The sequence below is a fragment of the Acipenser ruthenus genome, chromosome 8, assembly GCF_902713425.1.
Source record: "Acipenser ruthenus chromosome 8, fAciRut3.2 maternal haplotype, whole genome shotgun sequence".
Taxonomy (NCBI): Eukaryota; Metazoa; Chordata; class Actinopteri; order Acipenseriformes; family Acipenseridae; genus Acipenser; species Acipenser ruthenus.
This window is the reverse complement of record NC_081196.1, coordinates 42,993,467-43,127,020: the sequence shown is the minus strand read 5'-3', so window position 1 is coordinate 43,127,020 and position 133,554 is coordinate 42,993,467. Positions and strand designations below refer to the sequence as shown.

At 37.0% G+C, this 133,554-nt stretch overlaps 3 protein-coding genes across 8 annotated transcripts; 1 reads left to right on the top strand and 2 right to left on the bottom strand.

The window, feature by feature from the left end:
• Positions 1-3,023: 3,023 nt before the first annotated feature.
• asmt (acetylserotonin O-methyltransferase) lies at positions 3,024-17,474 on the top strand. Its single transcript, XM_034010572.3, has 8 exons — positions 3,024-3,226; positions 5,360-5,534; positions 6,177-6,306; positions 6,864-6,932; positions 9,613-9,731; positions 12,483-12,623; positions 13,760-13,882; positions 15,527-17,474. The coding sequence occupies exons 1-8, from the start codon at positions 3,155-3,157 to the stop codon at positions 15,736-15,738; spliced, it is 1,041 nt and encodes a 346-aa protein (XP_033866463.1). The 5' UTR covers positions 3,024-3,154; the 3' UTR covers positions 15,739-17,474.
• A 41,896-nt stretch (positions 17,475-59,370) lies between these two features.
• LOC117406464 (dehydrogenase/reductase SDR family member on chromosome X) lies at positions 59,371-126,703 on the bottom strand. Of its 6 annotated transcripts, none has more exons than XM_034010518.3 (7): positions 126,026-126,703; positions 95,909-96,016; positions 93,747-93,815; positions 75,739-75,840; positions 72,344-72,551; positions 64,448-64,655; positions 59,371-59,745 (listed from the first exon to the last, which is right to left on the bottom strand). In XM_034010518.3, the coding sequence occupies exons 2-7, from the start codon at positions 95,922-95,924 to the stop codon at positions 59,548-59,550; spliced, it is 801 nt and encodes a 266-aa protein (XP_033866409.2). In that variant the 5' UTR covers positions 95,925-96,016; positions 126,026-126,703; the 3' UTR covers positions 59,371-59,547. The 6 variants fall into 6 exon arrangements, with proteins under 6 accessions (XP_033866409.2, XP_033866404.2, XP_033866405.2 ...); XM_034010513.2 differs by lacking the exon at positions 126,026-126,703 and adding an exon at positions 112,350-112,481; XM_034010514.2 differs by lacking the exon at positions 126,026-126,703 and adding an exon at positions 112,350-112,481 and having other exon boundaries at positions 64,448-64,652.
• Positions 100,572-104,343, bottom strand: LOC117406463 (E3 SUMO-protein ligase ZBED1-like). The gene has a single exon (XM_034010512.3). The coding sequence runs from the start codon at positions 104,341-104,343 to the stop codon at positions 102,271-102,273; it is 2,073 nt and encodes a 690-aa protein (XP_033866403.3). The 3' UTR covers positions 100,572-102,270.
• Positions 126,704-133,554: the final 6,851 nt, after the last annotated feature.

The following is a 133,554-nucleotide window of genomic DNA, read 5'->3' as shown; positions in this document are numbered from 1 at the left end:
TTGGTAAAAATGAGCATGAGGTAAAGGGCCTCTGTAGAATTGATTAATATTACTAAAGAATGTACTTGATAGTGTTTTTTCTAGAACATTTCAATCCATTACTTAAGATTTAGATTGATTTGAAAGCAAGGTTTCAACCTGATTATCACAGAATGCATTTCAGGAGATAAAGGTTACGTTGGAGCACTTGGATAAAGATTTAACATGCATCTAATCTGATCTGTTGTATCACACAGGCCTCTTAGACCAATTAAACAAATTGCTTCGGACAAAGTTCCCACTCTGACTAAAGTAGTAAATTGCCATCAGTAATTTGAAATCATACAAAAAAATTATTTTTGGTTTAGAAAGAAAAGACCTTTGTTCAAGTGGGGATGAGTTGGTTGGTAATAGCTGAAGTGGTAGAGCACTGGGAGTTCTTTGACAGAAGAATTTGTTCTTAGTTAAGAAATAAAAAAAGGATGGGTAAAATGTCTAGTGCAACAATGACAAGAAAAATATTATTACTACTACTAAGAATACTAAGAAGAATAAAACAATCTAAAAGAAAGGCTTTTTTTTCTTTCTTTACACCAATTGAAGAACTATTATAAATATTGTTTATTTTTTTTTATTTGTCCAGAAAAGAAAAGGTAGGATACAGTACTTTAGCTTTAGTTTTGGAGTGATGTACATTCAGAGACACTGCAAAGTGAAGGACAAAGTTGAGTGAAATTGGATTAAGGTTATTAGGGTGTTGTGTATAAATCTTTAAAATTCTTAATTATTATTCGTTGTACAGATGGCATTTGGTTCCCAAGAAGCTTGAAAGAAAGGCTACCATGCCTTCAACTTTGCCAACTGAGTTTCAACAAGGATCTGTGCTATAATCTGCCATCGCCCGTTTTCATGACCATTCAATTAAGCCTGAGTTTTCTTCTCCATTGATTGGGAATTTGTTTCTGTGAACCCTGCTGGGTCATTTTAGGCAATGATAATAATAATAACACTGTAACACAATTTTTGTTCCTGGGTAGTAAGTGTTATTTCCTAATTGCTTATGCCTCAAAAGTATAGAAAATGGCTATTATTCCCCACAAACTTTGCTTTTGTGACCAGGACAGTGATATTTTGAAATTTATCTATTTCCAATGAGAAAACGGGCGAATTTGTGTCTTTTCGTTCACATAAAGTCAGAAAAAAACAACATATGAATCCAAATTAACATGTATTTATACTAAAGTAATACAAAAATGACTACAAAAGATTTAGAAGTGAGTAGTTTTTCGAGATTTACGATTATACTGTAAATCACTTTCACGAATCAGCCCCCAAATGTAGTCTCCCATCATGTTCTTGTTATACTGTCCTTGGTAGCGGCGTTCAAAGTCCCGTATATCCTGGTGGAAGCGCTCGCCTTGCTCCTCCAAGTACGCTCCCATGTTCTCCTTGAATTTATCAAGATGAGCCTCAAGGCTATGGACTTTGAGGGACATCCTACAGCCCATTGTGCCGTAGTTCTTCACCAGAGTCTCAACCAGCTCCACATAGTTTTCGGCCTTGTGATTGCCCAGGAAGCCCCGAACCACTGCGACAAAGCTGTTCCAAGCCGCTTTCTCCTTACTAGTGAGCTTCTTGGGGAATTCATTGCACTCCAGGATCTTCTTTATCTGTGGTCCGACGAAGACACCGGCTTTGACCTTTGCCTCAGACAGCTTAGGGAAGAAGTCTTGAAGGTATTGAAGGCTGCCGACTCCTTATCAAGAGCTCTGACAAATTGTTTCATAAGGCCCAATTTGATGTGCAGTGGTGGCATCAGCACCTTCCGGGGGTCCACCAGTGGCTCCCACTTGACGTTGTTCCTCCCCACAGAGAACTCCGTCCGCTGTGGCCAGTCCCACCTGTGGTAGTGGGCCTTGGTGTCCCTGCTGTCCCAAAGGCAAAGATAGCAGGGAAACTTGGTAAAACCGCCTTGGAGACCCATCAGGAATGCCACCATTTTGAAGTCTCCTATGACCTCCCAGCCATACTCATCATACTTCAAGGCGTCCAGCAAGGTCTTGATGCTGTTGTAATCCTCTTTGAGGTGCACCGAGTGAGCCAGGGGAAGAGACGGGTACTTGTTACCATTATGGAGCAGCACGGCTTTGAGGCTCCTGGATGAGCTGTCAATGAAGAGGCGCCACTCATTCTGGTTACAGGCGATTCCGATTGCCTCGAACAGACTGGTCACATTGTGGCAGAAGCAGAGCCCATCTTGACGGGTGAAGAAGCTGGAAAAAGGTTGGTGACGCTTCCTCTGATCTGCGACTTGCACACTTTCATCCATGACTAATGTGTAAGAGATTCTCGCAACATTTTTCATATATGATATATTTTTTCAATAACATTGAAAATTGTAAAACATTTTAAAATTAAAAACTTTTACAATTTTAAAAATTTTAACAAATTTTATAACATAAAATTCCGAGATGCCTTGTAGGCCTCACACATCTTAGCAGATGCTTCCACGGAGTACTTTTTCGCTCTTGTCTTGATAAATTGGCCAGAGACATAGCAAAATGCGTCTGCCGGATGTTTGCAGCCTCTTGATGCCACCTCAGAAAAATGCAGATATGTATCCACTTAGGCAGCTAGAACTAAACTGAACTGGTGGGCTTAAGGCCCCTGTATTTATACTACTATTTATATTAGTAGAAAGTTCTAGAAGTTACTCCAAGTTTACTCAGCACTGAATCTATCTGAAATGTTCTGAAAAATAGGTAAATTTCAAAATATCACTGTCCTGGTCACAAAAGCAAAGTTTGTGGGGAATAATAGCCATTTTCTATACTTTTGAGGCATAAGCAATTAGGAAATAACACTTACTACCCAGGAACCAAAAAAATAAAAATAAAAATTGTTACACGGTGTAATACAAAAAACAGCACAGAAAAGCTGATTTGAGTATGACTGTCACCAACCAGGAACGCCCCTTGTCCTTCAATACCTCTGGAGCTAAAAGCTCTTTATCTGATTATTGAATGTTGCCTCACCACAGAAAATGCTGAGGCATAATTAAAGAACTAGTGGCCTTTACAAGTAAATCATTTCATTGAGGGCTCGGGTTTTGCAATAAGGGGCACACATTGGACAAGTATACACAAGTATAGAACCTTCTATTGAAAAGGCTAGGATGAATTCTTCAAATGATATTGAATACCCAAAGAAGATATTGGACTACATGGAGGGCTTCTTGGTGTCCAAGGTAAGATAAAAGGGACAGGATGCTTATCAGGCTAATAATGTGCCGAGAATATGATTTTTCTTTTGTTTGCTTTGTTTTCAACCCTTTTTAGTTGGATTTAGAATATTTGAAAATATATTCTATTATTATATTAGCTGCAAATGAAAAGTATACTGTAAGTTTGTGCATAATACTTGTGATTCCTCATTTTCTAACTACTACTTTTCAAGACTAAAATCATAGAAAGTTTGCTTCACTAAAGTACAGCTTTTAATATGTTCAATCAGTTTTAAATGATGATGAGGGTTTGTATGAGGACAATTTATATTATTGTTTTTTATATGTAATAGATAGTATTTTGAATGGTTGCGAGGTGATAAGTTGGCATTCTGCAAAGTGTTTAAATAATTCCGGGGTTTACATGATCATTCCTCAATGAATGGGGATGTCATTCTACAGTGAAGTCTATTCTCAGAGGGAACTGCGTATTATCACCCCTCCGTCAAACTCTGTCATATCAGCTGTCATGACCATCTTAAGTAAAACTATTTTGCAACCCGGGAGACACAACTTTTACAGCTACCTTATTTACACATTTTGTGAAAGTGTAATATTCGTTTTCATAAAGAAAGTGAAAAAAATGTGGAAATTTAGGAGAACTGGATTTCAAAATATAGTACCAAGCTGCAAGTCAATATACATTTATTTAGCTAAATGTAGATCTTAAAAAAAATAAAAAAACTGTTCTGAAAAGGCATTATGACTATTTTTAACTTTACTTTCCTTTGTTGTATAATGTATTTCAGTTGAATTTAAACCTTTCAGTGCTTGTTTAACAAATTGAAAAAAGGAAAATACTGGTTTTGGCTGAAGGCAATTGAAGAGTTATTTTCTTTCCTTGGTTTCCATCAGAGTCTTTGTATTCATTGCTTCATTTTCATTTATTAAGACAAAGAATGTGATTCTTTCACACAAATCCTGCGTAAAGGTATTGATTTCATGCCAAAACACAGTTTGCCTCAAACTATGTACAATATAGTGTTTGTTTCTTGTATTAGCCATTTGAGCTCCATTGTGCAATTATGTTACGATGAAGTTAATGGTATTTAGTTCTTAACTAAGTCACACAATTTGGCACCAGTAATTTCTAGAAGTATTAGAAACTAGGGTTTATGCAAAGGGAATACAAAGAGCATCAACTTGGAGCTAGTTGAATCCAATCCTTAAAACTCTCCTTATTTGTCCTCCTTGTTTGGGTGAAAATTGTTTTATTTTGTCAATGCATATATTTCAGATCCAACACTAGAGATAAACGGCTGCATCGTGGTGTCTTTGCTGGATGTCACATTGTTCTGATTGCAGCTGAAGCAGCAGCAGCTTTTCATTTTAGCATTGCCTATGAAATAGCTGCATATTACAAACTGAGGTATAAAAGCAAAGAACCAAAATATCTTCAACTTAAGAAAAGGAGGCTAGTCAATATATTCCTACCAATTCTGAACCACACTCATGTACCTGTATCTTCACGCAAATTGCAGAAATGTGTGACCTTTCACTTGTCAACTGATTGTCTTACAACCATTCTATTGGGAAGATAGAAACCTCTTAACAACATTCACACTGCAATTCATGTAAATATTGTATGTAGCTCTGTAAGGACAGACCACCTAATTTGTTAAATTTCTGATAATGGTGTAAGTGTAGTTTTAAGTTAAGAATGTTTTCAACTGTAGAAGTGTTTAAAAAGTGGCAGTGTAAATGAATATTTGTTCCCCCAGGAAGAATTATTCATTGAATATTTGTACCCCCAGCATGATGTTTATTATTTATCCTATTTTAATGTAAATTATTCATGTATAATGCTAGTAAACGTGAGCAATGTTTGCATGCTGTTATAATTGTAGGTCAGACTGGACCTGTTAGATAGAGGGGGCTGGGCGATACAAGTTTAGGGTTAGGGTTAAGGTTAGGGTTAGGGAGTGGTCTTAACATTAAGGTTTTATTTGAAAGTGCATGGATATAGACTTATATGCAAAGAAAGATTACTTTGTTACAAAAATAAGGGGGTATAAATATTCCCAAATATTGGTCCCAGAGAGAATGAATATTCAGGGGGAGCATGTTCTCTGACATGGGTACATTTTTCCCCCACAGACCTTGTTTGCAGCTTGTGAACTTGGTGTGTTTGACTTTTTGTTGGTGTCCGAGCAATCTACGTCTTCAGCTGATATTGCAAAGGGCCTGAAGACGAGTGTTGATGGCATGGAGAGATTGCTCATGGCCTGTGTGGGGTTGCAGCTTCTACACGCAGACATTCAGAATGGAGAAGGTACAGATTTTTTGTTTTAATACCTCGCCGTCTAGATAAGCAACTTTTTATACATCACATAAACAGGCCAGATTTGTGTTCTAAAACATGTTCATATTCAGTCTGTTACTCAGTTTTATGTGTATTGATTGAAGCAAATATCACAATGGACCATTCTCTGTCTTCTCTTATTGGTTCATCTGTAGCTTCTGACTACAAACTGACATTCTTGTCTACATCCCCGTACAGTAAATTTGTAGTCTGTGACAAAGTGGTGTCTACAATTCACTATGTTGAACCAGCTGACTGAGTAATGTAAAAATCTAGTCAGCTCCACTAAAGGACCCCTTATCTTTTGTGCACAGCAGATATTCTGTGGTTCTCTGAAACTGGAGACTGCAGTTTGATCCTCAGTCCTCATATACAATATTATGTAGATCTTTCCGACAGCTCCTTGCTGAGGTGCACCATGTTGGGCATCACTTCATACTCACTGTAATTTAGATTTCTGTTGCTAGTTTTTACAGTTGGCACTTACTTCAATATAGGGTTCAGAGACTTACCTGGACAATGAAGTTTCTAAGTGCATTTTCTGTTCATCTACTTATTCATATGTATGTATTTCATTTTTTAAGCAATGCTGTTAAAAAAAATTTGTTTCAGCACTGTACAGCAACACAGAGCTTTCCAGGATATATCTGACCAGAACAAGCCCAAAGTCTTTATTTCATTCAATACAGTACAACTCACAAACCATCTACCTGTGCTGGCACTACCTGGCAGATGCTGTGAGGTAAGTGCACCCTTTAAAAACATTAGAACAAGTTAATACTGTGACGTGTTGTAGGTTGCAATAACAGGCCACAAAGCACTAGTTCTGTTTTAGGTGGCTGTGGCACTTTATTCAGGCTGCTCAACTCAAAAGAATTCAGCAGGAACCTGCCCAATACACAGATACTCCAGGCCATTGGAGTAGAAACACAGTACCCATAATCCTCCACCCGCTCCCTCATTACCATACAAGAATACAATTGACAATAACGGGGGGCACTACATTGCCACCTTTGCCCTAACACACTGCCCCCCTAGATCATCACAATTAGTCAATTTAAAAATGTAAATCAATTTACAAAGAAATACCACTACTTTCATTAAGTTATTACGTACACCACTGCCCCTACGGTCAAATTTGTGCCTGATAATGATGAAACTGCCATTAAGATGTGATGGCATATAAACAAATGTAATAACAATGTGATGAAAATAGTAGCAGTATGTATTTAAAACGGATACAGTCTGGTTGTTTTGATACATTTAGAACAACACTGACAGCATTGTATTTCTTTCCAGAGAAGGGAAGAACCAATATGAAAAAGCGTTTGGTGTCAGTTCAGGTGACCTATTCGAAGCCTTGTACAGGTAAAAGAAACCTCCCTTTTTCTGATTAGGCATTTCTTACGTGTTTTCTCTGTGTATGAAGAGGTGCTTGCGTTGAGTAATGCTCTTGAGATCTTTTCCAACTGTAATGAATCCTTAGGCAATAGTACGAGTATTTTAACCACGGGTTACTTTTAACCACGGGCCATCTGTATGAGAAGTGTGACATTTTCGAAGAACCTTGGGACAGCATTACTTTATGGTATATGAAGTAATATATCGGTTGACCCTGTCATGCTCTATAAGTGTTATGTAAGAAATACAAGGTATATTTAAGGAAAGGATTTTTGCCTATACTCGCCTAACTACTGCACACTACACATGCAGATGGAACAGTGGGCATGTCATCCAGTAGCATACTGGCTGTGCTCCTAAAATACTTGCCTAAGGATTTGTTACACAGCGAGAGTGCCTGTGAAAATGACTTTTCTGGCAATGTAATCTCGTTTTTCTCCGGTGCACATGATTGAAAGGTACAGGTCAGGTTATATCTCCTGCTTCACACTTCAACAACTGGCTGTTACCCAAGCTGTCCAGATGCACCCTCTCTATCAGTGGTCTACTATTTACAGAATTATGTACTCATAATAGGGTGTGTGCTATCATGAGGTACTCACACACCTACACCTCAGGTGTGTTGAGTCACAGTGTTAGTATCCATAGAGATATATAAACACCAACAGACTGGTATAACCCATATAAGAAGTATGATCAGTTCAGAAGAGATTTAGCTGGTGGATGATTGATCATAGTGCTACTGGGTAGATTCCCTCATCCCTTGGACACTAAGAGCCTCATTTACTAAAGGTTCTTAAAAGTAGCCATAAGACACGTGTTAACACAATCTCATAACAAGCGTCTTAAAACTATAAATAAGTTGGTATTTACTAATGTGAATGCTTATTAAGACGCGTGCTATGGAAATCAATAGCATATTACGACGTGATAAGGCGTGTCTTAACGAACGACATAGGGGCCACTGACTATAAAGGAATGAGCAGAGATTGAGATTCGCAGTTGTCAGTTCTTGACTTTTGCTAAATGTATTAAATACTCTATAACGGCTGAAAGGCAGGATCGCAAAAATAAATGAGGTATAAAAGCAAAGAACCAAAATACAAAGTTATAAACAATCCTACCTAGACACATACATATACCTGTACCTTGTGCTGACAGACAGCCTTAAGACGGATCTCGGCTCGTAACACCTGCTTTCCATCAGTGCTATCTAGCACAGGATTTAAGGTGTGCTTCATGGTTAGCACAGTTTAGTAAATATCGTCTGAATATCATTAGCCTCATTAGTGCTATCGTGGTACTTTATTTGAATACATCACCATGTATTTAGCATATTCAGCAGATGCTAATGTACCCATCGTGTTATTTTTAAGGCGTGCGTGCTAACTCAAGTCTTATGCTTTAAATCACGCTTTATCGTGGTCGATAAATACGGGATTATCTAGCACAAGTCTTATCCTTGGATAACACGTGTGTTATCTCATAAGCACCTTTAGTAACTGAGGCCCTTAAAGTGCAACTATCTTAATGTATGTTTCTTCTTGTTTACTTTCACTTTGCATCATTTTTCTGTTTCAGTGAACACATCCTTGTTTTTTTTTTTTTTTTTGGTTTGCATTAATAGAGCTCTCAGAATCATGTCTCACCACTAGGTACATCTGGTACACTGCCTGTGTTGTAAGGTTTGTGGCTCACTGCTGTGTTTTTAACATCCACTAGGGGCAGAGTGGAGAAGTTTATTGTTACACTCTGTTGTACCATATGCATATTATGACAGCCTCTTTGAGGTCACCAAGATTCTTTTAAATATCCCCCAGGATATTTCCAATAGTGAAAGCATGAGATTAAGGTACTTTAAAGCGACAGTTTATTTGATGAACTATTACATGTCCTTCCTTTGCACAGTTAGCGAAGCCCATTTCCTGACTGTTATGCTCTTGGGACAATTAATTTGCTAATTGTCTTGTGTTAGGCATTTTCTAATTAAAACTATTGGGGCACTACGCCAGCTTTAATTGGTTTACTTCCTGGGTTAGCATTGGGGATATGTCAAATTGAAACGTAAAGCATTATTAGAGAAAACTGAAATACTATCAGGTGCCAAGGAGAAATGGTTTAACACACTGACAGGAACTATATATTTTATTCTTTGACAGCCAGCTGTACAGCTTGGGAGCTAGTTTATTGTTGCGAGAGACCCTGCACTGGGCTATGAGGAACCTTTTTAGCTATTTTAACGCCAAGGTCACAGTTAGATTCTAGAAAAAGGTTTAGTGTATTGCATTGCATAGAAGTTTGTTTATTAAGTTTATTTCACACCGCTGACCATTGCATGCTACAAAACAGGGGGGATACCACACCCTGCACACTAGGAGGTGCTGGTTTACTCCAAGCCTCTGTTATACTGTATGTTAAACAACTGCTGATGCCATTGTGGACATGCCACGTCATTCAGAAAAGCAACCAACTACCAAACAGTAAAATCATGCAGCAAAGCTGCATATTAAGTACGAACATGACAATAAATCTATTCGTTGTCAAAACGGTTAGCTTCTCATTGATATTTAGTTTAGCGGAATACAAGGTGCATTCAAATAATGTTCCTTTCTCTAAATGTATGTTCTTATTGCTGTTCCCCTTTCAGATCAGATGAAGAAATGATTACATTCATGAAGCTCATGAATTCGGTTTGGAATATATGTGGAAAAGATGTTGTCACAGCCTTTGACCTCTCACCTTTTCAAAGCATATACGATCTTGGGGGTAGGTATTTGTATCTACAAGCATTTTGAACCAGTTTGTGTTAAAATATTCTTTATATCTTGGAGTAATAATAAGCAGACTTTGCTGTGTATGTGCTTTCAAATAGGAAACCCAACATTGGAGGTAAAACAGGTTTGAGTTGGTACACCCTAAGTAAACCACAGTAAATATGATTGCACATAAATAAATAGTATCCATTGCAGGCATCTAATAAGTAAGTAAGTAAGTATTTTCTGTTTACTATTTAGTTGATACTGTGGTTGTCATTTTTTGTCCACAAGGTGTTGCTATGAAATCATAAATACATTCTCTCTCTCTCTCTCTCTCTCTCTCTCTCTCTCTCTCTCTCTCTCTCTCTCTCTCTCTCCACACACACACACCCTTTTGCCTACTGCATCTGGGTTAAAGGTCAGGGACAGGAAATAAGATCAGAAGATTACCAAGGTGAAGACTGGTTGAGCAGTCATCATATATACAGTATATATATATATATATATATATATATATATATATATATATATATATATATATATATATATATATATATAAGCTTAATTAATCTAAAACACATAGTGCAAATCATTTCAGGCTCTGACAAGTGGAAAGGAACATTTGTATTTTCTGTATTGAGTATATAGAATAGGGGATGGCAAACAAACTACCCTCCAACCGTACACGTCTGCTAAGAAATAAATAAATAATAATACACATGTCAACATTGGCAACCAGTAGAACATATCACATGTCATCATGGTTGTTTGAGCACTGTAAACAGTGGTGCCACTTGGCAGTTTAGAGAGGTGCCAGCATGGACACGACACCCTGTTTTTAGATGTAAAATCATAATAATAATGTGTGTTATTTTTGTTGCGGGTTACACTTGGTTTTGTGCTATTCTGCTGGTGAGGTGGTGGGTAATTACATGTTTTTTTTTTTTAACCTAATGGGTTCTCTCTCAAATTTTAACCAATGATATTTCTCACTTTCAGGCCAGTTAAAAACAAACCAGGCTTGGATAAGAGACTGGAATATTTTGTAAGATGATGAAAGTGAGATTAGGAAAAACTATGTATTGAGGAAGTCAGGTATGTAAAAGCTGCTGACAGAGATGAAACAGAAGCAAGTAAGGTATACAAGAAGGAGCAGCAAAACATCAATAGCAGAGATAAATGCTTTTAATTATAATGTAGTTTACAAGGGCAACAAATATGTTTATATTGAAATGTACAGCAGTGTATCATGGTCGCAGGATAACAAAGTGTACCAGAACCATGCTTAGGAACAAAGAAGAATGACTAAGGCTTGGAAAACTGTAAAAGCATTTGTATCAAATATAAGAAATTGGAAGAAATTAGAGATAGTGAACATCATTTATTCAAGAGAAATGGTCAAGAGAAACCCAGAGAAGTGTAGGAGAGTATGAATTGGGGATAATACACTCACTATAGGGGGTTACTGTATGTTGCTAGTTCAGGGATGGAAATAAGACTCCCATTTCATAGCGGTTTGATCCATTCCTGGTTTTACTATGAGTTTAACAGAACACACCTGAGCTTGTTACCTATATGCTGTGGCTAATCAATCTCACAGTGAAGCCTAGAATCAGTGAAACTACTATGCAATAGAATTCTTATTTCCATCCCTATAATGGTAATGTAAATGTGAGGTTTCAATAAAACACTGTTGATGAAAACATAAATGATTTATGTTTCTTACTGTCTCATTTTGAAGTTATTTATTTTTTAAATAATTACCTCATTTTTTTATCACAATTAAAAAAAAAGGCAATTTGTGAAATTTGCAATCTTGAAAACATCTACAGTACAGTACCACTGTGAAATAAGGGAATAAACAATGTGTGCAAAATGTTGTTTCAATCAATACTCTTGTTACATCAGAACAATCTCTTACAAAAGCTTCCTGTGTCCTACTTTGCTTGCCAGCTTTTGTTCATTCTTTGCATATGCATTTATTTTTTTAGGCTCGAAAACAAATCATTACGTTAACATTTTCAATACTGATGATGTTCCAATTCTACCTTGTGTCACTATAATGGCAGTGCAAGTGTTCTCTACTAGGGGCTTATTGTAGCACAGTGCAAACCATTGGTAGAATACTATCACAGAGATATGAATATTATGGTTTCACAATGATAGTAAACAATGCATACTGGTAGTGTTGCAGTGCCATATCAATTGCCAATATCAGCATAATATAAGGGTACTTCACTAGTATTTTGGGGAAAAGGTTGACTTGGAATCTATGATCTAGAGTGTTAAATGTTTTAAAACAATACTGTAACTGTGAGTGTGAGCAGCATTATTATTTGTGGCCAGGAGTACTGCTGGACTGTTGGTGCTAAAGTCACACACCAGGCTCCCTTAGTTCACGTGCAGTATGTAACAGAGTGCACCCGGCAATGCAGGGAACTGGTTGTGATTGGGTGGGATATGTTTAATGTAATACTTTGTATTTATTGTAAAGGGCAATGGTTTATGATTGTGCTGTTTTACTTGTATCTGTTTATGACCTTGTATGGGAGTATAAATATGAGTGTCTGTGGTAGTGCGGGGGTTGAAAAAGTGAGAGCTATCTGTCGCTACTGTAATTTGCTATAATAAACAGAGAATTTGTGAACTGTATTACGGTCTGTGGAGTCTTACCATCAATGTTCGTTACAATATAAATGAGTCGTTTTTATTGTATGTCAAGTGATGCAATTCACTGTGACCTCTTCTGTTCTTTTTGAAGGTTGCAGTGGTGCTGTAGCCAAACAGTGTGTGTCTGCATACCCAGAATCCATGGTGACAATCTTCGATCTCCCTAAGGTTGTACAAATGGCAAAGGAGCACTTTGTGTCGTCGGATGAGAGGAGAATTTCATTCCATGAAGGTATTCTCACAGGAATTCATGCTGCGAAAGATACCAAGAGATCAATAACTTATTGCAGGAGAAATTAGTGGAGTGTAAATCTCCGGCTAGTTTCATCAACATGGGTTATCACTTACTGTAATGTTTTAATGGAACATTACCTGTTCAATGTGTTTTTTTCTGTATGAGAGTAATGTACCACAGAAGTGAACCTTCATAATGTGTTTAGAAATAGCAGTCATCAGATATGATACGATTGTACAGAAACATTCAGAATCTCATCTTTCTACCATTGCTGGCTTTGTTGAGCTGTGTAAAGACAGATTCATAAGTAAGGCTGTCGTTAGTCATTATTGGTATCAATATCAACCATTGTTGCTGAAGAATTGGATAACACTCAGTTATTTAGAGCCGCCACACCTAATTTGTATTGTACTCGCCTCCCATATTTTATATGTAAATGAGACATCCCTTTTGTATCTGAACATTATACAGGGTGATTAGAAAACAAGTTTACCACATCAGTGCACCATATCATTGATATGGTAAACAGGCTTAAAATCCACAACAGCAGTTTGTTCATGATTGATTCGAGGTGCACAAGGCAGACTTCAGTCCAGCACAGTCTTTTTCTGTTTGGGAGAGGCCTGAGACCTAAGAGTAGAGAGAGGTCTTTCAATTCAGGAGTATTGAACCACATCAATTGCCAATGTTTTCTAGGAATGAATTACTTCATCGTGTTGTATATAGGACTCCTGTTGTTATTTAGGGTTTCCATTATTTTTTTTATCGAGTACTGTTTTCACACACAATACCCCTTTTCTCCTGAAGTTGTAAGTTTGTATGCACTTAGTGACTAATGAAAAAGCAATCTCTCCTTGTTGCCTTCACGAAAGGGGAACATGTCCAAAACTATCAGCTCAGTAACACAGAATGTGCTTACTCATCGACTGCTGCATTAGAAAGTGCATTGGATTCCATCTGATCTGTACAAGAGTACACATAGAAAAAACCAAATAAGGAACAGGTGTACAGATCAGTAATTTTGGTCTGTAACACATTAATACCCAATACTGATTTACTGTACTCAAACTACAGTATATAAAGCATGTGCTATAAGTCAAGTTAACAGGGGAAGACACACTTTTATGTTGTAGGAGACTTCTTTAGAGATCCCATTCCTGCCTCTGACCTCTATATCCTGGCTCGGATTCTTCACGACTGGACAGACGAGAAATGTCTGGAGCTGCTCATCAAAGTGAACAAGGCCTGTAAACCAGGTATTCCAGTGCAATCTGTTTGTGAGTTATGAAAACGACAAACCTGCCTCCTCTACGCCTCTTTCTAACGGTTTACTTTGTGTTGTCTATATTCCTTTATTCATTCAATGCTAACATTGGTACATCTCAGACTGTCTTTAAAAAGCCATACGCAATCTCTCTCTAAAACTAGTTAAAAGCTACACAGGTACAGGGCAACTACAAACTGCTTTCCCACTGCATGCATTAACCTGCACTGTATATTTACACACTATCAGAACAAATTTAGCAGTGAACCATGCAGCCCAGTTTAGTGGAGCGGTGGAGAAGCACTTATACCTGTGAAATTCCAGGTAGGAGAAAATATAACCTTTTTAACACATGTGCTATGTAGATGATATGAAGTTGAATGGAAAAAAAAAGAAACCATTTTTTTTAAAATTCTACATTAAAAAGGTACATGTGGGTTGTTTTTATCAAGTCCCAATAAAATAATAGACATGCATTACTTATATAATTTGCTGTCACCAGTAACATGTGCTTTAAAGTGTTGCTGTGGGTTATATCCTGGTTCTGTTGTGCCAGACATGCTTTAGGGCAACTTGTCTCCTGAGCACGCAAATGTTGAGAACATAAGCCTCCCGGATACTGATTCACGATTACAGGAATAGAAAAACCAGTAATCTTTCAATAAACACATCCACATCCAGTGGCTAGTAAAAGACAAATACGATGGTGCAAAAACAGATTGCATTTGACCGTGCTTATTGAATCTCTAGCACTCAAACGTATCATTCATAGTAGCATAAACTATGGATGAATGAAACAGTAAGTTAATACATTGTGTTTAGGGTGTCTCTTATTATAACAGAAATTATTTTGCATAGTTTGAGCAGCCAGCTTTGCTTCATGGTTAAACAAAAACGCTCAGTATTGTCGTTGTCTTGTAAAAGGGCCTTTTCAAATGTTAACATTGTGCTGTATATTTGATCGTAACTTTGCAGTTACCATGCTTAAACTGTACATGCTTAAACTGATGTTCTTTTTCTTGGTCTTTTTTTAGCTTTCTTTACTGTACTTCCCAGTGTCTGACAGTGCTTTACCATGCTTTAACTGTTTTTATTATGAATTACTACACTTCTTTGTGCTTTTACCACGTTACCTTTTATAAGTGGATACTGTTTTGTAACTCTGAGAAATGTGGTATTGAGGCATAAAGAGACTGAGAGACTGAGAGTCTTAGTTTTACTTATGTTCAAAGATCTATTAATGGACCACTGATTTAAGATAAGTCATGCTCAATAGCAAAAAAAAAAAAAAAAAAGCATGATACCCTGGATGACCCTATCATTCCATTACCTACTGTACAAAAAATCCAAGCTTAACAGTAAAAGGTTTATTATGCTGAGCTGAGACACATCTCCAGACAGCAGAAGAGGAGACTCTTGTCATAGGCCCAGCGTGACTGACCTTGGAGTATCATTGGCAGTTGTGCTGAAAATGATGTGAGAACGAACGGGCACTGTTGTGGTATGCACTTAACTGTGTGACTAATACAGCTAATAGACTTTCAGGGTCTTGTGAGGTCAAATAAACTGATTGTAGTAGATTACAGTCAAATCCTTAATGCTCACAAACATTTTCTTGCTTTCTTGGAACAATTAGGAGGTGGGTTGCTGCTGATTGAAGCCTTATTGAATGAAGACAAGAGCGGTCCTCTAACAACCCAACTCTACTCACTTAATATGCTGGTGCAGACAGAGGGGCGAGAAAGGTCTCCCTCAGAGTACATCCACCTCATGGAAGCAGCAGGATTTACAGACATTCAGGTCAAGAGAACTGGAAAACTGTATGATGCTGTTTTGGGAAGAAAGTAAACAAGCCTTTTAATTGCTTTTAGACTGCCATGGTTCACTAATTTACTCTCAGTTTATGTGTTTCGGGCCTAAATTAAATGACTGTATCTCCCATTCTCATCTGCTCACCATTAGGAGTAGTTTTTGACACTGAAAATCTCTCCTTTTTATGGACAGCCATATTTCAAGACCATTTTTAATTTACTTTGAAGAAAGGGCTTTCACTTTTGTTTTAGGATTTAGAAGATTAGGAAGGCTTTTTTTGGAGCATACAGTAAACTCATGAAATGACCCGAGTGAATGTGGGATAATATGTATTTGTGCTGACAACACATAATTGTCAGTAATGACATGGGGGAAATAAATAAATATTTTATCGCAGGATCTAGACATTTCAAATTGCTATGTCGATATCACATAGGGAATGATCTCAGAATTTCAACAATCAAAATTGTTGTGCTGAGATCACAAGACAAAAGATCTCAGGATTTCGACATTTCAATTGTTATGTCAAGATCGCAAGATTAATTACATTATAGGAGGAAAAAATCACCCTCATGAATCTGTGATATTAACCTTAATCGAAACAGAAATACAGTAAATGTTGCTACATTTAGTCCATGTATTGCATTAATTTATATTTACCTCCAAACCCTGTTTCCACACTAAACAGTTTAAGGGGATGCACATAATTATAACACACAGGACCAGATCAGCAGCTGCCTCAGTATCAAGGACAGGCATGTTAGAAGGCTGCTCCAAGACTTCAGTCATCAGATCAGCAATAGCAAACTAACGGGACAGTAATCACCAAGAGAGACAGCCGTGGCCACAAACAGATGGCGATGGACAGATGGAAAAGATGGTTAGAGAAGCTACTTGACATGCCTGAAATATTAATGAATGAATTAAATACCATCCTTTAAAACACCTTCCTTCTGGAGTTTATGCCACGTCTTGTCATGGCTGTGATCAGGACAAACAGTGGCCCATCCCAATATTGGTTGCAGGTCCTAACAAAGTGGCCAGGCAGTGGCTGAAAGTTCAACTTTAGGAATTCTTTGCAACAAATTAAATACTACATACCACTTCTGTGTAGCTCATACAGGAAGACAAGTTTTTTTTTTATTGCTGTTTGAAATAACAGCGTTTCAGAGACACATTTGTGGTTTCTGTTCAGTGGGAAGTTTCATGCCTTTGTTACATTCATCAGACGGCAGTTATGATTAGAGTAACAGGCTACGAATGACACACACCACTGCAAATTAGAAACAGAATGTTTGAGTTATTACTCACATAAACAAGGATGACATTCATCAACGTTTCAGAGATTAAACAATTCTTGTTTGCCTCCAGTATGCTTGAGCTTTTAATCTCTTGTAGTTTGCTGTGATGACTTTCATTCAGTTTTTATTCATTCCAGCAGTGCTTTGAGTGGGCGGAGGCGGTCGCAATAACTACAGAAAGATGTTTTTGTTTTGTGATCTTTGTTAAAAGATTGGCAATGAAGAGGCTTATGTTTTCACCACTTTCTGGTTGAAAAGTGAGAAAGTGTCTTTTAATGATCTTATTTTCCTGCGTCTAGTTGCTATTTGGTTTGATAGTCACTTGTGTTCTAAAGGTTTGTGACAGGGCAGAAACTCTGCCGGTGTAAATAGTGAGTATTGTGTTTTATTTAAGTTAAATTGTGTTTTGTTATTGTTTAATAAAAGTGCTCGACCAGCACTTTAAAAGTGCAGCTTCTGACTCTGATTTGCTTTCCTGCCGCTGACCAGCCCTGACCGCAACTCTACCCTGCTACAGGGTTAAAAAACAAACAAGTATGTACTGTAATGTGCAATACATGGACACAATAAATTGAATGTTCAGAAGACGAAAGAGTTCATAGAGAGAGATTATGAAAACCCTCTGTACTCATGTGCACTGCTTGTAATAATGCTTCTAATGCTATTCATAGTGACCTTGCCAGTGGCTATGTTTGGTGGGTATGCATAAGAAAAATCCTATGTGGAAATGTGGACACAAAATCTATATGCAGTGGGTTCAAATTCGCACAGGACGTCATAACCCACCTTTGCACCAGGGGGCATCATCATGATTATTCTGAAAGCATAGCTGTGGGCTAGCTTACACATTAATCATTTTATACTGAACAGCACTATTATAGAATCCTGTCCACGCTACTTTGAGGGTTAGGGAGAAATATTGGGATAGTTCACCTCATCACACTGCAGAGACCTATTGGGCATTCGACAGTTGAATCCAGGCAGAGTGTTCCGTAGATTTGTGGTTTTGGGGGTTTGACAGCAGGAACAGAGGCCGCCTGGTCTTCACGCCTTCTGATCGGTAGATGAGTTATGGTGCTGAGACAACATTCAAACTGACACACATGCACACTCACATTTTGTGAAGGCCAATGTTAGTAATATAAATTGTTTAATTGCAAACCTCAAAGACTGCAAAAGCAGTCATCTCACATTCACAAATATCATTCATTAATGGAAGGTTTGTGTGGCAGTGAAAGGGTTAACAATCACTATTAGAAAGGCATTTGAAGATACATTATCTCCTAACTACTGCCAAGTTATACAAGTGTACAAATTCAGATCGAAATGTTTATTTATATACTGTGATGGAAGGAGGGGGAGGGGTGCTTATTGGATGAAGTGATGCTAATCCAGTTGGGCATTGCTTGATCATAATGTTCTTTTTTACTTCATTTCCCATCAGGGACAATTGGTCCATTGCTAATCAAATCCCAATGGAAGCAAACTGACACAAAAATCATGTATCAGTGCAGGCCTGTTCTGTCTGGCTGTCTTGTCAAGTTCGTTTTTGTCAACAAACTTAAAATAAAATCCTTAAGTGTATATATATATATATTTTTTTTATAGAATGCCCATGGTGGAATTCATTGACATCCCTAGATTCTTTATTGGAGGAGATCCCCTCCAGTGAAGCATCAGAGGACTAAGAGACAAAAACAATACATGCACGCAGGCTTCCATGTGCCTTGTGGAAATGTCACATTTGAAAGATCATTGAGTGGTGTGATAGATGTGTTTGTGCTGCTTTCTAGTTGAACTTTTGTTTATGGGGAATTTGTTGTGGTTGTTCCACTGTCGAAGGTCATAAACCAAAACCAAGGTAAAACTGATAAGAAACTTATGAAGACACTATCTGAAACTGATAAGCCACAGCTGTTTTTTTTAGAACATTTTACAGAAGTGCGGAATCATACAGGATTGCCTCAACCACCTATCTGTGGTTATCCCGTGATACGTAAAATAAGTGGGTAATTCAATCCAGGTGAATTTCCTGGGTATAGGTTGAACATATAACCACTTAGTTTCCTATGGGGTCATAAACCAAAAAGACTAAAACTTCAATTTTTTCAATATATGAGGGTGTCTGGTTCACAACAGTAATGTTGCAAGATATCTTTATCGTTAAGTAATAATATTCTGACTCAGGCCTTCCACTGAAGACTAATAAAATAAACACAGTATTATTGTGTATGTGTTTGTAGGAAGCAATCAATCAACAAGGATGAGTAGTATCTGCTAGAATGATATGAGAAAAGGGACTTCTTAGTGTTGAGTTTTTTTTTTATGTATTCATAGAGCATACATAGACTGGTCAAGTCTATCATATGATATGTATAACAACCAAAAATGAATAAATACATACATTTTGATATCTCTGAAACTGTTCTAGACAGTTGTTAATGCAACTCACTCTACCACTAAGTATTGAGGGCAAAAAAGCAAAAATGAATGGAATTAATTATATTTTATTTATGGCAGATAACAAATTCTTATTTTTCAGCAACGCAATATTTATTTTTTTTGACCACAGAGGCTCCTTCTCATACATTATTTTCTTCAACAAAGCAAATTAAAAAAACTCAGGCTTTGACAGAGATAAATGATTGATTTAGAACCCTAAAATAGTGGTAACAAATTAGGCTCAAAGCCCCAGATTTAATATGATTCTGCAAGCTACCTTAAGAAGATACCTGTGTATATTAATGGCTGATGTTGAACTCAACAGGACTGGGTTTAGCGGGAGTTTAGTTCAATAATACCAGTTCTAAAATTGGTTCTATACTTAAAATATTAAACAAAGATTCAACCTGGTTGAGGGTGCAGTTATCATTGCACAGCATCAGTACCACATAAGCATGACATATTTAAAACAAAATTAAACCATTCAATGGAGAGGATTACTTTCAATGCATGTTCACACAATATCAAAGCTCATATTATTACAAGGAAAACAATTTGAAAAAGAAGACTGCGTTTGGTGCTGCAGGACCCAGCTACTGTGTGCAGCAAACCACTTTATACATTATTCAGACAGCTAATACAATCTGGCACCTCTACACCTCAACAATGCTTTTGCTATTTCACAAATGCTAAATTATTCACAGAAGAAGCTTCAGCATCACTCGATGAATGCAGGACAACTTTATTTGATCTGTACAGGTCTCTATTCAAAGACATCTTAAAGGAGTGCTAACCAAGATTATAAAATCAAATTTCTCTCATTAGGTCCCCCTTGCTTTTATTTTTGGGGAGTTGGGGGGGGGGGGGTTGGGGGGCGGGGGGGTGCGGGGGGGGGGGGGGGGGGTGATTGAAGCATTTATAATCTTAAAAGAATACTTTAAATTAATACAAACCCAGGAACAGAGGGCACCGTTGGTAATTAAGTGGAGACAGAGAGTAGGATACACCTTTTTAAACAGAGATTGTGGAGTGTTTGAATAGATTACCAAACCACGTTGTGGGTGCTGGATCACTGGTATTCTCTAAGATCTGACTTCACAATGTTTTGGAATCAAAGTTTTGGAATACTAGGAACTGGATGAGTATTGATGGACCAAAATGGCCTCTTCTAGTTTGTAAATGTTCTTATGTTTCAATTAAGATCATGGTTGGAACACAGACCTGGTGTGGAAGGGCCCTGTCATTGACTAGAGATGCCACCAATATTCCCAGCTGTCCAGCCTGTTTGTCAGATGTAGCAATATACTGTAAATCCTGTATTCAATAAGTACTCCAATTGCAAAGCAGAAACAGGCTACTAAAAAAAAAAAACACACCAAAAAAAAAACATTGGCTTGATTTACCCATTTTGCAGCCAGAAGCAGGATCTTCAGACTGAATGTATTTATCATAAATTACATTTTAGAATGTAATTATATTTACATTTATCTTTCAAAATGTAAAAGCATAATAGAAACAAAGCTGACAGAGGGAGTATTTAAAGAGTATTTCTATTGTGATAATTAGCATTTCTTCATCCTTACACGTCTGTCACTTACAATGCCACCCAGTCAATGATACAGTAATTGGGCTATCGTATACAAATGGAACGAACTAATTGAATTGGCATGTTTTACTGTTGTGAAACTTTCGATTCTCATCCATCTGGGATGTCATTTAAGCAGGGATTAAGCTCTCTAATTATCATACTTTGAAAAGAAATTATACCGTTTTGATAGTTTTCTATATTCTTTTCATAATGAACTTCATGGAAAAATGTACCAAGATACAGTATAGCCTTCATTTAACAAGCTTGCGTTCAAGCTGGGTGTACTATGACCTACATTCACAATATGATGAATAACGTTGTAACAGATGTAAATGAATACTTTTATAAAAACAGATGCTGCCTGTTTCTAAGATGTATTCTTCATGTACGTTTGTCACATTGTAGAGATAAGCAGCCCTCACAGTTGAAAAAATAAGCAAACCAAAAATGAGTTGGTCTTCCCGAAGATGCAAATATGGCAATCCCCAAAAGAAATAAAACCAATGTTAGTGGGGGGTGGGGGACACACGACACATTTAATTTTAAGTATGATCTTTGTCTTACAAAAAAGAAATGCATTCATCTAGGTGTATGTTTATGTTTAATTTGATGTGATGTCAGTGCTGGTTTTGTGTGAAAAACATGAAATGTCTGATCTGAGGAAAAACAAACAGTTTGTGGCTCCTCAATTACAAAACCATTCCTGTGCTGTAATTTCATGTCACAAGTGTAAAATAATCGCAGTAGTAGTACTAAACAATACAGTCTGCACGATGTTAGCTTTAAGGAATACAGAGAGTACAGCTGTCACAAAAGAAGGGCTTAGATGAAAGTACTATGCCGATCTTTATCTTAACGCACATTTTTTGTCACTGTTAACAACTAGCTTACTAACATGTTGTCTTGATGGTTAGCAAATATATACCAACCTTTTTATAAACTATGAAAAAGTATGTGGTTTGAAAAACCTTGCAGTGATAAAATCAAGAATAAAAACGTCAAGTTGGGGCCTGCACTTTAATTGATAATAACATATTTGTTACCTAGTTATGAACAGTTAATCAACAAAAATAGTGTCAATTGAATTAAATCATTACCATAATGTTGATAGCAAGGATTGAGATGTACATAACAACTATACCTTTGCTCACATCTTCCAAAACCTGTAATTACAGTACATAATTTGATTTTATCCCTAAATGATGATAATAAATCATAATGCAGCCAGTTTTTTTTTTTTTTTATTTATTCTAATGCAGTCAAGTTATTGTATTTCTCCTGGACAACTGTCATCTACAAAAGTATGTGGACCTCTTAGAATGGGATTTGTTATTGAGCAGATTTTCTCACCACACAATTATGAAGCCAGAAATATTCATTGTGTTCAGATTATCCTATTACTAAACTTTTTAATTGCATGGATAGAAAACTTAAATAAATATGTAAATATGATATTCTAACACTCTATTTGGACATACAGCGTGTGTTTGCTATGACAATTCAAACAAAATACCGATGTCCTATGATCATTTAAAAGCTAAATCCACCTCCGCAGTAGGATCACAATAATCCTGGTATTTTGGATCAAAGTAATCCTGATCTCCTCTTTAAATTCTGAAAAACCCAATTGCAACATTTAATAGTGACTAAAAGTGCGATCAGATTATCAAAACAAAATCCAGATCACAGTAATCCCGATCGCATTTCGATTTTTTGAAAAACCCAATTGCACAATTAATATAATCCAGATCAATCCGATTACCAAGGTTTTGAAAAACTGGCCCCTGGTCTTCCACTGTGGCCTCCAATGAAGATCCTGCTGGGTGCCTCTGAATCTGCTTTATTTAGCCAGGCTACACGTTGTAAGCAGCTGTTTGACTGGTACTCCTCATTTCAGGTGTTAAACATTAGTCAGGAAATTCACTTCCAGATAGATCCCACTCATCTGTTGGCAAATGCAGGGTTTTTTTTTAAACTTTTAAGATACCATTACAGCTGATTGCCAGCATTCAAGCATTTTGGGTTGTTTATCACTGTACCTTTAAACCATTGTACTGCCTGTCATCAACTGTCCCCAGTTTCCCATTATTATCCATTGCATCTGCTGTATGTGCTGTCGATTCAGAATTCATTTTTATTAGATTTAGCATCAAGTGTGCTGAACCCATCATCTGGGCTACATTGCTGTAAGCTTATCCTCATTGACACCAGAACCCAGGTTCAGATTACTGTTTCATTTGGAGCTGACAATCTATGCTCTGAATATATATTTAGAATCTGGGCTCTGTAAATCAAACCTGCCACATGCATTTAGACACCCTAATCAGTGCAGCACAAGCAATAAGCTCTAAAGCCTATGTGGGTTGTACACAAATAAATAACCAATCAGCTGCAACACATGAAATTAAACAAAGAATTGATCGATAATTGAGTGATCTTCTTTTTTTATTTGTATTTAAGATGTTCATGCATGGATAGCCCCTTGAGATACAATACCTCACAGGGATCATACAAATTCAAATGCAGAAAGAAATGTATTACTGCCATATATGTTCTTAATTATGTCTGGGAAGCCTGTGTTCACATTTCCAGAAACGCAATCATAAAGTAAGAGAGATTTTTAAAGGTCAATACACTAGAATGTTGTGAACCAGCTAATCCAAAACAGTATTTTGGTCCTAGCACCAGGTAGACAGGTTCTGCTTACCTCAAACAAAATTACTGCCTTTATGATGCTGAAATAAACAGCAGTTTTCGTATTTATTTTTTAATCAGACTTTATTGTAGTATTTACAAGAAGAGATACTTATCATCTTTACTGTAAAGGCTAAAGGGAAATTACAGTGAGATTATACTCACTATAGCAACTGGCCCTTGGGGAAAAAAACAGCTTTCAGGTTATTTGCATTAACTGAAATGTTGTGATTAACGTGTCTTTGCAGTTAACCTTCATCAAGATGGATTTTACTACGAGGCTAATGTCATCACCGATTCTCATCTTTGAGCTTGTTTCATTTTACTTGTTTCATTATCTTTGCCACAGTAGCTATCAATCTAGCTAGGTATTTAACTATGCCTGTATATGCATACAGCAGTACCATTTGATTCCACATATTAACCCTGATTAACCCCTACCAATAAAGTCCCAGCTCGTCGTTTATTTGTGCTACGTTTCCTCTGCTTAATTTTTGCCATTATCTGGTGCATGTTGACATGTGCTGTTTCTGAGCACTGCTTTTGAGCCTAGTAATCGTTTCTGTGTTTCATTATACCTGGGCATAGATTTTAAAGTGGGCCCACTCAAGGAAGGGAGGGCAGTTATTGGATCAGCATGTTCATCGAGAATGGTGTTCAGAACGGGGTATGTGGCAGTGGAAAAGTAGCATTGGTAATCTGTGAGTTGCATTGCGGTGTGTGACTGCAGAATAGATACAAGAGGCTTGGATTGGAGTTGGGTCAAGCTGGTGGCTTGACATTACAATGGGTAGTGGAAGCAGTATGGAAAGGTGTGGCAGTGTGCACAGCCCCTGTGTATATTTTATGTTTATCTGTTGTATGTAGTGTATTATTGTTGGTGTATGTATAAGTGCATGGGATATAATGTGGGGTTATGTAGCATGAGTGTTTAAAATTATATAGTTGTATTTAGGCACGGGAATTGCACAATCACTTCACGTGCAGATAAAATGTGTATTAGTATGTGAGCACAGGGAGTGCACAAATAGGTTCACGTGCTGGGATTCAAGTGAATAATTAATTGAATCCCGGCACAACTGTGTATATATAGGCGCACGTTTCACTCACTCGGGGTTGTGTGTTCGGTGAGTGGAGAACGAGAGAGAGAAAGTAGGGAGTAAACTTTAAAAAGGAAAAATAACAAATGCTACTCGTGCGGGAGGACTCGCACGATACTTGTTTTGGGGTTCGTCCGCCGTTTGTTTGTCTGTCTATTTGTTTTGGCCACCAACAGGAAAGAACTGCTTGGAACCTTTTGTTTTTCACCCAGGCTGCCACAAAACCACATTGCTGTGCTGTCAAAGAGTACTGCTTGCCATGAACATCAAAATATTGAATACAGTTTGCTATTCACAAGTGTTTTAGACTGTTGTTAAAGTAGACTGATGAGTGAAAGCTTTGTGAATTAGGCCCATTCTATAAAATTGCTACAGCACAAGCAGACCTCCAGAAATTACGATCATGGACATTTTAAATGATTTATTTTGATTTATATATTCATTCCACGTACCATACTCCATCAACACAGATTGGCAGAGAAAAGCTGTGGTGTAAGGTAAGCAAGGAGGTTGTGTGAAACTACTCTGCTTTAATCATTGTAGATGGCATTGATGGTTTACCAGGTAGAAGCAGATTGCTCCCAGGCAAACACAGTACAGAGTGTGTGTACATCCCCAAAAATTAATTACACTACCAGTCCACGACAATGTCATTGTAGCACATGTTTTCTCTGAAGAAATCAGTGCATTGACACATCAGTCTAATTTCCCTTGGAACAGATCCAGAAGACTGGTAGTGGGATTGTTTGAGTGCATTTCAAAGACAGCAAACTGAAATTTATTTTTAAAATAAGCATTTAAGAAAGCAGGGTATTCTTCCTCTAACACAGTCTATAAACACTACGGACATCTAATCTAATAGGGGGGAGTCTCCAGTGACAACACTATTGTCACAGCACATAAAGGATTTCATCAATTACTTATAATATATTTTTTTATTATTCAATGGTGTTGCTCTGTGGCTGTTCATATGTATTTATTGCTGTTATTTTTTTACAGTCTTATTTCCCATACTTTTTACAAACATTTTACTTTTAGATGCTTCAACAGTTCATTATACAGTAGTCCATCGCGTACCCGACTGTGGTGGGACCAGAGTAAGGGAGGATATGTAAAAAGTCGGATAAATGAACCCTGTTTTAAATACCATTATACACAGCTGTAACAATTACTATATTCACACAATTATTGTTTTGAGATTCAGCTTTTATTAGGGAGCTCCCCTAAATCCCTTGTTTAGAAAGATACAGGGTATTAATGCTTGTGACAGGGTAGCCGTCTGCCGCGTGGGTGCGTGCATTCACTGCTGAGTGATAGGCAGATCGAGATGGAGGCTGAAGTTGATCCGCCCCGCAGGCGAACAGGATTTATTTACATATCAACACGCTGAACAGCTCATGTGACACTACCAGCAATGGTAGCACATGGAGCACATACAACAGAGTACGAAAACTTTGGTAGGATCTAGAATCACATGCTGTATATCATAAATCACATTCCCATTGAAACCTAATAACAGCAACTATACTTATAATTTTGTGAAGAGTGTAGATCTCACACTCAGAATGTCTATGAGAAAGCATTCTAAACGTTAAACCACTACAGGTTCTACATAAACAGATTAAGTACGTTAATATCAGGTTTTCATCTGTTTTTTTATTTATATTTAATGACTCATAATATGTTTATAAGAGTTTGGTTTTTACAACTTATCAAGCTTCTCTTGCACTCTTTGTATGACAGACTGTATGTCTGACTAAGCAAAGGTTTTGCAGTATCACCCAGACTGAGTCTGACACTGATCCATGGGCCTTTAAATCCTAAGGCAGTGATGATATGCTATGTGGTACTGTAGGTGACTTACAAATAAAGTGTCCTTTGTGAACCTCCACCATAAGCGTCAGCAGGGTGGACACATACTAAATCAACTGATGATAATTATTACATCCGATGTCAACAAAATAGCAGTTTGGCCTTTTCATGAATTCTGTTGTTGTCTACTGGATTACCACCAGGGATGTCTTGACAAGTGATTAAACTGCAAGACACTGAGAAAAGGGATTACTCAGATGAGTCTGCAAGGATTGTTATGAGCTCAATCCGTTTTTAATGTCATTGCATTCGTTCCTTGGTAACATGTACTGCAGATGACAGTGCTTGGCCTGCCAATTGTTGCCAGGCTCATCTGCATTTTTTCAATTACAAGACACCTCACCGCATCGACCCGGAGGGATTCAAATTATAAACCACGCAAAGACACGCTTGTTCAGGGTTCTGGAGGGAACCACAAGTGACTGTTTGAACACTGTACAATTAGTATGAATTATATTTTTATTTAAGATTAAAATAATACTATAGAGAATATTAACTGTGGGATGCTTTGTGTGACATTGTGAGCGGTGGCAGTTCTGCAATGATATGAATTCCCTTCTGACAGCTGGAGCTGCTAATGCTAAGACTGTTTCCCTTTAACAGAACTTTCTTTTGTAGTAGGTTTTGTAATTCATTTTCTGTCAACTAACAGAATCGGTGTTCAGCCATTTTCTTATGAAGAGTGCAGGGGAGAAAGCCGTTCCTTTGAAAAGGGGCGTGACTGACAGTGATGTGAACCAATCACATTGTTATTATTATTATTATTATTATTATTATTATTATTATTATTATTATTATTATTATTATTATTTATTTATTTCTTAGCAGACGCCCTTACCCAGGGCGACTTACAATTGTTACAAGATATCACATTATACATTATTTCACATTATACAGATATCACATTATTTTACATACAATTACCCATTTATACAGTTGGGGTTTTACTGGAACAATCTAGGTAACGTATCTTGCTCAAGGGTATAGCAGCAGTGCCCCCCACCTAGGATTGAACTCAACCATCCGGTCAGGAGTCCAGAGCCCTAATCACTACTCTACACTGCTACCCATGACAGACCAAGACTATTGACCGGTGTTGTAAGGGTGTTAAACCAGGATTTCCAATCACTGATTTATATATATATATATATATATATATATATATATATATATATATATATATATATATATATATGCACATGGAATAATGACTGTTGCATACTGCAGCTTTAAAACAGGAAGCAGTAATAGCATTTCTTGAAGCCACAAGGGGGCCATTGCTTAATTAAGCATATACTATCGCATGAGTAGCTTAATGAAATTAATCCTTGCGAAGCTTTGCGGTTTTTGGCTTTATAACCACCCTTTCTCTAAACCTAAGGGCAATATTTTTTTTAGAAAGTTGTTCACCTGCTGTACGTGCATGGCATGGCTCTCTAGTCTGTGAACAGACAGATAGGAGAGGTACGCCTCAGCGAAACCCTTCTGCATAATCTCATCTTGTATGTGGGGTTGCTTCTGTTGATGAGGGTGGCCAGCCCCTCCACAAAAACATAGCCATTACTGGAATGTAAATTAGTCTGCGTGGCCGTGGTGGTGACTTCTTTATTTAAAATAAAGTAAATCCCTTATTTTGCTTCAGTATGCTCAGTGTGTTGAGGTAAAGGGGAATGCAAATACATACATGTAAGTCGCCCTGGATAAGGGCGTCTGCTAAGAAATAAATAATAATAATAATAATAATAATAATAATATAAAAGCACACTTTATTGTGGCTGCTATAGTCTCTATAGTGTATATATACATTTGTGAGGGTGGCCCAATCACAGTCCTTTAGTGAAAAAAATGGTGCATTATCTTGATATTGTTTTTTATTAAAGCAGTATTTACATAGCAGTATTTATAACACCTGTTGTAATACTTGTAAAAAATCTAATTAAATCTGTAAACGCTATTGTATAATAGATAGGACTATGATATTTAAGACCCTGTCTGTTAGGTTAAGGTTAAGACTGGATATTAAACAGACCACAGATGTAAGACCAGATAGATTGCAGTGGCTTTTAAATGTCAGATGATTTGTAAAGACTGAACATTTCATATGTTTTATGTTCTTTTCTGAAGAAAAAAAAACAGTTGGATGCTAATACGTGATACATATAAAGTGAAAAAAGGCAAAGATGGATTTGTCTGGATTTATAGTGTTCTATGACTTGATGAAGATTACATTGATTGATTGCAAAGATATTAATTATGAAATCATACCACTTTGCTGTAATTAGCCTTGCTTGGTTCCCTGTCATTCTAAAATAGATCTTTAAATGGAGCAGTCTTCAGTTGTCACCTTCTGGTCTTGTTTGCAAACAGATTTTTTATAATTATAATTCATAGTCAATCACAGTAAAAAATAAAATAAAATAATATGTGTGATAAAAAAAAAGTACTCTTAATTTTAAAAGGTTTTTACCAGTATGTCTCAGAGAATTTTTTAACTACATTTTTTTCCTATTATTTCCTGGTAGAACTCAGTGCTTGGATGGAGAACTGTGATTGCTCAGTCCCCTCTCTGTCATGTTATATATGGCATTATCTTCCACTTTGTGACCTCCACCCCCCCCAGACACATACTGTAATCACATATATGATGGTTGAAGTTTTCTTCACAAACAAATCAAATAGGTTTGTTAAACCTTCTTTTCTAATCTAACCCGGATCCAGAATGAAGTCAGTGATGGTTGATGTAATTGCTCGCACTCAAGGCATTGAAGGCATTCATCATTTTTGATTCATCATTTTCCATTGAATATATCAACAACACATAATTACATTCTATTATTTCTATATTAATATAATATTATTGATATCATGATGAATCAAAGGGAAACGTCACATATGTTTGCCACAGCAGGTGGAAAACAGAAGAAATGAAACACAGCCAGACAACAAGGAGGGATTCAGAAATACCAGTGGAGGGCACTGGCTACTTGATTGTGTCTTTCACGGTACACACCTTTTGCCAGCACTGATAACCGCTGACAATATGCATTACAGTAAATGTTCTGTATTTTTTACATTTGACAGTGGATTCACTGGTTTTTAAGACATGGTACCCCTGACAGTTGGTAAGTAGAGCCTGGTGCAGCTATGATGACGGCTTCAGTAGGAGGCTTTAAGTGAAATGTTATTAGCCACTGAAGAACCTTCATCAACAATTTTGACAAGCTTTGTCCATTTTCAATGAAGGGCCTTTGCCCCCCCCCCCCCCCCCCCCCTTCATGAAATGGTCTTCATGATCTATTTAATTTTCCCTCATGGCTTTCTCCACTATTTTTCCTTTCCTAACTAATTTCAAAGCATGTGTTGTGCTTCAATACTCAATAACACTCTCTCTTTCCTTTTCTAGGTACATAGAGTCTGTACATGTTTGCTTTTGGGTGGAGAGATCCATGTATGCTGAGCTGTTTTCTGGTAATCCTGTCTAATTGTTTCAGTTCATCCAGAGTCCAGTCTACTTTACCAGCAGTGTATCACATGACTGGTATGGCATAGGGATTAATTTCCAGGAATACCTTACTACCACTGAGCTTGGATTGCAGGAGTTGGCATAGACTGTTCTTATATTCCATTGTAGCTTTCTTTTTTACATCAACACCGTTTATGGAGCCATGTTGTAGATTGCCAAGGTACTTGTAGCTTTCTTAAAATGGCAATGGGTCGATGACCTTGTCAGGTGGCAATCTGAGGTTGTCACCTCTTATCACTCGGCCCCTGATGATGGTCACAGTGGCACAGTTGTCCAGTACAAACTGCATTTAGATGTCATCTGAGAAGGTTTTAACAATTTTTGTCAGGGCTAAAATGTCTGTGGCTGACGATAACATTATGAATGATGCAGCTCAGTCAACTTTTCTTCACAAGGGTGGTGTGACAGGATAGCGCTGTGACCCAAGATGTCACCGACAGGAATTAGAGACTCAGAGACGGAAGCTGCAGTTCATGCACTAAAGCACACATTTATTACACAGACAGAAACCAGATAAACAGGGCACAAGGGCCAAAATAAAAGGGTTAACAAAAGAGTAATCAGTAGCCTGGAAATTCACCTTCACTACCCTAAACAAAACAGTTCACAACTCACAGCACCATCCCTGCCAACCTTACATTTCAACACACACACTATTTACATTTTACACACACTATTTACATTTTAGGGCTTTTGCCCTGCCACAGATGGTCCGAGGTAGCAGGCAAATGATGAAGAGCATGGGTGACAAAGCGTCACCTTGGAAGATTCCCTTGACAGTGCCTAGGGTATGACCTTGTGTGGTGAGGTCTGTCTTCCACATATTCATGGCTACCTCTAAGAAATTGATGGAAATGTTGAGAAAATGTTATTTGCAATGCCATACTTCTTCAGTGTCTTTCGTATCCATGAATGCAGAACTGAATCATAGACCTTCCTGCAGTGTATCCATACTACTCTAGGGCTTATTTGCTTGGACTTGGCAATCTTTATAATTAACTTGTCAATCAGTAGATGGTCTTTGGCGCCTCTTGCATTTTGTTGGCATCCTTTTTGCTCCCATGTGAGCTATCCATGTCAATCTAGGGAATCATAGATATAATCTTTTATTATGGAGATTAACAGTTTCCATATGGTTGGGAGACATGTGATTGGCCGGTAGTTGGGAACAACCTGATGACCCACATTTTTGTTTTTCATTATTAGCACTGTTCTTCCATGTGTTAGCCATTCAGGGAGTTCTCCTGAGAGAACTGCCTGAATGTGTAGTTGTAGTCTTGGGTGTAAAGATGTAAAATATTTGAGCTAGAAACCATGGCTGCCATCTGGCCCTGGTGCTTTCCAGTTCTTGGTCCTCTTCAGTCCTGTCTTGATTATTTCTGTTGTAATGTTACATTTCTCTTATTGTTGAACTTCCTTTTCTTCGGCAGTTTTGATCCACTCTACATTTTCGTTATGATTAACTGCGATGTCTTAGCTCTAATACAGTTCTTTATATGATTTACATTTGTATTCTAATGTATTCTAGAAGTACTCCACAAAATATTGGTTGATGCAGGATCAATATTTTTGTGCTACCAGGCACAGAGACTATTAATGTCAAACCTTCACTGTCCATGTCTACATTTGACCTCTAGAAGGTAGGTCATTTATGATTTAATAGAATTGCCTGAGGTTTTATTACCTGTATCAAGCCCCACGTATTCCCAGCATGGTGTTTAAAAGTTGGAATCCACCTATATCATTGCTAAGATGTACAGTTTTATATATTATACAGAGGTCTATCAAATATATACTAGTTTTAATATGCAAAGCCTGAATGTCCAAGATATTTCCTTGTTTATGCACAAATTACTTTTATTGATAAACCTTTATTGTTATGGAGCCTGGTTTAATCAAGGTCAATCCTGTTAAAGAAAGGGCAGATAAATCAAGTGAAATACGACAAATGTACCAGAAAAGGGAAGATTAACTATCATGATACATAATTTATGTGTTGTTTTATTGTATAAGTATCCATTGGATAAACCTTTTTTTCATTGTTGTAGATTGAATTTTTAAATATTTCATGCAGTAACTGGCTGACAAAGAGCATATTCATCTAAATAACTACATTTCTGTTCTTATATATTACATCCTACATACATATTATATATCCTACAGTACAAGCTGTGATTCAATGTACTGATAAGAATATTTAAAATTAAATCCAGATTATTAATTTCTATTAATTCCCAAAACAACACGAAAATATAGATAGTTGATCATAGATTTATATCCGTCCAACCAGGCTATAGAGATAATGATCAAAATCCACTGACTGAAGTATGCCGGATAACTCTCCAATTCTCTAGGTCAATCAATTTATATTGTAGGGATTCAAGGAATGCATGCACATGGATTAGTGAGTGGTTAACATGTAGAAAACAGAAAGTACTGATTAGAGGAGAAATGGAGCAAGGTAACCAGTGGTGTACTACATGGATCAGTATTAGGTCCTCTGCTATTCCTAATCTACATTAATGACTTAGATTCTGGTATAGTAAGCAAACTTGTTAAATTTGCAGACGACACAAAAATAGGAGGAGTGGCAAACACTGTTGCAGCAGCAAAGGTCATTGAAAATGATCTAGACAGCATTCAGAACTGGGCAGACACATGGCAAATGATATGTGAGAAAAGTGTAAGGTACTGCATGCAGGCAATAAAAATGTGCATTATAAATATCATATGGAAGACACTGAAATTGAAGAAGGAATCTATGAAAAAGACCTAGGAGTTTATGTTGACTGTGAAATGTCTTCATCTAGACAATGTGGGGAAGCTATCTTGTTGGCCTTTGAATTTAAATTAAGGGAAGTAATTTTACAACTGTACAATGCGTTAGTAAGACCTCATCTAGAGTTCTGGTCATCTCGCTACAAAAGGATACTACTGCTCTAGAAAGAGTGCAAAGAAGAGCGACCATAATTATTCCGGTTTAAAAGGCATGTCATATGCAGAGAGGCTCAAATAATTGAATCTATTCAGTCTTGAACAAAGAAGACTACGCGGCGATCTGATTCCAGCATTCAAAATTCTAAAAAGTATTGACAATGTCGACCCAAGGGACTTTTTTTACCTGAAAAACAGGGATCACAAATGGAGATTAGATAAAGGGGCATTCAGAAGAGAAAATAGGAGGCACTTTTTTACACAGAGAATTGTGAGGGTCTGGAACCAACTCCCCAGTAATGTTGTTGAAGCTGACACCCTGGGATCCTTCAAGAAACTGCTTGATGAGATTCTGGAATCAATAAGCTACTAACAACCAAATGAGCAAGATGGGCTGAATGGCCTCCTCTCGTTTGTAAACTTTCTTATGTTCTTATGATTGAGATAAAATATAGTGTTGTTATGGTCAGGCTTGCGACAAGCTCAGGCATTTTCAAGTTTGAAAGGGAATTTAATGCAGGAGCTAATTTTTCCATGGCAACGGTAAAAATTATCATAGCAACCTCTCTGACAGACTGATATACTCACCTTTCACATCACAAGGAAAAATATGACGGAAGTGCATTTTCCTCATTTCTGAAGATGGTGATATTTTCAAAAAAGACGCTATAAACATAAAAGTAGTGATAAAACATGCATCACCATCCTTATCAGAATTATAAGCAGTGGAGAAATACAAGCCTCAAGATCTGAATGCCCAGAAACTGAATGGAGATAAAGCTGTCTTTCAAGGTTTAATAAACCATAATGGACTGGATATGTTTGGGTTTAGTGGAAACTTAATTGAGAGCGGTAGGGGTAACACCCACCGGTAAATAAAACAATATAGTATGAAGAAGAAGAAGAAGAAGAAGAAGAAGAAGAAGAAGAAGAAGAAGAAGAAGAAGAAGAAGAAGAAGAAGAAGAAGAAGAAGAAGAAGAAGAAGAATATATATTTTAACAAGCATACCAATAATTTCCAAACACAGGTTTCGGTTTGGGTCTATGCCTTCCTGTCAGTGGAAAAGATTATTGTCCATTATAGGCTCACACGCACCCTGCTCAATAAGAATGCATCCGAGCACGGCAACACTGCAGTTAGTGTCTTTATTATGTTCATCCCTGGCTTTGAGTAGTTCAAGTAGTTGAGCTTCAGTCTAATACAGGAAGATGTAATCCTTCAATTGTTCTCCAGGGGAATAATTGAGTGTCTTTTTAATCTGGATACACTCAAGATGGGAAACGGTTGCTCCTGGGAGGTTACAGGTGTGCTGAGGTGTGATGTGAATGACTTCATGTGCAATCAGTGTTTGGAATGTTTACTCTTGAGTCCTAAGCAGACGCAATGCCAGTAATCATGTGACTCACAGGAGACACAGAGACTAAACTCCCTTCCAATCGATGTGTCCCACATGATCATGTGATTCTCTCATAATTGCACAAACCAGGAATTCATAAGTGAATGAGAAAACTATCATGTTTATTGAATATGGTTCATTTTGAGTGGTACACTGTATTAGAACTGAAACAATCAGCACTAAGAACTAAGTGTCTGGACACTGCACAACACTAACTTGCCATCAATATGTTGTTCTCTGTTGATGCTGCAATTCAGTCTCCACAACCAGAGGGCAGTTTCCTAATGCACAGAAAATCAAGCTTCCTTTATTTAATGCTGTTGACAGGTGCATTTGATGCTGCTGACAGATCTTAGTGCACAAATCTATGTCTGAATATCTCAATACATATCAATTCAATTCATGCCACTCTGCACTACAGAAGTGCGTTTTTACATTTGAACACAGCTTTAGGAATGCATTATATGTATTTTTACTTAATGCATTATATGCATTTTAACTAAATGCATTATAAGTATTTTTTAGCAAGTCTTTATTAGTGCATAGTAGGTTTATTAGTTTTCAGACACATTGTAACCACAGAGCATAAGCATATGCAGTGACATCAACTAGAGTAAGTTGGCAGCTGTCAGACAGAAATACATATCAGAGTCAATTGCCACCAAATTTTTCTCAATCTTAGATCTCAACCTGAGCTTGTGTGTTGCTGAACCCAGCCGTTTTGAATCCTGAATAAGAAACTGTCTGAAAATTCTCACCTACTTGACATCACCTGCCTGCTGTGAATTAATAACTTTTCAAAAGAAGAGAGCAAGCAAAAATGATCTGCCTGAAAAATAGATGTCTTATATAAGTAGAATATGCTAATACCATTAGTTTTAGATGGGTGAATAAGATTGTTTTGTATGCCTGAATAACATAGTACTAAGCTTTTAATAGAATTGCTCTCCTGAAAGATAGGATTATGTTTTAAACTTCATATTTTTTAATTGAGGGCTTGGACTCTTGATAAACATGGTTTCTCCAAGGGAAATTGGTCACCTCTCACAATTACAAGCTTTTAAAATATGATTTTGCTCTTAGGATCATGTTTTAAACTACAAATGTTTTTAAATTGAGAGTGTGTATTCTTAACAAAGAGAGTGTGTAATCTTAATATACAAGGTCTCTCCGAAAGAAACTGTTATCCTATTAGTGTTGTGACTGGTTTTTTTTTTTGTTCCTTTTAAAAGGTTTACTGGGTTGCTTAAATTAATTTCACTCAAGCCTAGAGCACAAATATATAATCCACTAACCCACCAGGATAAATGCCCATCCTGTGGCTACCATTATAAATGCCCATCCTGTGGCTACGTGACACCCTCCAGCAGATTGTGAGCATCTGTATAGGAATAGGAAACACACCTACTCTATTAACACTAGACACTGCGGCCATCATTTTGGCGGTTTTTGGTTTTAAAATGTAATTTTCTCCACTCGTGTAACACATATGGGGCTGCGCGTTCGTGTACCTTTCTGTCCGTATGTATTAAATATTCTCACAAAGCATGAAACGCGGGAGTGCAGAAATAAATGAGATATATTACATTATACCTAAAAGCCCCGGGAGCAGTTACATTGAAGGCCACACAGAAAACAATTGTATTTTGATTATACAGAACGGTATTCAACTTTATTATTTTTATTTACCAGTCAATGTGTTTAGCTTTAATTAGATTAGTCTCGACTGCCTGAGTGAATGACTGACAGTCTATTGTTTTTCAATCAGCCATTTCAAAAGCTGGTGCCTGCTTGCCAGGTGCACTTTTTTGATCAGTCAATTACCATCGGGATTAGTGAAAAAAATACCAGAGACCGTGGAGTTTTACAACACAACAAAATATGGAGTTGATGTTTTGGATCAGACGGCACCGAAGTATTCCGTGAAAGCTGGCTCCCGACGGTTGCCTGTTCAGGTGTTTTACAATGTATTGGACCTGGCAGCCATTAACTCCTGAGTACTTTACAACGAATGCACGGAGAAGAATTTACCAAGGAGAGAATATATTTTACAATTAGCACAGGAACTTCGCAAGAAGCATTTGGAACAGAGAGAGACTGTCAAGTATGTACCCACAGCTGAAGCGGGCAACCACGCTGAGAGCCGCAAGAGACGCCAATGCCAGGTTAGCAAATGCAATAAAAATACTACGTACAGCTGTGCCGTGTGCAGAAAGGAGGCGTGTGGAAAGTGCACTGCGCGTGTGGAGAAGTGCATTATCTGTGTTGATTGTGAACAGCCTTAGACTCATGGTAAAGGAATACCCTGTTAACCAAAAAAGCAGAAAAAAAGAAAAATAAATTTGACTTTTTTATAACTTGTTGTGATTCTGCGCTTCTGTAAAAAGTTTCCTTCTAAGTTTATTTACCTACATTGTTGAAAAGTACAAAAATGTATTGCTGTCGTTTCAGTTTTACAAATATGTATATATATATATTAGAAAATGAATTGAGAAAATAAATAAATACTACTCGCAGCGAGTAGTCTAAAGCCGGTAAAAAAAAAGTACAATACAGTATATTATTAATAGTGACAATACAACTGTAGTAATATTCGTATTGTAATTGTTTATGTGTAAAACTCGTCAAGACAGTACAGTGACGTACAAGTATACAGAATTATATTTATTACATTTCGAGTAAACTTTTGGGCAATTCAATTTAGAAATGCATGTAACCTGTTATTGTTATTATTTCATTTTTAATAAATACTCTTAGTATATCACAGATTATTATATATATTTCCAGATATCCAAATCACTATACAGAATTCTATTTATTACATTTCAGAAACCTTTTTTTCCTTTGGTGGTTGGTCCAAATATCTCCTATCTAATTCAGGTAAGAACTGACAAGACTTGAAAGATGGGCCTGACAGATAGAAGAGAGAAGAAGCAACGGCAAATCCAATATGGCATCAAGACCTTAAATTGCACACAACGCATCCGTCTTCCTAAAAACCTAGGATTCTTACATAATCTTTCTAGAGAGAGTGGACAGAGCCACATAACATGAAGAATAACTGCTCCCTGGCAGTACTGTTCAAATAATGTCACCAGCTCTTCAGCCTCAGGTACAGCCCTTGCTTTCCCCACTTTTCCAGCCTCAGATAGAGCCATTGCTGTCCCCACCTCTCCAACCTCAAGTGCAGTCCTTGCTGTTGCCATATCTGCAGCCTTTCTGGCAGCCATTGTTGTCCCAACCTCTCCAACCTGAGGTACAGCCGTTGCTGTCCCCACATCTGCAGCCTCAGGTACAGCTGTTACTGTCCCCACCTCTCCAGCCTCAGGTACAGAGCCGTTGCTGTTGCCACCTCTCCAGCCTCAGTTACAGTCGTTGCTGTTGCCACATCTGCAGCCTCAGGTACAGCTGTTACTGTCCCCACCTCTCCAGCCTCAGGTACAGAGCCGTTGCTGTTGCCACCTCTCCAGCCTCCAAGGCAGCTGTTGCTGGGGACTCCAGGAACAGTTTGCTTTCCCCCCTCCTCTAGCCTCTGGGGCAGGGATTAACAACATTTGATTTTGCCTCAATAAACCTGGCTTTTAAAAAAAATCTTTACATACTTCTCATTGGTTGTTTGATTTTCCAAGATACCTTCTGCAAAACTAACTAATTCAATGGCAAAAACTTTGTTAAACTAACGTTAAGGTTTGTTTGCAAATGTCCAAAAGGTTAGAAAATTGCAAGTTAGGGTAGCCACGCAACCTTAACTCTGCACCCTTATGTGTATGTTTCCTGTCACACTTGACATCACATATGACATCATCAATGACATATGCAATGACATCACTAAGCACATGACAAATTCTCCCCGAAGACTGGCCATACGGAAGTCACTGTCCTTGGTAGCGGCGTTCAAAGTCCAGTATATCCTGGTGGAAGCGCTCGCCTTGCTCCTCCGAGTACGCTCCCATGTTCTTCTTGGGGAATTCATTGCACTCCATGATCTTCTTTATCTGTGGTCCGACGAAGACAGCTTAGGGAAGAAGTCTTGAAGGTACTTGAAGGCTGCCGACTCATTATCTAGAGCTCTGACAAATTGTTTCATAAGGCCCAATTTGATGTGCAGTGGTGGCATCAGCACCTGCTGGGGGTCCCAGCCGTACTCATCATACTTCAAGGCGTCCAGCAAGGTCTTGATGCTGTTGTAATCCTCTTTGAGGTGCACCGAGTGAGCCAGGGGAAGAGACGGGTACTTTTATTATTATTATTACTTATTTCTTAGCAGACGCCCTTATCCAGGGCGACTTACAATTGTTACAAGATATCACATTATTTTTACATACAATTACCCATTTATACAGTTGGGTTTTTACTGGAGCAATCTAGGTAAAGTACCTTGCTCAAGGGTACAGCAGCAGTGTCCCCCACTGGGGATTGAACCCACGACCCTCCAGTCAAGAGTCCAGAGCCCAAACCACTACTCCACACTGCTGCACTACTTGTTACCATTATGGAGCAGCACGGCATTGAGGCTCCTGGATGAGCTGTCAATGAAGGACAGTATAATGAGAACATGATGGGAGACTACATTTGGGGGCTGATTCGTGAAAGTGATTTACAGTATAATCATAAATCTCGAAAAACTACTCACTTCTAAATCTTTTGTAGTCATTTTTGTAGTACTTTAGTATAAATACATGTTAATTTGTTGTTTTTTTCTGATTTTATGTAAACGAAAAGACACAAATTCGCCCGTTTTCTCATTGGAAATAGGTAAATTTCAAAATATCACTGTCCTGGTCACAAAAGCAAAGTTTGTGGGGAATAATAGCCATTTTCTATACTTTTGAGGCATAAGCAATTAGGAAATAACACTTACTACCCAGGAATAAAAATTGTGTTACATAGTGTTATCATAGTCCCTCCTTAGTTACAATAAGATGACACCCAGTGGCGTGGCACTTAGAAGTTTCTTGTAAACCCTTGTTAAAATAAAAAAGGACAGGGTCAAGATTTTTTCTTTTCTGGAATAATAGTGCTACAATCATAGTGTGCTACCTCTATGTTAGTGGTAAATGTAGCCAACATTGGGATTTATCACTTTGTCATTATTCAAACCTAATTTCTTTTGCATGTTAGCCTGTCCTCCGGGTACATTTATTTACATTTTGGTGGGTTTTTTATATTGCATTGCTGTAAAAGCCAAACTTCTATACTGTATTAAATAATGTTCATGTAGGGCAAAGAGAACCTACTCATACAGTACATTGCAGGATAAAAAGAAACACAGTATTAACCATGTAAAGGTAAATGCTACTTTTTACCACTTAGTTCAATTATACTTTTAATGGGATAATAGAGCACATTAACATAAATGTGTGCATTAATAAACTGTACGCAATCAAATGTGAATGGCAGTATAACCTTATGAATAGAGCATAGCCAATACCCTATAATTACACTGGAGTTTCCAAATAATTACTCCAAATAATTACTGTGCAGTGTAACAGAAGGCAATGTGTACCAAAAGGCAAGACCCAGAATACTGATTTTGCAAATTATAAACTATATACATACATATATATACATATATATATAGTTTATACATACAGATATAGATAGATAGATAGGAAGGAGGCTATGTGGTCCAGTGGTTAAAGAAAAGGGCTTGTAACCAGGAGGTCCCCGGTTCAAATCCCACCTCAGCCACTGACTCATTGTGTGACCCTGAGCAAGTCACTTAACCTCCTTGTGCTCCGTCTTTCGGGTGAGACGTAATTGTAAGTGACTCTGCAGCTGATGCATAGTTCACACACCCTAGTCTCTGTAAGTCGCCTTGGATAAATGCTTCTGCTAAATAAACAAATAGGTAGATAGATATGGGTCAGAATATATTACCACACATTAATATGTCTCGAGTTGATTTTGAGCTCAAAACTAATGAGAAATTTAGAAATTCTTGAAAGCTTCCTATATTTCTTATAGATGACATGTGCAATGACCCATGAACATGGTCAGTGATCATTAACCTTTGAAAGAAGATTCTCCATTCGGGACCTGCAGACACATCATATATCTAGGTGTGGATTGGAAAGGAAAATGATTGTGAGGCACATCAGTCATCCAGTCTGTCGAAGAGTTCTATGAAGAGTGAAATAGACCTTCTTTTTTATTTCCTTTTTCCTTTGGGCACCTTGAGAAAAGCCAAGCTCTATCGCAACAGAGATAAAGGTTGCCCACAGAACAAACTAGCATCAGAAGATTTGACATTTCAGCGAAGATTTGACATTTAAGTATTATGGAGTAGACTGGCCTTGAATATATTGAACTGTTGGTATATTTCATATGGAGAGAGAGGAGAAAAGCCATTACTAATGGAGGAAATCAGTATGCAGGATTGCATTATTGCCTTAAACATTGACAATATGTACAGGGGAACATGTTTCCAATGTTTGCCAACAATAGCAACACAATGGATGGGGAAGAAAATATGGTAGCACAATGGTACTGAAATGAATCCTTGATGGGTTCATTATCAATGGAAACATACACAAATATTACAGTACCGCTGTGGTACCATTTTATCAGTGGATCAGTACATGCATCATTGCCCTTTTGATCTCAACATCTCTTGCTGCATATATTATGCATTCCCACTGTAGTACCAGAGTCAGCAGGTCTGTAAAATGAGCTGCGTGCAATGAGCTGTAATGGCCAGCTTCTATGTCCTCAGTAACATAAGGTGAGTGGAGGGTCACAAAGTATGCAGTGATGAAGATGAAAAAAGTGAATTTTTAAAAACATTTTGTAAAATGAAATCACTACGCTAGTTTTATTTTCAAATCCTGATAAGCGTCTCTGGTAGGGGCATTTTGAGGACTTTCTTATTCTGATATTGTTTGGTTTGATATTGAGCCATCTGTGGTGCCATTCTGTAATTTCATTGCTTCCTCTATTGGAAATGCATCACACCGTTTTAAACCAAAGTAAACTTGGATTTTCCACTTACCACTAAACACTAGTATAATATGAAGTTACTAAATACTTTCAGTAAGTATCTTATACAGCAAACTGTTTATCCTGCAGCAAAAGCTGAAAGCCTCAGGGATGTCGTAGCCATTTTGATCAGGATGTGCCTGTCATGTTGTAATTAGCAAGTCAAGTCAAAGCTGGATCAAGACTTATCTTTGAAACACAGCTTGAAAGTAATGTGAGTCTGATCTTAGGCAGCTTTGCACCCTTACCTGCTGCGCTGGTAGCCCTTTATATTATATCATTATTTTGCTTGTAATTTCCCATTTCTGCCATTTTTTACCTGTCAGTTTGTTGTCATTCATTTTATTTCATTATTTCTCAGTTCATCAGTGCAACAGGGGGTCTTAGTACCTGCTACTTTAATTGTGGGTGTCCGCTGAATGATGAGAGAGAGACAGAGGGATGCAGCTGACAATGCCACACAGGCGTCACGATTTTATTAAAGTAAACAAAATGTTATGACAGGTGGCTGCCACTAGGGTACCAGCAATGATAGCCCTAGTGCAGGAGGACATACACAGACATAGCGTAATAAAAATAAGAGCTCCAAAAGAATGCAAAACAAAACACAGTGAGAAACAGCTAAAAACAAAAGTTTGCCACACACTGGCTTAGCGCTGCTCCCACTAAAAGGGAGGTCCCGCTCCGGAACCTACTCTGACACACTAAAATAAACTGGGGTGGGATCAAAATCCCCTAAATTAATCCCTATACAACTCACTCACACTGGCTCTCCACACAATAGTGAGGCTGCATGCTTGCTGAAACAAAAACCAAACGAACTGGCTTTCCAGCTCCTTTTATATACCATGTGGCTGGGCTTAATTGATCATCAATTAGTCAATTAAGCCCCAGCCACATTCTGCACATGGATTTGGCAGAGTTGGATTTAACCCCATCCCTGCCAAACTTAAATTCAAAACTTCACAACTTTATTTATAACTGCAAAAACCTGCCATATCTAGTGCACATTTATTCTATATATATTTTTAAACTATACATACACACAATACAATATAATACATTATTTACACGTGCAGGGCTTTTGCCCTGCCACAATCAGGAATGACAAGAGCCAGTGCAGACTTCCTAGCCTGTAAATTGTTGTTTTTAAATTAGCCAACCAAGGCACGTTGTTAGTAGGCAACGTGACCAGTTTCTGTTCTCCTCATGCTCTGTATTGCAGGGAGTTGGTTACTGTTGCTAAATCAAGGTCAGGCATTTTAAGTGCTCATTTCAAGGTGGTGGGAAACTGGGTTCTGAAGCAGGCACTCTCCTTATACTGTATGCTTCAACCGTTTAAAAGGAGCATATTTCTTCTTAGAGACACTGTACCTTCCAAGACATGCCCTCAAACATATTCATTTATCTTTTAGCTGGGACAAGACTTTTGGAAAAACACAAATATATGAAATCAACATAAGGCGCATGCTCTGCATGAATTCTCCAGGAATTTACATTTTCCTAAAATGCCTTTCCCAGATAATATTTAATTAAAATGGGCCTCCTTTTTCTATACAAAATATGAATATCAAAGTAGATATTTTATTATGTAAAATTTTCAAAGGACTACTGTGATTTTTTTTTTTTCAGAACAGTCATAAGACTCCATGCAAAATAGGATTGTGTTAGATTTAAACAATGCAGATATAAACAAGCTAGTGTGGCATAAAGAAATCTCAAAGCATATTACTATCGATAAAAATCAACAGAACACTCAAAACAGAAACTTCCGGAAGGGGTAGCTCCCTTCTGACAAGTAGGATAACACATTGCTTAGCCATAATGTACATAATGTGTAAATTGAAGCTGACAAAAGCTCATTTAAGTAAATCTGCATTCCATGTAGTTCCTAAGGTTATTGTGTACTAGATCCTGGGGCAGCCAGTGACATGCTTTACAGCCAGCCACTGAGGGCTATGTTTACAGTATAAAGCAATTATTTAAAGTTTGCACCCTTTCTTGGTGAAACAAAAAAGCTGCTCATTTTATAGAAATAGGAAGACACAACTGAGGAGGTCCTTAACCTCCTGACTTATTTATTAAAAAAAATAAAAATAAAAAATCAATGATTTATATATATATATATATATATATATATATATATATATATATATATATATATATATATATATATATATACAGACGTGCTCAAATTTGTTGGTACCCTTACAGCTCATTGAAATAATGCTTCATTCCTCCTGAAAAGTGATGAAATTAAAAGCTATTTTATCATGTATACTTGCATGCCTTTGGTATGTCATAGAATAAAGCAAAGAAGCTGTGAAAAGAGATGAATTATTGCTTATTCTACAAAGATATTCTAAAATGGCCTGGACACATTTGTTGGTACCCCTTAGAAAAGATAATAAATAATTGGATTATAGTGATATTTCAAACTAATTAGTTTCTTTAATTAGTATCACACATGTCTCCAATCTTGTAAGCAGTCATTCAGCCTATTTAAATGGAGAAAAGTAGTCACTGTGCTGTTTGGTATCATTGTGTGCACCACACTGAACATGGACCAGAGAAAGCAAAGGAGAGAGTTGTCTGAGGAGATCAGAAAGAAAATAATAGACAAGCATGGTAAAGGTAAAGGCTACAAGACCATCTCCAAGCAGCTTGATGTTCCTGTGACAACAGTTGCAAATATTATTAAGAAGTTTAAGGTCCATGGAACTGTAGCCAACCTCCCTGGGCGCGGCCGCAAGAGGAAAATTGACCCCAGATTGAACAGAAGGATAGTGCGAATGGTAGAAAAAGAACCAAGGATAACTGCCAAAGAGATACAAGCTGAACTCCAAGGTGAAGGTACGTCAGTTTCTGATCGCACCATCCATCGCTTTTTGAGCGAAAGTGGGCTCCATGGAAGAAGACCCAGGAGGACTCCACTTTTGAAAGAAAAACATAAAAAAGCCAGACTGGAATTTGCTAAAATGCATATTGACAAGCCACAATCCTTCTGGGAGAATGTCCTTTGGACAGATGAGTCAAAACTGGAGCTTTTTGGCAAGTCACATCAGCTCTATGTTCACAGACGAAAAAATGAAGCTTTCAAAGAAAAGAACACCATACCTACAGTGAAACATGGAGGAGGCTCGGTTATGTTTTGGGGCTGTTTTGCTGCGCCTGGCACAGGGTGCCTTGAATCTGTGCAGGGCACAATGAAATCTCAAGACTATCAAGGCATTCTGGAGCGAAACTTACTGCCCAGTGTCAGAAAGCTCTGTCTCAGTCGCAGGTCATGGGTCCTCCAACAGGCTAATGACCCAAAACACACAGCTAAAAGCACCCAAGAATGGATAAGAACAAAACATTGGACTATTCTGAAACTTGCAGTCTGGAGAAGGCACCCATCAAACCTGAGACAGCTGGAGCAGTTTGCTCAGGAAGAGTGGGCCAAACTATCTGTTAACAGGTGCAGAAGTCTCATTGAAAGCTACAGAAAACATTTGATTGCAGTGATTGCCTCTAAAGGTTGTGCAACAAAATATTAGGATAGCGGTCCCATCGTTTTTGTCCATGCCATTTTCATTTGTTTTATTATTTACAATATTATGTTGAATAAAAAATCAAAAGCAAAGTCTGATTTCTATTAAATATGGAATAAACAATGGTGGATGGTGATTGTCAGTTTCAAGTTATTTCAGAGAAAATTGTGCATTCTTCATTTTTTGTGGAGGGGTACCAACAAATTTGAGCACGTCTGTATATATATATATATATATATATATATATATATATATATATATATATATATATATATATATATATATATATTTGAGCATCAAAAGAAACTTATCACTTATATTTGGATAAAATCACTAGATGTGATCGAAAAATACAAACTCTGTTTTAGAGCAGGTGCAGTGACTTTTTATTGTGCTGATTAAGAATTGACATCACGAAGATGCTGCAAAATGATCTGTCGGATCTTGGGCAGGTGTTATGACTCTTGGTCTCCCAGTTCATGGCCTGTCATTGACAGAGTGTGTCTGGTTATACCGTCTCACCAGGTTTGAAATTGCTGGCTGTGAGCACCCAAGACGACGAGCCACAGTACGCTTCCCTAGTCCAGCCGCCAACATGCCGATTGCACGAAGGCGATGCTCTCTCGACAGTTCAACAGCTGAAATCAGCTGAAATCATTATTTCCAATGATCCTAGGCATTAAAATAAGTGGCTACTATTCCATAACAGTTTAAAATATTCATATTATTTCAACGCAGAATATGTGAGATCCAAATAGATGAAGGTGTTGCATTACAGGTATGATTTATGGGATAATTTTATTAATGCAAGAAGTACTATGTGTGAAGATAATTTTGCAGCTGAAATAGAATGATAGTTAATGAAATGAGGAATGGGATAATAAACCATGTTTTTTTTATAGACAAAATGTCTGCTATTCAATCTGATTTATATTTTACATATTGCTTTTATGCAAAGTACACTATGAAAGGCAGTCTTTATGAGGAGGTGGTCTTAAAAAGCCAAGATGATTTAGACTGGGTGATAAAGTCAATGGTTACCCTTGACATGAGATTAAAAATGTACCACAATTCTTGTTCATCTCACCAAATGGCTGTCTGCCAAGGCACCTTAGCAGGGACAAGACACAAAGAAGGCATCTCTAAAAGATCACAAAGAAGGTCAAATTTGTGCGGTGTCATCGTGCTCTGTGTCTGGAACATGTGCAGTTCTTAAATATTCTACTACTACAGTACTGTAGTCATGTACAACATCAATGTAAAACCAGAGAAAAATATTTTAAAGCCTTGTAAAAATGTCAAACCTTTGGAGACAGCGATGTTTGGTTCAGGGTTTGTGTAAAAAGGTATCTTGTATGTTTGTTATAAAGTTTACTCATATTGCTTTCAAATCATTATTCATCCACTGTCTGGTCTCTTCTAATTAATATTGACTTCTATGACGACTGCACTCTAGTTTGAGAAACCCATCCAGTATTCACTTTGTTACCATATTAGATCTGAGATGCTCCAAGTACGAACCAGCAGCCACACACTCCCCAAGCAAGGTTTTCAACCACCTGTACAAAAGCGACAGGCTTGTAGCCTCATCCCACCTCCAGGGTTTTGGTTCCATAACAGCAGTGCAACACACACACACAGACCAGGCAATGCTCCAATACATTTGCCTCACAGCAGCTTTCAAGCTTCTTAAAAACAAAACAACTGGACAGGTCCTGACCTTATAAAAATAAAAATAAACTTTACATACCATTTATAGCATGCATATCCTCACATTAATGAATGAATGAATTAAATTATTATTAAAAAACGCCTGTAGGGAGTAAATAAATTAATGTGATTTCCGCTCCAGTTAATATATCATCAAGGCAAATTCAATCAATTCCAGATTGGGAGTTTTGTTTTGACACAGAATAGTTTGTGCGAAATTAAATTAACTATTGTATGTTAAATAATTAATGCTCAGCAGCTATTTCTTTATTAATTTTTGGTCATTTTTTTATTAAGTAGTTCTATTTCCCTTGTTGCTGCTATATTTATATTTATTTATGTTCTTTATTGTAAATGATACAAAAAGTTACTATTTTCTTAAAGGCTGAATATTTTGTATAAAGCAAATTACTTTAAATTGGCAATTGTATGATAAAAGGAAGTTGAATAATGCTAACAAGTTTTTTTTAAATGAATATTGATCTGAAATACAGTGGGTTCTAAATTTTAAAGAATATAAAAGATGGAGTAGGGGCATTTTAAACAAGTCTATTTTCATATTTTTTTGCTGAAATTAATCTGCATGCTGTTGCAGGGGAATCATTGTACTCTGAGATATAGATTAATCAGTTATCAGTTTACTGCTTTACCTAGCTAAACAAGGAATTGCATTGCAGGGGGAAGAGTCATCAAACCAAGGAAACTTTCTGGAATTATGCAATTTGTTTTCGAAATATGATGAAGCTAAAATAAGATCTTTCAGTCTCACAAGCCACACAACTCAAAACAAGCTCTTACAAATTGCTGCTGATGTTGTCAGAAGTAATATAAAACAGAAAGTTCAAGATAATGGCTTTTTTACTTTTCTCGTTGACGAAGCACTTAGTTTCAGACAAGAACAGAAGAACATAAGAAAGTTTACAAACGAGAGGAGGCCATTCAGCCCATTTTGCTTGTTTGGTTGTTAGTAGCTTATTGATCCCAGAATCTCATCAAGCAGCTTCTTGAAGGATCCCAGGGTGTCAGCTTCACAACATTACTGGGGAGTTGGTTCCAGACCCTCACAATTCTCTGTGTAAAAAAGTGCCTCCTATTTTCTGTTCTGAATGCCTCTTTACCTAATCTCCATTTGTGACCCCTGGTCCTTGTTTCTTTTTTCAGGTCGAAAAAGGTCCCTGGGTTGACATTGTCAATACCTTTTAGAATTTTGAATGCTTGAATCATATCACACGTAATCTTCTTTGTTTAAGACTGAATAGATTCAATTCTTTTAGCTTGTCTGCATACGACATGCCTTTTAAACCCAGGATAATTCTGGTTGCTCTTCTTTGCACTCTTTCTAGATCAGCAATATCCTTTTTGTAACGAGGTGACCAGAACTGAACACAATATTCTAGGTGAGGTCTTTCTAATGCATTGTAAAGTTTTAACATTACTTCCCTTGATTTAAATTCAACACTCACAATATATCCGAGCATCTTGTTGGCCTTTTTTATAGCTTCCCCACATTGTCTAGATGAAGACATTTCTGAGTCAACATAAACTCCTAGGTCTTTTTCATAGATTCCTTCTTCAATTTCAGTATCTCCGTACCGAAGATTCATTGAAGCACCAGGTCTTTTGAAGCATGTGCAGAAAATAAGATTTTGTGTGTGTTGATTTTTTTTTTTTATCACATTCTTAGTACAATTCTCTTAGCACACAGAGCACCGCAGATACAAGACACAACACTTTCTCAGGCTTTCAGTGAATTGCAGAGAACTGTGAAAACGTTAGAGGGTATACGAACCAGCGCTAAATGGGATGATGTTTGGGAGGAAACCCAAAAGTTCTGTGAGCTGTATGATGTGCCTGTTAATCCTGATGCAGATGAAGAGTATGTTCACAAACGACCTGTGAAAAAAACAGCTTCATTTGACTGCTCAGTTATTACAAGCACACTCGGACAACAGGAATATCATTCAGGTAAAAATGAAAGTGCTAAGGAAACATGGGCCAGACAGCTGTATTTTCCTGTGTTAGACACGCTGGTTGGTGAATGTAATTACAGGTTTTCATCCCAGTCAATGCAGATAGTAGAAGCGTGGATGCAGTGCTAAAATGTGATCCAGAGGGCATCGATGGACTGCTCAGTAAATATGGAAGTGCTCTTTCAACCAATTAGAAACTTACACACAGAGATGGATTTGATTAAAATGGATTTACAAAACACAGACATCACTCTTGAAAGTTTGGAGGCGGCTGCTTAAACAAAATTCGATCCAAATTTTGCAAAACTTTTGAAACTAGCACTTACTCTCCCTGCTGGTACAGCTACATGTGAAAGGTCATTTTCTGCCATGCAACTTGAACGAAACTGGATGCGATCCACAATTGGTCAAGAGAAATTGTCGACTTTGTGTTTACTGCATATTGAAACCTTACCAGAGACATTAACCCAGAGCAGATCATTGATGCCTATGCTGCCAAGTCCAGTTGCCGGATTTTACTCCACGGTAAGACTGCTGCAGTCATTCACAATGCTACAACTGCTACTGACCTACTGCTTACATGTCAATAGTGCTGGTAAACCTATTACTGCCATGTCGGGTTGGAAAGAAAGATAGTTATATCATGTGCAGGGCTTGAATTTCATTTTTGTGTGCTGGGGGGATTTCTCCCCCATGCTCCAGCAAATGGGGGGGATTTTACAATTTTAGTGAGGAATGGCAAAAAGGCACTTTTGCATATAAAAACACACATATATACCTGGAAAATGTGTGATTCTCGCAATCCCAGAGGGGGATCTTACTGTATTTCGTTCGGTTTAGTAAATACATGGCAGAAGTACGAGATAGCCTCCACAAATGAAAGACTCACGAGCCGCCTATGGTGTTATTATGCAAAGCTGGAGCGTCAGGAACTTCATACTTTTATTAAAAATATTCACTTACACCTATCCCTTCCTTCTCTGCGTAAGCAGCTACAGCCTCATACATTATCAACTGAGTATGAAAGATCAGAAATGGTCCTGCCACCCAAGAAACCCTTTGATATTAACTTTTCATCTCTCTTAATCACATATTACTTTAAGACCACTTATCAGCCTGATACGTCTAATCCTCAACACCTTGACAGATTTGAAGGAAGCCCGTATTTAAATGACTTTCCAGCCACTCCTCTGTTCTCATTACCAGAATATCTCTCGAGCAGTGTGACAAAGTGGCTGAGTGGATACAGGTGCAGGAGTGATGCAGTGCGTGAATGAAGCAGACAGAGAATTGTAGTCCGGTTTGGAAAAGATTTTATTTATAAATCCCAGGTCTGGCGACCAAACAATAATCCCCCGGCAATACACAATAATGTGTACTGCACGGGGTAAAAAACAATGGGATTGCAGTGCCAAATAATAAACAATAACATCCTCCCCACAATAATACAGACACGGTCACCAGTCCTGGGTGCGTGCAGTAGTGCTCGTGGTGGGTGATACAAGTTTATTTTGTGACAGTGGTGAAGTGTTTTCCTGGCTTTGTGCTAGCCCATAGTGACAGCTCAGGAAACGTGTTAGCCGTCTAGCAATTTACAAACAAGACAAATTATGAACAGACAAACAAACAAAACACTCACAATACTCTTACTTTTCACTGGGGTCTCCCACAGTCCTAAACATGAACCAAAGCGAAGGAACAGATTGCGATTCTCCTTCCCCTTTTATGCCTTCAGACATGTCAGACACCTTGGTAAACGAGTGCAACCACCTCTCCAATCTGCGGCTGCCACGTCGTTTCCCTTCCGGGTCAATGCGTTAATGCAACGGAGTCCCGCCCCCTTTCTAGCTGGTTGACTTCCCTTGAACCCTAGGAAAGAACTGTCAGGGCAGCCCATCCAGGGAACTCTGTTCTCACTGCGTAGCGCCCTCACAGGTCGGGAGGGAGATTTATAACCAAGAATCATTGTATTTCTGTTACAAGCAGGCACCACACTTTAACATAAAACATAACATTTAGTTTTTTACCTTGTTATTGCTTTTCTTGTCCTAAGTATGTTTTTTTTAGAGATATACATTCTTCAAAACCTTGACCTGCCCTACCCTTTTGTTCCCTCTCAATTGAATCCCAGATTGAAAAATAAGTTTATAACAAGGGCTTTGTGATGTTTCATTTCCACCTCTCCTGCCTCCTGTTTTAGAGAGAGCTTCAAAGTAACTCCAACTCAAGAAACGTCTTAGAATTTCCTGGAGATCTGACCTCTGCTTCAACACACTAATCACCCTTGGTCTGTTTTTACTCTATTGCAGCAGAATAAATGATGGCACTGTTTTCATTTCACCTGATTCATAATCCAAGGTAAGGGAATTTATAAACCTGGAAAACTGAAGCTGTAAAAAGCATCTTCACTCAGTGTGACACTGTTTTATATGTATAACTGGCCCATAATTCAGGTACTATTCTAGTGAGTATTATTTGATTTTTTAAAAAACAATTTTATAATGAAAATGAAAAATCTACTCAACAAAGTTACCAAACCAGAGATAAACATCTCTGACATTTTATGTAGGGACTCGTAATTCATCTTAAGAAGCTGTTGCTTATTTGATTTAGAATTGGAACTGGTATTTTTTTTCTATCATTTTCTAACATTTTTTTCTAATAATTATGTAGAGTGAAAGGGTGAGAATACTGTATTATATAATGTCTTTGCATTCTCATGTTCTTGTTTCCCATTTGAACATTATATTAACCTTGCAGCAGGTTCTCAAGTGGTCTTTATATACAGTACAACTGGTTGCTGGTTTGTCAAGGCACAATTTGTAGCATGTAGAAATTTGCAGCTCTATATCCTTCTCCAGTACCTGTTTGTCTATATTATTTAGCAGGGGTTATGGTATTATATTTAAATTCATATGAGCAATGAAAAAAAATTAGCCCAAAGTTTGCTACTTTACTGCCATGCCAATTACCTACAGTACATTCTAACCTAACCTGATTGGCCATCTAAATCCATTGACTTCATATAAAATGATGGTTGTAGTCCTAAGTCACACTTTATTCTGCATTCTAAAAAGTATTCATTTTCAACATGTGCAAAAAAAAAAAGCTTTTTGGTTAAGGACAGCTGGGAGCAATGTATGTCAGTGCTGAAAAATCAAACCACCATAATTTCCTCCAAAACATGCAAAAATATGGGCTTATGAGGCAATGGTATAGTAACAGATTCTACAATCCTGCTACTACAACAATTGGCCTGGGATTTCCAGCTCTGGTAGTCTTCAATGACACATTGCCACAGTAAATTACCACAGCTTTATAACAAGCCTAATTGCCTGGAATCTCACTGTTGTTTGTACAGTTTGTCTTGTCCAATTTTTATAGTCATCAAAAATATTTCATAATTATGCTCTTTGGAATGTTTCTGCACAATGAGCTAATTGGTGCTTTCATCACATATATTGAGATGTATTTGTCTTTTTTGCTGTTTTACATTAGGAGTAAGTAGCTTGAACAACCTTTTGTTTCTTTACTCTTACTTGACGTTGTTATGATGTGTGCAATCATTCGGAATGGTTCTTTTTGAAATTTCTCAAATGTAAGTCTGCTTTGCTTTGACTGAGTTCAGGAGCTGCTCTTCACTTCTAATTGCCTGCAATAGACAGCTGTAATGTAGGCTAGATCCGCTGAAGTGTCTTTATATTATTAAGCACCAGCACCATCAGAAAAAACATAAGGTGGGGTTGGCTTTTACTTTTATGAAGATGCTTTTGCTCATCTGGTTACATATATCTGACAGGCAACTAGAACTAAATACCAGCTCCTACACTCAACTGGAAACACCTTAACACAGACTGATATACAAAAAAAACCCACAATATTTGAGTCATTTTTATAAATCCACTCAGTGTGACTGCAAACATCATAGAAAGATAAAGGAACAGTAAAAAAAAAAGTAATTTGATGCTTTTTACTTTTTAAGTTAAATGCCCTTTAACAGTCACCAATGATTTGACACTCCCCAATTTCACCTCACCGCTACAACCCACTTAACGGTTTAAGAGAACTGAAGGTCAACGGGCAACCTCCATTTCTGCTGTAAAGCTAATGGCCTACTAAAGAGATTTGGGAGTTGGCTATGCCTTCAAGCCAAAAGCATGCCAGGCATATTTATAACAAACTAAAACAAAGAAATACATGGACAAAACGATAGCAATGCAAAGATACAATAAAGTGACATTTGCATTTTGTAAGATGTTTGTTAAAGTTGTCCAGCTTATTGTTTTTTTTTTTTTTGTTCCTGCTCATTCTGATAAAGTTGTCGGTTTTGGTTGTTTTTGAAAACAAGGTCAACAATTCTTCATATAGTATCATTGGATGAAAAACAAGGTGTGATGCCTTTGGGAATTTGGATGTATGGTAATAAAAGATAATATTGAGTGAATGTGTATACAGTATTAAAAATAAGGCCTGTAAATACAAACCAACGAGAAGGAAAGACAATTCAACCATTCCAAACTGTGCCTTGCCCGCTAGCCTGTGCTGTGTGACTGTTGCTGTGTGAGCTGTCGGACAGTGAGTGTCAGTAGTTAATATTATGCTATGCACCCTTGATGAATGTGAGTAACAGCTGGAATCCAGGAAAAGTGTCTGTATTACAAATACCAAAAATAAAATGCTGACTTTAGGTAATAAATAAGCTGCATAGGAGTGCTCCACCACAAACAAAGGTACCAGAACAGCACTGTGGTCTGCCCAGGCCCCACAACACCCCTGCCAACAACAGAGTATAGCCTACCTTTCCTCTGCTTTGTGCTAATACAGCAAATACATCTGGAAAGATAACAGGCATTGCAGAACTTGCACTACAAACACTTTATTAACATTATTATTGGCCCTCCTTTCACTGAGCTGATAATCTTGTTTTTTTCACTTTATTTCATGACATATATTTCAAGTACAGCTATATAAATAAAGAACTGCATGTATTGATTGCTGCTATATTATTGGAGTAATTTTCAACTTCAACACATTAAGTGATTAGGTATTGGAAGCTGCAGAAACTTATCAATAGAATTGTCTTTGAAATATCTGCATATTGCAGATTTAACATGTAAATCCAAGACAAGAGCTACTATCCTTAAGGGTACAAACACATGAGACAAGCTGTAGTATGTAAAGATACTGAAATAATGCTACAGGACTCTACTCCATTGTAATGAATCCTGCTGCATGGAGAATCATTATAAAACATACACAACTTAGGCAATAAGTAACCATGGTAGAAAAAAAACAAAAAAACACACACACACAAACACACACACCTGTTTTACAAAACACAAGAGGTTTATTAATATACTTAATTTTTCGAGTGTCTGACTGCACATAAATAAATATATATATATATATATATATATATATATATATATATATATATATATATATATATATATATATATATCTATTACACCTCAAAATCTTACACAAATACAACAGTCATAAGTTGATAGGTTACAACAAATTTTGGTGTGACAAACATTTTAAAAACCATGGGTAAAAGAGGTTCAACAAAGACAGAATCACTGTGACAACTCCACTATGTTGACAAAAGCTTGTAGGTACAACGTATTAGAAAGCAGTCTGCCAGCATCTTGGAAATGGAACCTTGCATGACTTCTTCGTTAAAGATGTGGCTAACTGTTATATACAAATTCAGTATGGACGACAGTTATTGTTACACATGTAGACATCCACACAAGAAGATACAGTAAATACCTGGATCAGTGTAGCGATTTGCTGACAAAATTTGTGATATACAAATATATACATATATACTGTATATTTACACTGACTGTCTACATTATTAGGACCTTTACTTAATATCGTGCTGGGCCACCGTATGTCACAGTGCTGGAAGGTGTCTCAAATTCATTCAGTTATGTTTCACACAATAGGTGCATAGAGGTAGGCAGAGGATCTTGATAACGAATGTGTCATTCAAGGCCACCCAAAACATGCTCAAATGGATTGAGATCCAGGGATTGCCATGCCATGGAAGATGCCTGAAGTCTCTATAATGCTCCAAACCATTATTACACAATTCTGGCACAATTCTATGGGTGCATTACCATCTTGAAAGTAGCCATAGCCATTAGGGTACAACTGCAACATTTTTGGATGGACTCGATCCTCATAGATGCCTAAGTAAACTTAAGCTAAGCCAAATCCAAATCGGGTATATAGGTTGTAATACAGTAGCCAGGCAGTGTATCTATAGTACATACATATAACATAGATATACATAGATATACAGACATTGAAATAGCACACATGGCACCCAGGACTTTAACCTTTTACTTCCTTGTACTTTTAAAAGTGTTATGTTCCTGCTTACTTGATGTCCTGTCCCCTTACAGGTCTACATTTAACTTCCATTTACCATTATTTTTGAATTAATATGAATTGTGAAAAACCAAATGTTGCACAGGTGTTGCACACACTGCTTTTAATCCTTTTTTGTCCTAAAGGGAATCTGCAGAAGCAATATCTTACACAGTGCAATCTGTACATACCTGTGTGCAGTAACTAATGCATCTGCTTATTTCAGTTACCAACGTTCTGCCAGGCTTCGAATTGTGAATTAAAACAACTGCAGTTTACAGACCATATAAGGTGAGAGAATATTCTTTGCCGACATCAGGTTCTCATAAATGTCAAAGTATTGATAAAAGTAGTTGATATGAAGTTTTATTTAAGGAATGTCTGGAAGTAAAAGGTGAATATAGTCCGAAAATAATATGAGTCAGAATTTACCTGAACCATGTCTTTGATTTTTCATTAAAAAGAAAATATTGACAATCACAATAATACAACAACACACACCTTTGAAAGGGTTAATGGCCTTTTGTGTACAAAAACAGTTCTGTCTCTTGAGAAGAATGTTTAAGTGGCAACAGAACAGCAATGAACCAACACTGGAGGCTGTGTGGTCCAGTGGTTAAAGAAAAGGGCTTGTAACCAGGAGGTCCCCGGTTCAAATCCCACTTCAGCCACTGACTCATTGTGTGGCCCTGAGCAAGTCACTTAACCTCCTTGTGCTCCGTCTTTCGGGTGAGACGTAGTTGTAAGTGACTCTGCAGCTGATGCATAGTTCACACACCCGAGTCTCTGTTAGTCGCCTTGGATAAAGGCGTCTGCTAAATAAACTAATAATAACACTGACTTTTCATGATGATTTTTCTCATCACAGTAATAGCACACACCACTCTAAATATGCTCATTACATACTCATCTGAAAAGGTTAATACACACAGTACCTCACTTTGGTTCTCACTTGAAATCATGAATGCATTTGATATAATCTATTAGTTGATTAAAATGCAAGAATAACTTGCTTTCTATAGAAAAATGTACAGACACAACTGAGAATACTGATTAAAAAACAATATTTGATAAAAAAAAAAAAAAATCAGGACAATTTCTCCAAGACACTCTGACTCATTAAGAAGTTATATTTTAAATGAATGTTTAATTCAGGTAAACACACTGTAAATATCACTGTATAAATTAATGTGGAAATCAGAATTGTGATCAAAGGGAAAAACAATTCACGCAATCTAGCAACACCTGTAGTGTTTGCAGGAGCAGCGGTTAAATGTAACATGCTGTGCAAGGAAACCTGCATTAATAAACATGTTCCTTAAGGATGAATGTATGTACATACAGACTGATGGACATAGGGCCTTCATACAGTATATATTTGAGATGCTAACAAGCTCAATAACTTGTGCTGAAGGATGTCCTTAACTAGTTTCATCACTTGAATAACTGGAAGTGTGACAGAAGCACGGACTACATCCTGCAAAAGTGTAATTTTGCTAACAATGAATGTACCCAATCCAAAGGCATGGTATTTTGGACAAGACAGAACATTTAGTACATTTTGCAATACGTTTTGGATCTTGGCCCAAAAATACAGCAATGTCCTTGAGTGTCCGAGATAGGCAGTCTGTACTTTGCTGTCTGCATTTAGCTAAAACATTATTCTTTTTTAATTAGGGATACACATCTCAGACTGGCATAGTGACATTAAATATGTGCTGGAAAGGATGCTAGAAGTGAAAGTGGATCTGATTTATTCTGTGCAAAATTGATGTGGGCCTCCGGCAAAGTGTTTCCCCATGTGTCCTTTGTGTCAGGCTTCATAATTTCCAGCAAGGGCATTGCAGCCTGCGGTACTAACAGACACCTGTTCCTTCTATAAAAGTAACGCTCTGTGTGTGGTTACTTACATGTTAGGATCTTATCTTTGTCCAGCCCAACCAAAACATTTCACAGCTAAATATTTCACAGTAGAGTTGATGAAGTCTGACAGCAAGTGCAATTCAGTAAAAAATAAAAATAAAAAATAAAATAAAAGTGGCATACCATTTCAGGAAAGACAACATAGTCATGCTGCCCAGAATGTCCAAATATTTTAGAGTCGATTCTTATAATGCAAGTCAACCTTGTGCTTACTATTTCCTTCGTATTTATATAAACATATGTACTTTTAGTACACGTGGTTTGTTCACAGTTTATCATGGAACAGGCAGAATAAATATGTATATTGTTTGGGTTAAAAGGAAATAAAACTGAGTGTTGTATAGACTTCTGTGGGTCAGAGCTGTGTAGAGCAACTGGCTATGAATGTTTTTACAGGCATTTACTGGCAGATGGGGAGACATATTTTAAAACAAGCCCCTCAGTATTGTCTCTCTGGTTATGACTTTTAACACTCGTGTGCATGTTCACAATATGTTATTGTTCATACACTCAAACTGTACGTGGCTGCAGCACACATTTTGACAGCAGTTCCCATGTGCTACATCAACATAACGACTTCATGATGGACAGTGTTTAAAAAAAAAAAAAATACTACCAAGCCTACATATTGCTTTTCACAGCAGATATGTTTTCATAGGTGACATGTTTCACATTGGTATTATAATGAAAACGGACAAAGAGATTCTCTCCGTCTGTCTACAAAGCAGTATATTTTACACTTTTGAATTGTAAGTCGTAATGTCCTAACTTTACCTTTTACAGAAAAAAAAAACAGTACAGAGAAAATATTATTCTGGAAAAAAAGATTAAATAAATAATGTCACAAGTTAGCCAAGGTAACTTCTGCACCAATTTAAAGTTGAATGGTGCATCATTTGGTTGGAATGTATTTTTTTAAATTAATTTGATGAAAGCGGTCTGTTTTTGCCAGGGCTTTGAGCTAATGTTATGAATGCCAAGCCCCAGATGTGCATGCATTATTAATGAAGACTTACAGCAGTACATAGGAGAATATCACAGTGCTTGTCAAAATATTTAAAACACGTTGTCTGACATTTCACTTTTTACCACGTTAGTGGCTCCTTGCTTATAGCTCCCATAGCTATTGCCTTTCTTATTTTAACTGTTAGCAAATATCATTACAGTGCATTACATTAGAAAACAGTGGCATTTTGATACAGCTACTACCATTCGTAGACACTACCATTCTCAATATAAATGAACGCACCTGTTTAAAGGTATTAATACATGAAGCAGGTGCTAAAATAAAATGCCAATAGAACCACGATGCAGTTCTAGAGCATATTTAAAAGTTTCCTTGATTAGAAAAGTATACTCTTATTATAACCCTTCTACAAAATAATGTCATCTTTATCAAGCCCTGGATTTGCTGTCATGCTTGATTTTTACAATCTGAGGTGATCTAGAAAATGATATGCATGAATATTAAAATCATATACTGTACTGTATTCATGAAACTGCAGTATACAATGCATAGGTAACAACAGCGTGTGACCAGGTTCCCTTCATTTCATTATACATTTAAAAACAATGAATGAAAAACAGATGCTAGAAGTCTATGAGCATGCTAAAGAAACGGCTTGAAATCACAATATCACCTCTATAGAAACAGCATCTCGCTGAGTGAATCATTTCTAATATGGCTGGATATTAAGAAGAGAGTCTATTGTCTGCACTGTTAAGTGCCCTGCTAACCCTTCCCAGGCCACAGAACTGACAGGCACTTGCTGTGGAGAAGCTTGTAGGTCTGTCTGTTCACAGTGCAGCAGAGAGAAAGAATACCAGCTAGTAGCAGGCCTATGGCAACTTTCAATTAATTTACTTCCAAAAACAACCCTGATTGCCTCTGCAACCGCCTCTATCCGGTACGTTTCATACGGTTCCCCCAGCAACCGATAAGTACCATTAATCTATACAAAACTGTAGAAGATGGAGGATTATACATTGTATTGATGTTGTTTGAAACTCAGAAGTCAAACAGGAAGAATAACACTGAACCTATAGAGAGATTTACTTCATATGAAAATATTTTGTAAAATGCTACCATGATAGATGCAGCTATATATGAAATCCAGGAGCTCCTAGTTGTTTCTGAGGACCTTGCTATCACTTGTTAATTTATTCTATGTAAATCTGTGCTACAATAGAAGCAAGTTGTAGGCAGAATTCATATTCTAACATTGCACATGATGACAAGGTTCGATCGATGTTTATCCTAGCAGTGACTTTGGATGGATTAACATGTATTCCCCCCCCCCCCCCCCCCCCAACACCAGCCAGTATGTTCTGATATATTTTATTTTTGTTGATTGGCTCTGACAACAGTAATATAAGATTGTCTTGTCTATGCACAAAAGCAGAAAGGGCAGCCCCTCATGGACAATCAACAGCAGGAGGAACACCAAGTAAAAGCACTTTTAATGTCAACTTCCATTTGGAATGATTGAACTGGACTACTCAGTAAGCCTTGTGGTGCTGCTCCTGAATCCCAACAAGGCTGCAGCTCAGAGTCCAGAGTCGGCTTTGAAGTTCCTCATCGTAAGAGGCATCTGCAGACTTTGTCCTTTGACCATTGTAGAGATAACAGCCTCCGACTCCCTCCAGCTCTGGTGCAGCTGCTGCATATATTGAAGTTGAGGCTCCCTCCTCTGGGGTCTGTCAAGAAAAGGAGACCAAGGAAACAAACACAACAACAAAAAAAGAAGCAGAATATTAATAGCTATAGGCAATTTGATGAATACTTTACTTGCTTTCTGTGTTTTATTTATGGCAATGTAACGTTTGAGATGATAGCCATGAGCTTGAACCTGATCATTAGGAATCTGAAAAGAAACTGTCTACATAATTGGACATCCAGGACTACAATGAACATTCGTAGCTTAAATCAGTTGATGCAGTCCTTGATTTTAGCAATTGTAGTTTCTGGTGAAAAAACACAGCTTTACTTTCTGAATTTAAAGGTTGAAATGAAGATTAAAGCATCTTCATTTCCCTCTCACTAAAACTGCTAAATATTTATCTGACATGTAATGATGAATATAGATGCTGACACTAAGCCCAAAGCAGTTTATATGACGCAAACAGTATAATCAGCTGGGGACTGAAAACAAACGTAGGTTCTGCAACATGGATGAACATTAAAGAATAAATAGCAAAAAATTATTGTAGCTATGAGCTTCTTAGAATGTTGTTCCTCTTGTATTTCATTATAACTGTTTCTAAACAGCTTTCAGCTAAATTCAATGCAGATGTTAACTGGAAACCTTTAAGTTTCACTGGTTCCACCTGTTCTGAAGTATTAAAATGACATTTTAACTGGTAAAATAAATGGATTGATTGAAATTCAAACCATATTACTCAGAAATAAAATATCTATACAAGAATTAGAATTATAATTATAGAGTGAGCTCACACTGCTTACAAAGAGAAATCATTAACCATAACCTCAGGCCTAAGAAAATAAAAATCTGAAAAATATTAGTACTGCCACAATTGCACACTGGAGTTTAATGACCTGAGGGATATGAATCATAAAAATAATCTATACTGATTAATTCAATTTCCCATGCCTGTCCTCATAGGCAATTCTGATTTACTTCTTAAATTGGTGCATCACTAATTTCTATACCCCCCCCCCCCCCAAATCCTGAATATGTAAGCAATAAGACCTGACACAGAGGGCATTACCAGGCATTATATAACGTTTGGGTGATGTGGCTCGAGACGAAGTCGAGGACGCTACTACAACCAAACGTTCGTATAAAGCCTGGTAATGCCAGATGTGGAGGGTCTTATTGCTTATATACTTCAATGTTACTGCACAATTCTCTATAAAATGTGTAGAAAACAGCGTTTTTAAAACGGTATACTTTTATTTGAAAACAGAGAACAAAAGATTGTGAAAAATTGTATTATTATTATTATTATTATTATTATTATTATTATTATTATTATTATTATTGTTATTGTGGTTATTAAAAATGCTTCCATGAAAATAAACTGAGGACAAAGATTGGGGAAAAAATTGTGCAATTGTGCAATTGTAATAATAATAATAATAATAATAATAATAATAAAGCATTTTCTTTGGTAATTGATTTGAATATTTCCAGATATCGAGCAGTTATTAAAAATGCTTCTGGGAAAGTTGCCTAGTACTTGGACAGCAGAAGCAGCGTGACCTTCAGAAAAGCTTGATGAAGAAACTGGTTCAGTTTGTCAGACAGTACTTCTCTCTGTACTACTTACAGTGACTGTAGACATCTCAGAGGTGCTCGTATTTTCCGTAATGTTTTGATTTAGCCATTCTTCAATTGACATCTTATTAAAAGGTTGAAATTTACTTTAAAACAACATGTTGTTAATAGCTGATGGCGTTATCTTGTTTGATTTGTTTTTGTGATGCGGTTACAAAGACTCTAAGGACATATATAGGGGATTATGTCCCTCTAGCTCAACCATATTTAGAATGTGTGGAATCTTTCCATTGAAGTATATACAGTAAATAAACTACAGTTTTTTGAGCAGACAGTTAGCTTGACGTCATACAAGCTGAATGATGGCTTCATGTCCTAAATATGAGCTCAATACCAGGCCTAAGGTTTTCATCCCCAGTTTGCCTCCAGATTATTCTGTTGCCAGAATGATAAAATAAGACTTGACTGAAAAAATGACAGACAAGCTTTGAATATCACAGTCTGTGGACATAAGCAGAACTTGGGAAAACAAAAAGCGTCACCACTGAAAAAAAGTAGTGCTGTTAACTTTATGGATATCAAAAAGCTAATTTAAGGCTTCATTTGGGTGGGGAAAGGCATTTATATAGTTATAGGCACATATATATTACTAAGTAGGTTAACAATCAAATATAATGGAATTTTAGATAACTCACAGCAGATACTGACTGCACTAATCCTCAGTGATTATTGAAGCTAGAAAATAAAGGTTATTCTTATTTAGTTAATAGCCATGTCATTGCTGCTTTAATATAAAAAGAGGGTTACAGGTGTCCATGGAAAGGGTTGCATCAGAAGGACTGCAGACGATGCCATCGCTGAGATGTTATTACGGAGAGGTTCCCTCAAGGACATTTCTCACTTGGACTGGAGAATGTAAGCTGATTACCTGTCAGTCACTTCACTATCAGAGCTGTTCCTACTGATTCGCAAGTGTATTAATGGAAAGATAATTGCAGAGGTTCACATTTGTAATTCATCTTGACAATGACGAATTGCAGACAGATGTCAGAACTGAATGTAGAAATGGATTTATTTCTCAACAGTAAAAACTAAATTGTATTAATCTCTAACGTAACACGCACTTAAAATGTACCATGAACCGTACGAAGACAAACACATACATTGAAGACTGATTAAATGTTAAAAATAAAATTTATGAATTTTAGTTTTATTAATATTTTATATTAATATTCAGAATTCTTTGACTTTTAATATTCCTTCTAGTTATGGAAGCATTACACCATAAAACTGATAATTTTGATAAACAGCCTTTTTCACAATTTAAAACATATTTTCTAATACGGTTTGTCTTACTTCTCTTAACTTGATTAAAAGATAAGTGCATTTGCCAGGGAACATTTTTAGACCATGTGTGTATGTTACTATACACTGGACAGATTATTTTGTACCTGTACTGCAGAGAATGACCAATACAGTATATACAGTATATACAGGGGCTAGATGATGGACAGGAAAAATAGGTACCTTAGATGTTCACCAAGCTGCCCCTTGTAAACAACCCTCTTAAATATAACCACAGTAGTAAATCCCTGAAGACAGCACAATATCAGGAGGCTGCAATTCAAGAAGGAATCTCCCTTTCCTAGCAGCTGCTGTCTGAGTGATGCTATCAGATGGAACGATCCATCCAAAACAACGAATTGGGATGTATTCTACTATCATCAACCGCTATTAAAAAAGGCAAAGTAATTAATAGTATAAAACAATGAAGTAACGTATATCTGCCACTACTGATGTCAACACAGAATTAAAGCCATTAGTATTGTGATAAAGAAGATCACCATGACTTGCATCTGCGATATCTACAGTACAAGTGTGTACCTGCCTATACATGCAGTTGCATGTATAGGCAGGCACCAAAAAGAATGCTATCCCCAGAGCTATCATTTCAAAAGGTAATTGGTGTTAACAGAAGGGAACACAGCTAATCAAATGACATAGTAAATGTGATTCACCAGGTCATTCTTCCATTGGATTTGAATGAATGCAAGATAGATTAAACCCAAATCAAACAGACGTAACGCAGCAGCATTTGGAACAGTGCAAATGTGGCCGGTAATTATTTTGTTGGGTTTGAATGAATGCTAGATAAATAAATATTCATTCAACAAAAAAAAAAACAAAAAAAGAGATTATTGACTCATTACAGGTGTCAATACCAATACAAAAATAGATCACCTTGCAGCCACATTCACAACATGTGTAGCCTCTCATAAGAAATGCCCAGAAATAGTGTCATCAAAACCAGATCAGTGCTTCCCAATATATATGGCTTTCAATAGCTTTCAAGAATAAAAAGTCTAAAATGCAGTGGGACATAACTTTACTCTTCACGAATGTGATCAAAGCTGGCTCACTGTTTGAAGTGTTTATCGTTTGAAGTTGCTTCCCAACTAAATGCAAACTAAAATGTAAAAACTAAAATGCAGAAGTGCTCAAACACCACTTTTGAAAACTGATATCTTTAATTGTGGAAAGTAATTTATTTGATATGCTAATAGAGCCGTTGCAATGCTTGCCTCTGCTAGTGCTTGTTTCTTTGATCTTTTAGCCAACTAAAATTGTGTGATGTCATTCAAAGAGGTCACTTCATTTTCCCAAAGTAGTTTTACTATTTATTATGTTTAGTGTATCAAAACTTAGTTTTACACACCTAATAGTCAGGCTTAGTAGTTACTGTGGCAATAAACTATTGTTTTTCTACAAAATTACAGACACCTGTTACATTACATGATTTAAAAATAATACGCTACACAGACGCTGGTCATGACAGCATGAATGCATGGGTGTTCTTTTGCTTGCATACTGAAAAAGGCTTAATTCAATGGCTTAAATTAGGGAAATCAGCCAACATTGGATAAAGTATAAGCTAGGATTGATAGGACTGATGCGAACGTGTAGAACATCTGCTCTGCTTATTATTCTGGTGCTTAAAAAACTAAGTTATTCTTGACATGTATATGTACAGCCATACACCAAAAATTAAATACCTGAATTGACTCATGTTTTTCCTTCTCATTGCAGAGCACGCTAATTCCAAAAGTGTTTCTTAATTTTAAATAAGGCTTCCGCATGTCAAGTAATGAATCCAACAGTACCCGGAAGAACAGCCCAGCCACCAGCCCCTTGAGGAGTTGAGCCGGCCAGCAGATATTCTGGTAGAGGTCTGTGTTCACCACTCCTGGGTCCACTGCATTGGTCATTACATGGCTCCCCTCTGCTGTCAGGCGCTGCTGCAGGTAGTAGGTAAACAGCACAAGGGCAAGCTTGCTTTGGGCATATGCACGGTGTGATGAGTAACAGCTACTGTAAGTGAGAAGAAAAATCGATAATAAGGCAAGGTTAGTAATACAGTATATAAAGCCACATTTATATGTGTGTGTGTGAGGGGATAGAGTATATTGCTTACAGGGTAAAAAAAAATCCCCACAAAGTAAAAAAAAAAACCTCCTTGTGCTCTGTCTTCGGGTGAGACGTAGTTGTAAGTGACTCTGCAGCTGATGCATAGTTCACACACCCTAGTCTCTGTAAGTCGCTTTGGTTAAAGGTGCCTGCTAAATAAACTAACTAACTACTACAAACAGAACCTCATTTGGGAGGCGGTAAAGACAGAACTCACTGTCTAATCACTGAAATAAGGTTACTGCTTACCGCATAGCCAGTGCTGATAAACGCCATTTGTTCTAATCATTGTCTTATTATAGGGTAACACAATCTAAATTTTCTTCATGGTTAAGCACACCAAGGAGCTTTGAAAACTCAGAGAATGCTGATTTATGTTGCTGGGTCCCTATGCAGCCTCCTTGCAGTATTAATTTCCTCTGCTTCAGGTGCAATTTACCATCAAATAACAAAGATCATTAACAATATAATACTACTGCATGTAATTAAAGCTAATTACCACAAAAATGAATCAGAGAGCGGAGAGGCCTAATTTAACTCAGTGTATCTAGATAAATCACCATGTTAAACAATTCAAAAGACTGATGCTTATATAAACTATAATCTACTATAATCTATTGAACACAGGCAGTACACATTACAAAATCAAAATGTAGAATTTGAAATTTGAAAGCATGTTACTTTGTGAAATTGGGTTTCCCTTCTCCGCATCTACAGCCCTTCACACAAAAGAAACATGACACTCATTCTCTCTGTTTAATCCAGTAGTTTAATTTCCTTTTATACCATAGACTGAGAGATAACTACTTACGCTGCTACTAACAACCAAATGAGCAAGATGGGCTGAATGGCCTCCTCTCGTTTGTAAACTTTCTTATGTTCTTATGCTCTTATAACTACAACAAGAATTACATTTTTGTCAGGCTGACTTCCAAGACAATTGACGTTGTAAATTAAAAGAACTGATAAAAAAAAAGATGAGGAAGAAATCTTTATAATCTGGTTTCAAATCTTCTGTGTCTATCTCGCCATTCTGAGCACAGGCAGCAGCATACAGAGTGGTGCTCAAATTGCATTTCACAGAATAATCTTAAAGAAACTTGATGTTAGAGATAAGGAAAATAGATGGCTCTATATGCAACAGTAAAGGCAGGGCACCACACAACACTCTTCCACCTTAGCCAGCTGCAGCCAATGAGAGCCGGGTCACGGCACCAATGTAACAAAGGAGGTGAAGCACAAACCGGCAACCCTGCACACTGCAAGCAAGCACCAGGCTCAGCAGCATTAATGGGTATAGAGCTTTTAAATGAATCTCTCTGACAGGTGACAGAATCTAAAACGGCAACACAAAATAGAATGCAAAATCCATCTTAAGAATTATTGGTGTTGGCCACTGGATGAAAATGGAACTACAGCAGAGATTGGTTTAGTTCAGTGACCAGACAACACGAATAGCTGCAACCATTTTTCAGAAATGAATTGCAATTGAAGTCTGTGTAATAAGTATATGAATTAAAATTCAGCATCCAGAATGATGTGCTAATAGCGTTACCTAGTTCTGGGAGCTGTTTACATCCCAATAATTGTCCACAAGCACTGTGAAACCACAGTTCGTGGAGGCCCTGGCTGTCTGGCCTTAAAATCACAGTGACATCACCCTAGCTAACTTCAATCTCTGCCTTGCCCTTCACAACAGCACAGTCAAGATTGGAATTGGCTCAGTACTCCTAAATCTTCTCTGCATAGGTATTACCTCAAATCTGCATCCAGTTATCACAAGTGAGAAAGTAAATATTAATTTGGTAGTTCTAATTAGAATGTCAACATTTGAAATTTGGGGAAAAATCCTTCTGGTGTTGCCTCGTGCTGCTGTAACTGAAAATGACAGCTGTTTGACAAAACTGACAATACTAATCTCGTCAACCGTGAACCATCCAGTTTTACAATATCACTGTCACTGCTTCTGGTGCTGTGACCTTTGACTTCCATTTTTCTGGTGTCTGAACTTTCATTCACTTGTAAACCACATTTTTTATTTATTTTATTTCTAAATTATAAAAAAAACAGCTGATCCACATGCTTGCCAAATGAACTAAATGCTTAAATTGATTGGATTTAATAATATGCCTGATAAACCTTTGGTACCCGGCACTGAGGGACCTCAACATCTGTATTCTAGAACATTTAGCAATTTTATTCATACTATTTCTTACACCCATTTTAGAAATTAGTTTGGCTTCAAATAATAAGAATGTCAAAACTCCATACAGTATGTATATCTCAACTGTATGTGTAAAGCACCAGACTGACCAGGGCTCTGACAACAGGCTTATGGAGTGCCTTTAATGAACCCATTGAACAATCCAGTCTCATCAAACACTAGCTGAATCAATTGTCATTTATATTTATTAAGGTGGACCTAAACACTGCCACTTTAAAACAGGGCTGGAACAGGCATTTTACCTACTCTCAGTGATAAAAATACACCAGAGAGAGATGTTGGTTTTCAACCTTGTTTTTTTGTGATTTTAACAATGGCCATATTGAGATCTCTTGGATCAGTTGAATAGACTCAGAGTGTCCTGCATAAATTGAGTGGCAAATTCTTCAAAATGTTACCACTGGATTCTTAAACCCTGGCATATGGACAGGCATGTATCCACACTGATAGCAATGGGTCCAAACACTCAATTATCCAAATACGTATATACAGCACATACTTGCCCAGCTGGCTATAATTGTTCTTTATGCTTCAGTTATGGTGTTTCAATGGATTTTTAATGAAGCAATGTAAATTGCAGCTGCCACAAACAGGCCAATGCTAAAATATTGTCATTTTACCAACCCAGTTGGACAGTTTTCAGTGTGAGGCTTTAAAATCTAAACAGTTATCACCCTGTCATAAACTTTTTTTTGATGTGCATAAGAGGACCCATTAAAGCTCAAAATTAAAAAAATAAAAGCACCCTCGCAAACTTTTTATAGACTCATTAATATCCATTAAGCTCTTAATTCAATAAGGTTTACCAGCTGAATACAACTTAGTTAATTATCCATTGTTCAAATGTAAAAAAATCAGCTGATAAGAATTCATATATAAATAATGACTTACATGAAAAGCTCAATATCATAAAAATCTATTATGTACATTAAATAATTCATTAAATAACTACAACAAAAATACATCAATCTATGGAATCACTGAAAACAGACCCATTTTTAACATTTAGCTTAAATAAACTTGAAGACACATAGCATAAGCTTATAAACAGAATGCTGAGGATGAATTGCTCTAATCTCCAGGGTAGAGAAAAGGAAGCTGTCTTTCTGTTAATGTAAATACCATCTGCCAACAGTGCAAAATAGTCAAATATGAAAATGGAAACCTTATTGTGAATAAATCAAATTAAAAGTGCAGTGTTGTCACAGCTAATTGCAATACAAAAAAATACACATATACAAATAACATATCCCCAAGATATATGATAATACAATATAATGATAATGTAGGAAGAAGTGGAGTTAAAACTGCCAACATCAATAAACTTGACAGCAATTCAACTTTACTGTTTGGTTTAAACCCATAAACCATCTGTCACTGTTCTGTGAAATGTTTTCATCTGAAACTGGCCAGCTCACTGTCTTAAAGGAATGGTTTACACTCTCTGGATTTACATGCTATTTTATCTGCTTATTATCTACTATTTATTAAGTGTGTCATTATTGTTTCTTCACACATCCATGTTTAATAAAATCATTAGCATGGCTTACCTTTGGGCAAGCCTGACCAAGGTGGAATTTGTGAAAAGAGGGGTGCCCAGAAATGTCTTCACCCCTAAGACTGACAAGGTGGGATGAAATTACTGGTAAACACTTACTAGTGGGCATTTTATACTGGCCTCATTACACCTTGCCTCAAAAGGTAACATATGATTATGACTTTATTAATCATGCCAAGTATTCAGGAGTGCAAAAATGATTAAAACACATATAATGGGATAATACTCTGGCACAACTGAGAGCCAGCACTTATACATATTGTGTGTGTAATTTGTGTAAATGAAGTTTGGTTTATTTTGAAGTTAAATGTTTATTAAAATCCCATTCCTGCAAAAAATAATGTGGAATATGGTCATTCCTAAAGGGCTCCTTTAGTTTAGAGAGAGGACCGAGACAGCCTTAGCTTGTGTGCATCTTTATTGTTTTTAACTTTAATTTTTTTTCATATAACATAACTGCACAAGAAGCGTTGAACTGCAGTCTTCCGCCTCTGTTTCTGCTATTCCTGCTGCTGGCCTGAAACACTACCCCGCCACATAAACATACAGTATAAAAATGTTAACATTATGCAAATTCACTGGATATAAAGTATTCATTTAATTTCTGCTGTTACCATAAAAAGAAAACAGATATGTGCACTGGCTGGACATTGAATTAAATAGTTAAGATTACATTCATCATCTTAAACCAAATAATCTTGGAGGAGCATATTTCAATGAATGCAACAGTGATCATTAAATCACACAACACTGCAGTAGATTACAGATGCCAAGTAGGGGAATCCTGTCACTCATTTTAGCAGGTAATCTGAAGCACAACTCTTAATAAAAGGCTACTGGAATTAGCAAAAAGGCTCAAGTAATTGCATTATTTTGTAAAATCTGTTATCTTGCCTTAAAACTCATACCTCCCCACCTCTTACAAAACGCGACCCAGTTCTTTCCACTGAAACACAGACTTTTTATCTTATCAAACTTACGATTATGTTTAAAACATTACAGCATAAAAAAATGTAGAACCACTTAAAGCCATTTTGAATTTTTATTATTTGTCAGAATGTTTTGTCAAAGAAAAAGAAATTAAAACCATTATGTTATTCAGAGAGAACAGGCCTACATATGAATCTCACTGGGAAAGCAGACACTTTAACATTTACAAGCAAGGTGCTGGGGGAGATACTGTGAACAGTTTTGAATGAATAACAAGACTTCATTACAGTTTTCAAAGATATCATGAAATATAGTGTAGCGGTCCTGGGGGACTATGTGACTAAATTAAAGTGTTATTAGTCACCCAAGACGCCCTGTTTCCAGCACTAGTTTCTGGTCTGGTTTGAGGATGAATCCAATCCATAGCCAGTTTATTTATCCCCTTTTTTAAATTTCTGTGTTACCGGGGCAACATCTACCTCGGGTACAACAACAACTATCATAATGATGACTGTGATAATAATTTTTGTCTATACAGTGTGAGCAGAACACAGGTGCACACAGTTACTATAGTTTGTGTTAATTGGGCTCAATAAGGATAGCAGGCTGCACAATCACTTAATTGAATCTTAAAGTTATTATTATTATTATTATTATTATTTATTTCTTAGCAGACGCCCTTATCCAGGGCAACTTACAATTGCAAGCAAATACATTTCAAGTGTTACAATACAAGTAATACAATAAGAGCAAGAAATACAATAATTTTTGTTCAAGTGTGACAAACCACAATTCAATAATACAGCAGATAATAGTGATAGTTACATCAGGATATGATTAAATAGTGATAGTTACATCAGGATATGATTAAGTACAAAATACTACAGGTTAAACACTTGGCAGATTACAGTATTCTGAAGTACAGGGTTAAATGCAGTAAAATAGGGGGCAGATAAGAGCAAAATAAAGCACATTTAAATGAAGGGTGATAGTGTCCCAGGATACAAACAGAGGAGTTCTACAGGTGCTGTTTGATGAGGTGAGTCTTAAGGAGGCGCCGGAATGTGGTCAGGGACTGGGCAGTCCTGACATCTGTAGGAAGGTCATTCCACCACTGCGGAGCAAGGGTAGAGTAGGAGCAGGCTCTGGAGGCAGGGGAGCGTAGCGGAGGTAGAGCCAGTCTTCTAGTGCAGGCGGAGCAGAGTATCTATTACATTCATCAGCCATATAACTGATGTTCAAGAAAAGGCCAAGATACAAACGTTGTACCAAATGATGTTTCCTCATCACTTAGAATGCAGTGGTGTCTATTTTTTGTATACAGTACAGTATATGGTACTTATGAGCACAACCCAAAATAATGTTCAAGTCACTAATCATTTTGACCGGAAATCTGGCTGTTCCTTACATGGATAGTAAATTATATCTGCACGAGCAAAGGCACGTCCCCAGCACTGCGCACTGGAATATATCTCAATTCTCCTATTTTTGGTATTATAGAGCTGAGCCACTTAAGCTGCTCTGAGCTGCAGAAGCTTGCACTAAGAAGCATGGCTTAAACATCTCTTTACTGAGTACGCGTATGACAGATGGCATTAAAGCAGCAGGGCAGGGTGGTACCAAGCAGCTCTTGGATAGATATAGCTAAATAGAATTAGAGTCAAGACAACAGAACTGGGGGAAATATATAAAAACATAATAATAATACTAATACCCCAACGTACTACATATTATTATATAATAATATATAGTTCAATGGGCTCATCCAGTTGATATTTCCCATATTATTACACGGCCGTGTGATATGAGAAACATGCACTCATTAATACCAGCAACAGAGTGCTACCCCAGTGTGAGCTGTCAAACAGCAGCACATCCCCACAATTCTCTAGTGTGTACATGATAAAGAAAACCCTCCAGAGCCCTCCACGTCCAGTGAAAATCAGGTAAATCCAAGAGAAACCCGCGTTTCGAACATCGAAACTACCTTGGCAACAGGCTCTCTGCATTCAATCTTCGGCCCAACTGCATTTTCCCATGAGGGAGTCACCGTAAACATCTATAAATCGGCCACCCGAAAAATATTCCATCCACATACGGAGATGCTTTGTAATACACTCTGATTCTGACTGAAGGTAACCCACTTCTCACAAAAAGGTACACAGAAATGTTAGCAAACACAAACACCCTTGGAACAAACTAGTGAACATAAAAAAGGAAAAATAGTTTAAAAAGTTTTGCGTCATTTTAGAACGCTTCCTAAACTTTTTTTCAGCCTCCTCCTCCTCCGAAAAAAAAGTTCCTATGGAAACCAGAGGCAAAAAAACAATAGAACTGGCACTAAGCTCCACAACACCTGATTCCCTGAAAATCAACTTGCTGTTTTAGTTACAAGTTTAAACTGCTCACTTTGGTTACAGTCATGTTATAACTCCTAGTACAGATCATTGCAATTGCGGTCTGTACTGTCTCACATAATGCAAACCTTATTTTAAATGTTCCAGTTATCAAAGTTGTTATTATTTTAAATACAAGTCTGTATGCAGTTCACTCTCTGTCTAATAACTCACTGACATAAACTAAGTAGAGTAACCCCCCCCACAACAAGCAAAACAGAACATTAGAACTGTGGCAGGAAAAAAAAATCCTCACCTGAGATTAAAGAATACTGCATGAGGTAGTGTGTGATAAATTAGAATTTAATGCCCACCCTATGGGTTTATGTAGCATCCCACCCCCTCGGGTGTGCATTACATTCTCATAGAACACACTACCCCATGGATTATTCTTTATATAACACATTGCGTTCTAATATATTTCAAAATATATTTAATTTCCATAAGGGACAGACATTATTGGAGCAGTTCAGGATTTCCATACCAGCTCTGCAGGTCCTCTAGGTCCAGTTCTCCACAGTAATGAGTGGCTGAGGATACTGTGACGATGCGGGCGCAGGACTCCTGGCACCCAGACTGCTTTAGCTTGTCCAGGAGCAGCTTCGTGAGAAGGAAGTGCCCCAGGTAGTTCAAACCGATGTGCTCTTCAAAGCCATCCTGCGTTGTTCTCTCTGGAACCAACATGACCCCAGCTGGGAAAGAAAAAAAGGAATTCAAACACGTATTTTATCTGATATATCAGCTAAGTAGACTGTCTGTCATTTAGCTGTCTGAATGTACTGTTATTACATGTAACACATACCCTGAACTTGCTGAATACCTCGGGGTAGATATGACCTCAAATCAGAAGATTACATTTCTGTCTCAAAACACAAATACACACATACACACACACACACAGTACAGTACTAAACATACACAAAGTAGCAAAGGGTACTAAAAGGTAGGGGCATGGCCTAAAAAATGAATTAAATATTTTAATGCTGTGCTCTTCACTGTGCTCGTCTCGTTCTTGGTTTGTTCTTGAAGGTTGATTAATGAGTTGTAACACATCACTCCGCACTACAACTCTATGAACATAAAAAAAATAAAAATTATACCTGCTAAATTAGAGTTAGGTATGTCCTCACTTGAAGAAATTTTCCATATACATTTCTACTAACAAAATGTATCTAAATGCTTATTTTTTACCTGCTTAATAGGGCTATGCAGCTACTCAAATTTTCAGAGTGATATCCTTTAAGATGTTTTTTCATTGATAGGCATTAGGTCATTAAATGGACCTAACAAGCCCATTAAATAGTGTGTTCATTTCACAACAAGAAAAGCTGCCTTTCCTTCACCTTTACAACTGAGTAATTATCTTCTGAGGAATTATTTAAAAACCACTTGAAAGTGTTGACATGTTTACTGCTGGACTGCCATACCGGGGCCATAAACTGACAACAAAAATATGTCACAAAACTTGCAAATTCAACTGATTCATCACATACTCGTGACATCTCCTCAGCCCTAACTTAAGAGCTACTGCTGTGCTTAATGGGATATGAGTTTAATCAAGGATTCAATCTGGTTCAGGACTACAACCCCACAAGTCACTGCAGAGATGACTATTTCTAAGGAAACGAGCAGTGAAGTGTGGAAATGTGAAAATGTGATTGACTGAAATGTACTGGAGAGGTTTTGGTTACTGCGTGAGAAAAGTGATTACATGCAAATCTCCAGACTGTGTGATTTGCCAAAACTGTCTGGAATGGTGATGGTAACTGTTCAGCTATGGCCAAACGTTTTGCATCACCTAGAATTTTAGGATGGAGACCAAAAAAATAAAACTATATGAACATCATGTAATCAAATAAACTACAAAATGATATTGCAAAAGTCTAACAGAAGCCACAATAGTAGTACAGTATTTCATGTTAGATTTCAAAATGTCACATCTTTCATTTTTTTTCAGTTTTCCGTTAAGTATATGGGAAAACTACCAAATGGTTTGTAATTCAATATGTTAATGTAACATTATTCAGCAGGTTTCATTCAACTTTATGAAGCAAAATTAGTTAATGCTATAGGGTGATGCAAAGCTTTTGGAAAATGCTGTGTATTGTCTGGCTTCTAATTGTCAGACATTAAAATCAATTTGATTTTCTAAACACAAAGAACACAGCCAGAACATAACCAACAGTAAAATGTCTGTCCCTTGGGTGAAGAGCTATCACACAAGACAGTCAGCTAGGTTATGCTAAAGCCAGATTGTCCAAGATATTCTACTTACTGTACTTCAGGCAAGCTGTTAGAAGAATGCCTGTAGCTTGCCTAAAATGCAAATCACAGCTTTGAAAATCTGGAAGGTTGTTAACCTTTTGCACATACAGTTATTAGTTTTTTGTGATGTTGAATAAATAATCATCCCTTTCTTGCCTCCAACTGTGGTGTCTGATATTAGTTAAAATGGAATGGAAATAGAAATGTATCACTCTATCTGCAAATTATATGGGAGAGTCGTATAATACTTTACAGGCAAAGAAAAGCCTAAGGATGTTGTACTTAAATTTGCATAAATTTGACACTTCAAACAGATGGCTTTACCCTACAATGGCCTGCAAATGACTACAGTAGTGTCATTTGATTTCAGGAAGTTTCAAGAGAAACATCTTACCAGAGTACTAACATACATACATATATAAGCAATGCCACAATTCTAATGTAACCTGCTTAGTTTGTATTGAAAATGGATTGTTTAATAATACATTCCTCTCTGTTGCTATTTCACAGGTACCTATTATCCAAAGAGATTACTTTTGAAGTCTAAATTTACCATTTTAATTTAACAACATCCCTGTGGGCATAATGTAGGGGGGAGGGAATCTCAGAGATTTGTAAATATGGATAAAGTAAAGTAAAATGGATATGTGAAAAAAATAGTGAGGGTTTTAACGTAAAATATTTTGTCCCGTTTTCAATAACCAGCCGACACCGATGCTCAAACAACTTTTTTTCGTCAACAAGAAAATGCAAGCACGTCCAAGAAAAACAAATGTGACTGGGCTCTGGTAATATCTTAACTATATCTTACTGGTAACAAAAAAAGACAGCAGTGAGTACTGTATATGGGCTGCTCCCTAAAGCCCACTGCTGTGCATTATTGCTGTAGGTACGGGACCTTTCTACAGAGACTCTGATCAGACTGTGAAGCTCGGGAAGGGGATTGCTGCCTAATAAATAGCTACATTTCCTGGAGCAACGTGTCCGGTAGGTGGCGTTTTTAAGATGATAACAACACTATTCTGAATTCAACATTTGTTATTGTGTTTATGCATTACGAAAGGATGGCAGTGAGTAGCCTATTAACACGGAGAGGTATGGGCATTGATAGATATCTTGAACAACAACATATTTGTATCATATTTTTAAAATCCATGTAATATAAAAAATAATGCAATATTTGTATCATAGAAACCCTCAATGTAATATGTTTTCGTAATACATGGCAGCCCATTATATATATATATATATATATATATAACAGAGAGAGAGAGAGAGAGAGAGAGAGTGAGAGAGAGTGGATGGAGACAGAGAGTGGATGGAGGGATGCCATCTTGCTTGCAGGCCTGAGTGGTTTTTGTTTTTACTTACCAAAATCTCCACTTGCTCTGCACTACTTGTGTTGTGCTAAGCTCACTAACCCATGATTCAATAGTATGGGTTATTCTGGAGAACAGACCTTACGTCACATCTCCCTCCATAACAATTTAAACACATTGCAGACTCATCATGCTGAATCATGGTGGCCTTACTCCCAATTAACGGTGTTGCCTTCACACTGGTAAGATATTCTATATCTACTGTACAAAACACACACCATGCGGAGGTACTTACCATTATTGACTAGAATGTGAAGTGGAAGCCCTCTGTCGTTGAACGTCTTGACAAACCAATGAACAGACTTCAAGGAAGTCAGGTCAAGATGAATGAACTCCACTGAGAAAGCAATGGAATACTTCATTTTAGCTTTTAATCAACTATAGCATGAACATGAAAGATTGAAAGATGCAAGCAGAATCCATAAAAAAAAAACATATTAAAATGAGTAAACAGCAGGGTTCCGAAAAGTATAGCGTTACACGTCCCCACGTGTTGCTACAACTAACGTACCTGTAACTTTAAAGTCTGTTTCAAAGATCTTTTAAAAATGACCACTCTAGCGCACGGGTTTGAGATCTGTCCTCTAATCACTGCAGGAAGACCGATTAAAAAAAAACAAAAAACATAAATGCTCTGGCATTTGGATTGTTATTACTGCGTTACATGTTTGACAATGTGGGCAATAATCCTTACACTATCAGTGCACTAGAGCAGCCATTTTGAAAAAAGCTTTAAAACAGACTTTAAAGTAAGTGTAAAAAGTTGTAAGGATGTTAACAATGAAAATAAATATTACGGGTACATTATTTAAACAGTTGTAGCGACATGTAGGGACGTGTAACGTTATATATTTCAGAACCCCGCTACTTACTCTTTAATTTGGAAGTCATACGAATCAAATCAGCTGCTTTTAAAGAAGATCAAAGTTGTTTCTTACAAGTTGAGTAGCATTTACATTTCTCCTGGTAAAAATAGAACAAAAAATAAAACCATACTGTGCTATTATGAAAACAAAACAAAACTGACTTCATACCATTCATCTTTATGACTCATATATTGAATTCAATGAGCTAGAACATTAATTCAGGATTCAGGAAATCTGTATTTTTACAACAATGCATACTTTGTAAATAATACATTTCTTTAATCCACCATCATATAAATAGTACTTTGTATAAAGAAAAAAAAAAAAAAACCTTACTAAATTTCTGAACCACTTTATTTTTTTCAATAAGAAATAAAAACCAATACAATTCCAGAGAGAATTTTCTTTTGAATGGTAGCCCTCAAGCACGCTGCACAATCAACACCACATAAATCAACTGAGTGAAACTGAATGTTAGACTTCTCTACCTAGTACCAACAATACAAACACATAAGAGAAAATGTAAAAAATGATGTTTTGCAGCTAAATTCTATTTGACTAAATGACTGTATGCATTTTTCTTCCCATTTTTTTTTATCCAGCAGAAACTCTTATGTTCATAAACAAATAATGTACAATTCATCAAATTAATTTAAATCATGCAATGATTTGTTCCAGGAGACATACGTCATGGAGTATTTTAAATTGGCAATTTGTTTGCTCAGGATTTTCTGTTAAGAAGGTACAGTGCCTTATGGCAATGTTTAATATTTTGTAACCATATATTTTATAACCACTCAAAATGTAACATATTGAGGCTTCCTTGGGCTGCACAGGAACAGGGCAAACCCTAAAGTGTTTTCAATGGGGGTGAAGCTTGTCTCACCTAAGTTGAAACTGCCTTTTAAAATGTAAATAAAGTGGGCTGTCAACAAAGCGTCCTTTCTGATAAAGCGCAGCACACAGATGGCTAAACAAGAATACACTGTAGATATTAGACATCAATGAATTACACTTAGTTTACATTGAACTGGACTGTGTGACATTACATAGATTGTTAATAAATAATCTACATTTTCCTAATATTATGTATGATTTTCTTCTGTTGTTTCTCAATATTTACCATGCTTACTAAGTAATCCAGCACTAAATGGTTCTGAGAAGACTCAAGGCTTATTTGTGGGAAAGTGAGGTGGGGAAGCGTATCAGTGTTGCCCAGGCTTCAGTGCAGAATAGTTCATCAATGTGCTTAAGTGCACAGCTGAACTAAGCAATATTTGCTGAAATAGTTAGCAAGCATCATAAACAATGTTCTAAGAAGATCAACAGTAATCAATCATACCGAATGCATGATAATATAATATTAAATACCACTATTAGACAAATGTAGATAATTTACACTATTCCTTTAACTTTAAAAATACTACACTTTATCAGCATACATATATGAATGGGCCCTGTCATTTTAAGGTCATTATAATGCTAGATTGTAAGCCCTGTATTCCTGTAAGAGTCACCAAGCAAGTAGTCAATGTCTCAAAATCAACAAGTCAGGATTAATGAAGTAGCTATTTATAACAGCCTAATAACATCAAAGCAAATCATGTTTTGTAATTAAGCCCAGGGAAGATTTAACTCAAAAGCAAATTAGCATGGCTGTCAACTATTTCACTGACTGGTTCATATAGTGAGGATTGTTCACAAACAAACTGAGAAACTGAGAGGCTGTGTGGTCCAGTGGTTAAAGAAAAGGGCTTGTAACCAGGAGGTCCCCAGTTCAAATCCCACCTCAGCCACTGACTCATTGTGTGACCCTGAGCAAGTCACTTAACCTCCTTGTGCTCCGTCTTTCAGGTGAGACGTAATTGTAAGTGACTCTGCAGCTGATGCATAGTTCACACACCCTAGTCTCTATAAGTCGCCTTGGATAAAGGCGTCTGCTAAATAAACAAATAATAATAATAATAAAAAAACTGTATAAAAAGGTTGTTTCTAATATGGCAACATACATGGTTGTCTCTATTAAATATAAGCATGTGTGCTAACAAGAGATAACACTCTTACTACCTACACTATCTGCCCACTTTATTATGGCCTGTTAACCTGACTGGAATGGGGCATGTTCTCCAGGTATATCCTGGGTCCACTGATTAAAGTCAATAATGCATCCACCCACCGTGCAGAATTGGGTGACACCTCCCAAGACACCTTCCAGCACCTTGTGGCTTCAAGGCTGGAATCAGGGTAACGGTGGCCCAAACAGATATTTGGTATACAGTAGGTCCTAATAAACAGGCTAGGCAGTGTGTGTATAGTGTTTTTATAAAGGTTTGGAACAATAATAATAATAATAATTTATTTCTTAGCAGACGCCCTTATCCAGGGCGACTTGACAAGGTAATTCATAGATAGAAATTATTAACAGGGCTGAATGAATCACACAACACGGTCCATTACACTTGCTTGTGTTTCCTCAATAACTAGATCTCAGCCCTCATCTTAAGTAGAATATATAGTATAGAAAAATGAATGTATAGGTTGGTACAGATTGTAGGATGATTGTAAACAGTGTACCATACACATAAAAACAGAATAAACTATATGCATGCAATGGGCATACTGTGTCACTGAAATCCGCAAGATCAAAACAGAGGGGATCATTTGACTTGCATCCTCTGCCGTGTTCAGGTGAATTTATTATTTAGGGGTTTTATTCAGTGCTGAAAACTGGAGTGCAAGTATAACAGCTTTGTTGTTCCTACAGTAGGATGGAGCTTAGTTACCTTTTCTGTTGGCTGCTAGTATTCCCCTCCCCGGGGCCTATTAGACTCATGCCACTTGTAGATATGGGAGGAATGGTGACGCTGAGCCACATTTACATGTACCAGGGAATCAGCCTGTTGCTTTGATGTGATAGACACCACTTAGAAAAGGCTCTAAGAGGCTTCTGGGCATTCTCTGGAGGGTGGCTTTGATGAATCCCACCTGAGAAGTCAATCCCTTTTTTTTCTGATTCTCAGTCAAGTTTCAGCGTGTATTGACTGCCACCCTGGGCACTGCAGATACAGTAGGTGCTAGGGGTCTAAGTGGGTGAAAGTGGTTCTTTTCAGGCTCACTTCTTAATGTGAAACAATGGTTGTTCGAACAGTTTCTATTGCATGTGTCCAGTTTTCCAGAGTTGCCAGAAATCAGGCTTGCTGGCCTGCAACCCGTGCTTCCTCTCCAATGATCCAGCTGTCACGTGAGGGCCACCCAAATGAACCCCAAGTCATAAATGACAAGCGAGATTTAGCTCCGCAAACAGCTGGAACTGCTGCCCAAAATAAAGGGACCAGTACAGCTTTTTGGACCCTAAAACAAACCATGTAGTTTTACTATTATTTTCATTTCTAGTGATTTATGTAGTAATGCTTTTTGTGAGGTTTTTTTTTTTTTTTTTTTTAAGTAGTCTCCAGTGATAAAAGGAATATGTTGATCTTACAGCAGAAATATCAATCTAATGCATGAATAAAACAGTCCAGTTCTGATTATCAAGCATAGCAAACAGCTTTGGGAATAACAAATGATCACCGTTATTGATCTGTATTTTATGGAAGCTGTTCTTTGTAGTCCTGTGTTATGGTAGGACACATTTGTTATCTGCTTTTGTGCCTTGTGACTAAACTATACAGATGCAGGATAACCTCTGAATCTGGTGATTTTCCAAGAAACAAAATTGTAAGCAGCACAATGGGGATAGATTAGTCCAACAGGATAATTATGTGTGCCAGTTTGCTTGTATGGATGGAGGTTTATTTCCAGGACTCGTGAATGACTTGCTGCATTGATATAATGATTTATGTACTGCTTCCTAGTATTGAAGGTAGTTATTACAAAATATCCCCCCCCAGAAAAAAAAACCATCTAAAGCATCCATGCACTGGCTGTAATCATCTGTGAGCGCACATTGGCATGATTTGCAGTGTTAGGCAAACACTAGATTAGCCTGGTGTGAAATGTAATGGAAATGACCCATCATAGCAAGTAACTCCATCAATTGATTGCATCACAAAAAAATCTATACGCCTTTTCAGAATTCTAATTTGTCAGTCACCTAAGATGGCCCACATCCCCCAATGTGTCGTTATTGCAAAAACAAATCACATCTTTTTAAAGTTTCCATTTTCCTATGCTTGTCATTGCTACCGATGTATAACAGTTCATGGTCTATAGCAATTTCTCTAATCAAATGGGTATTGATATACAGTGCGTCTCAAAAGTATTCACCCCCTTGGACTTTTCTACATTTTATTGTGTTACAACATGGAATCAAATTGGATTTAATTAGGAGTTTTTGCCACTGATCAACACAAAAAAGTCCATAATGTCAAAGTGGAAAATAAAATCTACAAATTGTTCTAAATTAATTACAAATACAAAACAGAAAATAATTGATTGCATAAGTATTCACCCCCTTGAGTCAATATTTGGTATAGGCACCTTTGGCAGCAATTACAGCCATGAGTCTATTTGGATAAGTCTCTACCAGCTTTGCACATCTGGACACTGCAATTTTTGCCCATTCTTCTTTGCAAAATTGCTCAAGCTCCGTCAAGTTGGATGGGGATCTTTGGTGAACAGCAATTTTCAACTCTTTCCACATATTCTCAATTGGATTGAGGTCCGGGCTTTGACTGGGCCACTCCAGGACATTGACCTTTTTGTTTTTAAGCCACTCCAGTGTGGCTTTGGCTGTATGTTTGGGGTCATTGTCCTGCTGGAAGATGAATCTTCTCCTAAGTCCCAGGTCTCTTGCAGACTTCAGCAGGTTTTCCTCCAGGATTTCTCTGTACTTGCTGCATCCATTTTGCCCTCTATCTTCACAAGCTTTCCAGGCCCTGACGCAGAGAAGCATCCCCATAGGATGATGCTGCCACCACCATGCTTCACGGTAGGGATGGTGTTCTCAGGATGATGTGCGGTTTTAGGCTTGTGCCAAACATAGCGCTTAGCGTTGAGGCCAAAAAGCTCTATTTTGGTCTCATCAGACCATAGAATCTTCTTCCACTTGGTCTCAGAGTCTCCCACATGGCTTCTGGCAGACTCTAGCCGAGATCTGATGTGAGTTTCTTTCAACAATGGCTTTCTTTTTGCCACTCTCCCATAAAGGCAAGTTTTGTGAAGCACCCAGGCTATTGTTGCCGTATGCACAGTGTCTCCCAGCTCAGCCGTGAAAGACTGTAACTCCTTTAGAGTTGCCATAGACCTCTTGGTGGCCTCCCTGACTAGTGACCTTCTCACCCAGATACTCAGTTTTTGAGGACGGCCTGTTCTAGACAGATTCACAGTTGTGCCATATTCTCTCCATTTCTTAATAATGGACTTTACTGTGCTCCGGGGGATATTCAATGCCTTGGAAATGTTCTTATATCCTACCCCTGATTGGTGCTTTTGAAGAACCTTATTCCGTATTTGCTTTGAAGGTTCCTTCGTCTTCATGATGTAGTTTTTGTTAGGAAATGTACTAACCAACTGTGGGACCTCCCAGAGACAGGTGTATTTAACCTGAAATCATGTGAAACGCCTTAATTGCACACAGGTGGACTCCATTCAACTAATTATGTGACTTCTAAAGACAATTGGTTGCACCAGAGCTTATTTACGTGTGTCATAGCAAAGGGGGTGAATACTTATGCAATCAATTATTTTCTGTTTTAAATTTGTAATTAATTTAGAACAATTTGTAGATTTTATTTTTCACTTTGACATTATGGACTTTTTTTTGTGTTGATCAGTGGCAAAAACTCCTAATTAAATCCATTTTGATTCCATGTTGTAACACAATAAAATGTGGAAAAGTCCAAGGGGGGTGAATACTTTTGAGAGCCACTGTATTTCTTAGTATGATGTATACACCAGCAGAACAGGTTGTTATAAAATGAAACATATACAGGCCACTGTTTGCTCTAAATTATTAATACGGAAATACGGAGAGGGGGAAAAGTTTGTTACGACTATCACAATATATATATATATATATATATATATATATATATATAGAGAGAGAGAGAGTACTGTGCAAAAGTTTTAGGCAGGTGTGAAAAAATGCTGTAAAGTAAGAATGCTTTCAAAAATAGACATGTTAATAGATTATATTTATCAATTAACTAAATGCAAAGTGAGTGAACAGAAGAAAAATCTAAATCAAATCCATATTTGGTGTGACCACCCTTTGCCTTCAAAACAGCATCAATTCTTCTAGGTACACTTGCACAAAGTCAGGGATTTTGTAGGCATATAGTCAGGTGTATGATTAAACAATTATACCAAACAGGTGCTAATGATCATCAATTCAATATGTAGGTTGAAACACAATCATTAACTGAAACAGAAACAGCTGTGTACGAGGAATAAAACTGGGTGAGGAACAGCCAAACTCAGCTAACAAGGTGAGGTTGCTGAAGACAGTTTACTGTCAAAAGTCATACACCATGGCAAGACTGAGCACAGCAACAAGACACAAGGTAGTTATACTGCATCAGCAAGGTCTCTCCCAGGCAGAAATTTCAAGGCAGACAGGGGTTTCCAGATGTGCTGTCCAAGCTCTTTTGAAGAAGCACAAAGAAACGGGCAACGTTGAGGACCGTAGAAGCAGTGGTCGGCCAAGGAAACTTACTGCAGCAGATGAAAGACACATCATGCTTACTTCCCTTCGCAATCGGAAGATGTCCAGCAGTGCCATCAGCTCAGAATTGGCAGAAAACAGTGGGACCCTAGTACACCCATCTACTGTCCGGAGAAGTCTGGTCAGAAGTGGCCTTCATGGAAGACTTGCGGCCAAAAAGCCATACCTCCGACATGGAAACAAGGCCAAGCGACTCAACTATGCACGAAAACACAGGAACTGGGGTGCAGAAAAATGGCAGCAGGTGCTCTGGACTGATGAGTCAAAATTTGAAATATTTGGCTGTAGCAGAAGGCAGTTTGTTCGCCAAAGGGCTGGACAGCGGTACACGAATGAGTGTCTGCAGGCAACAGTGAAGCATGGTGGAGGTTCCTTGCAATTTTGGGGCTGCATTTCTGCAAATGGAGTTGGGGATTTGGTCAGAATTAATGGTCTCCTCAATGCTGAGAAGTACAGGCAGATACTTATCCATCATGCAATACCATCAGGGAGGCATCTGATTGGCCCCAAATTTATTCTGCAGCATGACATCGACCCCAAACATACAGCGAAAGTCATTAAGAACTATCTTCAGTGTAAAGAAGAACAAGGAGTCCTGGAAGTGATGGTATGGCCCCCACAGAGCCCTGATCTCAACATCATCGAGCCTGTCTGGGATTACATGAAGAGAGAGAAGCAACTGAGGCTGCCTAAATTCACAGAAGAACTGTGGTTAGTTCTCCAAGATGTTTGGGCCAACCTACCTGCCGAGTTCCTTCAAAAACTGTGTGTAAGTGTACCAAGAAGAATTGATGCTGTTTTGAAGGCAAAGGGTGGTCACACCAAATATTGATTTGATGTAGATTTTTCTTCTGTTCACTCACTTTGCATTTTGTTAATTGATAAACTATTAACATGTCTATTTTTGAAAGCTTTCTTACTTTACAGCATTTTTTCACACCTGCCTAAAACTTTTGCACAGTACTGTATATATATATATATATATATATATATATATATATATATATATATATACACACAAGTATTAGCACTCTACACTTAATATAAGGTAATTGACTCCGAGCAGTCAGAGAAAGAGTAAGTGCTGTGTAAACCTGTGAGTTTGTGATTGTGTCGGTGCCACGTAAACGGATTAGCCGTCCTGCAAGTTAGTCAGGGAAATTACCTGTTTAGTTAGTACTCCAAAACAGAGTTAGGTGTTTATTTTGTGTTTATTATCGTGTTTAATTAGAAAATAGCGCAACCACTTAAACTCCATTTCTCTGTCCTGGGTCGTAATTTTAAAGGGGCATGAACCCGTGTGAGGTGCAATCCTTTCACTATATATATATATATATATATATATATATATATATATAACATTTGAGATGACATGTATTTGTACTAAGTACACATCTGTACTGTAATACCAAAAACCCATGTTTCACTGTTTTCTGCTTTGAGTTGTCTTACAACAAACCTATATTCAAAAATCCATTTGTTAAACAAATGGATATCGGCCCCTGAAATCATTGTATATTTTTTTGCTTTGCCAGTTCAATAATTAAATTGCAAATCTCTATTTGGCCGTGCAATTTTACATCAAGGAAAGGATCTTTTTTGTTGTATTTCTTAAAAAATACTGTCATACAACACTGCATTTCAAAGCTTGGTTAATTGCAGATAGTGAATTTAAAGTAAAGTGCAGAGTGCCTTGTTCTCTAAATTACAGTGCTCAATCTGATTAGAATCTCATCTTGCTTTACAAATTCATAATCAGTGTTGCAAAGATTTCATAGTTTTCATTTAAGTCAAAGGAATCATTTATACTCTAGAAAACATGCTTAATAGTTTACAAGCAGTATTATAAAAAGCCTGCATTTGTCAACATGTAAATATTTAAACAATGTGGTTTTTGTAATGCTGATCATTTGGTTATTTGTGCACAGTAAAAACAGGCCAATGGACATCGCTAACATTGTACATTGTTTTTACCACTTCTTAGAACTACTAAGAAAAGGCTGTTGGTCCAAGGGGCAGTTAAACATGTATGTTGTGCAACACAGAATATGTGTACTGTTAGTGGTGCCTCTGCTATATGCCTAAATCAGTTATAGTGAGGATATTAAATCACTAAAACAGATGTATTTAACTGAATAGCAATGTTAGCTGGTGGTTCACAAGCCAGCAGACTTTAGATTTTATGTAATTGTGTTGAAAACGTTTGCCATTTAGATCTAGGCTTCAGGGGTAGAGGTCTGTGTGGTCCAGTGGTTAAAGAAAAGGGCTTGTAACCAGAAAGTTCCCGGTTCAAATCCCACCTCAACTTCTGACTCATTGTGTGACCCTGAGCAAGTCACTTAACCTCCTTGTGCTCCGACTTTTGGGTGAAACGTAATTGTAAGTGACTCTGATGCATAGTTTACACACCCTAGTCTCTGTAAGTTGCCTTGGATAAAGGCGTCTGCTAAATAAACAAATAATAATAATAGAGGTCGTGCGCTCATACCAGATTAAAAATCCATTGGAACTGGCTTTAAGCTTGCTTGGAGAATCCTGTGACAAAACAGTCTTCCTCATTTCATTCAAATCATGTGACCTTTTTTTGTCTATATAAGTTTAAAGTTGGCGGGGCTGGCTGAATTGAAAGGTCACATTGCCGGGTTTTATCGACAAGCTCAAATCAGCTCAAAGCCAGTTAAATGCATATTCAAAGAACTCAATACAGTAACTCGATATTGGAGCAACAGACCCATTAACCACTCAAAACTAAAATGTAATAAAGAAATAGTCATTTGAAGCAACTTCAATAGATTGATTTCTGCTGTCTTGAACTATTTGATTAGTGTTGTTTGCTTTTGGGATGAACAGAGTGCAACCACCACACTACTTTGTTCTCCTTTTTGGGTGGTTGTTGCCTGACAACCACCCTAGATAGATAATGTTCTCCTCATTAAAAATATAAAAAAATATATAAAAAATGTCAAAGAGCAATCTGTGCATTGTTACCCTAAATATGACCCATTTGTTACCAATGCCTAATGACATCTGTTCTCTATTCTACCCCTGAAAAGTTTTTTGAATGGTGACTACCAAGGCTGGTAAGACTGGAGATGATGATCTATTTAGTGATAGCAACATATTTAGTAAGTAAGGGGTCTGAGTGAGGTAATATGGCCACAAAATCTCCACCCCCAGTTGTTCTGTATATCATTTGTTGTTTCCATAACTTGTGTCAGTACTATATTTATATGTTATTTCTATTTTAAGATAATTGGTTAACAAAAAAGATAGTCCTGTGATAAAGTATGCACCATGTACTTTATTTTGAGATAAGCTTTGTGAGCTTTGATCTTCCATAAGCTTTAAAATATTAATCATTTTGCCCTTATTTAATTCAGCATTCAAACTTTATCAAGGATGACCTTTTCCTGGGAAATGACTATATAATTCAGATGTTCTTTTAAAAAAAAAAAAAAAAACCCCAAAACACTGACTTACTTGACTGCAAATTCCAATTAACCTTTGTGCGCTAACCATCATTTGCCCTAGCATGCTCTGCATCCCTTCATTTGAGCATGACTAAATCATTAAATACTTGAACACTAACCGATTCAAATAACACCACAAGTGGAAATGTTATTAGACAACATTTATATATGAAGGACAAAGGGGATTATTACTTAAAACCACTGCCTTAAACTTAATGGCGTATTCCATCTACAGCGTTACCCGAGAAAGAGGGCAAGCTTACATGAGAGAACAAAGCACATACTTGTTTCAGCTTTTGTGCTTTAAAGAATGTAAACAGGATACAATACTGAATATCAAAAAACATTATGGATTTACCACACCATAGATTCCTACCTTTTGGCCCATAATAACTGCTGCACAGGAAGTTAATTAATTGTGTGGTGGAAGACATCACCAGAATCAAAGTTTGGGGCCAAAAACAACAACATATTGATTGAATGTTACCCGTTTGTATAATAATTAAAAAAAAAAAAAAAAAAGAAGAAATTATCGTTGACTAACGTTCTATTTGCAGGTCTTATCTCACTCAAACAACTTAATTTCTTATATCATTTCATCACATCTGAAGTCCCCTGCAGAAAGAGTAGTACTAAGTGTTGACCTTACAAGAAGACGACGACGAGAAGATATCATCCTCATCACTAATTATACTGGCATGAACGGTGATAGGACACTCAGCTGAAAATCAGGTGCTGAGTATGCATCCCAGTCTCCCCCTGTGCATCACCATGTGTCTACTGGAAAAACCAGCTCCTGCCATGGCTTTTTTCTAAATGTGATAGAGTAAAGCCTGCCGCACACAGCCCGACTCAAGCCGTCCCGACTCATCTCAACTGGCTGTACAGAGTTTGGATGAATCGTATCAGTGTGCGTGCCCTTAAAACCAAGACTATGCAGATTTCAGTCGGGATGTCTCCTGATTTGAAGATTGAACATGTTGAATCTTTTTCAGACGCAGTTTTGTTCGGATGTGATCAGTCTGTCTGTGTGCAGCGGTTGCCGACCAAGACTGACTAAGACTGATTAGTCATAAGGGTGTCAACCAATGGTGAAGCAGGTTGAAGTGACGTAGCTTGTCATGTAACTTGTCACAAGATGGTGGAATATTGACAGCTTTCGTTCCACAGGTAAAAATACATTAGTCTTGAATTACTCTGAGTGTCCTGAATTCAAAAATATCAGATATGTGCACATTTGAATAGGTTTTTTTATACGTTTACTAATCAAAGGTAAATGATCAATTTACATTTTTATTATCAATCTACTGGCAGCCTATATTTTCTTACTGCGCTAAAACAGAAGTAACCGGTGTGTCGATCTCCAATAGGTCACAAATCACAAGCCCCTAGATCCACACGCTGAGAAAAAAAAAAAAACACCAAAGTAAAATAAAAAAATCAACAGGTTGGATTTTATTTACCACAGGCTAAAGTGTAGTAGACAAGCTATACAAAAAGTCAAACGCTGCCTGAAACGTTTGCACTGTGTAAATTGTCAATTAATTAATAGGCTAAGCGCTTCTGGTTGCCTCCCAGCGCTGTCTCCGCCGTCTAATCAGCATTCGATGTCATGCATAAGATGAGGGTCGCTATGTTGGGCTAAGTTAATACAAAAATGTGTACAGGGCAGTATTAATTAAATCTGCATACATAGTAATCACCAGGATCTAGTTGTGGTCCGTCTAATTCAGTCTTAGCAGTGTGCAACACCCAGTCGGGAAAAACTCAATTGTGACGTCGAACCAAAACTGAGCACAACTGATCATAAAATGTGTGCATACTCAGATGTGATGAGTTGAGATGGCCTGAGTCGGGCTGTGTGCAGAGGGCTTTAGGGAGTAGGCTTCTTCTGGTTATTGCAAGCACATCTCAGTGCTTCCTTTCATGCTTGTATGCCTGTCTTTAACAATAAATGTTGGCTGTTCAACGAGCACCCCATGATTTGTTCATTTTGTCTTTGGATGACAACAATATAAAACCACAAGGCTTAGAACATCCCTGGGAAAGATGCCAACGAGTAAAACAATTTCCTCTAAAATACAATTTCATTAAGGCAATATAAATGTCCTTTTGGGTTTGTGCAACTTTGAAAATGGAAATGTAGTGTAAGGATACTGGTGTATAACAGTCTACTTTCTAGGCAGCCTTGAAAAGTCAGGTGTGACTTACACAGGAGCGACTCATGACTCAGTTTCAAAAAATGTAGCATTTTTTATTTTATTAAAAAATATGTATTTCCTAGCTCTAATTAAGTTTGATCTCCAAACAATATTACAGAAGGGGAAAGAAAGTACAGAAGCTTCATAAATTCAGCCGCAGACATAGTGGTTAAAAGGGGACTTTTCTACTGAAATAAATAATTAGTAAGACTGGTAAATAATGATCTAAGCAGAAACAACAATAGAGAATGATAAAGGACACAAGTAATAGGATTTTAAACTGATAAGAAAATAAATGACAAGAAAATGCAGATGGTATAATTTATTCATCTAATACACCACTGCTTGATTTCACAGAGAAATATACTGTATCGGCTACATGTTTGGCTACATGTATATTCTCTCTGAAACCACTGATGCATGGTTCAGTATTTCTCAGGCTGCAAGTACAGTACTACATGCCCAGAAAGCTACAGTGAAAAAGGTTTGTAGCAGAAAATCCTAAATCAAGTGCATGGTCTTCTACACATTGGTGTGGTCAGTACTGCAGAAACATCCAAGTGAAAATCTGGCCACTATATGAATGTACAGGGCTAGAAAGGTGACCTTGGATTATTATTCTGTTCAAATTATGCTTGCAAGTAAAAAACAAAAACAAAAATGCTTTAAGGCTAATGGTTTATTATATATAAAAAAAATTCTAGTCCTGATGTTGTGGATTTTCATATTGAATAATACACAAGTACAAAATGTCATTGTACCGTCAATGACTGTAATATAAGTGATTCATACCTTGTACCATAATCTTCCATATTTTGCTCAATTTGTAAATTTGCAGCTATTAAGAGTAATATTTTAAAGGCACTTACACAATAAAACCCACGATCTAAAAAGCAGCAGATCTAAACAGCTCTGTGTAAACACTGATATTAATGGAGGGTATGCAAATAAAATATCAGCACAAGTATGTGAGTATCTCTTGTTTATTTCTCTCTGTAACTGTATGTAAAACACCTAGGATGTTGGTGTTTTAATGATTTAAATAAAGGCAGTAAAGGAACTCCAAATAAAATTGTCAATTAGTTTTTCACAGGTAGTTTTTTTTTTACTTATGACAAATACACAAAACCTTTATCATATTTTGTAATCTGTCAATGCTGTCAAATGCTTTTATAACTTACAGTGCCTACTGTGCAGTCATTTAAGAAGCAGTGACCATTTATTGTTTAATTGTTTTATTATCAACTGCAGCAGTATGTGTTGCCAGTATAACATATTACCAGTAAAACAAAAACGGTGCAGTGATCATACTTTTAATTTCTACTGTACTTCTTGAGCTATAACAGACCTTGAATATGTAATTTATTGTATAACGTCCCATTGCAGCAAAATGTCATACTGTCAACATCAAGTTATAGGGTTGGAAGAAGATTGTGTCCTCACAGCTTAAACTACTAATAGTCTTGCTCAAGAGTGCTTTAATACAGCTGAAGCATTCATAATTTGCGAAGTATTTTAGGTTTTTGACTCGGTTGGAATAGAGTTCTTGTTTTGAGTAAGTACAAAAGAACTGCTACAAGGACAGGTTTAAAACACAGACACATGAGTATATTCTTTAAGGAACTTACCAAGACATTATCAAGAGCCATCTGTGATTTACAGTTAACTTGCAGTATAAACTATTTTCTCTGTGCTGCCTTGAAATAGCTATCCTCTCTTACAGCAACGTAAAGGCAGACGTACAGTATGGTAAGCTGATAAGATTTATCTCTGACCTCTTGAGAACGTGAAGTGAGATGGTTTTTTATTCAAAGAGTAGCTTGTTTCAATGAGAACACTATGTAACACAATTTTTGTTCCTGGGTAGTAAGTGTTATTTCCTAATTGCTTCCAGGATCTTCTTTATCTGTGGTCTGACGAAGACCCCGGCTTTGACCTTTGCCTCAGACAGCTTAGGGAAGAAGTCTTTGAGGTACTTGAAGGCTGCCGACTCCTTATCTAGAGCTCTGACAAATTGTTTCATAAGGCCCAATTTGATGTGCAGTGGTGGCATCAGCACCTTCCGGGGGTCCACCAGTGGCTCCCACTTGACGTTGTTCCTCCCCACAGAGAACTCGGTCCGCTGTGGCCAGTCCCGCCTGTGGTAGTGCGCCTTGGTGTCCCTGCTGTCCCAAAGGCAAAGATAGCAGGGAAACTTGGTAAAACCGCCTTGGAGACCCATCAGGAATGCCACCATTTTGAAGTCTCCTATGACCTTGATACCATCTCAGAAAAATGCAGATATGTATCCACTTAGGCAGCTGGAACTAAACTGAACTGGTGGGCTTAAGGCCCCTGTATTTATACTACTATTTATATTACTGGAAAGTTCTAGAAAGTTCTAGAAGTTACTCCAAGTTTACTCAGCACTGAATCTATCTGGAATGTTCTGGAAAATAGGTACATTTCAAAATATCACTGTCCTGGTCACAAAAGCAAAGTTTGTGGGGAATAATAGCCATTTTCTATACTTTTGAGGCATAAGCAATTAGGAAATAACACTTACTACCCAGGAACCAAAAAAAATAATAAAAAATTGTTACACGGTGGAATCAATTCCCAACAAATGGGAATATACACTGTGATCTATTCCCCTGTAAATGTTCCGACACTAATGAGATTAGATGCTTGCTATAGATTTGTGTCTGGGAGGTTTCACGCCAAGTTAAACCTTTACCAATTCATCAGGTTTTACACCCCGTTTGCCGACTTTGATAGCTAAACAAGAAGCTGTAACACAATAATTTACGAGGGCAATTTAAAAGCACCATGCTTAAATATCTTATTTTAAAAGGTGAAACTAGGGCATTAATAAAAAAAAATGTAATTGTACATTTAATATTCATACTAACAACATTCCCACTAACAACATTTGATATATTTTTTCTCTTCCTTGTCCACTTTATGTGCTTAGCTATTAGAACCCCTCCTGAGCCCAATGCTCCATGTTGCATCAAGAATATACAGGGTCAGATTACCTGTAACACAGGAAGTAAATGAGGAAAAGAAAGTAAATGAGGAAAAGAAACTGCTCAGCCAAGTCAAATAAGAGTTGATATAATAATTTTTTCCCCTAAAATCAATACTAATTCATTTGGGAGAAAAAAAAAAGGAACCACAGACCATATTGTTAAATACAAGTCAAGGTCAGTAATAGATTCTAAGATATGGTTCAGAGACAATGCTTGGCTGGTTTAACGTCCATTCTTCCCACCGATTTGAGCCCCATATAATAAGAGTGCAGTTATTTTTCTGGACTGTTGAGCTGTACCGCACTGTAAAGAACATGTATAAATAAAGAAATCCATAAAACTAAAACCATAAAATGTGTATAATCTTTATATGAAAGTGGTTTGTCACGGGGCTACAGAAGAACTGTTAACCTCTTATTTCTTCTTTGCTGCCATCTTTAAAAATGGATTCTTGCTAGGGTTGCCACTCGTTCTGGTTTAGCCTGGATTTTTCTCTTTTTGAGGCAGCTGTCCTGGGAAATCTGTAAGGATTCATGGGTTTGAAGGACTTGTGGTGAAATAATTAACTTGGTAATCAGTCTCCTTCACAGTTTAATAATTCTCTGTGAAGGTGGGGCACAACGACTATATAAAGACTTTAATCAGGTGACAGCAAGTCACAATTCATCATTACACTGTACTATAGATTTCATTATCTGTTGAAAATAATTTCCTTTGTATATGGTAATACCTGTCTGCACTATAGAATGTGTACAGTGGTGTGCACAATGCATTAATGCTAGCATTAATTTTACTACCCTTAATTAGCTTAATTATACTGTATGTGGCCACTTTGATACTGAAACAAGTGCTAAAAAAAATATGTTTTTCTGACTTAAAAAAAAAAAAAATCTGGAGTAGCAATAACCATAAGGACTCGGGCCCTAACAGTATTGCAAACTGAGGTGCTTTGTTTATCACCAGATGTATTTCCAATTGATATGACAGAAGCGTTTAAAAAGACTATGAAAAAATAGTAGTTAGATTTGAATGAGAAACTATACACAGAAATGCCCTTTCCCCAAAGCCTCAGAAGTAGTTGAAACAGAGTGCATTAGCCACACAAGATGGCAATAGATGCAATGAACATCATGACACAGACATCCACGCCAAGAAGCACCTTGATGGTTTGGTCCAGTGTGACAGAAAATGACAGATTGTGAAGCATTGTCAGAAACATTGTAGATATAATCACAAATACTCAGGGGGACTTGTTGATTCCCCAGGCAGAATCTTACAGGCAATGAAAGGGAATGGACATAAACATAAACAAAATAATACTGGCACTAAAAACAGATGGAGACCGATTACCAAGTCAATTATTTTATCACAAGTCCCTCAATGCTCATCTATAACCCATGAAAGCTTGTTTCAGAACTTTGCAAGAATTTTCTTCTGTGGAGCACAGGATATGAATACGCTGGGTTATATCTACAGTAATCCAGCCAAAAGGAATGAAGGTGTTTAATGGAACAGGTGGAAAAAGCATCACAGGGAATACTTGCGCATAATGTATTCAATATGCTTGGCTATTGGTATTAAAATCTGAAAATATGTTGAATGAAATACATGCCCGCTCTAGTACACCAATCAAAGTGTTTTTGTGTTCTTTTCGTACAGCTAAGGCCAAAAGGTTTGTATCACCCTATAGTCTTAACTCATTTTGCTTCCTAAAGTCAAGTGAATCCTGCAGAATAATGTTACGTTAACATATTAAATTGCATACTGCTTTTTAGTTTTCCATATACTTAACATGAAATACTGTACTACTATTATGGCTTCCGGTAGACTTTTGCAATATAATTTTGTAGTTTGGTTGATTACATGATGTTAAATAAAATACCTAAATTATGTTAATACAGTTTTTTTTTTTTTTTTTAAATTATGTCCTAAAATTCTAGGTGATGAAAAACTTTTGGCCATAGCTGTAGCTTATCCTTTTTATATTACTTTTATTCTCAAAATCAGAAACGCAGTAAATCATTACTGTACCTTTTTGATGTAGGTTCTCTTCTTTGATCCGTTTCACTGCCTCTTGGCCCTCGTTTTCTGAATTTCCAGCTAAAAAGGAAGAAAACCGGTTAACGGCCAGAGGAACTTAATCTGCCTTGAGTAAAGATTCTCTCCTTAGAAGCTGACAGGTGATCATTTACATTTCAATTAGCACCACTTCTTTAGCACTTTGACATCTAAATCATTTCCTCTAGTTTAAAAAAAAATAGTAAAATATGGTGTTTGCAAATTTCTACACAACTAACTGTACCTTATACATTTTAAACTACAAATGGGTGTTTTTTTGTGGACAAAAACAAACAATTTCTGACTGAATACTTTGGAAACAGGCAGTAAATCAGATGAAAAATATGTAGCAATAAAATCATTAAAATACAGCTGTGCACCAACTGTAAACACAATTGGGTCAATTCTGTCTGCAAAATTAGGAGGGGTGGGGTTAGGACAGTTCATATTTTATTATGTAAATAACATTGGTATTTAGGTTAATATTTACTTGAGAAGTGACAGACTCATATAAAACAGTTGTGTACCAATTGTAAAGACAGTAACCTAAAATGTGCAAAGAGCATCATTGATATGACCAGAGGACACAATGTGGCAGTGAAATGTTATTTTTTTTTTACTGGACAGCACTGGTAATGTATGAGAGCTGTAAAGAAATTGTGTGATATTTAATGACCTAGAAAGACATCTTGAAAGTAAGGAATGAAAACAGAGCTTTAAATTACTAGGGAATCAGATATGTTTTTTTTTTTTTCCTTTTTTAATGAAAAGACATTTGCAATAACTTTCAAAACTGCATGTGTGACCTACATAGGACCAAATTACTTAGCTACAACTAAACGTCAAAATCTAGTCATTTTTTGTTTTGTATTTTACACTCCTGTACAGTAACTTGCTTGAAGCTGATAAATGACATACAGGCTGTAGCAATCACATCGATTGTAGTTTATTACTCAAGCAGAGGTCAGGAGATTTCTTCGAACTATACCACAACGTCTCATTTTCCAGCAGGAGCGCAAGTGGTTTTCTGATGAATAAAATTGCATGAATGGATTGACGTGACAATTTAGCGGTTGTATCAACCAGCCATTCCTGGTATTTGTGCATTTAGTGCAGTGCAACCATAGACAGGAAGTGCTTTTTCAACATCCACAGGAAGATGAATCCCTTTCCCTTAAGAAGATTTAACAGATATTTTAGAGAATTTCAAGAAACACTTAATTTGGAACTCATTTCATCGTGGCAGGAGTTATATAATTAATCCCTTTGAAGCAAGATGACAAGAGTGTGACCATGAATGTCTCTACAGAAACTCTTTTGGTAAGCCATCGAAACTGAAAGTTTGGCTGAAAACCTTTTGCACTGCCGTAGAGACTCTACTTTCATTACATGTAATCGTCAATATCAAGTATTGTAGTGCACAAATGACCTTTCTTGTTATAATTATATATATATATATATATATATATATATATATATATATATACACTGTGTGTATATTATATATACACACACACACGAGACACATACTGCCTGGGTACTTTATCAGGGCTTGTCTACTCGATTGGCTTTGGCATTGCCTTGGTTCGAGGCATGTTTTCTGGTGTATCTGGATCCCTTGATTACACTAGGAAAGAAGAATGAATGCCGTAATTTACTTCAGCATCACTGCAGATCAAGTCGATCCAACACTGCTGCACTTGTACCCGGATGGCTACTTTTAAGACAATACATCCATCCACCATACCATACCCCGGATCTCAATCCAATTCAGCATGTTTGGGACTTAAGTTCAGTTATAAAGAATGACAAAACATGCCAGCCTGGGTAGTCCAAATGGCTGTTTGAAGGCACTGAGTAACAGAGCAGCTTTTAGAAATCAGTGACAGATGGAAAGCAAACTTATTACACATTTACAAGGAACAAATAACATGTGACAACCAGTAGAAAAAATAGGATGCTATTGCAGTACACAAGTGCTAGTCCCCTTTGGCGCTCCGTGAGTTATTCGGTCAGACTGATTGGAATAACTACAGTACTGCAGGAATGTTCATGTCGTATCCCATATATATGCCTCAATGTTTACTCCCCAAACAAAACAAATCCATGTTATTAGAATGCGTTTTTAACTGTACCTATTATAATGTGCATTCCAAGCCTTGCCAGATGCCTTGCAGTTTCATAACCAATCCCTTTGGCACCTCCCGTCACTATGGCAACTCTTCCATTTTGTTTGGGAAAGACTGTACAAAGAAAAAGAGAACTATTGATGTTGCTTCTTACTGGCAATACCAAACATTTCAAAAGAGCAAGGTGGTTGTCCATATTAGCAGACTAGTCTCACATGCATACACTCGCCCAAAAGTGAGCTTGCTTTGGGAATAAAATAAGTTATATAGTATATCATTCATATCATGATTATAGGTTAATGAATTCAGACACCCATAATACTTCGTAAAACTTCAGTGATCGACAAGCTCCTTTGCTGGGCCTCTACTTGTCTTTTTTTTCGCAGTATGACATTTCTGAGGTGTATACAACAATAAATAAAATCATATCTATTATGAGATAATCTTTTCAATTTAAATCATATAAATATAAACAGCGGCAGAAAAAACAAAACAAAACACTGGAATTTAGATTTATTAAGCTTATGAAAGCCATCATCTCCAAGAGTGAAATATTAAGCAAAACATGCATACAAAATGTGAATCAGCAAGATGGTTTGGTATATCTTTTAGTAGTTATAGTGTCTAAATCCTTACCCCAAAATAAATAATTAAATCAGTGAACACAACTGTAGCCACCAGTGAAAGCACATGCTATCAGTTCATTAGTGCAAGTACCAGTTATCTAAGATTTTATAGTGACAAAACTTTAACTCGACAGTTATATAGAGTACTGGCACAAATCATTGAAACAACAAATAACAATGACTGGCGGTGGGGGATTTATTGCTTATTTTTCCTCACCCATATCCCTTACTTATTAAATATTTTGGTATCCCTGGCTAGAGAATGGTATCCTCTTTAACAATATGCTAAATACTTGAATGAGCAAGGCATCTCACAAGTAGAACAGTACCTCAAAATGTTCTCCTTTTTCTAGGAAAGCAGTACAACTGGGGTTGTGGAGTTGTTTGTTCACTATATATCTTTATACCCCTAAACACATAATTGCCTCTTTAAAAATATGCTAATGATTTTAATGAGTAACCCATCTCACAAGTTCAGTTGTACCCTAAATATGATTCATTTACTACCAATACTGAATGACTGGGAGGAGCATTAGTTCTCTGTTTTACCCCAAAACACTATTTTTCAGAGTGATGACTCAAGACTGGTACAATATTTAATGTTGTGTTGTCCTTGGCAATCCTTTGCCAGACACCTACTGTATAGTACCTACTCAGCGCAAGGACATGTTCATTCTTCAAGTACTACAACAACAGAATGTCAAGAACTTCAAGTGCATTTTTTCAGAGAGCACTTAAGTGCTCTTAGAATCAATGAACAGCAGCAATAATGCAGTACTTATTGGACTGTGTTGTACATACCAGTGTTATAACTTTTAATATATCTATAAATATTCTATTCTGATGATTTTCAAAGAATGAGGCATGAATTTCAAATTCAACTTAAAAGTAGTCTTACAGAACGTAGTCTAAAGACCACTTTTATTTTTTATAATATTGCTCAGGGGTGTGCAATTCGTATCGCCCGACTCCCGAGACAACAAGATTTGTGTGAGGGACAACAAGTTTTGCCGTTATACTCCGTTGGACAAGTAGTTTTTATTTATTTATTTGTCCTATGTTCGTTCTGTTGCTTGCTAGAAAGACACTCTGGGTATATTTCTAGAGAGCCACGCAAGTTTTGAAAACTGAATTGCATAAGTCTAGAAGCACATACATTTTAAAAAGTGTTTAGGTCCCATCCCTATCACGTCTGATTTACTAGCTGTGGAAGAAGCTTATCTTCTATTGGTTACAAAGAAAACAAGAAATGGCTGCCAAGAGAGCCTCTGGCAACACACAGACTAATATTTTAAACTTATGGTATTTACATTTTTTGTAAATTAGCAAATAAGTGAGATTATATATATATATATATATATATATATAGATAGATTTAAACAGAAGCGATATTAGTTAGTTATTGGACATGCACAATCCATCGATTTGAGAAACTATTAAAACATGAAGATTGACAAATATATTTATAGTGATAAAAATGAAATGCTGTACTAATATATATATATATATATTTAAATACAGACTGTAAATCTCATGGCAATATGTATTAGTTAATTTATGTATTTATTTTTCAGTGAGAGTAGTGCAGGGAATGAATGTTGCCCCCCCAAAAATAAATAAAAACAATCAGGGTATGAAACCAGGATCACCCTGCTGCAGCAATATTACAGTTAGTCATCATGGGACAAGATGTTAAACGAGGAAAAATATCCGTAAAATGTTGTACATGTTTTTTTTTTTTTTTTGTTTGTTTTTTTTTTTTTTTTTTTTAAGTATATAATAGAAATAAACAAAAGAAAAAAAAACTATTTTGTCTTTGCAGAATTTAATGGAGTCTACTGTAAATATTGTGTGCATTTTGGTAGAAAAAAAAACAGTAAACAATGCAGAGAAACTTGACAGGTTATACACAAGTCCTTTAAATATCTGAGTTCTGCAGTTACAAAACTGAAAGAACGTCAAGAAAAATCTGAATTCCACAAAGCAGCAGTAAGAGTTGGAAATGATTTTGTATCTGTGATGCAACAAACAAACAAACACCTGAACATCAGAAGTTGGATTCAGCTTAGAGAGAAAGTGGAAACAAACAGGCAGGAACCTTTTGTCTATCTTGAAGAATTTAGTGGAACAGTCAAGCTACAAGGCTAGATCTGCCCGTTAGTTACCAATTGATTGTGTTCACTGTTAAATAAAACCAAAATGCTACAAGTTATACTCTACTTGTTTGTGTGTGTTTTGTGCGACGGTTAGGGGGGGTGTAGATCTTTTTAGCATTTTGTCCCTTGGACAACAAGTTTTGTTCAAAAATTGCACACCCCTGTTGCTTAAAACTAGTATACTATTTCACATGTACACACTTCAGCTAAACAACACATACCCATAAGCATTTAGCAATTCAGTATATAGTAATATAATATTTGTTTTGCTGAAATCCTGAGGATTCTTTTGTGACCCTGACATACCAAACTTCAGTATTTTGTTGTTTTCCATGCCCTATTTTAATGATCTAACCTGTGGCATATCTAAATACGGACGGCCTAAAACTTTTACACCAGATATATTGCAGATCTTATTTTACATTGCTTTATTTATTGTATTAAGTGATGTTGGTTTGGGGGGGGGAACAATACATCAGCACAGTAGGAAAAGGACACTAATATCTATACTCATCTGACTCCAGAGCAGTGTATTTTCTTTCCGTTTAAGCCCTTGTATTTGGTTTATATCAAAAGATGGGATGAATGCTTCTAAAACATGCTGCATCCAATACAATGCATGTCTTTTTTTAATTCAGGATTTAGGCATATGCTCCAGACACAGTGGCATTACCTCCCAGATAAGATCACGTACTGCAAATGCCTGGAGCTTAAAGGTCAGTTAGTACTTAGTACTCACATAAGGTATTGTGCTGATCAGAAACATGGTTTGTGTGTATGACATATATTTTGTTTTTTCCTCCAGACTTTTGAACGCTTGAAATTCAGCTGTCATATAACATTCTTAGCCATCTCTTTTTTTTCTCAATTTTTTTGTTGTCTTCTTGCCAGCCATTTATCCCCTGTATCAATCCTGGTTGAATAATAATTTTAAAAAAAATGTAAAAAAGAAAATCCACTCAAGGACATTACTCACTTACCGTCACATCAGTTCCCACTAATAACCCTTTTTTAATTTTTTTTTTTATTTATTTTTTTTTTTTATTTACTTCATTACACTTAGAAAGTCATTGATTAAAATCTTGCTATAATTACACCAATAAATGAGGATATACTGTACTACTCCAGTGCAATAAAAAACACTCAAAACAAATGTGTACTCGACTCACATGTGCAGACTTGCTATTCTCAACTGTAAATGACTCATCTCTGCAGCTGATATGTTTTGTAACTCTCTTACTGCAGGAAACCAATTTATCCAGAAAGAGATGGTGGGGGCATTTAATTAAACTAGGCATTGGAAAATTACTGTCATTTCACCCCCCCCCCCCCCCCCCCCCAACTCTTGTGAGAGAGAACAGTGGTATAGGCATTAAAAAACTAACACGCACAGTTAAAACATTCCTTGTCTTATTAGTAATTTGCCATTGCAAAATGGTTTTTTGACCAAATATGATCATTCCAGTCTGTTTTTGTAAGAAGCAAAACACAAATGTTTATTTGGAAATCTCCTCTCTGTCTAAACAAGATTTAAAGTGAGAAGATTGTAAATCCCTACGGCTAAATGCTTCCATACTCCCAATATCAAACAGAAGGTTACTTCAGTACTGCATCTACATTTCGCTCTCTCGCTTGCCAAATGATGACTGTGTGTTGTATTGCCATCAAAGTATTTTCTCAAACTGACACAACTTTGTACTTGCACTAGGCTCAAACCATTGTAATTTGCACTGTCGTGTCGCTCGGCTTTTGTCTGTCGGATGCTTTTCAAGGAAGGCCTCTGCTGTACTATGAGCACTTTGCCCATGAATTGTTTTCAGCTCATGAACAATAAAATCGACACCTTTATCAACAAATGAAAATAAATTGTACCACTTTAAATTAGTTCTTTTTAAAGAGATGTTTTTATTATTGTTCTTGGTATTGTCTGGTGACTTTTTCACATGCTCCCTTAAAAAGAATGGAAAGTCCAGTCCTACTTCTCAACCCCAGACTTAAAAGCCATCAGGTGATTTTCTTTTATAAAAAAAAACAAAAAAAACAACTAGGATAAAAAGTGTGTGTATAGCCATTAGCACACTGCATATTGCAGATTGGAAGCCAATGTACTTTTTGAAATATACATCAATATACTGCAAAGTAAATAAAATGCATTTTAATTTCTGAGCAAAATAAAAATATTTTGCTCAGAAATTAAATCAGAAATGATGGTTTAACCATCAATAGAAAGTATTCCAACACGAACATTTTATTAAACATATTTTACAGAAGTATTGAAAGCTTTAGACTTACAATAGCATTTGTTATCCACCGTACTAGACTGTGCTGTGCTGGGCTGTGGGGGACTAGCCATTACACACACCTGGAAGCTATTCAACATGTCATATGCCTTGAGCTGTTCTCCACCTTTTCTCTGGGCAATCTATATACAAGTTAGGTTTTGATAAGTACTGCAAATAGTATACAGGAATACAACACGTGCTAGAAAGCATCACTTTTGAAGATATAGCAAGGTTTACTGCCATATAATGGTAGTCTTTAATTTCAATAATGTGGCTATAGTAGTGCTATAAGTTTGATGTAAATAGTAGGTCTTAATTTTAAAATCACATTTTATTTCTAAAAACACAGAAGGATCAACCATATAAAAACATTGGTTAAAAAAATGTATCCATAATGCTTTTCTATTGCAGGATAACAATTAAAACATCATTCCAGGAACAAGGGAGAACAAGGAACTGAATGGGCTAAGGGAACTTGACTGTTCTTGGTTGGAACACTGCTGACACAAAGAAACTAGCTAGCAAAAACAAGGTTTAGCTTCACACACACACAATTGTACAAGATATATAAGAGTGGATTTGAGAAGCATTCAAGATCCTCTTTGAACACACACCAGCATCTTGACTGATGCCCTCCCAGAAATTGGCAACCGATCAATGATGACTTCTGCTAATAACTAGTGGCCTTATTGTTGTGCCTAATGACAATGATTATGCTGTAAGTGTTACTTGATTATAGGAATTAATAAAGGAAACTCACTAACACATCAATTGTTATTGTGCGCACTAATTTATAGACATTATATTAGTTTCCTTACACCCGCCAGTTGTGTTTTCATGTCCACAACAAGGTAGGTACTTCTGCATTTGACGTAATGAGTTCTCTCTCAAAATTCCACTGTGGAACTGTCAGGGAGAATGCTTTTGAGACTCATATCTGGCATGTGAATAGTCCAGCGAGAGCTTACGGATGTCCAATCAAGTTGGAGAAGAACATCCAAAACCCTGTTCTGTCACAGCTATATCTGACTTATTCAAGGCTATGCCTTTATTGTGCAGTATATGCTTTCATATAGGGCAAGCTACTGTATTCAATTCCCACTCAAACAATGCAAGGTCCAAATGTTATTTACAGAATCTGATACAGTGACATATTTTCTTTTTTAGTCGATATAGCATTAACATTTTAGTATTTAGTATACTACAAAAGCAGTATTTGATTCATGGTTTAAAAAAAATGTATATATATGAACTGAAAAGTTCCAACTGACTTCCAATGACTAAACAGCATTAAAGTCGACAGTTCAATAGAAGCCAGTGTCTTTTGTGTTAACCACGTTAGTCTGCATGGCAAGTGTATCACCTACACTTAATGCCTGATCATGTTCTAAGCCCCACTCTCCCTCATCCTCATCCACGGGCTCCGCTTCGTAGCCAGTACGTGTGTTTTCATACAGAAAGACCTGCTGGTCCACATGAGCTGGGGCAAGGCGATTTCTTTTTCCCCTCAGCACGTTCCCTGAAGAACTAAACAGACGTTCAGGATAGACACTTGTTGCTGGAACACACCAGTACTTCTGCAGTAACTTTGGCAGGATCGGGAATAAGGCCAACCGGTCAGACCACCACCTGAGGGGATCCTCATTGAGTCCAAGGACTTTTTGGGATTTAAAGTTACTCAACTCCTCCATCACCTGAGCGTGCAGTTCCTCTTGGTTTTCATCTGCACTTGTTTGGCTGAAAATTACAGACAGTATGTTGCTGGCACTGCTTGAAGGTGGTGGGGTGGAAGTTGCTTGTCTTTTAAAAGGGGGTTCATCAGAGAACGGTGGGTCATCTGGCCTTGAACTCTTCCATTTTTCTAACAAAGCCTTAGCTTCGTCAATGACTCTAGTCTCAACCTGGGCTCGCTCAAAGGCGGAAAGGAAGGGGAGTTTTTTGTAACGGGGGTCTATAAATGTTGCCACGTTCAGGAACATGTCAACCTCAGGTGTCTGCTGGTACGTGGAGGATAGCTCTTTGGCTATTGCCTCCTTTGCCGTGCTGATTTCTTTGAGATCACTATCTTTGGCTTTTAGTGTTGTGTTTAAAAGCATATGCAAGAGAGGTTTTACCATGCTGATTGCTGGGTATTTGCAGGCAGTAATCATCTCCGCTGCTTGTTTGAAGGGCTGCAATAAGTCTACGAGACCCTCAACAGTGTTCCACTCCATTGCTTCAAGCATCAGGTGATGATTGTTGCTGTCTTCGACAAGGACAGATGAAATAACAAACTGCTGCTCCTTTAGACGTTGGAGCATAGCAAGGGTGCTCACCCACCAAGTTACTCTGTCACTTATCGGCATGCACTGAAGTATTCCTTGCTGCTTTTGCTTTTCTCTCAGCATGTACATGGCTACTGTGGACTGTTGAAAGTATTCAACCAGCTTCCTACAACGGCCTAAAAAGACAATGAGCTTAGGAAGCTGAAATGCTTGATTTATTCCATGGTTGACGGTATGCCCAAAGCAAGGCATGTGAACAGGAAGGTCTAGAAGGGAGCAAGCTTTCACAATGTCTGCAGAGCAATTTGTAGTGGCACCAAAGACTTTGTCATTGATGCCCCACTCAACAAAGGCCTCGTAAAGTGCACGTGTGATGTTTTCTGCAGTATTGTCTTCTGGTACTTCAAAGGTTTTCAAGCACCTGGTGGTTAACGTGGCGTTATTCACACTGCAGTTATTTATAAAGTGAGCAGCTAGAGACACGTAAGTCCTGTTTTGGTTCTGACTTTTCCACAGGTCTGCAGAAGTACCACACCATACCACGTCAGCAAGTTCCTTAAATACAGCTTCTTTAACTAAATAGTATTTTTCAGGAATTGCTTTGGTCGACAAATAATTCCTGCTCGGAAGCTCGTACCTTGGGTCAGCAGTTTTTAGAAGGGCCCTAAAAGTCGGTTCATCTACAACCGACGCCGGATACATCCCCTCGCAGATGAAGCTAACTACGGCAGCAGTCAGATCCTGGTGTTTTCTGTTCTCATAAGCATAGTTTGGCTTCATGTTTAATGTGTCCTGTACAAAATGCTGTGATGCTTCCGGCTTCAATTTAGAAAAAGCTGTTGCAAAAGCCTCCCTCATCTGCTCCGTGTTGCTTTTCACAAATTCGCAGAACTCATCTGGGTGGTTCTTTTCCAGGTGGTAGGAAAGGTTGGACGTGTTTCCAGAATAAGCAATTTGGGCCATGCATATCCGGCAGTATATTTTCTTCCACTGCAATATACACCCTTCAGCGTCAGTGTCAAACCCAAAGTACCTCCATACCTTACTTTTTGCTCTTGGGTGAGCAACCAATTTGAGGTCAGACGAAGAACCTTCTGAGCCTTTATTCTCCATTGCTTCGGAGGCCACACGGTTCCCCTTATGAACCTTCACTCATTAATGAGTACCTGCCAACGGCAGTAAGATAAAGGTATGAGAGATTAAAAGGCCAAATGAAGGTTATAATAACCTGGATTTTGAACAAAAAACTTATCCCTTTCTTAAGGAATTTGATATATGTCAGAAATGCAAGACATGACTATCCTACAAATGAATTACAATAACAAGCAAACATACTGTGATGCTCCAATAGAACACTGTGTGTGGGATTCTGTAAATCTGTAAGATGCTGACTGATGGGGGGGAAAAGTAGACTTACAAATAAGGGTTGTAGGCATTCTGTTACTGACTGAAAGTGTATTGGTAAATTGCATATGTATAGCAGTTTGCAAACAGGTTTTTACCATTTCATAAGTGGGGACAATTAACCCATACTGTACCAGTGCCCCAGTCAAACTGTTTACAGGCATTACATGTTCACTGTGACACGGTAACTGGTAAGCAGCACTTCACCCAAGTTATCAAATCTTGGGCCATGTCAGTTTTCATCTAATCAGCATATTTTCAAAGCAGGCTAAGCTCCTACCAGCAGCCTCAAGACAAGATCAAGTAAAGGCCGATAAAGATTTAAAAAAACATCAGTTAGGCAATGACTCATAAGGAGAAAACGTCTGGGTCTGCACCATAGGTCTGTCTGGTCAAGTATTGTTTATAGCACACACTACATTTAAGACACATTTTCCCAAATGGTGTGCTACTTTTCTAGAAAGCTTCTTTCCTCCCCCACAAAGTATAGTCAGGTTTGATGTTCATCATTAACCTGTTCTAGAGTGCTGTTAAGTATGGACAGTCTAGAACTGATTCATGAATATCAAGTATTTTATACATTAAAAAGTGAAATTTGACAAAAAGAATCTTTAAATACATTTTAAATAACAGCGTGATAGAAAGTTTATTCAAAGCGTTCTGTCTTTGTTAGAGAAAAGATAACAATGCCTGTTATTATGCTGAATTAAAGTTGCTGAAAGTAATCAGTCTGCATCCAGTTCTTTGATTTCTACAATTTGTGGTTACCGTATTGTCACGGACAGCAAACACTGTTCTTGAGATTATATATGTAATGAAGCCGACTTGGTCTACATTAACAGACAACGTTTAGAAGGTGTATACTAGAATGCAGATACATACATGAATACTGTATTTACATATTTTCTGGTGGATTGATTTGGAACAGTGATTAAACATAGTTTGAACAATAACATTCAAAGTCTGGTACCAGAGATTAGTGACCTCATATTTACCTCTGATCCATTTTTTAATTGTGTATTATGGTAGGTACCTGGTTATATATTTATCAGTTGACTATTGTGGTTTGCTTAAAGCAACGCACTGCTTACTGGATAAATCTATTTTAGAATAGGCTGCATACAAGGATCACTTTCTGCTTGTTAATTACAATGCAATTGTATATTATTCTATTCTGAATAGCAGAAAATTGTTCTGAACCCCTGAAATATTTACTATAGACCACATAAAATGAGTCTGCTACAGTAGCTCATTCAGCATAAAAATATCCTATTTGGTGAGATCATCAATAAGTTATAGCGAAGATGTCACCTTGGATAAAGGTGCCTGCCAAATAAATAATAATAATAATAATAATAATAATAATAATAATAATAATAATAATAATAATAATAATAATACAGTGTTTGCTCCAGGACTTACAGACTGAGGGTCAATGTGGCCCCCTCATTTTCTTCAGTGAGGGGGTCAATATGTTTGATTCAGAACCAACCACCTTTTCTTATTTTTGTTTGTTTTTAAATATGCCAGCAGAGTTTACTAACCTTTTGTTTCTGAATAAAAAATAAAACTGTAAAGCTGTAGATACAACCAAGGTGTCTCTACAATACTCACTGTCACTTTTGGGGACAATATTGGGAAATGTGTCACAGTGATGCTGGTGTATCACCGAGTAGAGGATATTAATTGTACCAAATCACATTAGAACAGGGGTTTTCAATCTTTTTAAGCTGCGTACCCCTTTCCAAAAAATGTAGTCTACTGAGATAGTCATAAAATGAAAACAGAAAAAAAGTCTGTACAATAACATGATACAACAAAACGCACAAGCCTTGGAGTGTGTGATGGATACAATTATAAAAGTTACAGTATTATAAAAGAAAAAATATATATTATATTTACTTTTGGCTAAAAATAGTCCCTCAGACAGGTTTCTAGTTAGTTGGAAACATCATCATTTTATTGCAAATATTAATTAATTAAAATCAACGAAGCCTCCGTGCTAGCCTCAAATCACTCAGAAATAACATAGGACTATTCCATGATAGCAAATGGCAATCATGTATTTTTATTGATAATAAAATTACAGAAAAGAAGGCAAAGAAAAGTTCACTGTCCACGCATCTCTACAGCTGATCTCATTACGAAAACATATTATTGGCATTTTTAAATTCTTGGTGATTAAAACGTACAGTACTGATGCTAATTAAAAAAACAATAACAAAACGCTTACCTAGTATGTGATGGATGTCCCTGCTTGTTACCACACAAATCACTGATGATGGCAGGGAAATTGGAGAGAGCTTCAGTCGCAAGACATTTTTGGCGTTTTTAATCTCTAACGGTATTTCGTCTTGATCGCCCTTTGCTAGTAATGTTCTAATATTGAGCTAAAAGCTAAATGTCTCTCACACCAGACGTAACGCATGGCAATACTAGACCGCATGGCAATACTTTGGTTTCTGATTGGCCATTCATTTTGTATTTTGAAATGTAGTACTTAAGTTACAATAAACTTTAAATGGGTCATTGAAAAAAATAAATATCGATTTGCAGGCATGAATGCACACAGAAAATAAAATGAGTTACATAATAATTTCCTTTATTCCGATTCCAGTGGTGTTTTTTGCTATATAAAATCACATTATCTATCTATCTATCTATCTATCTATCTATCTATAATTACAAATTTCACATATTTTATAACGTTACCGTAGGCTACTTTTTTTTTTTTTAGTCAATGAATGCAGTTTTCGTTTCGCAAATCTACTGCAGACAATATTTTTAAGCACAAATATAATAGCCTGCATTTTAAAAGTCACTGCCGTAGCTGATTACCTATTCTTCCAGAAGTAATGGTGGGGTTTAATAGGGATACTATTTGCGCCGGGCCACGTTGTTAACAAGCCTGATGTCGTCCAGGCTTTACTGTGAAACTGCCTGTAACCAGGGAGGGTGTGAGCGCATTCTACTGGACTGGAGAATAAAAACATGGGAGTTTAATTATGAAAACGCAAGTCTAAACAAACAAGTAAAAAAAGATTAGCCTGTTGTCAGACGTGTCATGGTAATACAAAATGCATTAATTTACTGCGTATTGGTATTGCGTCTGGTCTGGGAAGGGGGGACACACGGGCGCGTTAAGAGAATTTCAGCGGGTCATTTTTTATTTCAGGGGGGCATTGGCGCAATGGCGCGGCCTAGCGCAAACACTGTAATAATAATAATAATAATAATAATAATAATAATAATAAAGTACTGCCTGACCTATAGAATTACTTAAATTGACTTAAATATTTCCTAAAGCATTACAAAAATGTTAGATTGGGCAGACTTTGTGTGTGACCCTACAGTGTGGATATTGACCCATATTTATTTTAAAGAGAACATCATTATATGTTGCAAAAAAAAAAGGGATTATGTATTCTCTCACCCTAACCTTTCATAATATGTGTTGTTATTGATGATTGTGTTCCAAAATCCAGTTTTCCAGACCCAGTGATGCTTGCAATCACATGCGGGCGCTTCAGAATACCAAAAGGAAAAATGACCTTAAACACAGGCATGCTTATAGCGATGGTTAAAGCCCAATGACATTTTTTTAATTATTTGTTTTCTTATAATTTTTCGTTTTATTTTTCACAAATTTCATTTCAGTTTTATCCACTAAAAAAGTTGTTTTATTTCATTGTATTTTATTACAGATACACATTAATAAAATAACTGAAATAGATGTATATACATACAAAGTATACATCATGTTTTAACTATATACATATTTGTTATTAAACAGTATCCACTTTTTTTTATTATTATTTTGGCATAAATAGACCTAGCACAGAAAAATAATTTAGTTACCATAATTTCTCATTACTGACAGTAACGGTAGAGTGCATGAAGTCCCCACTATTTACTATTTAACTACCTATTTACAGTAAATACTGCACATGCCATCTATAAAATTACAATAAAATAAAATTATTTTATTTTATTACTGCACAACGGAAATCAAATCAGCATAAAGGATATTAAATCAAACATTTTTTTTTGTGCTTATTTCAGAATGTTTACAATTCAGCATGAACTTAAAAAGCAGGTTACTGAAATAAAAATTCAGATATTTTACTCATTTATTCATAAGGAGCTTAAATCTAGCACAAATATTCAAATTAAGAATTAAACGCAAGCACACAACAAGGTCTATGTGTTCTTTTTTGATGATTTGTCGTCTGTCACTTACAATCAGCGAAAAACAAAAACGTTCACAGTCAACGGAAACAACAGGGTAGGCCTACATGAGACAACAAATCACAGTATTCGACAAGCTGTCATTCTGGCACCCGAGCCCAACTTTCTTGGCTCGTTGCAGTGTTTCACCGACTGTAGCTTGGATGGTTCTTTTGTGTTTCACTGATTGTAGCTTGGATGGCTCTTTTGCTTGTACTAGCAGCTGCTTGACTTTTCAAAGTGACCAACTGAGTGACAATGCTGAACGACGGTATCTTTCCACTCCCATTCCAGCCAACAGCTGCAAAATCTGCACATCATTATTTTGTCACCATCAGCTGCATACATCCCCTCATGCTCAAATTTTTTGCAACGTTGTTTAATTGTTATCTTCGGTTTAGGCATTTTAGAAACAAACTCCTCTTCCATCACAATTCCCAAACAACTCGCTCCAAATTATGCATCTGCACAAGTGCTAGTCATGGTATGTGGTGTCCACGGTAACGGCTACACCTTGACAACTACAACTACAATTGAGTTGCAACTGAACTAAATCCAGGTTCTAAAAACTACTTGCATCTTTGCACTGAAAGCTAAGGTGGCTAACGAATTAATGGGAAATACAGTAATAAAATGCAAAAGTTATATAGGTGGGGAGAATGTATTACATATAAAGACAAATCTTTTAAAAATATATATTTAACTGGTATTTTGAAGGTATATCAATGTCACTGACCAGCAAACCCTAATAAATAATTTACAACTATCATATTAAAAATTGGAGGGAATCCTGCTTGCATTTCCATGGTAACTCTACATCATAATGTGTTTTAATAATCATAAAGGAATCAACTTCAGATAGGTTTACAGTAATTACCCCTTCCGATTCTCATAAATGCAGTGGATCATTATAAAGAAAAAAAATGTGTCAAATACGTTGAATCCCAGAAGTCTCAGTTCCAATGTATTAGAAAAAGGGGGGTAAACACAAGATGGAACTTTTCAAAAGAATGACAAATCCATTCTACAGTGTAGCAATGCACACTTTCAATGTGCTTACTGTGCTGTTCACCGAAATCTAAAATGCTACGCAAATATTTATTTCAGAGAATCTGAAATTGCTGAGTTCTCCCTCATCCCCCCCCTTTTTTTTTTTTAGGACAGTTCCTTCAGCTACAACAAAACAGTGAACTTGGAGACATCACTTCTTACTCAACTGAGGAAAAGGTTTGGGGCTCCTCGCGTCAATTTCTTCATTTGGAGCCCAGCAGAAGCTTATCGTCTATCCTTCCCTTTAAGCACAAATAACGTATTTAATTAAAAAGAATAATAAAGTTTCTGCCGAGAATCCAACTACATAAATGTATATTACTCTAATGAAATAAGAAAATTAAGTGTTTCTTTAAAAAAAAAAAAAAAAGAGATTCTTGCTAATATTATACGGTTGCAGTTGTTCTATTTGTGCCTTTGTCTTTGCACTTGTTTCAAAATACATTGGTACGTGCATAGTGTACTGTACTGGCAGAACAAATTGCATTAATCTGAGTCAAAGTGAAAACAACAAAAAAAAATGTGTGGAAAACAAAAAGACCTGTTGTTACCGAGAGACAGGTAGGAAAGCCTTTTTCAAGCCTTGGTTATTACCCCTTTGCGCTAGTGTGTTACCACTAAGATGCATGTACTCTCTGTCCTAGACATCATTACTCAGTCAGATTTTTGTTAACACAGTTCTCAAATATTGTGTTTGTATTAATGTACTCTGACTGAGTTCGGGAGCTGCTCTTCAGTTCTAGTTGTCTGCTAGATCAGCAAGTGTATCTTTATATTAAGAAGTGCCAGCACCACCAAAAGCACAGGACCCAAGTGTTGCCAGCAATACAAAAGGAAACTTCACCGAAAGATTTTTTTAAATAAGAAAATGACATTTTAAGCTACTTACTTAGTCAGGATAATGCCTTGGCTGTTTTTATTTGACTGAAATCTTAAGATATCAGATAAATGAATGCTTATGGCTGTTCAGAGTAATATACTGTAGCAATGTAGAGGCTTAGTTATTTTTCATCTGTTCACCCTCTTTTAAATAACACTACAATTAGGCAAACTTTGATGGCAGGGAAGGTACCTGTATCAGTGGGAATGTGAAAAAGATTGAGCTATTAAGACATTATTAATATGTACAGTATCATATGATTATTGGAAGAAATTTTCAAATATCCTATATTCCGGTAAAATCCATTATATTTGTCATGCTAAATGAGACAGTGAAGCTCACAATGATTATTTAGAAAAGTAATTCTGGCTGACTCAATGGGACACATAACATTTACAATGGGTTGCATATATAAGGAAATCTTCAACAAATTGACCTCAAAGGGCACTTTAGCATTAACTGAATGCATTTATTCTTCATTATTCAACCAATTTACACTGTTTTGCTGCTGAAGGCTGTAAGACTGCAAATGCATGTCTTCACTGCACTAACTGGCATACAGACCCTGGGAGTATTAGACTAATGTTTTTAGAACTTAAGATAACCCAATTCCCAATGACCCAGTTCTATTACTATTTTTCACTTCATTATTGCCGGGATAGGTCCACAGAGATACAATCTAATTTTCAAGGCTGTCCCAATTCTATTATAAGGAATGACACTTGCAATGGTTTAAAACACTATGTTCTAAACCACTCCAGTTATTCAAGCAAGTATAATCCCAGCTCTGTGAAAAGACTGTCTCTACTCTAAACTTTTACTAAGATTCTGATCATGGGACTGTTCTTTGCAACACAGAATTGTCTAACTTGTGATCAGCTGATGACAGTATCGTCATGCTTCTCGTCAGCAGGATTACTGTAAAGAAAAATTATTTAATAGCAAAACTACAATTACCACTAAATGGTGTTTATATATAATAATGTGTATATAAGTTCACAAGTAAATAACAACAACAAGATGCGTTATATATATATATATATATATATATATATATATATATAACTGCCATTATATATAATGTATTGAAATGTCATTGCCTTACTTACTGTAACCCGGTAGCCTGATTACGGTACGGTAACTTAGTTCTGTTATGTATTGTTACAAAACGTCAGGAATTCACCATTGAGATTTGAAGGCAGTTGCGATATTTTCACCTAAACTAGTATGTGTACACTGTGACAGAATATAAACACAATCTGTTACTTGAATTCTGCAGTGACTAGTTTCTGCCGCCCGACTGTATTCCTCATCCGTGCTTGTCATTCGTCTTTCTGTACTGTAGCTTGTTTCAAAAGTACATTTTTGATTTTAAAAAAATATATATTAAAAAAAATGTTTCTACTATTCAATTATGCATTGCTCTTATAGCCATATTTGGTGTTATTTATATTATGGATTTCTATGGCCTGTTCGCTCAAAAACAAGCTATCCACACAGCGGCGCAAAAACTAAAGGCAGACAGGTCAAGAATATTTATGAAAACATGGTTTCTGACCTGGTAGTGGAAATGATTTGTTGAAGAGCTGATACAGAAGCACCTTTAAACCGATGTAATAGACCTTCAACACTGGAATGACAACAGAAAGCACCGACATGTCTGTGCAGCTTTGTGATTGTGCCTCCTCCTTTTCAGCCCGTGGTGTCACAGCCAGCAGCACTCACTCCCACACCCAGCGGAAACGCTTGCTTCCCTCAGCACAGTTCCGCCGCAAAACCTGCATCACACAGAACACGATAATGCAGTGTAGTCTGCATTTTACTTCGTCATGTACTGTCCCGTGTGATTGATGTTTTAATCACACGGCACTACATTACACTGAAAAACTCTTTGCAAAGGGTATATAATCTTGGATGTGCGAGTAAACTGTAACTATCTGTTTTGAAATATGTTGCAATGATAATATACTGATAAAGTACCAAGCAGTATGTCCAACTCAAGCCATTGCCGCTTAATTTCGTAACATATAGTTAATCATTTATTACCGGGATGGCACATCTGTTATTTCGGTTCGTGGCAGTAGTGGTTATTGCAACATGTAGCTGAGTGTTTCCTTATTAAATGTGCTTTAGTTAGCTGTATTGTACATTAATTACATTTATGCTGACTGTTGCGTTGTTCATGCCAACCGGTGGGGCGGTAGAAGTGCGATGTTTGGTGCAGATTGAGAGCAGGGCAACCTTACTGCTCAGCGATACATTGATGAAGTCCTTGAGGCAACAGTTTTTCCGTTCCTGCAAGCCAACCCGGAAGTGTCGATTTTCCAGCAGGACAATGCAAGTCTGCACAGTGCTAGGATTACAATTACACGACTTCAAGAAAACAATGTCAAGGTCTTGTCGTGGCCAGCTTTATCCCCTGACCTGAGTCCAATAGAACATCTGTGGGAGAAATCGCCAGTGCCATCCACAGGAAACAACTGCGACCAGCCAACCTTCGCCAGCTAACTGCAGCTGCACAGGAAGAGTGGCGGAACATCCACGGTTAAGAGTCCAGAGCCCGAACCACTACTCCACACTGCAGCTAAAGAAAAGGGGGTACAACAAGAATGGTAACCTGGCTCTACAGAACCGGCACATGAATTTTTCCAGTCTAGTGCCTGCTACTTTGATTACAATGTGACCATACAGCTCTTGGGTCAACTTTGAAAGGACTAGATGTATTGTAGGCTACATAAGTATGTATAGAAAATTAAAGTGAGTGAACATCACTCAAAAAAACTAAATGGTCTTTAATGGTTTTTGATGATGATGATGATGATGATGATGATGATGATGATGATGATGATGATGATGATGATGATGATGATGATGATGATGATGATGATGATGATGATGATGATGATGATGATGATGATGATGATGATGATGATGATGGGCTGTGTGGTCCAGTGGTTAAAGAAAAGGGCTTGTAACCTGGAGGTCCCCGGTTCAAATCCCACCTCAGCCACAGACTCATTGTGTGACCCTGAGCAAGTCACTTAACCTCCTTGTGCTCTGTCTTTTGGGTGAAACGTAGTTGTAAGTGACTCTGCAGCTGATGCATAGTTCACACACCCTAGTCTCTGTAAGTCGCCTTGGATAAAGGCGTCTGCTAAATAAACAATTAATAATTATTATTATTATTAATGTCTATTCCTCACATAACCCTATTGTGCTTCATTGCATGTATCATTATGTTGTTTGTTTGACTACTAGCCTACTTTTCTGGACAGGATTGAATTGAACTTTTATTTTTAAAATGTGTTTTTTTTGTAATATTTTGGTGTTAAGGAAATTAGCATTCAAGAAAGGTGAGGGACACAGGCACTGACTGCAGTCAGGAATGGTACAAACAGGTGACTTAAGAGCGATCCTCTCACAGCTCGGCACCTCATTCATTCCATTCGCAGTCCTTTGCCTCTCTAAGATACAGACAATGATTGTTTATTTGTGATGTGAATGAAAAAATACTTCAAGAAAATGTAATTCAACAAAAAATGTTTCAACTATAAGTCTTTTTCTTCTAAATTCAGCACAGTCAAGTGATTAATAGTTATTTTAAATTATTTGTGGTGTACACTAATGAGAGGAGACTCAGCGAACACTCATTCTATCAGGGGGCTGTTGTTTAACATGGGGCGCAACATTGAAAAATAGGCTAAGTGCAACTAGTTAAATCATAAATGCTGAACTGTATTCCCTGCAAGCTTGTTATTTCAAGATATGTTTAAAATGCACAAGCTGGCTCTTTGTTGATACTGCACCAATGGTTTATTGAAATTCAAATTACATATATCTTAAAATGATAAGCAATTTAATAAACTGATTCTGGTCATAGTACTAACCTTACAGTATATATTAATCTGCAGAAATCTAATAATTTAAAAAAAAAATCAATAGAAACAAAATCCTGATTGTAAAAAATAAACAGTGCAGATTCTTTTTAAATTGTCAACGCAATGTCTGTGACATTGGCTTCACATTTGCTTTTGCTTTACTGCATCAGAGCCAAGCAAGTCAAATGAAATCTTTGGTGTATTTTTCTGATTTGTCTCTGGCTGTAGTAAGTGAAACCGAATTCCAGATATTATATAAGCCATTGATTTAACAAAAGAGGTATATGGACATATGGCAACTGTCAGATATACCACAGGGATGTCAGTCACCAGTTATCTTCTAGTTAATTAAGGTTGTCTGCAAGAATACATTTGAGACAACCCAGTATTCTGACTTCTCCCGGCTATTACTTACTAAAAACCTTATGGATCATCTCAGCCAATTATGTTCACAGTATAGAGGTCATTATCCTACTGAATATACAGCAACTTTGAAGCACTTACTACAACAGTTGAGATTCAAGCAGACTTTTTAAAGCTTGTTTCAAAGACTTTTAAACAACAACAACAAAGCAACATCTCTTGGTGTGACTCTCTAAATAATTTGATCTATACGTCTTTGGCAAAGTTGAAATCTCTGTGTATCTACTCTTCTCGGGTGTGCTATCGATGGGATTAAATCCAGGTGTAAATGCCGGCCTGGGCAGCCTGTTTAATTTCACGAACAGTGTAGATGACAGACCCAGAGCAGGCTTTCCTGGAGGGAATACCTCAGGGATGGTTGCTGTATTGGGATGGGAAAACTTCTACCACCACAAACTTCTCCACAAGTTCTTCTCCCCATAGTTGACCTTAACAACACATAATCACGTCTATACAGCGTAACTGGATATTGGCCACACATTATTCATGTAACGCCTGAGTTACATCAGTGTGCTGCTTTTTAGTAAACAACAGATCCTCACATTTAAACTGTGTTACAAAGCAACAGCTACATTTAAAGGTACACCAAAAATATTAACGATAAATACATTCTCTTTAAAAGCGATTTGCCAGTAGCACCTATATATCAATTTATTATGTATATTATATGTGAAATGAAAAGATGCGTGCTTACTGGTTTAGTTTGACAGAGTTATATTTGAACCTCAGTGTTTGTGTCCCATCGGAAATCATCGACGTGAACGATATTACAGGCATCTAAAAAAAAAAAAAAAAACATGGATGCGTACTTTTTGAGTTTTAATCATCTTTCCATTTTCAATTTTACGCATTGGAAATTGGCACTGTGAATAAGTGAAATCCATGCAAATGAGGCACACTTGCACTTGCAAGTGTAAGCGTGTCAATCTGCCATGTGGCAGATTGACACGGATTTCCCCACATGGTCAGGATTTAAAACAATCAAAGCTATTATTACAAAATAAATACATATTGTATGTGGTAGATAAAGTATGCAGTTGATGAGTGTACACAAATTAAATAATATTAGAATTGTAGCAAGCAATTTAAAGACAAACTCAGTACAGTATGAAACATCACAGTTATCTTAACTATTGTTGAGATTCACTTTGTATATCATTTTCTGCGTGAGTCATCACCTCCTGCTGACTTTTTAAAAGTCATAAGTTTAAAGCACTGCTGTGGAGTCTCAAAGATGTCTTCTCTCTAAATTCAGCAGGTACACCATATCTTTAAAAAAGCTATATATTGGCTACTTTATATGTCACAACATTTTGATTTTTACTGATAGGTGCTTTGAGGTCAAGCAGGATTCCTTAACCCAAAAGGCACTCCTTGTCACCCAATGCTCTGTCCTGAATATCTAGTCTGTGGAAACCATAAGTTAAATACACCTGCTGTGGCTTTAGCTTGAAAACATACAAATATCCACAAAACACAGTTTCATTTTAAAATAAAATAATAGTTAAACAACAGATATCAATAACACATTCAATAATTTACTGGCATTTAAAATGTTGCTACATCAGTTTTTCCATTCAGAAAAAGTCATTCTGTAAATTTAAGCCACTAACAAGTGTAAATGGCCAACATATGTACTTTGTTACCCTGCAGAGGAAAGCCACACCCACCTCCCTCCCACGAGACCAGCTGGTGAAGGTGGACCCTACTTTCTACAGGAATGTACTTTGTAAAGCTTAGAAAAAAAACTTTAAATCTGTATTTCTCAAGTGAGGGAATTTCCCAGATGACTAGTGATTGTGCAACTGTAATCCCTGCAGTTTGTAAATGGAAAAATCACAATACAAAATCACAGAAATTACAGCTGCACACTAGGTGTAGAATGAGTCCAATAGTCGACACTATAATATATATATATATATATATATATATATATATATATATATATATATATATATATATATATATATATATATATATATTGTATTTTATAATGTTGTGCATTCTACTTGTGACCACATTGTTGTATAACACCTTGGTGTTGCTGCACTATATTTAAAAACTGCATGCAATCTTTTTATTACTATTAAAATGATTTAATTTCCATGTTGCTTTCTTATTCCCTCCTTCTGAAACTGCATGCTTCCCAATTACTTTCCGTTTGAATTCAAACAGCTGAATACAATAAAAAGTATCAACATTGTTAGTTCACTACTAGTACAGTATAATGATCTTGGCAGAAACAACAAAAGAGAAGACTAGAAAACACACATAATAGGATATTAAACAGGTAAGAAATGTATTATGAAAATAGATGATACTATATACTGCAAAATACAGTATGTTTATGAATATAGGGAGCAATATATTCTGATATTATTCAGGCACTATGGACGGAATCTCAAGCAGTCCTTTAGCCGATGAGTAGAATGATAACAGCAGTCATACGCAGAAAAATATTTATCTTTCATTACAGTTTTTTTCCCAGAAATCTGTTTACTAAAATAATCAATCCCTTTGTGTCAACTCTGCTTTGCAATGCAAATTCAGTACAATCGAATCCAAGTAATATAGGACATTGCCAGCAAAACAATTATTTGTAATCTCAGTGTCAATGCAAGAATACACCTCAAATGCAGCTGGAATTATTAAAAGCTAGCGTTTAAATCTGCCATACTTGCCAACCTGGAAAACATAGTTGTTCTTTTTCAAACAGCTATAATCGAGGTCTTGGCATTTCAGTTTGGCTTCTTTATTAAAGTTTAATGTCATTTTGAGTCCCTTTTTTGCATTTCCTTTACTAATGTATGGTGTTTGCCATCATTCTGAGTGGTTCTGGGTTTTTCTCTATATCTTCATTTAGCTGGCTTTGAGATATGTTTAGCTTGTGTTAGAACGGCAGGCAGAGCTCTTAAGTAAGCAACACCATTCTGGTAATGGTTCTGAGTAGAGTTGCTCAATCAGTGAAGCATGAGGAGGTGAACTTGCCACAGTTGGCTTTCCTCCCTATTCAAACCACTCTCCAAGGCTCTCCCAGCACTCCAAACATCTGTGAATATGATATGTGAGCCACTGGGGACTTCTATCTTCATTTAATTTCAACTAGCTTGTAAATACTGTGAAACCCTTATTTTCTAAAATATCGTAAAAACTAATTGTGTTTATTACGATTAACAAGATCTCTTTCTGCGCACCTATTTTCTTCACTGATAAACAAAACTGAATGTGAAGATACTGTATTCTAGTGAAAGAAGGAAAACAATGGTACTATATTATTCACAAATTGTACAATACTTTATTTACAAGGACCCTTGACTAATTCACTGTCCTCAATACTTCAGTCAGATAGCGAAATAACAACTGAGCACTGTACAGTATGAATGATGTACTGTATACTTAGCAACATAATTAACACAATTCTCTAAGTCATGTCTGAAATATGTGTGCTGTAGTTGCACAGTCAATAAAATGAACTGCTCACCACATATGCATTCACACCGACAGTTAGGTCACATTCACTTCCTCCTGAGCAGTAACTTATCAGCCTGAAGATAGGCAGGATGGCCCGAGCATCACTGAGTGTGCACTGTATAGTTTTGCCTTTTATAATTCCTTTAGCAGTTCCTGAGAAGTGGATTTGTGATCGTTTAATTTCACAATTCACTGGCGTCTTCTATTTGAGCATGTCTGTGGAGGCACATTACTATGTCTATTGCAGTTCTGTAAATCTCACATTGTAATGTGCAAATAGTGAAATGTGATCACTTATTCTAATCTTAATTCATAATATGAAAGCAGTCATCAAAATTAAAACATATGTCTCCATTCTAGCATAGAAAAACAATCAAACTAAATAGAGGAGTGTAGTTCCTTCTAGCTGAAAGCTAGAAAAGTGTTTCTTCCTTTCTTCCCCTGAATGTATGAGTCAGAGTTTGAAGTTATGGATGTTATTTTTATTTTGAGGCACTGTGCACATGTGGCTAAAAGTTTTGCCCTATAGAATGAACTAATGTTGCTTCATAAAGTCAAATGAAACCTGCTGAATAATGTTACGTTAACATATTGAATTACATACCGCTTTGTAGTTTTCCATATACTTAACATTTTTTTATTAGATGATATTAAATAAAAGATCTGCATTATCTTCATATATATTTTTTTAATTTGGTATCAATCCTAAAATTCTAGGTGGTGCAGAACTTTTGGCCATACCTGTAGGCATGCTCATTGACATCCCATTGCGGATAGCTCTTTAATATCTATGTTATTCAAGTTCATGGAGGTTATTACTGACAGTTCTTTACAACAAAGCTAGTCTTGAGGGAATAAAATAAGTCTGTCTGTGAAATAAAAACAAAGGTAAAAATGTTGTTTGGGTGCGTCTTTGCAAATATAGTCTAAAAAATAATAATTGGTTGACACCTTAGATTTCATCAAATGTTATTTAAGCAGTCAAAAACAACCCTTTAACTATGTCAGAAGTAAACATTGTACAAGTACCGCTACATATGAGTCATTTTTTAAAAATGACTAATGTGAAATGTGACCTACTTAAATGTGGCGGCATTTCAAGCCCTCATGTTTGGAAGTTTTCAGAAAACTTGCTTGGTTAATGAGAACCAAAGTGGTCACTTTGCTCAATGTATACCGTACTGCAATAAACCACTGCATCAACCATATATCATAATTGTCTTGGTATTTCTTGATAAGTCTGTGTTAAGGTGAGATCATCAGCTGCTCTTAAGTCCTTAAAGTATGTAATGTAGGCTATATTTATATGAGTAAAACAGCCAATTTAATGTATTTCAACCAGTGGAAAAAAAATAATATATATATATATATATATATATATATATATATATATATATATATATATATATATATATATATATATACTGCCAATCAACAGTTAAGTGTCCACAGTCAAAGGCATTTGGTGGCTTAGAATGTGTTTGTGATTCTAAAATATGGAAGGCTAGTGAATTCAATGGTATACCAATATTCCCATTTCATTGTTCATCTTTTTCCAGAAAGGTTGCTGTCAAGAAGCTGTATTTTTATATATTGTCAACACACTACTAACCTCCCACTGTACAAAAATTATTATCAGGCTTTCAGGGGAAACAAATCATACAGCGCCATGACATGATGGGAGTCATTCATCTGGAACTCATCATCTTAGAGAGAGGAGCAATGTACAAAATATAATGAGTTTGTCAGTATCTGTGTGTAGGTTTTTAAATACATACATTTAAGCACTCATGAGTAATGGGAATCAAAATCTTGATTTGGCAGGGCCTAAATATGAATTGTTTTGTATAGAAAAAATCCAGCTCTCTGAATTACTAGATATGCTTTTTAAATTACCACTATGCATGCCAAGAGGTAATACAAACAAATGAAAGTGCAGAAGCTCATGCATTTGCTTGGTGTATTTAAGGTTGTACATGTTGAAAATATCCGATCCGTACAGTATGTGTTTCTTGTAAAATGTTACAAGAATCTTTTTCGCTAGACTTTGAGGAATTTAAACAAGCTAAACTAGTCTGATCTGTATAACAGAGTATTGACTAGGGATAGCACCGAATAGTAGACATCAATTTGTCCAATAGAAAAGTGACAGGACCTGATAGTCACTGATAGTCAGCTAATCCCATGGCACATGATTGTGATGTAATTGTGAAGCATGCGGTTTCAGACAGACAGAAGTGCAGTTGCAAGCCATTAAGATCTAAATTGCATTTTAGAACATTAACAGTTTTTTAAAAATTGCAAGCACTTTCACAAATAGAGCTCCAAACATTATAAAATACATGATTTCATGATTTTTGTAATCTGTCAAATTAGTATTTATTGTACCCATACAGGTTGATTTTAAATAGGGTGCAATCTAGCTTTTCTTGCGCTCAAATGCTGCATCCTCTCTAAGCTTGCCTTGCACCTGTTTGGCGTTTATTTTTCATGATCACATTCCTCCAGTCCTGGTAGTGCAGGAGAGCACAGCTGTAACCTGCGCCAGGTGTAACCCATATATGTATGCATTAATGAAGCTATTTAAATAAGGCTTGCTCTCAGGTGCATAGTAGGTGGGGTTTTTTTGGGGGGGGGTTTAGCAATGGATGAACAAACGACAAAAGAAGTGGAAAATAAAACAAAAGAATAAAGGGTGCGGATTGACAAATGTACACTTTGATTGATGGACTCATACAATACAAAGAAGAACTGTTTGGAGACGGAAGCTTGAGGCTGGGAGCAACAGCAAAAAAACAGAATATGGAACAAAATGAGAGATAATATCAATGCAGTGTCATCTGTGAAAAGAAGCATAAAGCAAATAAAAAAAGTGCAGCTCTAAATAGAACAAAGGAAAAACGAGCCTGGAACAGGTAGAGGACCAGCGCCTGAAGAAAAATGAACAGAGACTAGAGCTAAAAGTACTCCACCTCATAGACAAATATGCATTGGATGGTGTGGGTGTAAAGCACTCTTTCTGTTCAGGCTGATGCTGCAAAACTTAAGTAGTTTTTTAATATTAATTTTAATGACACTCAAATGGAACCATTCAACCCGTTTGTAATACTTGCTTGTGATAGTTGCTCATATGTATATTATCTGAAATGTTGAGTTGACCTTTTCAATATTGTTTGATATGTAATGTAAGCTAATATGGATCTCAATTGCCCAACACTGTACAATTTACTGGCATGTTTGTTAGGTTCTACATATTGCCTTTTAGGAATGCTGCAGCATGCAATTAAGTATCCTACTGAGACTATATTAATTTGAAGCATGCAATAAGCCATCGACCATTGCATTGTAATTTTATAAACGTTGGCTTTTCAGATGCATCTTTTTATCTGACAGGTGAATCCCGACCACCAGATGTAGACGTAATTCATGAAATTCAGGAGCATGATGGACCTGTTTATATAACTTTTGAGATCATAAATGTAGCAGAACATTGCATGCAACAGATTGAAACGGTACCAAGGAATTCAAATGTCTTGACATGTGATGAACAAGACCAGGGTGAACCTAACATGGAGAAATCAGAGAAATGATTAAAATGAGTCTATTCCATCATACTTGCACCATAAATCTGTGTGCAAGCAGAGAAATCCTTGCAATAATAATTACAGTTAGTGACTCTGAGTTGTTCTGCAAAGGCAAAGCTGTTACAGTAATGAATCTCATTTTCAGAGTCACTGACAGTGTATTTATTATAATTTAATGAGTGGTATTGTTTGCTATTTCTAAATGCAGCCTCTTCATACTTGGTGGTTTTATTGGAACATGATTTCAGTCGATACATCCCATGACTTTTGGAAATCCAAACGTGTTGTAAAACTCAAGCTGCGTCTTTACTTGCTCTCTCTCTCTCTCTCTCTCTCTCTCTCTCTCTCTCTCTCTGTAATAGGAAAGTGAATGTATTGTGTCATTCGATTAATCAAAGTATCAGTTACTTGCGCAATACATTTTGATATTGAGGACTGCGAAAGACCTTGATGGTCACTGTTGTCTGTGACAGTCCATAGGCATACAAATTGAGTGCTGTGGTCACCTTACTGAACACAGGAATTGCATGATTCCATCTGGTGAGTGCTTCTAGATCATTGTGTAACAAATCACAAATATCCTAAATGGTCTGCTTGTTGAATCTGTATTTTCTTATTATGTGTTGCTCTGTAGCATCCATAAAGTTTTCACATAATTCTATGGTCTGCATAGTCTTCAGTTTTATAAACACTGCCAAAGCAATTGGAAAGCCATTTTGCAAGGACAAGAAATCCTATCCTCAACCGGGTGAACATAAGCTACACACTTGTTATTTCCTTAAAGGAAATCGTTGGCAGCTTAGCCCTGCAACACCTGTTAGTTTGGCGCAGCGCAACCAGATGTAAATAGTCTGCGGTTAGGAGGATACGGTGTGCTTAAAATTGATACGACCAAGTAAGAACACCTGCGCTTCTCATTTACATATTCAATTCAACAGGATGCGCTAGTCTCATGGAGGTTTGGCGCAGGTGAAACGAGTACACCTTTACGCCACTACGTTGATAGATTGGGCACTTCTTAAAATTGACATGGAGGATTTTGTGGAATGCAAATGCTGTTGCACAGCCAGAACAGGACTTGCCCCTATTTAAAATCAACCTGTTGGTATAGACCAGCGGTTCTCAACCCTGGTCCTGGGGACCCCCTGTGTCTGCTGGTTTTCATTCCAACTGAGCTCTCAGTTACTTAACTTGACCCTTAATTGAACTGCTTAATTAGACCTTTTTAATTGTTTTCAGCTCTTAAATAGTTGGAATGAAAACCAGCAGACACAGTGGGTCCTCAGGACCGGTTTGAGAACCAATGCTATAGACCATGTTTTTTTTTTTTTTTTTTTCTTTTGGTCTGACCCCCTAATGGTCCAGTTATCAACCAGCTATTTTTTATTTTAATTTGTATTGCAGTCTGATGATGATCTTCTCTCTAGAGTAATCACTGTAGCTGCACATTGTTTAACGTGTAAGAGAGCATCTGTAAGTGTTGTCTTCTGTGCACTAGGAAATAATACATGTTTACAACAAATACCTGGACCATTGGGGGCACTTGAGGACCAGGGCTGGTACCAGTGGTGTAGACTGCACTGAATGCTAAATCATGGAAGAATGGAGTAAAAAAACACAGATTCACAATATTTCAGTGTAAAAGTACATGTGATTGTGGGCCAGCTTTATGCTTCTGCTTTTCAATACACTGTTTATGGATGTTTTCTCTTTCCAAAAGCATTATTTAGTGTTCTTAATGTTAAACGCTGTACACTTTTTGGTTCTTACAAAAACGTATTTGAAGAAAGTGTAATAAAATAATTACATTTGGTCAAACAGAATGGGAGTTAAATCTTTACAGTTATTTTTTTCTAAAGGTGTGAAATCTTTTTTTAATGCAATATTGGACACAATCTATTTTTTAGAAATAATCAGTTGATAAATGTTAGTTGTTTTTTTTTTTCTCCAGGCTCTAATCCTGTGTGTTTTAAGATAAATATGAACAGATCTGAACAGACAGCTGAAGAAACACAACATGGGTTACAGATAAATTCTGAAGCAAAATAAGAAATACATTTGAGTCACAGGTTAGTATGGAGCCACTATTTACAGCTGGTCTTAATACAACATCCAGAGTTGTATATGAAGAACACAAATGATTAAGACTAAGATCAAATATATATATTAGTAGTTATGTATTTTTTAAAAATTAAAAAGCACACAGTTTTAACATTTAGATTATATACCCACCCCCCTCCTATATTGTTCAAGACTATGGAACACTGGCAATCAATCCACGCTGTGTAATTGGGGTCACAGAGATGCTAATATACCCTTTACTTGTCCTTCAAGAACCTGATTGTTGTGCTTTGTATCTAGGAGGAAAAAAAAAAGCTAGACCCTGCAGGTCCATTTGAAATTTCAGTCAGACTTTAAAACCGGCTTCTATTTAACCATTTGGAAAAAAGAAAATGTGGCAGTTCTTCAATCGCATTTGATGAGGAAAACTAAACTGCATGGACGGTTTTAGAATGCTCTCCACGCACTATAGAGCATAAACTAGTGACAAAGGAAATTGATGCGCTACTATAGATTGTTTCAAAATATTGTACATACAAACATATAGCGCCTATAGGTAAATATGCTGCACGCCACAGTTCATCCGATATTGGTAGGTGTATTATTAGGAACAATGCATGATGAATTCAACACGAAATGTAAAAGGCGATTGCGGTCCTTACAAATAAGCGTGAAAAAAAAAACAACAACAACTTTCTATTTGGCTTGAGCTACCATACAGTAGCCTACTTATAGAACCCTTTGACACCAAAAAGATTGGTTAAGAGAATTGAATAGTTTGAAAGGAATATATCAGGAAACAAAGCAGTGAGGTAAATTAAATAAGTAAATAAATACAAATGCAGCTTGACATTGTTTTAAATTAATGGTAGATACATTGTTGGATTAAAATAAATGTTATTTTAAAAATGATTTGCAGGTCTCTTGAGCTGAAGGATGTTTAGGGCAACTTTCAGAAGAATAAAATGTAATCAAAAAGACATTTGAAGGGCAATTATATTCTATCACCTACGGAAATCGTAATCTTAGTCCATGCACACCGTTTGCCCTACAGACCCATTGATGCTATTATTATTATTATTATTATTATTATTATTATTATTATTATTATTATTATTATTATTGTTGTTGTTGTTGTTGTTGTTGTTGTTGTTGTTTAAATCACGTTTAAATCATTGGGTTTTTTTTTAAAAAAAAGGTTTTCTATTTTAAAAAAGAGGTGCATAGCTTCTTTATGCTTAAACACCCAGTCACAGCAGTATACTCACGCATATATACTTTCTGAAGGTTCATTGACTTATTTCATTCAGTATTTAAATACATATTTATGTTGGATGGTTATGTTTCTGCGTGTGTCCTTTGGTTGTTGTTGGTTTCACCTCTAGAAATATAGGCTATGTATATATTTCTGGAGGTTGATACTAAGCTCACCTTTATGGTCAGTTAGGCGCACAAACCCAGCTCCTGCATACAAATATGCGCCCTGTAACCAACAAAAAACCTTTTAAAACCAATCATATAGGCTGAGAGTCGCCCTTCTACCTCGCGTAAACATACGTACACGCTTTACTATTATTTATATTTTTTGTTTAATGGATAAAACATACAGTCTGTAAAATACACAATAGCCTTGCCTGTAGTACAGTCCATCTGTATATTATACCGGTAAGTATAATCACTCTAAAGAACAAACAAACCAGCACAAACAAATATCACAACTAAAAAGAATGAGCTCACTCTGTTCACTGTAGCTACCTTTTAGCACGTACAGTTTAAGCTCTTTAAATCCAAAACAAGGGACATGAATTTGGACTCACCAGGTCACCCTTTCCGTGATAGCAGATAGTAGTAGGTGAATTTGTGTTTTTTATCCGTGCCCAGCTTCCCAAATCAGATTCCGTGGTCGCAGTCCACGTCCCGGCATATATACCACAAAATCACGTAAAGAATCAAAAGGATGGCGAAAATGAACAAAGCTACCAAAATAGCCTTGGTCACTGGAGATATCAGAGACTGCATGTCACCCAAAGCTGTAGCAGAGCACCACTATTGGCAATAAAACTGATCAGCGCAATGATAAACACAGACTGTCTCCTACAACGTTAAGCATCTGCATTGGTTCGTGCCAAGTTGAAGAGTTAAGAGCTGACGGCTTTCCTCCAAAGCATCATTATCGTGAAATGTCACGGATTCTCGTTTGTCCATTAATCGACCAGCAGAATGACAATCCTCTTCTTGGCTGACATTCATCCAGTTATTTTACTAATACTAGTGTGGATGCACGTTGTGAACTCATACAATGCAATTTAATATCAAAGTGCGTTCTTTTATAGGCAAACAGTCGTAGTGAAAGCAAGGTGGTGTTTTTTTAAGAAAACGCAAAGTTGTGGGTCACTTGCTATGTTCTACTATAGTATATCGTGCTGTCACAAAAAGCGCCGGTGCAGTGTAAAACAGGTTGATAATCTGCAAAGGTGTGCTTCCAAACGCTTTGCCCATTGCGCGTGGTGGATGTTCCTTAATGTGCTGGAGCTCAAAATGATTGTGCTTATAGGGTATTTGCACTGTGATGTTATTATTTTTGACCCAGCGTGACGTGGCTGAAACATTTGGTTGCGCGTGGAAGAAAACCATATGCTGATTACCTATCCTGCCTCCTTAGAAAGATTGTCCCTAGACTCGCATTATTCCTTGTTAACATCTGTGACTGTTCCTTACTTAGTTCCTTGCCTACTTATTTAAAAGTATGTCATAAAAAGGGTTTGTAATGTTTATTGTAAAACGTAATATTTTACTAATTATAATATCATTATAGAGTATATTATGGATAACGTGTTGATTTTCTTTGCAATGTATTAAAATGACTACAGCATTCCTGTTACTTTAGGAGCCATACACCAAAACACTACAATCTTATATAATCCAATAACTAAGGGGTTTTTAAGAATCCTGAAGGTGTCCAGTACAACTTATTCATTTTAAACTTAATTTCAAAACATACTCTTGTTGAATTTTAAGCTTACAAACTATTTTGTAATAATAATAATAATAATAATAATAATAATAATAATAATAATAATAATACACGTCATGCACGTCTTACATGAGTTTATAGTTTTAGAAGGCGCACTTCATTTATAAAAACAAATACCCCATGCTCCACTGTCACACTCAATGAAGCGAACATCTGCTTTATTGTCAGATAAATTAATGTCTTTTGTGAAAATTAAAATATTAGCATTATAAAGGTTGTCACAGAGTAACACGTTTTTAAAATAAATGGGTGTTGTTCCAAAAACCAAAACATCATAGCAAATTAAGAACAGACAAATGTTGCTATTTCACCACTAATTGCCATCACCACCAGCCAAAGTCCATTAAGAATGCACTTTTAAACGCATTCTTGTTCTGATTATAACAGGGAAAATGGAACAATGCCGAGGAATCATGCTATACCAATACAATATCTAAAAACCCAAGCGACGTTGAATTGCTGTAAAATCTCGAGCCCAGTCACAACATTCAAGTATCTTGTTTTCTGACGGTGTGAATAAATAATTAAATCTGGTTTAAAATAAACCACAAGCGACTAGAAGTATTACCTGAGAGGATCCCTATCATGTAGATTTTGCGACAGTAATGGTACTTTGATGTTAACAAGAGGCTGCACCTGTGACTGGAATTGAAACATTCTGCAGTACATTATATAGTCCACTAGGTGGACCAATGCGCCTAGAATCTCCCTAGTGGCGAGATTAACGATTTAATTTTGAACATTGGCAGAAGACATTTTTGTAGCCTCCAGATACTCTCCACAAAAAACGGAGGTGAACATTTGGCGCTATGGCGCTAGAGTCTAACTGTCTAATTCTAATTAGCAGGGCAGGCAGGGTCGAGAGGGGTTTTTTTAACAGTGGGATGATGGTAGCTGATTTGAAGATGGAAGGATAGATACCAGTGGAGAGAGAGGAGTTAAAGAGGGAGACTAGGTAAGGCAGGATAAGAGGGAGGAGTGGGGGTATGAGGGAGGCAGAAGCAGGGTCCAGAGGGGAAGAGGCAGGGTGGGCCTTGGCAATGATGGAGGAGAGGTCAGGTAAGGATGTGGGGGGGAAAGCAGTAAAGAAGCCATTAGGAGCAATTGGAGGTGGAATGGGAAGTTGGGGGTGGGGGCTAGGATGTGTAGGTGAATAGTACTGATTTAGGTGGTGAAATAGTTAGAGAGATCACTAGCGGTGAGGGTTGGGAGGGATGGAGATTGGGATGAGGGGGGGGGACGGAGTAGCATATTGAGGGTTGAGAAGAGCTGTCAGGGATGGGGGGGGCAGAGCATTGATGAGGGTTAGGAAGTAATAGTGTTTGGCTAGTTCCAGAGCAGAGTGGAAATTGAAGAGGAGGGAGTGGTAGGCTTGGAGGTTCAAAGGTGAGGGGGAGGACTTCCAGAGTCACTCAGCCCGACGCAAGGAACGTCTGTTAAACAGCAGAACCTAGATAGCTATTTTGGGAAAACAATACTGAATGCAATACAGATTAGGGGCCTTATTACTGGCATTATGCAGATACAGGGCGTATTAAGATATGTTGTAAATATAGCACTATGGTAGAGAAGTGGTTTCATGGAACATCAAGGGAGTAAATCACCCTATTAAAAGGGGAAAAAATCCTATGTACTTAAAACAAAAGAAGGTAGATATTGCCCTGTTACAAGAAACTCACTTAAACAAAGAAGAATCTGACAAATTAAGGAGAGACTGGGTGGTTCAAGTCTTTTTTAGCTCATATTCTTCTAAAAAATGTGGGGTTATTATTCTGATCCACAAAAACTGTAATGCACAAATACATTAACAGCTCTCGGATGAGGAGGGAAGATGGGTGGCTTTAGATTTAGAAAATACACTTTAATAAATAGCTATACCCCTAATTCGGACTCACCTGATTTCTTTCATGACATATGTGCAGCCGTTAGACAGCTTGGTAATGACCACATAATAATTGGTGGAGATTTTAATCAAGTCAGAGATATGCTCTTGGATAAATCTAATAGTACTGAAAAAAACTGTAACAAAAGGTAGTTTAGCCAGTGATACAATTTTAGAAGAACTGGGTCTTGTTGATATATGGCATTTACTTCACCTACAAGAGAGGGATTACACCTTTTTTTTCTAGCCCACTTACTCAAGAATAGACTACTTTTTAATCTCAAATGGTATGGTCTGTGTGACAGAACAGGCTTCAATTGGCAATATTGTCCTGTCTGATCACACTCCCATAGAACTAACACTGATTACCGATGATATGTCAGGGAACTATTCTCCTCGTGGCATATGAATACTTCATTACTTCAAAATAAAGAAGGTTGCGATTTTATTAGAGAAGAAATACGAGAATACTGGGAAATTAATGAGGGATCAGTTTCCAACCCTGGAGTGACATGGGATGCATTTAAAGCTTATCTGAGAGACCGTCTTATACAGCATTGTTCCTTTCTAAAGATTTATACTCATCCCAATGCCTCAAAAATGGCAACAAATTGAATTATTTCTTTTCCCTAATTAATCTGCCAACTTTACCAGAGGAGGATAGACACTCACTTGGGGCAGGCAATTCAACAGGCTATTACAGATCTTAGTGCAGGGAAGTCTGCTGGAGACGACGGATTTCCTATGGATTTTTATAAGCAATTTTCTGAGGAAATCACACCTAAATTATTAATAGTATTTTGCAATGCTATGCAGATGGGCTGTCTTCCAACTAGTATGCAAGCAGCTAATATAACTCCATAAATCAAAATCCATAAGAAAGGGAAAGACCCTCAGCAACGTGCCAGCTGTAGACCTATTTCGCTACTCAACATTGATGCAAAACTGATATCAAAGATTCTGGCAACAAGATTGGAGACATTATTACCCAATCTGATCCACCCGGATCAGGTTGGTTTTGTCAAAGGCGGGACCTCAGCACATAATTTACGCAGATTATTACATCTCCTATGGCAGACTAGGAATAGCGCAGAACCTGCAGTTGCCTTCTCTCTCGATGCAGAAAAGGCTTTTGATAGGGTTGAGTGGTGATATCTCTTCTGTACCCTAGAACTGTTTGATTTAGGTTCATCATACATACATTGGTTACAGTTGTTATACATAGGCCCCATGGCATCACTTCTTACAAATGGACTAATGTCTTCCCCCTTTTTGCTTAACGGGGGGACTAGACAGGGATGCCCCCTTTCCCCACAAATTTTTGCCCTTGCATTAGAACCCCTGGCAGTAGCCAAAAGAAACAATACAGACATTGTGGGCATTCATGCAGGGCAACAAGAACATAAGTTATTGCTCTATGCTGATGACATATTACTGATGTCCACTAACCCTCAAACAGCTGTCCCTCACATCCTCTCATTAATAGATTCCTTCTCACAGATATTGGGATACAAAATCAATTGGACAAAATCTGAGGCTATGCCAATATCTAAAATATGCCCTCCGACAAGATCTTGTTTGTCTTGTAACCAATATTATGTATAAGGGAACAGTTTAAATGGTTTCCAACTGTCATGACATACTTGGGTATAAAGCTCACTACAGGGTTGGAAAATGTCATGCAAACAAACCTCCTCCCTCTTATCCAAAACTGTAAAGCACTTTACAAAATTGGACAAAGTTAGGCCTCTCCTTACTAGGTAAAATTAATATTATAAAGATGATTACTGACCCCCAAATTAATTACATCACATATCTTCTCCCGCTCAGCTTCCCTCCTTGTCTTCTAGACAGATATAACAGAGCTGTTAGTAAGTTCATATGGGTTGGAAAAAAAACTTCTTTTAATAAAACAAAACTGTTTGCATCCCACAAGGACAGTGGCCTAGGAGTGCCAAAAGTAGATTGATATCACTATGCCTTCTCGCTTTCTCAGCTATCTAAAACACATTATGCAACTGAGCAAGCACCTATGTGGGCTATTATAAAAAGAGAACAGATCATTTCCCAGTTAAGGCCTTTATTACTCAAACAGGCAGACCAGTCCCATTTAAGAACCCAGTATTGCCTTTTGCCAGGGAAACCTGGAAAGTGACTCACCAAATTACTAAATCAAATCCCTGTCTAACAAAAAAGACATCTATATGGTATAACAACTGCTACTTATTGATAAAAAGCAATTTTGGCTGGGGTTCTTGGGTAAAAGCAGGATTAATCTTTATGGAAGATATGTTTAAAGGTGAAATTCTGCTATCATTTAAACAAATAATGACCAAATATAAATTTCAAAGATTGACTTTTGGAAATATCTCCAATTAAGAAGTTATATTCTTTCTGTGACTAGATCACGTCCTCTAACTTTGATATCAGGTATTCACCAGCTGTTTCAGAGTTCCTGGCAATCGACAGGAGGGGCATCTAAATTTTATAGCCTTTTTAGACTCAAGCTCCAGCGTTAGAGGGTCTCAGGGTGGCATGAGAAAGGGACTTTCAGAGGTATTTCAGAGAGCAGCTGGCAGGAGGTGGTTGAGTCATGGCATATGTCCTCTAGAGAAATCCAGTCATGTTTAATAAATTACAAAATAATACATAGGTCCTACTGTACCCCCAGTGGAATGGCTAAATTAAAACTGAGGACCACTGACCTGTGCTGGCGATGCAATAAACAGAGGGGCACACTGTTACACATGCGATATGAGTGTGAAATAACGCAGCCTCTACGGTCCAAAATAATAACTCTTTTGAGTAGAGTATTTGGGATGCTGTTAAATCAGAACCCAGCATTCTGTATTTTAGGGATTATGCCCGAGGAAATGGATCTAATCCATCAACAGGCTATCTGTTGCTGACTTTTACTTACAACGGGTTGTAGAATAGTACTTAGGCACTGGAAATCAACATGACCCATTGCGTTTAGGGATGGGTAGACTTGTTAACCAAAATAGCATCATATGAACAACTAGTCTACAGAATGAACAACAGAAATAATGTATTTTTGCAGATCTGGGGTCCCTATATGGATTTGTTACAAGGAGAGCAATATAATTAAAACAGATATCCTTTCATGCTCTCAACAATTTTCAACTGTGTAATCTGTATGGATCTTTCCTGATGTGTTTTTTTTATAATTATGCTCTATATAATCTTGCTATTTAATTTTGATGATACTCCAAGCCTTTTGTGTTTTTTTATTTGTTTTGTTTTGTCTTGTTATCTTTCTGTATGATTTATCTTTGTTGGTGTCTTTATATCCTGTAAAATCGAAAAGGAAATAAAAAAGAAATCACAAAAAAAATTAATACAAAATACATGTGAAGCAGTGCATACTGCTGATATTATTTTATTTAATGGGTTAAATGTTAGCTTGAAATGTGAGACCAGACTGGAATACTAATAAAAGTATAACATAAGGTTGTAATTAGGTCAAAGGATATAATCACAGTCATTGAGCATTCAAGGGACATTAAATAAAATACAATTGAAAGTGAAACACAGGAGTCAGTGCCTGAGCTGTATGATTTGAAACCAGGAATATAATACTTGAGTTTTTTAGATCAATTTAAATGTGGCACATTCAGTCTATACTTAAATGGAAATTAACCATAGATTCATAACCTGTTGTCTTTCTTCTCATTTGTATAACAACAATCACAATACATATAACAAATTAACTTCCTTTGAAGCAGGTGTTAGGACACTGTGTAAGTCTAGGTGTTATGTGGGATCAGGGCAGTGCTGCCTGATCAGAGGTTTTCCTTCCAGATCTAGAGGTTTCATGTTTCTGCTCTGGGCAATCTGGAGGTAAGAAATGGGCAGTTTTTTAGCTGTATGCCACAACATTATAAGATCACTTCATGCACAGCTGGTATTAGGGCCCCTAGGCCCACAGAGTCTGTGCTGCATAGAATCTGAGTGAGGGTCACAGGTGGGGACCGAATACGAGTTACACAGGAAGTTAATTTAGTGCTTAAGTGTGTCAGTGAATATATATTCTGGAAAATGAAGAAAAAAACAACATTTACAGATTTGTTTTTACAATTTAGCCAATAGGCATTGGGGAGCTTCCTAATGCCTGCTGATTTGTAATCTTTAGGGTGGTGGGGTAGAAGTTGAATCTTGATTCGTGTTTGCTTTTTATGAGGTAACCTGCAATAAACAGCTCATCACATCAATTGTGAACAGAATTGTTTGGGAACAAAATAAATATGCTTTAGATTACATTAAGAACCACACCCAGTTTTTTTTCTTCTTGTTTTTACACATTTTACTCGCTTATGTGTGTGTGTGTGTGTGTGTGTGTGTGTGTGTGTGTGTGTGTGTGTGTGTGTGTGTGTGTGTGTTTATATAGACACACACACACACACGGTATT

Coding starts and splice junctions, on each gene's coding strand:
- asmt (XM_034010572.3), top strand. CDS start 3,155: ATGAATTCTTCAAATGATATTGAATACCCAAAGAAGATATTGGACTAC. Junction 6,933..9,612: donor CTATTCGAAGCCTTGTACAG/GTAAAAGAAACC, acceptor TTCCCCTTTCAG/ATCAGATGAAGAAATGATTA. Junction 13,883..15,526: donor GAACAAGGCCTGTAAACCAG/GTATTCCAGTGC, acceptor TGGAACAATTAG/GAGGTGGGTTGCTGCTGATT.
- LOC117406463 (XM_034010512.3), bottom strand. CDS start 104,343: ATGGAGAATAAAGGCTCAGAAGGTTCTTCGTCTGACCTCAAATTGGTT.
- LOC117406464 (XM_034010513.2), bottom strand. CDS start 112,449: ATGTCGGTGCTTTCTGTTGTCATTCCAGTGTTGAAGGTCTATTACATC. Junction 75,841..93,746: donor AGAGAACCTACATCAAAAAG/GTACAGTAATGA, acceptor TTGCTTTCTCAG/TGGAGTTCATTCATCTTGAC. Junction 72,552..75,738: donor TCACATTCTAGTCAATAATG/GTAAGTACCTCC, acceptor TTTCTTTCCCAG/CTGGGGTCATGTTGGTTCCA.